At 43.3% G+C, this 136,356-nt stretch overlaps 1 protein-coding gene across 1 annotated transcript; it reads right to left on the bottom strand.

The window, feature by feature from the left end:
* Positions 1-15,918: 15,918 nt before the first annotated feature.
* Positions 15,919-134,037, bottom strand: LOC136364615 (cytosolic carboxypeptidase 6-like). The gene is made up of 5 exons (XM_066324564.1): positions 133,858-134,037; positions 108,330-108,482; positions 93,875-94,037; positions 27,368-27,464; positions 15,919-16,042 (listed from the first exon to the last, which is right to left on the bottom strand). The coding sequence occupies exons 1-5, from the start codon at positions 134,035-134,037 to the stop codon at positions 15,919-15,921; spliced, it is 717 nt and encodes a 238-aa protein (XP_066180661.1).
* Positions 134,038-136,356: the final 2,319 nt, after the last annotated feature.

Here is a 136,356-nt window from a genome sequence, read left to right as displayed (position 1 = left end):
AAACCCCACCAGCACTATGCCAAACCTTCCATGGTTTTTTAAAACAAATTTAAACCATCAGAGTGAGCATATATGAGATCAGTGCTTTACATCAGTAGATCCAACACTGAAATCTTTTTAAAGTCGCAGTTTGGTCACACCCAAGCCTGCAGTAAATTTTACACAGTGATAAAACACCACTGCATTCAAATGAAACCTATAAATCATTTGTCCATTTTCAATGCATTGGAATATATTATGGTGATGAAAGCAACTCTTCTGGCATGGTGGAAGATGAACCCTACATTGCAGCCTCAAACTGAGCCGCCTGTGCTCTTGGCTGTGAGGGGAAAAGATGAGCTCTCAGGAATCAGAAACCCAAAAGTTTGCTCAAGTTCTCACTCCACACTAGGGGTGCATGTGCCAGGTTTTCCAGTTGGACATGACTCTCTCTTAATGACCAAAGTTACACAAAAAAAAAACCCTCTGAAAACAGGACTTTGTGACAGAAACGCCTACACAGCTGTAAGAGCCACTTCTCAAGTGTTCCACTGCTTATGAACCACAAGACTAATATGACAAAATTTGCCGACTTTTCAGTTTTCCCCTCTTTGGTTGAAACTAATGAGTCACGATTAGAGTAATGTTTTTCTGTGACTCTGAAACCATTTTGCCTAATGAGGTACTAAGTCTTTATAATTAGGCCCAGAAGGGAGCTAGGACGTGGCCCCTTAAGAGCAATAATTATTTAGGTTATTTATGGTAATAAAAAATTGAAAATAGGAATTCTTCCTCAGAATGCAACTATTTATTCTTTTACATATTGCCTAATAGGCAATTACCCTATTATGGCAATGTTTTGTTGCTAAAGACATTAATTGAAATGTAAATTAAATGTAAATCAGCTAATTAAATTGATATGTAATGAACTTGTCATGCAGGCCTTTGAGATCAGATGCATTCTGCTAATAAACAAGTGTTTTACTGGTGCCATTGCTCACTGGAGTTAAGGTTGCTAACATGTTGTGTCGATAACTTTCTCCCATCCCAAATTGAAAGGTTTGGATTGTGTTGTTAGAACCCAGAATGAAGCTGGCACTGGGACCTTCTGTATTTACTCCATCCTATTATTTCCTGATCAGCTTCACTGCAAGGCAAGATGCTGCCCTAATGGGAAGTGCTGCACATCCTGTTGGGTTGTGATCCAAGCTCTCTTCCTTCTGCTCCCCAGAAATGACATAACACTTTGTGAAAGCCCTCTCCAAGATCGATGCTGCTGTTTTAGGTGGCTTCTGGAGAAGTTGATATTATTTCTTTCTCCACAAGTTTTGGCCAGTTCAGCAGAGGTAATGAACCCTCACAGCAGTGGGAGGATAACTCTACACGTTCCTGAAATAGAAATAAAATGAGAAATGAAGCAATCAGAATGTTCTTGGTGATTATGTTGACAACGTACAAGGTAAACATCAAAGTCAATACAGCAGCAGGAGAATGAGCTAGAATAACCTTCTGTGCTGGCCATAACACACATGTAACCTTCAGCATCAAAGTATGGGCTTGTGTCAAGCTGTAAATTAAAGGGAAAGAATGGGAAACTATCAGTTCTTCTATGAAACGATCCATTTTCCTGCAGCTGCAATTTGAGACAGACCTACTTAAATTTCTGGGAAAAATTCAGGTCCTGTATTGAAGGTATCTTGGAGGACAAAAGTCCCTCCCCTTCCAGATACATGGACAAAACTCACTGCCTCCAATTAAGCAACAATAAGGCAAATGTCACACGTTTTGCTTTCAAAAAAGGTCAGGTCAGCACCTTATAGAACCCACTGCCCCCCTTCTGTTCACATCAAGCAGACATTTCACGTGCTCAGTCACAAACCTTAAGCAAAAGTAGCAAAAATGGCTGTGGAAGCAAGATAATGGAAAACCAGTTTGGAGCTGTGGAAATCCAGAAAGTTTTCCTGGATCCATTGTGCTGTAGCTGCACCTGAGCATTAATGCTTAATTATTCTGTCTGAAATAAATCGGATGCTGTGTTTATAACTCCTTCTATCCAGAGAACCTTCCACCCTGCAGTCCTTTGGGGCCTGGGGGTATTTAATAAACATGTCAACTACCACTCTTCTTTAGCTCAAATACAGCATCTTGTTTTGTCCTACTGAAGAACACTCCAGTTTGAAGTTTACAGAGCAATTAAAGACCCTCATGGGGCCCCTGATATTGTCAGCATATGTAGATTAGTAATTGTCAAGTTTCTCCCTAAGGCTGAAGAGCTCTTAGTCAAATTCCAGAGATCATCAAATATTCAGATTTCAGTGGGCTTTGTGTCATACACAACATAGTGGCATAATTAAACTACAGTGTTTCTTTTCTAATAAACTTTTGAATCTGTAGATGTTTCTATTATTTTTTTTAATTAGCTATGATCATAAAATAAAAAAAGAATCAATCTAAAGCTGCAACTTTGCTGCTTCCAAAAAGCGCCCTGGAAGAAGCTTTGTCTTCCAAAAAGTTGGGGTTTGGGGACCATACTTACACTGCCATGACTTGCAAAGATCTGATGGAGCACAAATCCCAGCAGACTGAAGGTACAGTTCCTTCTCTGACTTCCTTCCAGCCGAGACGTGGGCACAGCCATGATACTGCCATCTTGACCTGTGTCTTCACTGACCTGGTGTATTGAACTACCTCAGATTTTCTACCTAGACTACCTTAGTTTTGATGTCTGTTAACATTGATGTAGATAGAAATTATATATAAAAAAAAAAAAAAAAAAAAAGAGAGAAAAAAATACCTTGTAGGTCAGACAAGGGAATTAGTGTAAGGATCCTCCCAAACCAGGTGGATGCTGTAGTGACTGACTCCAGCCTTCCCCATTGTTTGAGCCCTCTGCCTGCCACACTGGGCAATCAAATGCTCACCTGAATTTAATATTCATTTGCCTGAGTGTTGGACAGGAATTTTGCTGACTTGCTTTGAATCTTGCATGGTCCAGCTCTTGGAGATCAAGTAACTGCTCTAATATGGTAAAATAGAGTAACAAGAGCAACTGGATGAAACTTTCCTGCATTGAGACTGGCCTGTGCATGTTCTGCCAGCTGGATCCCCCTGCTGTGGGTTCTCACATTCATTGGATCATGGTCCTTGGGCTTGGAAGGGTCAAAGTATTGGTCACTGGTCTGCATCCATCATTGGAGTCCCATTTCATTGAGCTATGTGGACAAAGCCTGTGGCAAGGAGGAAGTTGTTACAAACCTCTCTGATGTTTTTGACCTCCAAACTGAGATTTTGAAGCTGGATTTTGGATCTGAAAGTTTAATTCCTGACAAAATGAAAAAGAATTGTACTTGGAAGTTGTGAAGGCAGCTTTAATATTCTTCATTACAGCATGTTACATAAAAGAGCTAAGTTACTGCTCCTGAGGAGTAGATCTTCATTTCCATGCTGTTCACATTTCCTAGGTGTAATGGAGGACAAACTGGGCATCCTTGGAAGTTGACAGAAATCTTTTGTTAACCCCAGACTGCCCATGCATACACAGGTGTGTTCTTCTTACTTAGGTTCAGACTAATGTGTCCAAGTGAGCAACATTTCTTTTCCCAGTCTGGTCAAGTGAGTATGAAATCCTGCTTGTGTGTCCTGGAGGAAAGTCGTTATTACCTCCATTACTGCACTTCAGCGGCACTTCTTCCTCTGTAAATCCCATCTTATTTGTCACAACTGACCTGCAGAATACTGCTGAATACAGGCAGCTCTGAAGGCTGAGATCTTTCACTAGCCCGAGAAGAGACAGCTGAAGTATCTCCTTCCCAACACAAGGATAACCTGAAGCCAAAAGGTAATTTCAGAGTGGTTTTCTGCAGTCTCAAGCTGACTTTAAAGTAAAGCTCTATTATTTTGTCTCCAAATCTTTCAAGCCTCCATGTCCCCAAGCCCCTTTCTGGACTAAACCATCATTTCTTGAAAATCATTTAAATTCTTCCTACTGTTGAGTAACACCCACTGTTGAGGTGGCTCTTCTCCACTTGGTCTGCAGCATATGGCAGAATATAGTTCTGCTTTCTTTTCAGAGGCCTGCTTCTGTGCTAAGCTGTGGAAATTGGATCCAAGCAGCACAAAGAAGGTTGGGCCTTAAATAGTAGCCCAGGAGGAGATCTCAAGAGTCCAAATAAAAAGAATATCAAAACTTCCCTCACATTCTTCCTATGATGATATGTCTCAAAATTATTAATTTTTCTTGTCCTGTATCATATCTTAGGCCAAACTGTTTTTCCCAAGTGAATTGCAACGTGGCCTTTGGTTCAGTGAGTTTAACTGAAGCGTGGCTATCTGGAAAAAGGAGTGTTATCTGTAATAAAGTAAGTCCTTCAAATTTATTTTCTTGATCTTGTACTTAGGTTGGGCTGCCAGAGTCTTAATGCCTGGAAAAGCTTCTCTCACCTAGGGCCCTAATTTTAAAGGACTTTAGATTTTTAGGGGCTGGATGGCATCATCTGCTTGCATGGATTTTGTCAGTGTATTTCTGCGAGTGAGCCAGCCTGGGCTGTGTGCTAATTTCCCATCCCTTCTTTGGTTGATGACAGCCCCTGGCTCAGTGAGATTTCACTTTTGCTCAATGGATTCTTCTTTCCCTGCCCTCCCTGAGATATATTTTCTAAGCACCAATTTCACTCCAAAATTAAAGATGAAATTTAAAGATTAGGAACTGCAGGGTTTTTTGGTTTTGTTTAGTCTTTTTTTTTTTTTTCCCAAAGGCATTTCAATGCCTCATACTCATTGATTGAGTTAGGTATCTAAATCATCCAGAGCAATCTGGCCCCCATCCCAAATTAGGTGATGTAAAAGGCCAATTTGCCTTTTAAAAGCTCTCCAATTTAGCCTCCTGCTGTGCGATTAGCGCCACGAGTAATAAACACATTGTGAGTGGCACGCCCGAGGGCAGGTGTGGGTGAGGTAATGGATCCCACCGACTGCCTGCACTGTAAATGCCAGAAATATCAAACACTGCATGCACCAGTCTTAGTCCCAGTCAATTCTAATTACTTGAGTGGACTGACTCCAAATTCAGATGTGCTGTGGTGTGACTGAGGTCAGGGTACACTACATGATTCTTATCTTAATACCACTGTAGTACTGGAAAGGTCAAACGGAGCATTGTGCAAGGAGAAGAGGCACCCTCTCTGTTAATTATTCTTCACTCCTTGAACAAAGGGGTGAAGATTGTGTCTCTGCTGAAGAGTGTTCTGACATACTGCGTATTTAAAATAAAAACTAAGAAGAATGGAGGAATCATTCCTGCAGCTATCCTTATGTGAGCCTTCCCAAGCTTTGTGTGAAACCTTGGAGCACTTGATCTGCCAATCCTTGGAACTATAACTACACCAGAGTCAGAGGCCAGGGAGGGCAGCATTGCCCCTCCAGGCAGGGGTAGTTTCCAGCTGACCATTAAGAAAAGCCAGCTTTTCCTACCAAATAACATGTTCAGAAAACATTAAAATCCTGTGTTCATTTGTAGGTATTCCAGCTGTAGGAAGAATTGATGATGAGTGAGGCACAAGGCTGAACTTCCTTTTCCACTTGCTTGTTACCACTATCCCACTTGAACAGCTGTAGAGCACCTCCAAATAGGAATGTTCCCTGTGTGCCAGTCGTAGCATTTTGTTCTGTTTTGCATTAGTTTTCATAACTGTTAGGTAGAGAGAGTGCATATCTGGGTTCAGAACTGGTTTTAGTTGGGCTCAGTTCTCTGTTATTATCTGCACTCATTTCCAACGTAACTTCCCTGGAGCCCACATGAGACAATATTTTGTTCTTTCTCCAAAAGCAATAGGCAAAGTCATTTCTAGGACCAGAGTGTGATCCCAATCCATAGCCATCCTGCTCATTTAATTTCAGCTATCTATAAAGTCTTAACTGCTGAAAGCAGAAACATGAAACCCTGCAATAGAGAGAGCTGATTAGAATTCAGCCCACTGTATCACCCGTAAATAGGAAATGAAGAATACATGGCTGTGATTAATCGTCCATAAATGGCCATTGCCTGCTTCCTCTACTCCATACAAACACAGTCCACGTATTTATTCAGCTCACCAAAGGAGTAACAAGATCACTCCTATTTGTTAGGACCTGGGATTTAAGCAAGTGCTTACTTAGAGGAGTGCTCAGTTCTTGTGTGTCTGTAGACATGCACACACATCTGCCCTTCTGTCTGATTTTTACTGTTCATGAGATAAATAAGAGCATTTTATTTTTTAAAGGTTTACTTGCCTATAAATCAAAATACAGTGAGATGCAAAACCACAGCAATGTCAGTTTTAGTAAAGTGATTTTTATGATATCACAAACATCAGTCTTTAAGGATTGGCAATAACTGCACTATTAAGAAAAAATGTTTTGGTTTTTATGCGTTGCAGCTTGGCCACTGGGGGGAATAAATAATCATGTGATGCACAGAAACCTAACCTGTAGCTTGAAGCACTGGTGGGCAAAGCCTGTTTTTACCAGTCATGGATGCAGTTCCATTAGAGCACCAGCTTGCCTGCTTGTGGTTCAGCTGAGCTCAGCAGAGCAGGGCTGCCTGCACCACTGCTCCCTGGCAAAACACAGAAACATCTTGACTTTGCTGGGATTTGCAGTCCAAGGGCTGCATCTGTGAACAGAGTGCTGCCTCCAGTCCCTTCATCCTCTGCTGCTACTGGGTGCTTGGTACACCAGGCATTTCCCTGGAAATACCACTTGCACAGGCATTGCAGTGTCACTACTGGTCTGGGAAGGGGAGGTGACACTTTGGAGATTTGGCCCCTCTACCCCCACTTTCCTGAATGTCTTTAAGCAAATCCCTTGGTTTCTGAGTGCCCCAGTTCCCCAGCTGATCAATGGGGATTGTGAACTACAACCCTCATTAAAGGCACTGCAGATCAAGGAGGGAAAAACACTACATGAGAGCTAAATATTGATATTATTACCCTGAAAAATGGTGCAATTGCTGTGAAATGGCCAGTAAAATTATGAAAATCATGTATAAGAAACAGGAAACCAAATCACAGAATGGCTGAAGTTGGAAAGGGTCTTGAGATGACTTTGTCTGTCCCCTCTGCTCAGGCTGAGTTACCTACGTGGGGCTGCCCAGGGCTGTATCTGGCTGGCTTTTGGATATCTGCAGGGATGGAGACTCCATATCCTGCTCCTGCCTGCACCACCCTCATAGTTAAAATCCATTTTCTTGTGCTCAGATGGAATTTCATATATTTGTTTTAATTTGTGCCCTTTGCCTGTTGTGCAGCATGTGGTCCCCCAGAGGACCCAGTGAGGCCCAGACAGAGGCTGCATGTGACCAGATGTGATTTGATTTTGTCCAGTCACCTTTGAAATCTCAGTGTTCATTCTCCCTCTCGATTTTCCTCAACAGGCTACTTTTGCTTGGAGACCAGTACCAGCTTGTTGAACCAGTGGGCTTAACAGCCTCACATCGCCTGGAGATGCTCTGGCACCATCCAAAGGCTCCACAGCCCTGGGAAGTTAGCAGAGATTTCCCAGCAATAGGGAGCCTTTCCCAGGTGAGCCTGTTGGAAAACAGTGATTACTACCACCACAAGATTTCTCTTCCAGGAGAAAAAAAAACCTCTCTTGCCTAAAGATGTTATCATGCATAATTCAGGGAAGAAATCCATACTGCATTTAAAAGATTACATCTTATCATCCAGGGTACTTATTAGCTTGATTATTTAAAAGTAGATGGGGATAGAGCCTTTCCTGCTATTCTGCAGTAGCATCAGTGCTGTGTGCTGATGAGTGATGGCCTCGTGGCTTGGTTTGTGACTGAACTGCTTTTCTGATGCCAGAACTGGTCCAGATGGGGTGGAGAAATTCCCAAATCATGGTGAGCAGCCTTGGCTCTGTCAGTGTGTGGACACCAGGCCACCATCCCTTTTCTTCCTGTTGAGTTTGGTTAAGTTTGTGGCAGGCAGTAACAAGGGGTTACTGGTGTTTGGCTCCTCTGGTTATTGCCCTTTCCAGGAGCACACAGCACTCCCATCTTCCCAAGGGCAGGAGAAGATGCTTTGGGACAGCCAAGGGCAGGCATCTGGATACTGAAATGGTGAGGAGGTTGGAACAAAATTCAGGCAGATTTACCTGGACAGCACTAGTTGTTCTGATGGCCCTTGATGATTTCCAAATACATGTTTCCCCTTCCCAGAACATGCCCTGCTTTTGACCTGGCATGTCTCATGCTGCATGCATCCTTGCTCAGAACAGGGCTGGGTCTCCACCTCTGCCCTCATATTGTGCAGATTGTCACCATTTTTCTAAATCAAGAAAAATCCTTTTTTTTTTTTTTTTTTTTTTTTTTTTTTTTTTTTTTTTTTTTTTTTTTTTTTAATTTTAATCCAACCCACCCATGGGCTGTTTTAAATTCAAATCCAAATTTGAAAAGTATAGAGTAAGTTGTTTAAAAATGGCATTGTACCAGCAAATAAGGTCATTCAAATACCAGGTGCTCCAAGTTGAACTTGGAGAGGGAGAACTTGGTTATGACCATTGTTTTTGCACCATCATTCTGTCCCTATTATGCCTTGTGCTTCCCCTGTATCATGAGGCAGGACATAGCCATTTATGGCGAAACTGCTCCAGGTCACCATCTCAGGATCTATCTGCGATACCTAAATGAAGTTTGATTTTGTTTTGTTTGGTTGGTTTGGTTTTTAGCTTTGAGGCTGAAATGGGCTTCTTCTGGGCTACATGCATGTAGTAAGAGTGAAATTGTGATGAAGTTGAGTGAGGATGTTTAGGAAATCTTGATTTTTTTGATCAAATATATCCTAGGCAAGCAAAATCAACCTCAAAAGGTGGCACCTGCACTAATTGTAACAAGTGGCATGGAAGTTTTTAGGGTATTTCTCTGTGTGGCTTTCCACACAAGCTCTCATTTCAGAGATTTCCCCATTATATCATGGACTTAGAACTAAATGATGACCTGGGGACTTTGATGTTTACAGCCATCATGGTGGCCCAAGACTCAGGCTGAATGACAGCTCAGTTCAGGGATGGGGTGTACTGAACATGGAGTGTGAAAGTGAGTAAAAAGGAAGTATTTTGCAATAATCCTTCTGCCATTTCAAGGTTGAGAGGTATGAAATGGCTGCATTTAACAGTCATTATTAATTACTGTTTGCTCTCTGCCAACACTGCCTTGGGAGCATCTGTGGTGATTTAACCAAGCACCCATGGCCATCAGTCAACTGGCTGCTGTGACTCAGCCACAGAGCCTCATTCACTTCCCTCACTGGCTCTGTAACCCACTTCTGTCCTGCTTCAGCTCACTTCATCTGCCTGCGTCTTGGGCCACCATGTGAGAAATGGGTGTTTCCTCACATGGAAAAAAATATATATAAAGAAACATTAGTATGAGGTAAAAATCATGGGGGTTTGGATGGCAGACATGAATCACAGAGATAAATATTCCTCACCTTATCCTAGATCTGCAATATCTGATCCATAGAAGAGCTAAAAGTTGCAGTCAAGATTTCCAGGTTAAAGTCCTGGCTTTATTAAAAATAGCAAAATGCTTCTTTACCTAAAAAGACCAAAGGTTCAGCCCCTCAAGACTGAATCATGAGCTCTGTGAGACCAATGTTTCCATGCCAAAAAAGGGAGAAGAGCAGGTGGACTCAAGACTCCCATGCTGAATAGCACCTTTATGCTCTAACCATTTCTTCAGCTAAAGTTAAACTGTGCTTCTCCAGCTTTTTTCTACCCTCATCTTCCTACTTCTTAGTCAAGCCTCCTCAGACACGCTTTGTGTTTTCCACTTGGTGACTCAGCATCAGCTGCTCAAACTCTCTGAGAGCGTGACAGGGCTGTGACCGGCTGAGAGGGAAAAGAAATCTGCCTTAGGGGACGCAGAAATTATTAAGTGCTAAGTACAACATGAATTTGCCAGAAAACAACATCCCCACCAAGAGCCTACTGTCTCCCTGCAGGGCTGTGCTCAGCCTTCAGACTTGCGAACACCAGCGAGCAGATTTGGTGCTCATGGCAGCTCTGGAAGGGGCATCACACCACAAGGATAATGCTCAGGGCCTAAAATAATCACACCTCTAGAAACTTACTAATCCAGCTTTAAAATGGGCCCCAAATGCTATAGAACAATCTTCAACAATCTTAGCAGTACATGCATGGAGCAACCCCAAAAACTCCCCGCCTTCACCTGGCACCAAAGGGAAAGGAGTACAAATCCTCAGCATTTGTTCAGGCTGCTTTGGTTGAAAGTATCAGGGGTAACAACCCTAAAAGTGCAAAAGGAACAAGGAACTCTTTATACCCAGGATAATTTTGTGTAGATAACAGGGAATCACAGTAGGATATTGACTCCTTTATGGCTGTGAGGAAGATTTCATCCCCAATAGCATAACTTGCTGTAGTACTCTTTTCTTTCAAATGTTAGCTGGTAATAAAATCTTTCTTCAGATACACAGGCTATTGGTAGTGCAGTTTGAATTGGCTGGTTTCTGTTCCCACTGCTTCCAGACAGTAAATTTCAAGCCTTAGTGGAAAAGCAGCATTTTTATACTTCACAAATTTGGATTCTTTAAAACATTTTCAATGATAAAGAACTTTTTTGATGAAAGACTTAATGAAAAAACCCCAAAACTTTTATGTCCATGCCCATCAGTAGTGATGCTCCCAGTCTTCCACAGGAGGATTCAAACCCCTCCAGATGCACTGAAAAGCATTTCATCCTTCCATGTGTGCTGGGCTGCCATGGAGAGGTGCATGAGGTGTGAAATAAATCACAGCTCCCCACACTGACCAGCTCTGACAGCCATGCTGCTGCAGTGCATCCATGTCAGCTGCCCTTGGATCCTGCTCAGAGCCACCAGATGGGGAGGAACATGAGTAATGAGAGGAGCTCCTGCATGCCCAGGCAGAACTGCAGGAGATGTGCTGCCCTGTCCTGAAATCCCCTCATCCCATGAACACCCAGCCCGTAGTGCACTCACCTCCAGAGAAGGGATGGTGGGTCACTCTGCTGGTCTGGCTGTGGTGTCCCTGCCTGCAGGTGACGTGGCTGTCCTTGCAGGGCAATGTGGAGGCAGTGGCCAGGCTGTGCCCATGCTCCTCATGAGGGGCTGTGACTTGCCCCTGCCACAGCAGCTCCATCCCCACACAGCTCCTTGGAGCCCTGGGTTTGCAGGGAGCCAGGGAACTTGTTCTTTGCTCTTAAACTGTGGTTATAGATCACTGAACACTGAAAATAAAGCACAGGAAAAATCTCCATCAACTCTTACAAAGTGCTTTGGAATCCTTTTTATGCACAAGGGCAGAGAGATTTTAAAAGGATGGAAACCAGCTCCTTTGCCAGCCATGCCAATTGTTTTCAGCAACATCCAGTGGAAAAAGAAACCAATTGAGCTCTGCTTATGTATTATTCCCATCCAGCACCATTCCTCTGGCTGCTGAGGAACCTGGTTTAACTTATTTTTATGTGCAGAGAAAGAGGTAGGTAGACACAAACACACAACACATAAATATATAGAGCACACACACATAAGCACACATAATCTTGGAGGCAAAGAGACAATCTGTACCTGCATTTGCGATATCTTCCTGCACCAGGTAAGGAAAACATCTTTTTCCTTTTAACCGGGCTGTGCCTACATTGTTTCTTCGCAGTCTATCTTTAGGTTATAGCAGTTCACAAGGATTTTTCAGCAGATGTGTTATTCAATTACTTCAGGGCTTTTCCATTTGTAATATTGCAGAGCAATGATAGCCAGCAGACTTCACCTGTCTTTTAGAGATAGCCAGCCTGGTAATTTTAACTCTGCCCATTTTATCCACACCAGTAAATCTCATAACATGGTTATAGAGAGATTCCAATTTTTGTAGAACCTTCTCCTGGGAATTCCTGTATACAATATTGCTATAGTCTGTAATGGACATAACCTGTGATTGGATTAATGTTTCCCTAGTGAAGAAGTCAAAGCATTTCATGTTCCTATAACTGGTTTGCAGCTCTGCAGTAGAGGTCTTTGGTGTGGCAGAGAGAATAATTGCAAACTCAGCCCCAATCAGAATATATAATCCCCTCACAGTGAGGGTCTAATTTGGTGCAGTTACACTGCCCATGCAGGGGTTTGTAGTGGGATTTTCTTGTCAGGAGAGAAGAATGCATAGAAAACAAGTTAATTTTAGCATTTTAATATTCATCACCAAGTTCTGTACAAAGGGAGGCAAATACATTGCTACTGCTCCACATGAGGGTCCTGCAGCTCCTCAGGCAGAGAATGTGAAGAGGCAGGGAGGGCTTTGCAATGGGGCACTGGTGTCCTCACAAGAAGAGCCCTCCACTCATGTTCAGATAAACACGTGCCTTTATTCTCTAGAGTAAATAACATTCTGTCCAAATAAAAGTCTAGTTTTGCACCTGTTTTGGCTTCTGAACCTGTCAGAATCCCTGGTGTGACCTTACCTTGGTCCCGACACAAGTGACTAATACGGGATTACTGTTGGGAGTTCAACATGCATTACTTAGATCTGTGACACAGATCATCTCCAGGTAGAAGAGGCTCACTGGCAGGCCAGGAGTAGGTTCTGAAGCAGGGTCTGCCTGCTCAGGTGGAGGAGGAGAACTTCAGCACTCACATGGGAGGAAAGGGAGCTAGAGGCTGGGAACAAAATGTCTCCTCTTTTCAGCTCCCCTGCCAGTCTCCCCAAAGAACGGGATGTGTAAACCCTCAGGCAAACTAGCAGAGATCCCTCAGTGAAAGAAAGGCTCAGGCTCCCATCCCCAGCTGGTCAGGGAGAGCTTTCAAGACATTTTATTGGAGAACTCTGAAAGAAGCTGTGAGTCTCTGAGGAAAGCACCATAAAGTCAGCTCTGCCTGTGGGGTCCAAGGGAGATGTGGTTGGGATCTCAGCATGGAAAAATTGGGTAGTGGCAACTGTGGCTCAGCCAAAAGGTTCCAGAGGCAAACTGAAAGAGGAATGAAATGAGAGGCAAGAGCAAAGAGTTGGAACATGACATTCTGGAACAAGGATGGGGAGGATGGGTTCCAGGACGGGCATGCTGCCTGGATGAAGAGCAAGGCAGATGCTCTTGGCAGATAACCTTATGTTTGGATGCTACAGCACTGCTAGGCAGGTGGAGAGGATGGGAAGAAGGTTAGCACCATGGGACTTGACAAATGGGATGTCATCATTCCCCATATGGGTAACTGTCTCCAATCTGTTCTGTCTGTGCCACTGAAAGGTTGGGATATCTCAGCAGAAAGGCAGCATCTCTGGCAGAGATGGGCAATCTACTCTAGGTCTGTCATAAGACCTACAGATTTCAGGCTGTGGGGCAGATAACTGTGCACAAGTAAGAAGTGGAGACAGTGACTTTCAGGAAAATTCAGTTATTGAATCTAAACTTAAAAGACTAACTTGTACAAGTGTGACAGAGGGAGCCCCTGACAGCTGATAGCAGGGCAGCACAAGGGCTTCCCAGAGTCCAGCTGTCTTGGTATGGAAGAGATCTGGGAGCCTGTGAGGAGGAAGAAATAGAAATGAAACAACACACTCATTCCACTGGTGCTTTTATCTCTTTATTCATATTTCTAGAGTAGGCTTTCTAGCGGCTAAGCAAATATTGAAACTCTCTCATTATATATGTATATGTATATATAGAAACATCCAAAAATAAATGATGACGAATTCTGCAAGTGTTTTTGCAATGAACATGGGAAAGGACATTTTAACTCCAGTAAACCAACTTTGAAAGTCTTCCCCTGAAACCCGATAAAACCCAATGATAGTCATAAATTAGCACTAGATTAATGCAAAGGAGAACTTATCCCCCCTCTGCATACCTTCTAATCCATATCTCCAAGAGGTCATTTTAATTATCACACTGTAACTGCTATTCATTACTCTGCTTTTGGAGACAGAGAGCCAGCACTGTACCTTTTGGATGCCTTGGAATTCATCATATGAAGGCATTTTATTCTCCCAAAAAGTGTACACAGTTTAACCCTCTCACCTTGGAATACTGATGGTAGCAGGTTTGCTTGGTCTTTTAAATCATTTTCCTTCTAGTGAGATACATCATTTTTGCTTTCAAGTGAGTTCCCCATGTCAGAGAGCAACTAAGGAAGGCCCAGCTATTGGATGGCTAATGCACGGATGCATTCAGCTCAAGTTTTGGCAGAACCTTAGTAGTTTGTCTTTCTTCAGAGGCATGCAGAGCCAAGCTGTTGTTCTCACTCGTACCTGCTCACTCTTTCCGGCTGCAATAATACAAACTGGATGGAAACCATGTGCCAGTGGCTCCCAGGAGTCCACTGGGATGTGGGACCCAGCTCAGCCTGACTCTGTTCCTAGATCATGGCATTCCTGTCCTGGCAAAGAGGCGAGGGATAACCAACACATTTCTTTTACTAGAGAACAGTGTCTGGGGTTAGTACTTCTTCAGGTTCACCCCACACCCAAGAGGAGCTCATTCAATTATGTTTGACTCATCGTTTTTCACCCTCAGGCTCAATCATCCTTTCCCTCTCTTTCCTATTGGGTCTTGGCCCCTTCTCTCCCTCAAGCCCCCATTCCAGCCCAGCTCCCGGCAGAAGACTGAAGAGAAGCTGCTTCCTGAGGCTTCTGATGGATTGAGAAGAAGCACTCCTAAGTGCATTCTCCCTTTCCATCCCCTGGGAGACATTCGGACTTCACTCTGGGTCACCCTCTTTTTGTCTCCAGTTTGAGGATCAAGGTCAGATGTTTCAGAGAGTCACACACTGCAGGAGACAAGACTGCCTAGTGACAGTGGCTTTGAGGAGAGATTTCACATGCTGTCCATGTGATGGGGAGGTGCTGAGGTTTTACTTGGGGTTTCTTACATAACACTGTTCACCTCTTTCAGCAGTACTCCTCACTCACACTGCCTCAGTCATACATCTGTTGGCAAGTCTAGTTTTTCTAGACCCCAAACAGTTTTTGATGGAAGACCACTGTCCCTGCCTGTTGGACAGATCTTCCAGCAAGTTTCATGCTTGCAGCTCGACAATCCCATTTCTCATATGACCCCTCTCCTGGAAAGATCTGATAGAAGAGCAAAAAAAGCAGCCATGCAGTGGATGATAAACTGCACACTGAGGAGCACCTGCCTGGCTCCCAGAAGCTATTTATCAGGCTCTCTTAATGCAAGCTAACAGGGCTAGCACATGCAGTAGGCTAAGGGCTTCTGAGCCTGACACTAAAAGGGGAGACATCACATGGTGCAGTAAAGGAGCCAGGACTCCCTCATTAGCTCATTGTATGGATTACCCCTTTAAGGAGAGAGAAGGGGACTAGGGGAGGAAGGAGAGTCATTCTCATTTTAACAAATAGCTTTTCAGCCACCGCAAATGATTTCTGCAAATCTATCAGTTCGCTCTTTTTTTTTTCCCCCCACAAATAGGAAAAGAAAAAAAAAAAAAAGAGCCCTGAAATTGATTCACCATCTATAAATAAAAAAGAATCAATAGTAAAATTTCTAGCTAATTTCCCTCTCCCTCTTTGCTCCTTGGACTATTTGTTATCTTAGAAATACTTGTCTAGGGAAAAAAAAAGAGAAATATCATCAATTCCTGACTGCGACGTGTTTCTCTGCCTTGTCCTACAGCTCTCCTCTCCTCTCCTCTCCTCTCCTCTCCTCTCCTCTCCTCTCCTCTCCTCTCCTCTCCTCTCCTCTCCTCTCCTCTCCTCTCCTCTCCTCTCCTCTCCTCTCCTCTCCTCTCCTCTCCTCTCCTCTCCTCTCCTCTCCTCTCCTCTCCTCTCCTCTCCTCTCCTCTCCTCTCCTCTCCTCTCCTCTCCTCTCCTCTCCTCTCCTCTCCTCTCCTCTCCTCTCCTCTCCTCTCCTCTCCTCTCCTCTCCTCTCCTCTCCTCTCCTCTCCTCTCCTCTCCTCTCCTCTCCTCTCCTCTCCCTCAGTGCATGGACAGAGATGGGTCCTTCAGATGTGCCTGGCTCCTCTTCTCAGGTTTGGCTCCAGCGTGGCTGTTCCCTGGGCCCCTCTGGGCAGTGCATTTGTAGCTTGGCACGTTGTCCTTCCTGCCAAAGGAAGAGAGAGAGGACAGGTGTTGTCAGACACTGCAGTGTTCCAGCAGCAGGTAAGCGTGCGCGGGGTGCGCTCTGAGGAGAAGCCATGTGTGAAGTCTCACAGTGAAGGGCATCTGTAAGGAAAGCTTTGGCAGCTCGAGACAAATTAAAGGTGGTTAAAGACCAGCTGGTCCCATCCCTCTGGCCAGAGCAGGGTTAGTCCTTCCAAGAGGCTTCAAGGGCTTTGTGCTAGCTCTGAGCTCTCCAAGAGGAGGGTCTCATTACTTCTCTTTGGGTGAAGCACTTCCCATAGTTTCCTCCTACCGAGGTTCCTTTACACCTGAAATATTTCCCTTCATATCTGCTCATGAACAGCCCTCCTCTCACTGTGACTATTTCCTTCTGGGGCATGTACCATTCAAAGGGTGTCTGGGTTCACACATCTCGCAGCTGGATTGTCCCTACTGCTGGGGTGTTTATAGCTGGGTCAATCTTTGGGGACAGACTCTGTGTGGCCAGGGAACATCCAGCACCTGGCACACGATGCCAGCACTTCAGGCATCCAGACCAATGCCTTGAAAGAACCCACAGAGATGTGATACTGCTATTTCACTGTGCCCATAACTCCAATTATCTAAGTCCAGTTATCTAGCACTCATGCCAGATTTCAGCTGCCAGTATAGTTGGGAGTTTCTAGAGCCCCTCTTTCAGGCTACAGCCCCAGCAGAGCTGTGGGAGTTTTATAACTGGCCTCCAAAGGAGCAAGGTTGTGATAAATACAAAATACTTTTTGCAGTGATGCCCTGGGAGTTCACAGGGTAAGAACTGAGCTTTTCACAACCCAGCACCACAGGACCATCTCCCCAGCTCCTCACAGCTTATCAGGTGGAAAGACTTGCTTTGTAGCACTTGAGTTCCTGATAAGGAACTGAATAAGTCTCGTTACTTGTTTCCCAGACAAAACACTCCTCTGTGTGCATGTTTACAGTGTGCATGATGAATTTTTGCTACTTTAAGGAAAAGAAAATCTCTGTTATCAGTTAATTCTGTAACATTTCTGTTCTATTCACTTATCCTCCATCTCACAGCCCATCACTCTCACTGTCTGTCTTCCTTCCAGGTCCTGACACACTGGTCACAGCAAGATGGGTACAAGTGACCAGACAGTGTCAGCCCTGGTCTGTCTGTGTGGACGGAGCCAGGCCTGGGGAAAAAGGGTCACAAACTCAGGGCATTGTGTCCAGAGGCTTCACTTGATGAGAGTCTGAATTGCAGAGGGTGTGGGTCCTGCAGCACCATCCCTCATTCAGGGAGGCTCAACCAGCACTGGGCTACCCCAGAGCAGGGACCTTCACTTCAGAGCCTCTGCCAGCACTGGTGGTTCTCACTGGGACTGAAAAGCTGTCTCTGAGACAAACACTGGGACCAGGAGGCAGAGGAACCAACTTTGGCTGCCCTATAAGCCTGCCTATGGAATTCCAGAGGAGAATGGGGTTCCTCCACACTCACCCCAGAGCAGCACCATCTCTGAGCAGCCATCACCATCCCCTGCAGATACACTTTCAGCTTCTCCTTTGTACAAGCAGCAAAACCCAACCATCCATTCCCAACCCAAGGAAGGTAATCAAACTGTGCTGTCAGTGTTGCTCACACCAGCTGAGGGGCTCCAGTGACTCTTCAGGGTGCTCCCTCAGGCAGCTCTTGGCCCCCTCAGCCATGCCTTGCCAACTTTGTGCATTTTCCCTGATGTGGCAGGACACAAATGAGAAGGTCCTCTGCTTGTGCCTGATATGCTCTTTGAGCTCTCAGCCTGCTCCCTCTAAGGTCTGTTATTTGTATTCCCCACAGCAGCTGCTGGCCCTGGGCAGGCTGGTGCTGTACCAAACCCTACTGAGACTCAAACACTGGGAGGGAGAGGAGCTGTCTGTCACACGTCAGAAGTGAAGTGAGCTGCCAAAGGCCACGCAGCAGACTTGGGAAGAATTGAAAAGAGCTGATGAAACCTCCCAGTTTTCTTGATCCCTGCACCCCGACTCACCCCAAGGAATTGGGCCCCTCTGTAGTGACACAGAGAAACTTGCCTTCCTCACCCAAAAGTGTGTGGTTTTCAGTGCCTCTGCTTTTATTTGCAAATATTTTTGAGGTCATACCTCAAAAATGCAATTTTTGCATTATATTTTCTGAAGTATGTTTTAATATACATTAAAAAAATTGTAATAATGTAGTTGCTGATGGGGCCCAGGGCTTAGGGGCTTTACCTCCACCAGCCCTCCCCTCTTCCCCACTGTCACAGCATTTACTGCTTCTCTACAGTTCAATCACCAACCTAAGGCATAGTGGTATTTTGAAGAGATAAACATTGAGACAAAAATAAATAAATTAGGACCCTGGGAGGGAGACCTGAAAGGCACAGTGAAGTGAGAACAAGCAGTTTCTCTGGTTGTGTGTATAATTACATTGACGTGTTCCTAGACAACACTGCAGACCCAAACACAGCAGCAGCTGTGAACCAAACAGACTCATGAAAAACATCAGAAAGCCAGCCAGCCCATCCCTTGCCCTGGGGCTGCATCAGCACTGCCCATGTCACTGCTGACAGCCTTCCTGCCCACTCCCAGGGCACAGCCAGCACTGGATGGGCAGGCAGGGCTCAGCTCCTGGCTCGCCTTCCATGCAGACCCCATTTCTCTGCACCTACTCCAGTCACTGGAGCAGCGCTGTTGGGTGTCATTCCCACGCTCCTCTATGCAAGTGAAGGAATCAACATAATGCAAAATATGCAAAGAGGATAAAAATGGATCTTAAACTTCCTTTTTCCTGATTTGGTTAACACAGGAGAAGGAAATCCTGTCATGCCAACAGCACTTACAGGTGAGATTTTTAGGCTGGCCTTTGTCAGCCATCCACTGAACTGAAGCGTCATGAGAATCAACCACTCAGTTCACATCAAGTGCTTGTGACAAAGTGCTTTTTTGGACATACAGCCAATTGACAGGCACAATCAAACCACAGATCTGCTACAAGTTCATCGCACAGACAACAGTTAATCTTGCAGCCATGCAAACTGTTTTGCAAATTGAAATCTCAGAGGCATAGCAATTACAATACCAAATTTATACCACATCTCTCACTCAACTAATTGTACATCCAAAAAATCACCACTTGAATAATCTGAATACATTCACCTTTACAGCTAAAAAAGCCTCTGCTACATGCTTGATCTCAACACAATTCTGAGTTACAGAACCCCATGGGAAAAAAATGCCAACCTCTGATTTCAACAGGAAAATTGCTTCTATCTAAATACAGCAGATGCATAATTCACATTGATGTCTAACAGCCTGGTGTTCCCAGCAAAGCTCGTTTTTACTCTGCCAAACTGGGAACAGTGCTATTGCTGCCTGTAGCTCTCCCAGCCCGTCTACAGGAAGACAAGCCCTCTATTACTACACCTGCTCTGAATGCAGTGTACAAGTTCATGTCCAAAATAACTGTACCTGTATTTCTAATTGTTAGCAAATCATAAAGGCCTTAAAATTAATTTTAAGGAAGCAGACTTACAAACTGGGCTGATCTTTTGGATGAGTTGATGTTTACAGAGCCACCAGTGGAGGCGCATTTGTGCCACTGTGGCATTTTGAGCTCTTTCACACACACATTTCTTGACCTTTTTTCCCATCTTGTGAAGCAAGGTGAGGTGGGGAGATTTGAGCTAGTGACTTTGCAGCTGGTGTATTAAGGAAAGTCAAAATAGAAGAGAATTAGTGTTTAAATTGCAAAGGGCGGTAAAAATAAAGTTATATAAGCCATGTGAGTGGCATCAAAAATGAGTCATCAAGGCTGGAAAATGGGTAACCTCTGATCCCTGAAACTAAGAAATCTGGCTGCTGTCGTGCTGCTGCTGATCTAATTTTTACACTTTCCCCTCCATACAGAGGAGACACGTTTCCATTGCATCCATCACAGCTAAACAATCAATGCCTGATCAGTCCCAATGCTTTGCTCTCAGGGATGCACAATTAAGCAGCACCATGTCTGACACTGCAAGGGGACCGCAGTATTTTCTGGGAATGCCTGACAAGTTTCAATCGTAAAGAACACAAACCAAATGACCCAGCAGATAATGACAGCCAGTGCCCTGACAGTTAGATAATGTGCATGCTCCAAAGCAAGGCCAATTAGAAGCAATAAAAACAAATTTGAAATGTTAGAGCAAAGGTCAGTAATCCTCAGTCATTACCACAGGCCTGAATTTTCTTTTTTTTTCAAGCACTCACCAGCGCCTATTTCCAGTAAATGAGCAGGTAGTCGTGTTTGCCAGGTGCCCACCCATCCATTACAGCACACTGTGACTTCTGGGCCATACAAACCCCACTAAAGTGGTGTGTGGAGAATCCCAGCACTACCTGAAATCTCATCAGGTCCATATGCTATGGCTCTGCCCTCCTGAGTGCAGGGGCTGGCCCAGACTGCTTATAGAGAAGGCAGATGTTAGAGGGTGTGCATATGTTTCTCCCTCCATCACAGAAGGGACTCTGCTGCTTGCCATCCATCCCTCAGTTCCTGGCCTTCCTCCTCAGCTCAGTGCAGCCAGACACATTTGCTTTATCCAGGAGACAGTGCCCAGAGGCAGATATAATTAGTTTATAGCTGGAGCCACACTATCACATAAGAGAAGGAGAAGGAGCCACAATTACAAGGAACTCACGTGGCTCACACACAGCTACCCTTGTAGACCTCTGCTGACGCTGGAGCTGGCAGCTGCAGAGAGCACAGGAATGGGTTTTGTCTTGGCTCCTGTCCTCCCATTTCCTAAGGACCAGCAGGACAATAATGGATTGCACTCACCTGAGGAGATGTAGCAGAAAATGGCAGTCTCTTGAGCTCATTCAAGTTACCAGCATGATGTTGGGATTAACATGTGCACATCAGACATTATCCATGTCAACCCACCCTTCAACATAGGTCCCTGTCTCTGCTTTCAGAGCAGGAAAATCCCAGGCCAGAGTGATGCACGAAGTAACACAAATGCTGTAAATCTGCTTTTGAGCCCTGCCTTCCTCAGAGCAACAAGGCCAGGGAAGGAGAAGGAAAGCAGGTGGGTACCTGCAGGCATACCTATGTGAGGATGCCCGTGAGAGCTAATCTAAATACATTTAGGGTTTAAATGCAAAGCTGATTACTGAAACCACAGCAAGCTTTTATGTGATATGCTCCTTCAGAGTTAAAGTAGCCATAATTCAATTTATTCATTTAGCTCATTTCCAAAAAGTAAATTAAAGTGGAGTAAATTAAATTAAAACAGCTGACAGCACCTTCACTTCTTCATTTTGAGAGGGATTGTTAACGTGGACCCAATGTGCTTCATACAGTAATGCAGATTATTTTTGCCTGCTAAGCCCCCCATCAGGCACACCAGCTCCCCATCCTGAAGTATTTTTACACTCCCGCTGTTCAGGGAGTCTCCAAGAGCAAGACCAAGCTGGACATGCTTACTGTACACGTGCTTAAATCCAGGGTAAAATCCCTGCAGCTGGCAGCCTCGTTCCCAAGTGTTTGAGAAGCTAATTGTTGTAATGAGGAATTTTGGTGAAGCCTCTTCTGGGAGCTGGCCAAGCACTGCACATCTCTAAACTGTGTAAATGAATCCTTTTCAATGAACCCATGGAAATGTCACCGTTCAAAACCAGGAAGGTGTTCTTAGTGACAGCTACAAGCATCAAGAGTTGCACAAAATGTGCAGACATGTGTGGGAATGAGCTGTCAGATTATAATTACTAATAAAGTAGGGGGGAAACCCCCCAAAATTAATTTTTAGGTAAAACATGTAATTGCCTTTAAACCTTAGTAGTGCTCCCATTACTAATAAAATTTACAGACCTGGAAATCAAATTGAAGCTGTTTGACTCTTCTATTTTGCTGCCCTCATTCCATTTCCTCCCTCCTCTACAAACTGTAAGAGGTTTTGCTAACCTTTCACATTTTGTCTAGAACATTTTTTTCAGTTTGTTATACTCTGCTCTCCTCTTAGCCACTGAAAATGGTGGGAGAAAAGACAACAAGACAATAATTTAAGTTTGAGACAAGTGAGCTGGGGATGGAAACAGCCTTTTGGGAATAAAGCAGGGAGGTGGCTTCACTCCCAGCTCTCACATCAGTCATGGCTGGGTCAAAGAAAGCACAACCAGATGTAAGTGAAACCTCAAAAATCCTGGGTTTGAAAGTGTAGAGAGGAGTTTTTCTGAAACACAGGTAGAAGTGAACTGGGGAGAACATTCCAGACCCAGTGGGGCAGAAGGACCCACACTCAGCACCTGCCAGAGAGCAGCACAGCCCTGGGATGGTATCAGAGCCTGTCAGCCCATACACACAACATCTGGGCACAGCTGTTCAGTGTTGAGATGGGGCTCAAAATGAGTTGTCCAGGCAGAAGGCTCTACCTTTGGTCAGAGTGTGCCCACACAGAAAGACTTTCCCCATCCCCACCCAGTGTAGGGCAGGGGACAGTGCCCACGGCCCCGAGGCTGGTGGGACAGTCCCGTGGGCAGATCCAGCCTGTTGGAGACACAGCTGTGCTCTCATACATCATCATTAGAGCTGCGGAGTCAAGCAGCAGAAGGAGGAATTGCCAGAATAAAGGCTGTCAGAGCAATTTTAATTCAACCTCCTGGCAGATATGCCTTCTGATGGGGTCTTTAATTACCTCATCACAGCCTACTTTTTCTTCAACAAGGCTGCTGCTTTATTCAGGGCACGATAGACAGACGGCAATTAATGAAGGGCCAGTCAATATTTTGTTCTGTCCTTTCTTCATTCCACGTGTGGCCCCAGGCATTATTTGCCACACGCCATCAAATCAAAGAATTATTCGTCTTCTCCTGGGCTTTTCTCTCATGTGTATCAGTGCAGCAACTGTAAGATTCCCACATAGGAAGGAATTTCTTTTCCAACACTTCTGGGAGCAGAGCACCTGGGTTTTACCTACAGGAAAATATGGGGCAGACATGAGCTGCAAAATGCTCCACCAGCAAGGCCCAGGTGGGATTTTTAGGATACCCACACTGTCTCTGTTCAAAGCCCATCTTCCCTAACCTCTGCCAGAGCTGTTTAAACACTAGGACATCTAGAATTTGAAATTCAATTCAGTGTGTCCAGAATATGACTAACATGAATGTGGTGGCTCTGAGAGAAAAAAATGTCATTGGTCTAAAGAGGGAAGATCTCCTCTGCTGATGCGGTGCTGGGGCAGGGCTTTGTTGCAGCCAGAGTGAGAGAACAGAGAAATACTGATAAGGGCAAAGGGATGAGCTTCAGGCAGTGCAAGCTGACTAGTATTTGTGAATTTTTGACCAAAAGTTCTGTTTTTCCACCTTAGTCATTCCCTGTAACAGCTGTACTCTGCTGTCTCTTAATCTCTTACAAATTTTTCACCTTTTACCAACCTTCTTTCAGAGGAGGGCATTTCACACTTTCAACCCAAGAAATCTTCACCTTTCCTCTGGCACAAGTAGAAAGAGGTGAGAGCAGGACAGAGATGCAGTAAGAGGAAGAGCTCCCTGTGCCTCTGGCAGTATCAAAGGGAGCCCCAGCAAATGGTTTCCAGTGAGTGCACTGAGAGTGGAACTGTCTGGTCACTAACAGCTTAGAAAAGGAACATGAGAGGACGAGTATGAACCTTCGCTGCTGTCCAACAGCCCCTTTCTGCACTGCTCTCTCCTGCTCTATGCCCACTTAACCCACCCTTAGAGAGCTGTCCTGGTGTCCAGGACGGGCTCTCTGAGCCTCTCTCAAGCACAGCTAAGTGGCAGTGCTCTCTTCTCCAGCAGCTTCTGCAGGCAGCACAGAGCTCTCTCTTGCCCTGCTAGAAATTCATGGGCCTGCTGGCTTGTCACTCCAAAGGGCATCCAGCACTTTCAGCAAGGCTTTTAATTCATGAGCTCACAGAGGAAAATATTCTAACCTTCTGGCCCTCCTCAGCTGAGTCATTGACGCTTTCCTACCTTGCCTCAGACACATCACCTTCAGGAAAATAATTACTTAGCATGTTGGTCACAGCAGACATTATCTTTGTGAACTGGGTGTTTGTTAGGGATCACAGGGTCTCCGTGCCATGAGGACTGCAGGACACACTGGGGTTACTGCTTGAAACCTGACCTTCCTTTACACGCTGTGAGAAACTCTGTGGTCACTGGGCTCACTCCAAGGGGAACTGGGGGGATGCTGGAGGAAGGGGATGAGGCGTTCTGGGAGGAGCTGGGTGAGCTGTGCTGGGCTCCATCACTGTAAGAGAAATGCTGTGAATTCCCCATCCCTGGAAATGTTCAAGGCCAAGTTGGATGGGGCTTGGAGCAGCCTGGTCTATTGAAAAGTCCACCATCTAGGGGATGGAACTGGATGATCTTTAATGTCCCTTCCAACCCAGACCAATCTGTGATTCTGTGATTCTGTGATTTGTTGATCTACAGGTGGCATTTGGGCTAAATTTGGAATTTAACCACGGATCTAGCCAACCAGGTGGATTCACTTACAGGCACATAATCACATTACACACAGAATACAGATACAGTTATTTCTCTTGACCCTTGAAATAAGCTGCATTTTTGGTAGCAGAGGGTGCCCCATCTCCAGCCTCAGTCTTGTTCTCTAACCAGAGCTGTTGGATCAGCTGTTGCCTCTTACTCCAGATGATCCTGATTCCATTCCCACTTAACTGCCTGCGTTGCCTATGCTGTAGGATGGCTGTTCTCTGACGGCCTCACTGCATGGATAAAGCTCTTATAAAGGTGCCTGAAATTGGGTGCCAGCCCTGTTTCTCACCCTCAGGTCCACCTCTCCCTTTTTGTACCTCAATTTCCTTCTCCAAAATGTGGTAATTTCAACCTAAATATTTCCTTCCTTAGGGTCAGACATGCTCTGAAAGTGTTGCAGGTTGTTGCTATTTCCAGGCCTGTCATTCTAACACATTTTGGCTGCACTAATTCCCTCAAACAGAAATTGTTCTGCCTGTCCTAGTCTGGGACAAAGCAGGCAATTAGTTGTCCCTTACACGTTTATTAACTCTGCAGCTTTCTTTCAATGACTATGTGAAATCCAGTAATGTTTTAATATATTTTCATAAACTGTGGGCACAACATGTCCTGTTTCCACTAATAACCATGCCATATAATTAGTCCTGATTACACAGATATTTAGTATCATTTTACATATTCCAGTCCTTTCCTGGTGCCACTGCCTAGCCAAGCACATATTTAAAGCCACAGCCATCTCCCTTCTGTTTCCCAGCAGTTTGCAAGAATTCCTTTTGGAGAGGATTGCAGTTAACACAGCAGCTTCAAAGAACAATTTTGTTTCACTGGTGTACATTTTAGGTGTATATATAGATACGAAAGCTCTGATCAAATGTCAGGTGACAAAGCCCAGGATACAAATAGAAGGCATCTATCTACTTCCACGGCAAAGCCGGTATTTGAAATCCATCAGGAAATTAACAACATGAATCTTTAAAAATCCATTCCTTAAACATCTGTTGGCTTAGGGCTGAACATTGACTGCATTTAGGATTTTACTGTGAGGTAGCACCCCCGAACAAAAGATCCCTCACCGCATTAGGCTCTGGTGGGGGAACAAGAAAAATTGGCTCTGTGCTACACGATTAGAGATGTGTATCTTTCCCTGCTGGCGTGGCTGTCTCTATAGAGATGGACATGGATATTTGATGAGATTAAAATGCTTCAGTTACCACTGTCAGTGGTTCTTTGATTTAAAATGAAGAAAGCAAACAAACATTCCTTTTGATGAGGTAACTGAATGATGCTGTGGAAAAGCACTTTGCTGTCAGGTGGTAATTAGGTTCAGTAATAGTTGTGGGTTTTTAGCCTTGGAGGCTGTGGCCCCTGGGAGTCTGAGAGAAATGATACATTCAATTTCCAGAGGAGAGGAAGATGCTGGATGCTTTTCTCTGCTAACCCTGCAGGTCTCTGCAGATAAGAGCATTCAGAACTGCAGTGCTGACAATCCTCCTTGAGCCAGCCTAAACTGTGGTGTCAAGATCACAGACAAAAAAGGGAGATGGGCTCAAAGCAGGCCTAACACAGGCAGCCTGGCTCTGACCACATATATAAGGAACTGCCAGAATGACTGCAATGAAAGGATTTTTAAAGGCTGCAGAAGGAACTCCAGCAATTCCCTTTCTGGTCTGGGCTGATATTTGTAACATCCATCTTGCACATCATTAGAAAATCTTCAGTAGGAAAGTGTTCCTTTGCAAACAAGGAACATTCCCACAGCTACTCTCTTAAGGGAGGAAAAAAGTGGGTAGAAGGAATGGGTGAATCTCAAGGCTCAGCTGCCCCTCTTGCCAATTTGGAATTGCCTTTTCCATTGCAAAATATAAACTGTATTTGGTGGTGCTGTTAAAGCTTGAAACCCAAATGAAACATTCCAATTGGTCCAAATGCATTTAACTGAAATTTTTCAGTTTGGAGGCATTATTGCTGTTTTCTCAGAACAGAGGCGAATACTGAATATGATGCTTCCCATGAAACAGGTGCTCTGGTTCCTGCTCTGCTCCCCTCTTCATGTTGTTACACACCTTTTGCAGCTCAAGGAATGCTGGTTCTCCATAAACAGTTCAGTGGTATCTCCCCTGCTCCTCACACAAGCTAAGGGACACTGAAAGGATGCAGTTGGCCAACACCAGAGAGGGGCCATCAGTGCTGCAGGGAGCCAAGCTCAGGCATTTCCTGCCTCTGTGCCTTGCTCACCAGTACCTGACTTCACACCCCACTTCCTTTTGGCCTAACACGCACTGAGCTGGTTGTGAAACTGGAGTAAGGGCTCAGAGCAAGAGGGGATCCTCAGGGAAAGTGTCCAGCTGGGCTGGCAGAAGGAACCTGCCTTTGCTGCCAGCAGTGCAGTAGCTCCGGGGGGAGGTGGGGAACTCTGCCTCAGCACAGGCTTACCAGCAACTCCCTGAAGCGCTGTAAAAGTTTTCACTTCCAGAATTAAAACTTTGCAAAATAAAAGTGGGTCTGATTTGCTCTCAGGAGATAAATGAAGGGTAAGTCCATTAAAGATACTGGTGTGAGATTGGTGTACAGCAGACAGAACTGAGGAGAGATATCAATATCTCCAAAATTCTCTGAATATTTTTTCAGACATAAACCAGGTATCTTTCCTGATCATAAATGCTTTATTTCCAAATGGAATTTCAATAAAATAAGCACAGTTGGACTAGCACTTATTATAAAGCCATAATGCTGTAGCACTGAAGTTTAGTCATGAAAGGTATTAAAAAAGCAGCCCATCTAAAGCAAGAGAAACTGCTTTCTGACCTACCGAGTTTTAGGAGTAGGTGCTAGTGGTCCCTCCACCAAAGAGTTCAGCCTGTAGTAATCCAAGAATGTCCTGGCCACATTTCTTCCAAGCTTCATATCTGTGAGTTTTTAATTAAGGAGCGTTTCTAAAAAATCATTAAAAATAATAATAATAACAACAACAATAATAATAATAATAATAAAGCAGAGTCTAAAGGTAAGTTACTGCTATTTAATGCAAGAGCAAATTTTACATCAACAGTCCCACAGAGCTCAAGCTTCAGGCAAAAATTACTTACACAGGCAGATAAGGTGAGGGTCATCTTGTTTGGTGCTTGTTTTCACAGGCAGATGCTGCATAAAAACACAGACAGGAGGAAACAATCTCCCTTTCCCCCACGCCTGGCTGCAGATCCCTGTTATTCTCATGAAATAATACACTAGACAAAACGGGCCCTCCGATTTCCACATTCAGGGAAAATAATTACCTTAAAATGCTTGGATACAGGCAATATTTCTGTATCCAGGATACAAGGTCAGCTATACCATGGTGTGAACCTGCCATGGACCAGTGTACTGAAGGTTGGGATTAATGCTGTAGCCCTCCACACCTTTAGCTCTGATCCCCAGAGTGCCGTGGGATAATTCACTGTTCTCTCCCTGTGTCGTATTCAGGACCTGAAATGGTGATTTTAGCACCAACCTGGAAGGACAGTAGGTTACCTTAACATTCAGCTAAGGTAAGCAGAGTTCAGCAGTAACTCTGGTGTGTCTTCTCACTAGCCACAATTTCTCCTTCAGCCGACCCCTAACCCCACCATTAGGCAGGTGCTGCACATCAAAGCTGCCATGGAGACCTCAGGGGCACAGGAACCAGACATTCCTGAAGACTCAGCTGCTTACAAAGGAAGCTGAATAACCTGTGGATTGCATTGAAAAGCAATATCCCAGACAACATGTCCATGGGGTGAATCTGCTGCTCATGTGAAAAGTCAGCATTAAGTTTGCCTGTTACAGTACAGCATCTTCTTATCATCTACAGGGTGATGTCCAGCAGGGAGATATCCAGTGGTCTCCATTATCCACAGCTCTGCTGGGGGTGCTGAAGGCTCCTTTCTTTGCCTATTTTGAACTGATGCCTCCGCAGGCTGCAATAACCACATGGTGCTCCAGGACACTGCCCTGGAGGAGCATTTCAGCAGGGCTGCTGCAGCAGCTGAGGTGGGTACAGAACGTGGGGAGTCTGAAGAGTGCAGGAAGATAAACCATTGCTGGGTTGTTCTGTGTGCATGTATGCATGTTCTGCTTTATCAATAATTATCTGCTGATGTTTCCATTAGAGGAAAATTCCAGAAGTGCAGCATCCCAGGGGCTTCCAGCAGTGCTGTTGAAAACACTGGCTTCTAAATGAAGCTTTTATTACCCGCCCACTTACATTAGACACATCAAAACAAGTGAGCATGAGACATCAGGTTCACGCATCGCTGTGAGATCTCTTCATCGTTTATTTATTTATTTGTAAGGGAGGTCAGACCAACTTGACAGTCTTTACTTCTGCAAAAATCCAGCCACCAGCTCTGCTAGTGCTGCAGTCAGGTCTAGTGGCTGAGGATGACTCCTGACACTGCTTTCCCCCCCAACAGTCTCGTCCTACTTTTCCAGCTCCCACCTCTGTGCCTGGGGATGGTTCCATGGGTCTGCCCCTCCTGGGGAATCTATCCTGACATGCTCACTGTGATCCTAATTCCACATGTGCTGTGGGCACCTCTGTTCTCCTGGCCAGCAGTAGGGCAGAGCCAGAGTAGCTGGTGCTCCTGTTTGTTGTCCGCATGGACAGAGAGAAGCAGCTGTGTGGGTCAACAGGGGCTGTGTGGATCAGCACTGTTCAGGCTGTTCCCTGGCTGTGGCAGTGCCCAGTGAGCTCTCCTGTCAGCCTAGCAGCACTGCTGGCCAGGAGTAGCCCTGCATGCAGGGAGGCTCAGAAAGTTGGAGACAGCCTAAAGTTTAACAATTCGAGGGAGGGCAGTGTTGCTCTGATAGTGTTTTGTGATTGTTTCTGGAATTTGGGGATGGCTGGGGGTAGTTTGGTTGCTGCGGATGTGGACTCAAAGCAGTGGCAAAGGTTAAGGGTTCAGAGTAGTCTGAGGAAGCCAGGAAGAAGGGGAGAGGGCTGTCAGACACTTAAGGGATTGAGGAGACTAACACAGCTTGATCTTGTAGTTTCTTTCATTTACTCGTCACTTTAAAGACATAAAATGGTAATTGGACTCAGTAAAGTCTCTAGGACACTTTGTCAGTGGCAGTCCCAGAAAGCTGCTCTGCCAGAAGTGGCCCTGCTGCCCTTTTCCCTGTCTCTTTTGTTTGCACGGTGGGAAGCACCTGACCTGCTGTCCAGGGGGAGGAAGCCCTTGGATGGCAGTGGGTGCATCCGAGGAAGTGGCTCCAGGAGCTCCTGCCTTACAACTCTGCCTTAGCCTCGACCTGTAGGAATCCAGTTCCCCTATTGAGCTCAGGTCTTAGGAACAGCATTCTGGAGCTTAGACCAGCTAACCATTGTAATAACGTGCCTTAGCACGTTGGGAAATCTCCAGACCAGAGGTCTTCAAAACAGGTTAAACCCACAGCAGACATGAATTGTTTAGGTGTAACTGATGCTTGGGTAAGGAAACACAAAAGGGCCTCTCAGGCCACTTCACCCCATTTTCCTACAGTTCTGAACATATTTTGCAACTCACACAGAGAACTGTTTGCTAAGATTGCCAAGAAGGGTTAGGGCATTTTGCAGAGCATGGACACACAGATAGAGAGCATGAAGAAACTGGAATTGCAGTGCCACATGCATCCACCGAAAAGTCACAAAATGGGAATAACTTGCCATCAGCAATGATAAAAAGAGACTCAAACCAGCATGGGATGAAAAATGTGCATGTTCTAATACTAGTCTCTCCAGCCATCCTGCCCCCTCTGCTCTGCCTGTCACTTCCGCAAAGGATGAGTGGTTTCTGTCATGGAAATCAGGCACCTGATACATAAAACCAGGAGCAGCAGCACTGGTCTCTCCTTGTGACTGTCCAGCCTGGGCAGGAGCTGGTGTGACTCCCTCAGCAAACGCCAGCAGCACGTGTGTGCAGAACCAGTAGAGGAAAACAAATTAAAGCAATAACATTTGCATTTATCTCTGGTGCATGGAAGGCTCAAACTCCACTTTGGCTTACTGTGTATCCTGAGCACGTAAATAACAGCTACTGCTACCCAAACCCACTTCTGCTGGGTGGCTTGGTCGGTTGGTTGGTTTTTAACCAGCTTCCTTTCTGCAATCACACGTGCTGTGTGCCCACAGGAGCTCCCTTCCTAGCCTCAACTGCACTTGACAGAAGGCCATTTCCCAGCTATTCCCATCATGGGAGTTCAGCTCATACCAGACAGTCAAAATGTATTTGGGAGAGTCATGATGAAAACAGCTGGGTGTGGCTTCACCTTCACTAGCATCTGCAGCTCCCTCTCATTTCTCTTCCTCCTCCATGCTCCATATTTCTACCTGGAAGTGGAAATCAGTGTTCCTCCTGCAAACACCCTTCTCACAGCATTCAGTCTGTGAGTGGTATCAGCAGATCTGGGGAGATTTCAGGACAGTCTGTTTATGCACAACTCTGCCAAATTTCACAGATGTTAGGAGGTTCAAGAATTGTGTTGGGCTCTCTGCAAAATCCCACACATTTATGATCCCTGCCATGCCCCACAGCCCAAAGCTTCCAGCCCTGGTAAGAAAGGACAGGGGAGTGGGGACTCTCACAAGCCATTACTAGTTTTCAGCTGACACGATTCATTGAGCCTGTTGTGACCAGTCTGCTTAAGCTCGAGCCTCTGGAAGCGCAGACAGAGCATTGTTCTGTCTATGCATGGAGGCAATAAAAATCTCAATTTGGAAACCAGTTAGCAGTACAAGTCATTAGGGGAGGTACTAAATGTTGCTGCTTTAATAGCTCGCTGATCCTTTAATAATGTCACTGCTGCAGAGCATGGTGGCACCATTTGCTCGCTTTTGTTTTGCTTTTTGAAATTCAGGGTCATTCCACTTTCAAGTGAGTGGATAATCTCTCTTTCCTCCTTCTGCCAGGCACTGTGAACTGCTTTAAATAATTAGAAAAAAAGGATGGCTCCTTCAAATTCACCATCTCATTTTCATAAGGTCCAGTGTCATTGCTTTGGAACAGGAAGAGAAACTGTGATGGTGGTAAGGATTTGACAAGGGCAAAACAGTTAGCAGCCCCCACTCATCTTTGATAAGTCCTGTGGGGTCTCTGCCAAGCAGATTGGATCTCTGGTTTTATGTCTCATCTAGAGGACGGCACCTCCATCAATTTGAAACACTGCACTGGGTTATTAGCTTATGGAATTCATTCAAGTTTAGTCCTAAGTAGGATTTGAAATGTGACCATTCAGTCCAGAGGCACTACTGACCAGACCCAGACAAGCCTTTTGTTTCAGACAAACAGCTTTAAGTTGTCCTAAAGACAGAGAGGAAGAAAAAAAAAATTGAAAGGGAGAAAGAGGGTAAGGAAAATGAGAACAAAGAGAAATGTGAATCTTTTTAATAGCTCAGATTAAAAACCAGAAGAAGCTCTTTGTTTGATAGAACTGAATTTTACAGCAAATCTCAGTCCACCACAACAATGATCCTATTATTTATGAAAAGAGGGTTATTTTGTTTGGGAGAGTCCCAGATGACTGTGGTCAGCAAGCATACTGTCAGCTTCATACAATCTCAGGAGAAATATGGATGAGGTTTTCTCATCTGTTTATAACAGCTTCCATCAATTGAACAAGAGCTCTAATGGAAAATGGCATTACAGGGCTTTAAACCACCATGTTATATCATGCCAAGCCTGATCAGAGCTAGTCCTCGATTTTAGCAGAGCTGTTTTCACCAGTTACTTACTTATTTTTTTTCACAGTGCTAACACTGCTCCCTATTAAACAGATGTTGCTCCAATCTCATCTCAAGGGGGCCCCACTCCAAGCAAAGTGTGACTGGGGCAAAACAGAGACTTGGTTGTGAAGGAGGGGTGGGAGAGAGGCTATCCTGAGGCTTTTCACCAGCATTTAACATGATGCAATTCTGGGTGCTGATGGATGCATCCTTCCCTGGGACTCACTCCAGGGAAAAAATGTTCCCAATGCCTAGCACATCTGGGTACATATTTCAAAATCTTTATCAAAGGAGGAAGCTTCTAAAATGGAAATATGGGGAGGAGATTGGGCTTTCCATAGCTCCAGTGTAAGAACCAGGCTCAGTGTGGGAACTACTGGGGACACCCTCTCATGGTACTCAGCAGGTCAAACTCGAGAAACGCAGCCAGACCATCCAACCTTAAAATCTATAAATGCCCTGAACTGCCAACCTGGAAATAGCGAAGGGACTTTCCCCAAGGAGAGCATTTTTGTTCCCAAGAGCCCCAGCTCCTGATCCCAGATGGGACAGACGCTTTTGGAAGCAAAAGGTAAAAGCAATGACGAGCCTTCATTTTTATTCCTCCTGTGTGCCATCAGGGACGGAGCCAGGCGGAAAAATCCCTGACCGACTATTTCAGGCTTTCAGGCCCTTTTCCTGAAATGCTTGATTGTGGTGGAAGAAATTACAAAGATGGGAGTTGTGTGCTCTTCTCCCTGAGTAATCAGAGGCCTGTAATTTTCTCTCCTACTCTGAAAGAGGAGATTGGAGAGCAGGTATCTTGGAGAGCACTGTTTTATCTCTGCCGGAGGGACTGTGCTCAAGGACCATGCTGTGTTTCCCAGGAACTCATTTCAATACCAGCCATCGCTTTTGTCCTCATGGGCTGAACTGAAACAGGCAGAGCCCACCCAGCACCTGAACATGGGGAACAGACAGGGTGGAGGTGCTGCACAGGAGCCAGTGGCTGGACAGAGCCAAGGGCTCCTGGCCCTGCTGTGGTGCTGCATTGAGGGGCTGCAGAGGCTGGAGGGGAGCAGAATGTGAGGGAGCACCAGTGTGCCCCAACTCTGCAGCTTGTGAGGCTGGGCACCTGTGGAGGACACATTCTGCTGCTGATGGAAACCTGCCCGTGGCACTGAGCTGCAGAGTGGCTGACACATGTGTGGCCATGAGAAGGGAGCACCTGACTCAACTCCATCATCCTCAGGCCATCTTCACACTGCTCCATGCAAGCGACTTTTTGGTCATCTTACACTAGTGGGAGATGGAAATGGGCCCTCCTGTAAAAGGTAATCTGGCCTAAGCTATAAAATGACCAAAGATAATGGTTTATTTAGTATCTTGGCATTGCTAACTCCTGATGAGGTTTTCTGAGGGACAGAGGTCAGAGACAAGCACACAGCTGAGAAAGAAAAAAAGCCCTGAATTTCAGAATCAGTACATTTTAATTCGTTAAAATATTGCATCAGCATTGCTTTGTAAATTGGTATATTGGTAAAATTATGCATCTAAAACCTGATTGTAACAGTTTCTATCAAACTGTCTCAAAATTAATTCGGGCCTGAATTTACTGGTCTCACATTAATGTCTGATGGATCTTTAAAAAGAGTAGCAGGAAAATACAGGGTGAGTATCTTTTGCAATTTTAAAGTTTCTGATCTTTGGTATTGTTTAATTCTGGTTACTTGCCAGCTCTGGGAAGGAGCCCTTGTGGATTAGCTGACCTCAGCTCTTTACACAGCCAATGAAAATTACAGAGCTGATTCTCTCTGATGTACTGAGAAGGGATGAGGGCAAGGGAAAGAAATTTCCAAGTGAAAATCCAGCATTCACAACCTTCTTCTATTGCTGATGAATGTTCTCAAACGCATGGGGGAAAACCAGCATGAAAAACAAAGCCTTAACAGTTGTTTTCAGCTTGGCTGGAAGTGCAAGAACAGAACAATACTTTCCAATTGTAATTAAACCCCCCAAAATACACTGGAAAAATCATAAGATGAACTCTTTGGGGATCCTCTTATTCCCTCATGTCTCAGCTCAGAAACATGATGATCCCTGTTCTTCCAGGTCTGGAAGTTCCCATTAGACATTCCACCCACGGCTTTGGGCATAACATTTACTACCACCCAAACAAAATCAGTTTCAAGATAAATGGTAGAAAGACTGTTTCGACACACCAAAGTGTGGATAAACCATTTCTCATCTCTAAATTGCTGGAAGCTCATGAGTTGTATAAATCACAAACAGGCATCAGTAATCTGTTGTGTGCTGCATTTTCCCTCTTCAGATGCAGCTTCCATTGTCAGACAGGGCATAGTCAATAGCTTTGACAAGAGCAATCCTAAAAAGAAGAAATTAAGAAATGAGATTGACTAAGAAACACAAGGAACTAAGAAACATGAGTATTCCCTAGTGACAGAAGCCTGGGTGTAGCTGGGTTTAAAGTTTTTTAGTAAAGATAAAGAGAATTGAAGAATGCTGACAGTGATTGCAAAATTCACTGGGATTTTAGGGGACCTTCCTTCCCTGGCTGGGATACCACAGGCTCTGCTGTGTCCAAGTGGAATTATTTGCACTTGAGAGCATGGGCGTCTGCTCTCCAGTGTCTGAGCAGATGTAGATGACCTCCTGAAACCTACCTGAGGTCACTCAGCTGAAAAAGGACTCAGTCCAGTGGCTGTTAGGTGGTCCAAGTCAAGATTCCTCTTAAGAACTTGCTCAGAGACACACTGGATTTATCCTGCTTTCAGTCAGTCTTTGTTAAGTCAAGACAAGGCACCATCTGCATTTGTAGCGGGCCAAATGCAGGGGAGGGACCACTTATCCTCAGGAATTGGATTAGCTCCTTTTTCAGTCTGTCCTGTGAGGTAAAAGGTCCATGGCTCAGAGCCTGTGCCTTTAAAAACACTTGCAGTCTCCAAGTAATAGTCATGCTTCAGTGTGTTCAGCATTTCAGCTGAGCTCAGTACAAAGTGCAGTGATTTAAAGCTGGGAGATCAGGTGGGATTCAGCGAATTCAGAATTATTTATTTCTTTAGAGCAGAAAGTCTGGCTACAGATTATTTACTGCAAATGGGTCTGCTTGGGGGAGGGGAGGAAGGCAAGAGGGTAGAGAAGGGGTGAATTGATTGACTGAATTTTTTTCAATTAAAACAAGCAGTTTTTTAAAAAGATTTAATGCTTTATTGAAAACCATGAAATAATTCAAGAGTCTGGAGTTCTGCTAAGTGCAGATCATAGAGATGAGGATGGGGAGAGTAGAAACAAAAGTTTTATTCTGTGGGGGAAGGGAAGAAAAAATTGTAAAAAAAAAGGTAGAGGGAGGAGAAAAATATAATTATCTTTGTTTCCTTGTCTACATTAATGTATTTCTCTCCCTGAGTTATCTCCAGTATCTACAAGTATTGATTCAGAATAAGGCACTGTTGGGCAGGCTGCAGGCAGCCCAGAGCTCTGCTGGGAGTGGAGTGTTTCCAGGGCAGCCAGAGCGCAGAGAAGATCCAGGGGTTGGCTTTGCAATGGGAACTGTGCCTGGCCAAAGCAGAGCCAGGGCTCCTGTCTCCTCTGCAAGGACCAGGCAGGGCTGGGCTGGTGGAGAGCAAGGGATGGGTCAGTGCTGAGGGGCTCCTTGGGTGCTTTGCTTTGGAGTGAGGGGCACTGGAGGGTGAGAGGACAACCAGAGCTAAATGAAGTAATGCTGGGAGGAAGGGCTATCAGGCCATGCATGCCAAGACCTCATTTCTGCCTTCACTGTTCCCTCAGACCGAAGGGCCCGTCCCACACTTAGGTTGTCTGCACTAGGAGGGCTTCCTCCCCAAAGCAGGGACACACATGAGCTGGGCCAGAGCTCTCCCACATCAGTTGGACACACCTCACCACAGATGGTGACTCCAGAGAGGTGGTGCTGGAAGGCAAAAAGAGGATTAGAGCTATTACTGGTAGGTAGAGAAACTAATGGTATTTTTGTCTTTGTAGGGAAGAAGTAAAATATTACTATATTCTCACCTACTCCTAAATTAATTGCCTCTTTGCTAATATAATTCCCATTCCTAGATAAATTTAGCTTTTTCTAAACCCTTTGATTTTTCCTTTGTGTTTTACATTCAAGCTGGAATGCAGTGATAAGGCACTATGCATATATATATATATATATATATATTTAATCTACACACACACAAATATAGTTATATATAGTCTCTACCACAAATAACACTCTGACTGCTGTCACAAACCCCTCTCTAAAACAGTTTCTCACTCAAGCTGGGTTGTTTTCCTGCATCATGTCTCCTGGGGAAGGGCTACTGGCAGCAGCAGGGCTGTGTGCACAGAAAGATGCTGGAAAGGTCTGCAGCTCTCTCCTTCTCCAGTGCCTGTCTCTTCCCCATGTTGCTTTGATGGGAATAAGCCATTGCCAAACTTCAGATCCACCATTTCTTGTCATTGTCACAACAACCAGCTTTCCTGGAACTGCTGGCAGTGTCTTACTGTACAGTCAGTGTAGGAGTGGCCCTTGAATTTTAAAATGGCCCTCTCAGAGGAACTTTTTGTGAGGGAATTGAGCACAGACTGGTGGGCCAGCTTTACAGCCACTGACATCCTTGGTGAAAAGGGGCTTCATAGCAACATGCTTGTGACTGTAATTTGATCAGCAGCCTCTGGTTAAAATATTTTATGTGACTCTTCTCCTATTAAACCTATACTATTTTGTTATTGGCATAGTCTCCCTCTCTGCTTGTGTTGCCTATCTTTATCTCCATATTACTAACAAGAAATCATTCCAGGAGCACTGTTTGCCTCTGTTCACAAGTTCCAATAATCATCCTGGAGGAGTGTCACTGATCCCCAGCTGAGGTGACACAGCCAGCACCAACTTCTGTGAGACCTTGAGAGAGTTCCTCCCTCTCAGAGCCACTGCTGGCTCTGGTGTTCATGTGGATTCACTGGGAAATATTCACCCATGGATGCCAAAGGATGTTTGGCACCTGTGGCCCTGATGCAGAGGGCTGGGGCTGTCTCTTCAATGAGCAGCACCTCTGGTCACTGCAAAGCTGCTTGGATGAGCTTCCAGCTGCATCTCAGGCTCTTGTGGGAAGCAGTGTTTGCCTGTTGTAGGGCTACAAAGCTCCTGAAGTTGGTTTAATTTCAACTTCATTGTCTGGATACTTCAAGGGCTTAAAAAAAAAAAGGCTGTTCAGTACAGAAAGTCCAAGGAAGAAAAGCTGAAAAGGTTTCTGGACTTTGGGCCATGGACTAGTGATAGAGAATGTGAAAATAAGTAAAGGCCTACTGTAGAACAAGATAAACTTTTCAGCATCTGCTGGTGATGGGACAAGAAGCAATGGCCTCAATTTAAAATAAAGCAGATTAAGATTAGATTTAGGGGAAACTTTTAGTGATAAGACTGGTGAAGCACTAGAAAAATATCTCCTGGAGGGGCAATGCCATCTCCATCTTAAGACAGAATTAGGAAAAGCAGCTATGAGGCCAGGGGAAAGGAAAGTTGAACTTTTTCGGAGATGGAGGGGTCAGCAAAGGGTTGCCCTCTATCTCAGTTCCTTAGGCTCAGATCTTGCTGTATAAGAGCACTCTCCACCAAGTTTTTTCTCAGTCTTTAGTAAGGCAATTATGACAAGCCTCTGCTCCTTTTGCATTTCCAGGAAGAAGAGTCAGGGGCACAAAATCACCTCTCTGTAGCCCACAAGCCCCAAAAGACCACTCTAAGCAGCTCACCATTCACTACTCTGCTCAGAGATTGAAAATTCAGCTTCTCTTTAAGGGCACCATTGTCTTCAGCTGGATGGAATCCCAAGTCCCCTGTCCCACATTCATGCGCTCTTAACTTCTTGAATTCTGAACACTGTTCTTCTTTAAAAGCCTCTCTGCCTTTTGCTGCTAATTAAAACATTGGTTGCACTCCGGGCTTGCTTTTCCAAGAGGTCTGGACAGCATTGCAGGCAGTTCAGACAAACAAACAACCAGACAAACAGAATCCATTAGGAGCTGCCACTGCTGACTGTCGCCCTTTCACATACATCACAGTGAAAAGGTTAATGCTTCCCAAAAGGGGTGGAAGAGACGGGCGGAGGGGAAGGGCAGGAGGGATCCAATCCTGCCAAGACCAGATGTCAGAGATGCTCAATACCTCACAGAACGGGCTTCCCCCCCCCGAGCGAGGCAATTGCCCATCTCGTGGCAAAGCTCCCCTTTGAGGGATCTATAATTTATTAGGGAAGGTGGAGTGCTGAATAAATTGTGCATGGAGATGAAGCGGTGATGATCGCTAACTCAAATCCCTGGGAGCCTGGCATTTCCAATCTTTAGCTCCCATGTGTGTCCCCCCGGCCCCTCCAAAGAGAGCCAGCCAAAGAGTGGAATATCGACGAAACATAATGAGCTCATTGAGATCTAAGCGCTGCAATTAGCAGGGTGGAATGGAGCAGAGGGGCTGGGAGGCAGACTGTAATTATTTATAATGTTGATAATCACTTACATGTAGTTAAAAATATAAATACGCCCCAATGCTTGATGGCATTAACCACCCTTCAATTAGCTCCGTGCCCACTAAGTAAGCGATACCCAGGTACTCACAGGAGGAAGGCTAAAGGTCTCTGTCTTGTGGCTGGGCTCACAAACTGTTGGTGGGTGGGTGGAAGAAAAACATTTAAAGAAGGTGCCTTTGTGATAGCTCACACCACCACCTATTGCTAATGGAGCTGTGAAGGAGACAGTTCAGACAATTGGCTCCTGTTCTCATGCTGGTAGATAACCCTCTGCCATCTTCTTTCCTAAATTCCATGGTATCTTCACAGGTTCTCATCCAGATGACCAGAATTTGATTAAAGCAAGGGATGCCAGTGCAGAGAGAGCCCTCACTGAAGGAGAGGAGCCCTTTGCTCTATGACAGGCTGATATCTGCTGCACTCACAGAAGTACCTGTGGTGTGTTACAGGGCCACTTGAACTATCATGAGAAGCACTCAAACTCCAGCCTCACGTGTCCCTGCACAGCTCACCTCATGCTGTTTCTCCTGTGCCTAAAACAGCTTCCTTAAAAATAGCTTGAGTCCCTCTGTGCTGCAGATATTTCCCTACTCCTGAAGGTTTTGACTAAGAGTCATTTTTTCAACAGAGTCACCCAGTCTGGATGGCTCCAGAGATGGACAATCCATGGATAGCAAATCCAAATGTCTCTGTCACAAAAACATAAAGGATTTTATGGAAGAGTTCGTCCAAATACAGTCATGTTTTACCAGCAAGAGGGAAGGGAGAACAGCCAGTGGAAAGCAGCAAGTCTGGTTGTAGACATGCTCTCGGGGAAGACTCCATACCTGAGAACACCCTCACCTGACAGTCAGCAGAAATGGCTCTTCTCATCCCCATAGTGCACTCCATTGGCATAAAAGTTTTAATAGAAAACCAGGTCATAGTAAAACCACAAGAAGAGGGGAGATTCTGTACATCAAACAGAAATACATTTTGGTGTGGGAAAGTAGGTAAAACCTCAATCTGCCTGTACCATTGATTTCCTTCCAGTTGAAGGGAGCATTTAACACACTGAGGTTAAACTTGGACCCTTTTCAGTGCAAAGGTACAGGAAGGACAGCAGTGGAGGAATGGTCACCAGAGTTTAGTGAGGGAGCTTAATGAAAGCGTGGAAAATGTAGAAAGAAAAAAAGAAAGAAAGGAAAAAAGCAGAGAGAACACATGCAGGGTGTGTTGCAGTTGAAAAAGCTCTGAGAAAATACAGGCAATGTTCAGTGAAACTGAAAGAGAAAAGAGCCAAACCAGAGTAAGTGGAAATTGTTCAAAGATAATTGAATGTATGTCCAAGCGCTGGCGTGTGCCAGCCTGAAATAAATACACTGCCTGTGAAAACAAGCTGGTAGGGCACAGAGAGGAACTGAAAGCAAACAAGGGGAGCAAGGAGCATCTGCAAGTGGGGTGCAAGGCTGTAGGGACCAGGAATGGGGGAGAAGGGATCACAGGCTGGGAAGGAACTGGTGAGACTGGAAATGAGGCAGAACTAGGTGTCTCGAACTGCATTCAAATAGGAGCCCCAGGTCTACCTTGAGCATTCTGGAAACCTGAAGGAAAAGCAGCTGGATCCCATTGCAAGGGCCTGGCAGTGGCTGGGGGAGTTGGTATTTTTGGGACTGTGTTCTGGTTGAATAACCAACCATTCATTTAGTAAGATGGTGCAGGAAATCAGTCCTTGCTCTGTACGTGGTTTTGCAGGGACTGAAGTAGTTAAAAGAGAAATATACCTCAGCTATTCTAGCAGACAAAGAGCAGAGAAAGCACAAAAAGGACAGGGAGTTTCTGGGCTGTCTAGAAAAAAGTCCACATAGAACAGAAATAAAAGATTCTTTCACAAGAAATAGCAAGCAAGTTCAGACCATACCTGACCTACTCCAACAGCCTGTCTTTGTCACCAGCCAGTGTCCAGAGGAAGAATTCTAAGATTTACACCAAGGGATGAACCCCTTCTCCCTGTATGAGGAGCAGAGCTTCTTCTGCAGCAAGGAGCTGCGCCTGAGCTGAATAGAAAAGTTAAACTGCCCCAAATTCCTTGAGCACAGAACAAGACAAAAATGGCTCAGCCCTTTTCAGAACCAATTTCTCTTCCCTGTTGCCTGAAAAGCCTACCACGACCTCAAGGAACACCACACAGGCACAACTTCAAGTCCTGAGCCAGGAATCAACTTTTGCTGCAGCAGCACACCCTTTAAAGTGGTGATCCCAAAGCAAAAATTAATCTAGAACTTACAAGGTGTAAAAAGCTGCTCACCACAACAAATTAAACATTACCCGCCAATAGCAGAAACCTTTCAAAGGCTGCTGGGCTCCTCCTGACATAGATTAAAGCTGAAGTGCAAAAGGGGATGTGATGTTTGTAACCCCATTGAGGAAATGCAGCAGCACAAGCAGGAAAAGGAGCCATGTCCTCACTTGGTCCATAAGAACATGTCTGTCCTTCATCAAGCTGATGCTTGCATGAGAGGAGACAGTGTAGGCACATTGTCTGGTGAGAAGACCAGGGACTAGCATCAAAAATATTTCCATAAAGATTTTTTAGGAGAAAATCCCTTTGCCCCAGCTACATTTGTACTTGCTGTACACTGCCTTCTTCACAGTTCTCAGGAAATAAGTGCAGTGCTGGCACAGCTCTCACAGCCATGGAGTTGACTCAGATTCAGCAAATGCAGGCACAAGGACACAGACCAAGGGAGAGGAGAATCCACTGGAAGCAGATCCCCTCTTCAAAGCATGGCTCCCACGAAGAGCAGCCAGCAACTGAACAGCCACCCAAGAACTGCCTGGCAAAGTAATTTTGAGCTGATGTAGCTGAGAAAATGTGGATCTGTTTGCAGATCATTTGTCAGAGTATGCCAGACTGCTCAGAAGAAACACTTGAGCTGACTGCAATTCCAGGGATTTTTTTTTAAATTTATTTTTAATATCAAAATGACTATAAGTATTTTTTGTTTTCCAAACCATGTGTTTCCAAAAAAGAGCATATGTTAGTATCAACTGCTATTTAAAATATGGAGAGAAAACAAAAATACGACCTTTCCAGTGGAAACACCCTCAGCATTTTAATTGTTTCAGTGCTACTATATTGCCTCTTTTATGCAACCAGATAAACTCTAATTAGTTCTGACTAAAGCATCTGCTTTAGCAACACCTGATCTAAAAGCCAGGGAACCCAACTGAGAGACTACTACTTATTTCAGTGTGCCTTGTAGAAGTTTCATGTTGGATTAACTGGTAAATTCAGTCAAAAACCCAGAGAACAAGAGTGAAATTAATTCAGGCTCCCCAAAATGAATGAAGAGATTCTGACAAGCAAAAGTGCAAAGATGTCTAGATCCACCACCCTTTCATTTCCCTGTGTCTCTTGCAGTAACCTGATGAACATTAGAAGAATTTATGACGGAAGAAGCCAACTCAGCTGAAACTACAGTGGCTCCAAAGCCCTGCTATTCCTGTCTCTAGAGCCCGATTTCTTTATTGCAGTGTTTTTCATGGATGCTGAAATCCCCTTTATTCTCCTCTGAGCTGCTGTTGCCTTTGATTGTACAGAAGGGATTTTTAAATGCTTATTTACTACCACCCTCTTATAATTCCTGCATCTTGGAAGAAAGGGAGACTAATTCATTTTGAAACAAGATGTTCATCTTTTCGACGGCTAGCATAGACTGGGGCATCAATAAATTCAGGGTTCTAGAGATTAATTGATTGGAACAAGGTTGGTTAACTTTATGACTAAATGGGAACTAATCTGCTAGCAGGCAAACTGGAGCTGGGCTACATTTGTCCTCCATGAGTTTGGGCTGTGAAAATGAAAATTTGATGATGATAGCAGTGATACAAACAGGGATGCTGAGCGGAAAAGGAAAAAGGAGGTTTTTCTCCCCAAAGGAAATGTACACAGGCTCTGGTAGATCTGAAATGATATCTCGCTCAACCTCTTTTCTTTGTGAAAATCACTACTTCTGAAACAGGAATGCTAGTGAAGGAAAGATCCTATTATCAGCAGCAGTCACATTTCACAGCAATGTGATTAACTGCCGGTCACATGCTCCCCTCGCTCACCACTTGTAGACAGCTCAATAATTTTAACGAGGAAAGAAGACCATCTTTCCCTTTCTTCCTTCCTTCCTTTCTTCCTTCCTTCCTCCCTTTCCCTCCCCCTTCCCTCTTCTCTTTCTTCCTTCCCCTCCCTTCTCCCTCTTTAGACTTCCCTTACAAGGGAGGCAGTCGAAGCTGACCCTTAAGGGAAACCCCACCGAGCCCTGGATATCACCTATCAAGTCTAAATATGCTGTCCTGGTCCAGGTTGATGTGAAATGCAGCAGCCACGTCTCAGAAATCTCCCCCTTTTAGAACAAAACCAGTCACCTTGGCTAGGAAATATACTACTTCCATCACAGTCACACTTCAATCACCAGCCTTTCCCTTGTCTCAGCTCCTGTCCTTGGTTCGGAGTATTTACAGCCCATCTGTCTGTCTCAAACACACTTCTCACTCAAGAGGGAAATTAATCTCTCCTTCGCTCCCCTCTCTGCTTTCTCTCTCCTTCTCCCTCCCCCCTTCCCCCAACACTTGCAATTTGCCATGAACAGCTTCCCTTTTCTCATCTAAAATTCTCGATGACTTTGAAAATTGACTGCACCCACACACCTGGGCACGGTGAGAGATAATTGATTGCATTTTTATTTAGTCTCTTCCCTAAACTGTTTTCCTTGCTAATGGCCAGTTCTTTGCAATTTTTTTTTTTTTTTTAAACTGACACTCAGTGTGAGGGACTGAGGGAAAGGAAGAAATAACCAGCTGCTGAATATTGTCTATCCTGCCTCTCCAAGGAATTAAAAGCTCGATGAGTGATGAGGATCTTGCGTGGAGACAGATCAGGTCTCACAGGGTCCAGGTGACACAAAGCTTTGCAGGAGACCCTCTGGGGCTTTGCAGGGGGACTTGTCCTGTAGCACTGCTATAAGCAAAGGTCACACAAGCTGCCCAACCAGTAACTAGGGATACCTCCATGTTCTTCTCTTTCACTTTTAAGGCTTAAGTTACTGGTGCTGCACCTTCTTTCCAAACAGAGCAGGCTCCCTCTTTTACAAACAGGGAGACTGAAGCACAGTAGAGAAGGGTGATTTCCATAAAATCTCATTAGATGGGAGGCATCACAATTGCCAAAGCACAAGACTGGGAGAGAGAATACTCTGCTTTTATGCCTAGACTGTCCAGCTCGGTATCAAGTGAGGGCAGAGGAACCAAATTATTTAGATATGGGCACTGACCTTGGCCCCTAAAGCCAAAGGAAAGCTCTTAAGAAGTCAGACATGTTTTTCAGGTAGAATATTGGCTGTGATGTCTCTGACTCAGTTTCCCCATAGTAATGGTGATAGACCATGCCTCTCATCATCAGGAATTTGTGGCAGCTCTGTTATGTCTCTCAGGCTGAAAGGATATTACCAGAACATTTGCTCCCAGGAAGAAACCTACCTCTCCTCCCATCCTCTGACTCATCTGGAAATCTTACTCCAGAGGATGTACTGGAGATTATGGAGACTGAAATCAGGATGGAGGGATAAAGAATGGATTTCATAGGTGGAGTGAAATGGAACTGGTAAAACCAAGTCAATCAGCTGAACCTAGAAGGCTGGTTAGGTGAATTCTTCCTGCTTGTGATGACCTCCTTAAGGTCTTGTTTCCTGGTAAGTAAAAACTGTTCTTTGTGCTGAGTGGTGACTCTCACCACAGGAATGTGCTGAGGGAAGAGTACAACTTTCTGAGGTGTGTTGAGTCAATCTATCTGCATCTGGAGGCCCAGCAAGATCAGTCTGGAGACAGGTGGCAACTCAAGAGATGCCTCTGAAATGACACACAGTATTTAACCCTCAAATCCTGACAGACAGATTCTGTGTATCCAACATGCCTGGAGGAACTGAACACACCTCTGGGCAAAATCACGTTTATATCTTACAAAAGAAGTAATAAATGGGAAAAGAAAAGGCCACAGTCCACAGTCTGAGGAAGATTATGAGCATTTCTTTTTGACAGTCTGGTTTAGCTGTGCAAGGAAAAGAGATGGGGCTCCTGGGAAGAAGGAAGGAAAAGGTCTGGATTCAATCTGTGGTAGGGAAAACCCTGTGATTTCCATTGTTAACATGGCCAACAAGATCCTAGCACTAAAATCAGCCTTCAGCTTAATTCTATACCGGGACACTCAGGATTGAGAATAAAACAGAGAATTTGCAGTCGGACAAGATTTCCGCAGTGCAAGATGAGAGAAATCCTGTAAAGCATCTTGATTTTGCCAGATTATCTGCCAAAATCTAAAGATGTTTTGGCTCTATTAAAATATATCGTGTGCTTTAGTTCAAGCCTATACAGCAAAACTGGATCCAAAAGAAACTTCTCCATCCACAGCTGTAACCTCTCCAACAAACTGCCAGTTTGCACTTAGCTGGGCTAAGCCAATTTACCTCAAGTCTCATAAAGCCAAAGCTACTCTAACATTTTGCTAATATGTAAGAGACAGGAACATCCTTCACTTCTAACCTTTCCAGCAAGATCAGCTGATTAGATACATCAAATGCTGGTGTCAGAGATGAGCCAGAGCAGCAGCAGCGGGAAATAAGATTTAGCCCCCACTTTCATTTAATTTTTATGATCAAAATGTTTCAAAACCCAGTTATGTCCAAGGGTATCCTCAGGTTGGATGAAGGTGACAGGCAGATACTGGACTCTTCTTTTCTCTTAATCCATTGCAAAAGACAGAAAGAACAGCCTGGTGCTTCCAGGAGTGCAGGGCAGGTTTCCAGGGAGAGATTCCTGGGGGTACATTTCTGAAGGATTTCGAGGCAAAGCTTACCCAGCAATAGCATAGAAGAGAGTGGATGATATTGTTAGGGAGAATATAGTTTTGTTTGAAATGTTCATCCTCTCCACACAAAAATGTTTCCCCTTTTGTCTATTTCAGCGAGCACATAGTTCCTCTCTACTTTTGTACTCTGAGATGTTTACATAACCTTCACTCAAAGACCACAGATTTAAGCATAAACATGTTTTATCCTTTCCTTTCACCTCATCCATGGACTTCTGTATATGCAAGAATGGAGGAGTGCTCCCCAAGGCAGGCCCCCGTCTCATCAGTGTGCACTGACCTCAGGGCTCAACCTTTGGCTTTGCCAAATGTGTGCAAACAAAATTTGTACAGGACTGCCATGCAACTCTGTTTAAACATTCCCTTTAGAAGTCAGACCTTTTCGTTATTTATTGTCAGCCTTCAGACCAAAACAACAATACCTTTTTCTGGTGTGCTGACCTGTCACGACCCACTCAGCCTTCCTGGCTATGTCCAGCATTACCAAAATCCATTTCCAGGGCTGCTGGCTGTCAACAAGAGTTAACTTTTGCTGCCCCTACACAGCCCTATCCTCACCTGTGCCTGAAGGCCAACAACTGGCAGTTTCTCTATTTTCCAACTGGAAATCAGCCTTCTTTTTTCCTTAGCGCTCCATTAATAAAAACTCATAAGCAAAAGGATGAGGGAATCCAAGTCCCAACCCAGTGGGAAGCTTTCCTCTGTATCCAGCAGGATCAGGCTTCTACCCAGGCAGTAATTACTTGAAAAGAAAGAGTTGTTGTAATCTCTGGAGCTAGCACAGAGCAGAGGATCATCTACAAGTGTCAACCCTGCTCTGGTCTGCCAGCACCTCAGCTCCTTCCTTGCCTTACAGCATCATTTTTCGGGTCAGCCATCTGTAACTCAAGTACTGGGTATGACTGAGTATGCACTCCTGTGGGAAAGAAAAATCTTAAGTCTGAAACCCAGAAGATGAAATCTCCAATGGACCACATGGCTCTGGACTCTCTAAGCAAGGGTTTGGGTCTTTGTGGCCAGGCTGGGCTTTTTTTTTTTTTTTTTTTTTTTTTTTTTTTTTTTTTTTCCCCACAAATATATCTCAAACGACAGGGGAAATGTAACAAACCAACCATTTAATTAGCAGGTACTGCAGAAAGCAGGAAAAGAGCAATGCTGTGCAGAGTGACTGTGTTTCCTCTCTATTTATTTCACACAGACGGAAGTGTTAGTGACAGCAAAAGAAGTAATACTAATTCCTGAAAGAATAATTAAACAAACAAACAAACAATAAAACCCCAAAGCCAACAAGAATTTAACAATGCTGTTTATAGGCAGTCTGTAAAATGAGCAAGTCCTATTTGGTACAGACAGAATTTGATCTGTACTAGAACTGTCCTCTTTGGAATGTCCTATAAATGCAATTGATATTCCACTGAAGCATGGGAGATTCACTGATCCCGCCCAGTCTCATAAATATCTCCATACACCAGCAGGAAAACCAGAATTTTTAAGAATTGGTTTTCCTTATGCACACTGATATTTTTTTTAAAAAAAATAATTCTCTAGCTAGAGTCCAGACAAGCAAACATTTTAATTTCTACACATATTCCAAAGCTTCAGCTCCCTCAAGTGATCTGAGCTGGGTTAGAGCCGTGATGGAGTCATTGCCACAACTCCACTGCCACACACAGCTAACAGGGGGTACCTGAGAACCCCCAGATTTCACCCTGCAGCGCAGCCCGTGCTGCTCCTGAGCTGACAGAAACCACAGCTTGCCCGGGTTGTGTGTGACCTGAACGTGGTTTGATGCCACGAGGCCACTACGGAATCCAGAACAATTTCACTGGGCCCCTGTTCAGAAAGATTTACTGCTCTCACAGTAGTCATGGATGCTTTAAAAAAAAGTGATTTTTCCACCCAGGAAAGGACACAAGTAGGTCTTGATGCCTGACAAAGCCATAGAAGACAGAAACTCAGCATGAACAAGAGAGTGTAACCTGGTGTAGGTTAAATTTTGTGCTGCTTCTGTAGGCTTTGTCTTGTGGAGCAGCTGAGATAGGAGTGAGCTGCTCTGCACGGAGCACAGCCCCTGTGCCTGTAGTCAGGCTCTGAACCTGACAGAGGTAACAGGAAAACAATATGTAATTACTGCGTTTGCAAATGCAGGGATTGGAGAACTCTTGGGTAAATAAGAGGTGTCCTCAGCCACGGAGAAGTGAATTTAATGATATTTAGTAGGAAGAGCTACAAGTACACCACAACAGAAATGTCAAGTAACCTCTAAATTAGAACAATCAGACCCTAAATTTTCAAGGAGGAGGAGCCCACTGAGAAAGCATGTGAGAGTGAAAAGACAGCAGAGTTACTTAAAGTGAAGATACTGCCAGGATCACTTGGGTACAGGAGGTTTTGTATGCAAAAGAATCAGAGAGATGCTAAAGGCCGCCTTACAGAGCTGTACAATATTCCCTGCCAGATGACCAGCATCAAGAAATGGAGAGGAGGTCCTAGGGCTGCAGAAGAGAGACAAACTGAGAGAAGAGAAGAAGAGGAGAGACCTGTATACAGAGAGACAAACTCAAGCCTTACTTTCTATAAAACACCCAAGGCTGTGGGTGAAGATGGTCTGCCTCCAAATGGAGATGAGCAAGAAGCTGATAATCATGTCTGGACTGGGCCTGGGCTTTAGAGGGAACAAGAAGGTCAGGTGGGCACTACAAAATGCTAGAGAAGGTCATCTTGGAGCAGATATCATTGGAGAAAACAAATCCACCATGTGCAGCATGCAGCTGAAGGGAATGTGATGGTCTCAGGTCCATTTGCCAGTGGAAATGTGTCCACAAGACAAAATCTGCTGAAGGGGTTGGCAGCCTTGTTGCTTGTTTTCACAGAATAAAAAGGCACTCAGTAGGCTATTGAGAGGTCTTTACTTTTCACCTCTAAATCTGGTTCCACCAGATGAGGGCTGAGGCACAGCAGCATGGGTAGGCTCTCCCGTGGATACAGTTTTTTGGGGCTGTTAATTCAGCACTAAATTCACACACATGGGAAACATTCTCATCAGAAGATATAAAAGCAATTCCTTGTATATGTCACACCATTCGCAGTATCTCACAGCCACTCTCTGGAGCTTTCAAATACAGCAGAGTCAGACCTGCTGAGACTTAGAGACACCAGGTCACCTCTGAATGCACAGTTAGAGCCTTTCCCTACACCCTGGTGACCTGGCTGGTAATGGATGTTTCAGTGAAGAGCCCAGAAACACAGAAACTGTCTCACACCGACTACATTTGAGAGTATTGTGCTCTCAAAAAAACAGCCTGCACTCAGCAGCTCTCCAGAGCAAAACAAGCTGGAGGCAGCTGAAAGCACCTGCTCCTTCAGGGAAACTTAAACCTGCCTCCTGGCATCCAGGAGGAATCCTCCTGAAGCACCCAGCTGCAGCAGGGTAGATAGCAGTCTCTCCCTCTCTTGCTGTGCTACACTGTCATTCAGCCTGGGCAAACATTTCTGCCATGGCTGAAGGACGCTGTTGATGATGCAAGCGTCCTAAGCTCAGAATTTAGTCACTTGTAGCTGTGTTGATCTACTCTTAACCTCAGTCAAAATCCACTCATGGACCTCACTGAAACAAGCTGCTGTTCTCTGTAAAGAGAATAAGCACCTCCAAGTGCCAGCAGGGGAACTATGTCTGTCAGTGTTTGCGACAATTTTGTGACAGTGTTTTGAGGTCTGAACTCAAGTCATTGGTGCTGGCATGAAGAGCAACAACAGGAGGGAACCTGTGGGGTGCACGTTCACATTAGTGCATTTCAGTGAGCAGCAGGGCTGTTGTGCATCTCCACAAGCCCTTTCATCCATGTGCTCCTCTGGCTTGGCTGAGCTGCACACTAAGGTGAGCAAAATGGAATTTGCCCACCTGGGCTTGTGCTTGCTTATCTTGCTTCGTGCCCACTTGTGGAACAAAGCACCCATCAGTTTAGAAACAATCAGTGTTTGACCTTTACAAAGCCCCAAGAGGGATTGAAAAGGTGAGAAAGAAAACTGAAATTAAAAATAATTTAATGATACGGTTGTGTTAACAGTTAATTTTGAAAGCTGATGCCCACTTTTTAATTCAGAATAGCATGGCAAGGTCAGGATGCTCGGGGCTCTGAGCAACCTGGTCTAGGCTAAAGGTGTCCCTGCCCACGGCAGGTGGTCTTTAGGGTCCCTTCCAACCCAAATAATTCTGGTTCTATGCAAAAAGTGTGATTGTCTGTCTCATTTGCTAAAGCACCTCTTCCCCAGCACGGTGATGACTATACTCTTCGGTAATTCAGTTTAATTGAAATTCTATGCCTGTTAAATTCTGAGTCCTATATCGATCAACATATGTCAACTGTGGAAAATTGTACTAAATTGTGTTGTTTTACTGTGCAGCAGTCAACTATCTGTTGGTGTCTGAAGTTAGTTTATTTCACCTACTCAAAATTGGGTCTGGACTGATATTACATCTAGAATTGGATTTTCTGTTCTTGATTTTTAATAACTAGGATTTGCACCACACTCAGAGAGATAAACAGAGCCAGCAATTGGGGCTGTGGATCTATCAGTTCTTAGGCATGAAGCAGAGCCTTGCCAAATTTGGAGCTGCATGGGAAACCTCAGGACCAGTCAGCTCTTGTGCAAGTTGGTGCTGGGATTTCAACAAGCAGTTCTCTCCCCTCTCTGCTGATCCTGAGCTGATCCCACGACACAGGATACTTGGCACTCCATCATGCTCTGTCTGATTTGTTCCCGTGCTAAATGACCCTGAGTTCTACTGACCTTTCTTCTCAAATACTGTTTTCCAGATCTCCAGTTGTTCCTGCAGTTATTCTCCTCCTAACCCACAATTTTGGGGGTGGGAATAAAAAAAATCCAGAAGTGACCTCTGTGCCCTGACTGTGACCTCACAAATGCTGAGGAAAGCAGAGGGGTCATTCCAGCACCTATTTCCATGAGAAAATGCTGGTTTCTCCCCACAACAGAATGTATTTCATGCTGGTGATAATTCCCAAACCCTTTTCATCACTAGTTTGCCTCCTGCCTCAATCCATACAGCCAATTCCTCCTGCTTGTGTATAAATTCCTGCTTTGCTTTCACTGAATTGCATCCTCCCTCTCTTTCATTTTTTTTTCAGAACATTTCTCCAATTTGTTTGATCTTCTCAAGTGGAAGCGCTTGCACTGAGCAGCCTCTACAAATACATAGTGCAGTTTAAATTCCCCAGTGTTAAAAATATCTGCTTGACTGTAAAACACTCTACTTTTTATATGGAAATAGCAGCTCACTGGGACACAAGTGGCACTGTTCTGTATGGCATGTTGAAGCAATCTGGGAAAAAGGAAAACTAATACACACCAAAAGTAAAAATACAAAGTAAATACATAAATAAATAAATAAAGTAAGCAAATGGGATTGAATTTACAAATATATCAAAAATGCCCTATGTGGAGACATTTATTTTCCATGCAAAAGTAGTTTCTTATCTGCTTTTATCTCCATGCTGTGTGCACACTGTGCAGCTCAGGGGACTGACTGCTTGATGTGTTATTGATTTCAGGGGGAGGGGGACACACAGAACTGACAGAAACTTCTTTAGCAAGTAGCACAACTATTCACTCAACATCCATTGGGCTCTGAAACCAATTCTGTCCTCCTTTCCATGTTTTCTCATTTTGTTTTCAATCACCACTGACAGATATCTTCAGCTTTCCTCTCTTTCACGCTGCACAGGGGAAGCAGCAATAATTAATTCTAATCACAGAGAAGAAAAGCACAACTGCAGAGAATGTCCACTGGAAAAATATAGTCAGAAACTCCCCACTCATGCTCCTGCCTGTCTGCAACTGTAATGCACAAAGAGCTGTGAATCCAAAAGGGAGAGGAAATGCACTTCTTGCTCAGTATTTTGTGCCTGTAGTAGATCAGGAATGAAATGAGAGACAAAGTAAAGCTCTGTTTAAATTTCTGTGCAATGCATGAATAAATGTCTCAGAGTGAATGCATGAATTAGATGGTCAGCAGAACCCTCAGAACACTCCTCTGCCAGACTGGGACAGACTGGTAGAACCCTTAAAGACAACTCCCACTTCCTGATACCGCTCAGACCTCTGTGACACTGCATCCAGAATTTTATTGGCTGAATAAAAACGATTATAAGAAGTGGGAGGCCACCAGTGGACAGACCTGAGCTGCTCCTCTTGGTGTCCAGGTCTTGGTGTTTAACCCCTTAGGTAGAAGGTCGAAATATTATCTCTTTTGTAGAAGAGAGACAGATGTGCCTGTCAAAACATGAAAAGTTTGGAGGGAAAAAGACACTAAATTCTTTTAAGATATGCAGAGGTAGAACATTACCTAAATAGTGATTTTCGAAAAACAGCTGTATAAAACCAAAACTAAGAAAAGAAAAAAAACCTCCTTTTTTTTTTTTCTGATATAATTAAATGGGTAGGTTTCTCTAATTTTTAAGTTTCTTCATTTAGATGTCTCTATCTTCAGGCTTAAACAAGTGTCTCAATAGCCTGACAACAGAGTGTTATGGGATTTGGTACAGGCATTTAGACATGTTTTCCTTTGAGTCAGGTGATACCTCTAAATTTCACAGCATTCTCTGAAATTCCACAGCTTACATTTTACACCCTTTCTTCTCCAAGAAAAACATATGAACTGAAGTAATCTTACAAAAAGCACTAATATTTCTTTTCTCAAGCGATCCAAAATGTTCTAGACTTTTACTCCTGACTGATAAGAAGCTACCTCTGCATTAAAATATGAGCAATTACTTAGTAGCACAAAATAAAACCCCTTTAAAGACAAGAATGACAAGCAATAAGTCTGCATGAGAAGTTCAGAACGATAACAGATCATCACATCTGCAGCACAATTTGACTAAGAGAGGTATTTGCTAGAACACCAAGCTCTAATATCAGCTTTTGGTATTACACATTATATAATCCAAGAGAATATGAATTAAAAAAAAAAAAAAGCAAGCAGTGAATTATTTCAATATCCTCTGAGTTAATGAAAAGAAAGATGGTTAATTCAGCAAGCATAAACTTAATTTTGTGTGGTCAGGACAGCTTAGTGGAGGAGTGTGGGGAAGAGAAAGGATGGTCTTCCCTCAACATTTTGGATTCATGAAGATTCCTAAAAAAGCAACTGCTGCAGTGTCCCATTTCTCTAGGGGCACAGAGGGAATTTTCTTAGATATTTATGGTCATTCTTACTTCTGGTTTCTACCAGAACATGAAATAAAGAGAGCAAAAAGAAGGTGTTTTGCAGATATTTTGAACCCAAGAAAACATTTGGTTTACCCTGGGGATATACAAAGTCAATGGCCCTTGGAGCAATTTTGACTGGTATTTGTTTCTCCTGCTTGGTGCAGGCACTCAGGGAAACATTTCTTGTGCTATTTCAGTAGCTTTATACTGCATAGAAGCTAAAAAATCTCTGTGTCCTCATCTCTCTAACATATCACTGTACTGACAGAGACAGGAAAAGCACCCAGCAAATACACTGTGTTGACTTGCTTCTGACATGCATAAAGGGAAGCAAGGAAGATGTAATTTCAGTATTTTATTATACTCCAATTTTCACTCAATCTGATTGTACCCAGCCATTTTCAGAGCAAATACTTTCATTCAGAGATGCCTCAGAAGCGGGGACATTTTTTTATCAGTGTGAGAGTAGCTTATTGCAGTGTTGATTTATACCAAGGAGCAGGTGGGATAACTGAGGCCAGCTTGAAGCTTTACCATTTAATAAGCAACGGGCAAATGCAACTCATCACTGTGTGGTCTGCTGTGAAAATAGTACTTGCTATTTTGACTTCCACAAAAAATGCATTTGTAAAGAAAGTGTTGCATTCCTGAATGTGACAGAAACTCAGGTGATATGAAGAAACATTGATTAAGCAGGTAGGCATCCCCCCAAAATATGTGTTTAATCTAAACATGCATAATTATATGTGGGTTATATATCTATTGTATAATTATTATGTATATTTAATATATATATATATAATTATATACTGTCTGAGGGACGTAGAGATGCATTTATTCTCATGTCAGGCCTTTTACCTCTTTCTGAAAATCTAAAAAAAAAAAAAAAAAAAAAAAAAAAAAAAAAAAGGCAACAGCAGGGCCAGAGGTCAAGAAATCTTTTAAAATTGCAGAAGAGTTCAAGTTCTCCATGAGTTATGGGCAGTAGCTGGTTCTAGAACTACCAAAGGAGTTCTTATGTTTTAGTTCTTCCATCACTAATTGAGTTACCAGGTAGAGTTAACTGAAATGCATACTAACAAATTTGAGTGGTCATTATAACCTCAAATGAAAGTTTCAGGTTATTTTAGCTAGCTTACTAGGAGTTTGTCGACATTTATTTACTTGTTATCATTATAATGTATAAGGCCAGTGCATTCTTCAGTGATGCAGCTGAGATTTCAAATTCCAGACAGTGGCTGGGAGGAAATGGCACTGACTTGGCAGGCATGAAACACAGTTCTGTTTTAGCTGTGCAATTTATTTCCTATCTCACTTTGCACCTGCCTTTTTCCTCTCCCATAATACATTTGTCCATCTAAATTGAACAGCCTTCCCAGCAAGGATGGTCTTTCTCTTACTGTTTGTATCTGGCATCGCTCAATAGGGCTCCTGTTTCCTCTTGAGTCCTGAGCAGTATTGTAACTCAGGCAATTAAGATGAGCAAAAAGCCTGATTATTCTGCCTAAAATAAGTCTGTAATGGAACTAACACTGTGCAGATGGGAGAACAGATACCTCATATAACTATTTTGCTCCATTACACAACAAAGAGTCAACTGTGAGCAGCCCTCTAACAAGCTGGATGTTGGTAATTTTTTGTCCGGAGCACTCAGCAAATGCTGATAAATAACAAGTGAGCGTGCATTTACGAGTGATTTACCAACAAAACCTGGGAGCCAAGGCTGTAGCACAAACTCCACTAAAAAGAAATGGGCATACTTAGTTTGCTGTCATCAGCAGAGGCATCTTCAGTGGTGCTAATGGAAGCTTGGGCTGCGGGCTCTGCAGGGCAGATTTTGCTCGGCGTTCATACAGCACTTAGCACAGTGGGAGCCTGGTCTTTTATGAGATGTCATGAATGCTAAATTAACACAAATACATATTTAGTAAGGAGCAAATGATAGATGTTTTGTGGACAGCCAGACTGCCGTGTTATTTGGATTGCAGAGTCCTACTACAGCCCAGGCAGTTCTAAGAAAATACTATAAAGATGCCCAGGAGCTGCCTCATGCAATATTCAATCAGCTGAAGTGATCCGAAGCACTGCTGGTATTAGAGAGCACACTTTTCTGTATTCATCTCTGAGCTGTTCCATACAGAAATCTGAGCACACAAGAGGTCCAGAATCACAGGCTACATCTGACAGAGGTCTCTTTCTGTCTCAGAAATTCAGCCATCAACATCTGCTGAGATGGGTTCTGTTTCAGATGAGATTTATGGAAAAGCTATTGATTAAACCACAGCTTTAGTTCTGTTTACCACTTACACACACATACACAAGCAATTAAATACATCACTGAGCTGAATAGCATTTCAAATCATAGGAGTTTCTGCCTTCTAAAGCACTTAAAAACATTATCCACACACATACATATATATATGTTTGCACTGTTTAATTGACATTGTTTTCCCAACTCCTTCAAGTCACCTGTAATATCAAGTCAATTAAGTATTATTTTCCCAACCTATTTACTGAGCTACCTAGCAATCAATCCACCTACACACAAAGAGAACAAATGCTCATGGGGGATGGTAGATCTTAAAAAAATGCTGAAAAACTGTCAGCCTTCTCCAATGGCAGCCAGGCTTATAGCTTTGCAGGATTACACAGCCTGACATCTTGCAGAAAATAAGTCCATGGGATAAAAGCTCCATATTCTGACAGTACCATTCCTTCCCTGCAAATCAGTACACTCCTGTGTGGAATAGCATTACTATTTCAAGTTAAACACATGCTAAATATGTTGTGGATTAAGTTGATACAAATAAATAGGTGGGAACACATTTCTTTTCCATCTCTGGTCAGGAGATCACCCTTAGAACAGAGAACTGTGCTGGGGCAGGTCAGTAACCTGGGACACTTGGGTGAATCAGGTTTGGTTCCTGCCATTGCCACCCACTTCCCAGGTGACCCTGGGCATGTCACACAGGGCCTGGCTTTCAAAGCGGGTTATGTACAGGGTGGAGATGCAGAAAATCCCACCTTTTTCTTGGTATGACCCCACCTCAGCTCACAGCACACTCAGCTAACCATAGTCATCCCTACAACAGATTAAATTTTGCTGTATCTGTGCATGTGCAGAAAGAAACAGAGATAACATATAATCCAGCACTTTTCTGTAGGACTTTTAATGAGGGTCAGCTCAGCTCCCAGGTGGTTTATTTGGCAGGTTTCACTGTGGTGTTCCTCACCAGGAAATGTGTGGGCTCGTGGAACATGAGAGCTTGTCCTGTCCTCTGCCACATCAGGCTTTGCCATGTGTGAAAGGAGCTCCCACTGCAGCTTGACATATGGACTCCTCTTGTGAAAGGGCACATGATCCCACAGATACAGACTTTTTTTTGTCTGTGTTCTGTTCCTTATCCTTGTAAATCTAAACATTAAACCCTTTTTTGTCCCCACTTTGTCTGTGCTGCATCTCAGACTCCATCCCTGAGCACCAGCACTGTCCTTAGCACAAGTGGGGCTCCAATTCACACAGGAGAGAAAATCTGGGCCTTTCAACATGAAGACTAATCAATCCTGGCCTCCCACTGCACAGACCCAGCATGGGGATGGAGGCAGAAATGGGTATAAAGCTCTTTCAGAGTGAAAACTATTATTGTTATTATTTGTAGTGCTTCATTTAGTAGAACAGCAAGTCATACCCCTGTACAAACATGTACATTTTTGGGCACCAAGCCAGGTACTAAAACAATAGCAACTGTGACTTGTCAGGTGAGACAAGATCAATCGGGCTAGGATTTGGAGTTCAAATCACTATTGGAAATAGACCTTCCTGGGAGCTAGAGCAAACTAAATTAAAGCACAGATATTCATACTGCCAGAGGATTTCAAAATGAAATTTAAAAGGCTTCTTCACAGAGATCAGAGGGTAATGCAAACAAATGCCCATGAATATTTGTTCACATTTTACAAGCTTTTGCTTTGGCCATTTTCAGCCACCTTCAGAACTTTAGTATGTGTTCAAGGGATCCACATTTCATGGTTCAAAAGTCACAGGATATCAGTGTTCACTGCAAATATGTTGTCTAACATTTTCAGTTTGGGAACAGATCCAGATGATTCCCCCTGCTCAGCTGTATCTGTTAGGACAGCCAACTTTGGAATTCAATTCCAAATAAAAACAGGAAACTTCCCTTCTTCTCAAATCATACCAGTTTTAGCAGAGGGACCTGCTTAGTGTTTTCAGAGCAGAGCTGCTTATTCTTAGCCTTCTGTGCTCTTCTTGGTCTGAAGAAAGGTGCAAAACTCCAGCCTCCCATCATGAGGGTTCTCTGCTACTATATGCCTAATATCCATTCCTCTCTTCACAGCCCCTGAGTTATTTTCCCCTCACTAACCAGTTGATGTGCCTGCACATACTGTAAAATGGGATCCACTGGCAGATGTCACAGCATCACCAGACCTTTGGTGTAAGAGGGTGCACACCAACTCTTCCCACAGCACTTTCAGCCTGTCTTTCATCATACTCAATGCGAATAGATCACAAGGAAAGGAGTGAATTTCAGTGGTAATCAGCCACTGTTATATACTGAGGACACTTCTGGAACAGCCATTTTATCCCTTATTGTTCTTTTTCATAAGAAAAACACATTGCCTTCCATAAATCTTTGTTGTGAGTCCACAGGGTCATCTATTTGCCAAAAGAGCAATTATTGATTATTCCCAGCCTACAGCTTCTGTGGCTGTTCCTGAAGTGTGTGTTCTTTTCTAATCAGAGCTAAGGTTATGACACAGCTTTTATCATCTGCTTTCCCAGAAAACAATATCCCTATGATATCCACAGCCAGTGCAGTGGGATAAAACACCAGAAAGAATGGCTTCTTAGTGAAGGATCTTCTCTAATTAGAATCCCATATTTTAGCAGTCCTGATGCCCTTCCTATCAGTCAAATCAACTGCAGTTGCAGTCCAGTCTCTGGATCTGTTTGAGCAGGAGTCTCTGCCAAGTCCTTCTATCACATTGAGGCGTAGAGGAAAAATTAAGCAGCATTTCAAAACATCAGTTGGGTGTAAGACTTAGCCAGGCACTTTGGGTAAAGATCAATCACTTTAAATTTTAAAGTTGGGTGTTCTGATCCTTCTTTCTCACAAAGGAACAGTAAAAGACATGCATGTGCTAACTGATGTTCAGAGATTTTATATGAAAATCTCAGCTAATGCTGGGCCTGGCTGGCCCCAGGAAATGCCAGTGACACTCCTTCTTGGATCATTAGTCTGAATCAATGGTGATGGCTTGAAGGGGCTACTGTGAAATGAGTTGCTAATAATCATCATGTGAACAGACAGCATTTCAGGGTGGGCTGGGATGCCCCATGTCAGCCTCTACTTTATGTTCGTGTGTATAATCCCCATATCAGATAATTCACACCCGTTTAAAAGTACCAGCCTGGGAAAATAAATCCTCAGATAACCCTCAAAGTCAAATAATCCACCAAATCAGATGTGGTGGGATGACCAGGGATAGGGAAACTATTAGGAAAAAAAGGTGCAGACTGTGGGAGTCAGAAGCAGTAGAGCTTGACGAGAAGGGATGCTGAGGTAAATGTCCCCTCATCTCAGCTGTAAGTGTGGGCAGAGACCACACTGTTCCCAGAGCATTTTGGCTTGTTTTCTTCACAGAGAATGAGCAGCCTGTTCATGAGAGAATCTAATACTATATGGAATAAATGAGATTTGAAAACTGCATATTTTCCACCCACACTACAATGGGCATTATTGCTGGCAGCCAGCAGTGGGAATAGCTGGGTAGACTAGCCTTAATTAGGAGGAAGGCATATTCTTCTCAGGAGAAAGCTAGGCTTGCAAATGTTTGCATCGAGCACATTCCATGGATTTCAGATGTAGCACCATTTGCAAAGCAAGGTCTGATTGAAAATGAGTGCACTGTAGGGCATCATTTTCAAAGTCCTACACAGGACATTTCTCCAGACAAGCAAAGGAGGGCAGGGTTTCAGATGTTGTCACTTCTTCCTCTGTGAATTGTAGGTGATGCATTCACCCAAAATACCAAATGTGAGAAGCAAGGGGCACAATCTCTGCAGGGGCTGAGTCCTCTGAAACACTGCAGATCCACTCGGGGAACGAAGCTGAGCTGTAAAGTCATTTAGAGCTGGGCTCCTACACAGCCTTATCACATGTGGCCAAACCTGGTCTGCACTGATGCTGGGGAAAGAGCAACTTGGACAGTCTTTGTAAGGTGCTGACAACTGTACCTCCTTAAATGACACTGATGTTATTAGGGAGTCTTCCTTTGGGATCAAAAGGGGTTAGGAAGGCCAGGCAGATCAAGAGTTCCTTAAGCAGATATGGCCCTTCACTGTTGACATATCCCCAGCTGACCCTCAGAAGTGTTAGTCTGTCATGGACCTGCCTTGGCTGCCAGAGCTGCCATGAGAAGGATGGGAGAAGTTGCCCTTAAAAAAAGATTTTGCAAAAGGATTTAATTTGTAAGCTCAACATTTGTAGAACAGTTTTGATACCCTTGCTGCATTCATGTTGTTTTTAGGAAACTGTTTGGAAACAAAATGCTGATTATTCTTCATGGTGAAAAAACTGAAATGTTGTATTGTTTATCCTGCTTTGGAAGTGTTTTGGCTGCAGACATCTGAACCAGGCTCCGTTTTCCTTCTGAATGGCTTCCAGCCTCCCCTGGAGACATTTCACATGCCTGCAGTCCTGTCCTCTGCCCTCCCACCAGCAGGCTGCCACCAAGCCAGGAGGTGCTGGTTGCTCTAAAGCAGTTGTCAGTGTCAGCACATGAATCCACTGACAGATGGAGATTGAAAGCCATGAAAAAAAAAACAGTCCTGCCCTGAAGATCAAATCCATCAGCTTCCTACCATGTCTCGCTCCTCTTGCTCGCCCAGGAGCTGAGTCCCTGAATTCCCCTGGAAGATGAATTTCCTTGGGGCCAAAGCAGGGAGCTGCCAAGAAGCTGGCGGAGCCCGGGTTTTGTTGTTTCACACTGTAATTACACATTAAGGTTTGGAATGTTTTCCAGGGTTTTTTTTAGAGGCAGCTGAGTCTCTCCGTCCTGTCCCATCCAGATGGTGCGCCAACTGGATGCAAATCTTCAGACAACACTTTTGAAACTAGAACTAAAAACCCAACAACAACAACAACAAATGTGACTGAGTGAATTCTGTGCCTGTGAAAGAAATATGGTAGTGAGAGGGCAGGAGGAAGGAGCCAAATGCCTTAAATGCCTTCATAAGAGACATTCAGTCTTGACCTTATGTGGCAGGAGCCCTGGTGGCAACCAAGGGTCAGGATATGATCCCACCACTCCACACCTGAACTGTAAGGCTCAGCTCACAAATGTCTGTGCTTCCAAAATACCAAGCCAGCCTGGCCTGGGTTCAAAGAAAAGCATGACACAGTTCTCTAGTTGGTATATATTGTTAATGGTTGGGTCTGACTTTTATTTCTTTTAAACTTAGAAACAAGAGAAGGCCATTGCCAAGTTCTCTCTGTGGGAACTGAATCAAGACCATAAAGTCATGTAGATAGGAACAGGGGTTGAAAGCAAGTACTGAGTTTTGGTCCTATGAGGTGAAGGATTTCTAACCCTTCCTGAACACCCCTGTGATTATTTACACAAATTGCTTTCTGGGTCCAGAGCCTGGGGAGCCAGAATGGTTCCTGACGCAAGAACAGCAAATGAGTACACAACAGTCCAGGAGAAAGTAAATTTGAGTTCCTTTTGGATCACCAACCATGCCATTATAAAAGAAGCTCCTCTATCTAAATGGATTCACATTAATTTTCTTCATCTGTTTCACATTTTTCCCCTTTACTGCCCCACTTCTCCAACAATACAAATGATGTTGGCTTGGATGTATTTTCTCTCCAGCAGTTCAATAATTTGGAGACAGCGATGCATCAGAGCTCTCGGTTGGAAAGCACATTCAAACATTTACTATTCACTCCTACGCTGATTACTCACTCAGAGTGCTTAAAAAAATAATAATAGCAACATTAAAAACCAACAAAAATACCAACCTAAAACAAAAAGGGGAATATGGAAGTGTACAGCATTAAAATAAACTCTGGCTCCCTTGCCAAAGTCATTAATAATTTTGGCTTTCAAAAATAAAAAATTTTGGATTGCTCTGCTCTTCAAGTATCAAAACATCCAATTAACACAGCTAATTAGCGTCACAAACAGCAGTCAAAAGAATGGTAATTTAGATTCAGGATTTCAAAGGTTTCTTAATCCCAGGCCAATGCAACTAATCTCTCAGAGGCTGAAAGTGTTTTGTTATTGCAATGCAATTGTATAGCATCCCATCAATTAGTGGCATTGCAGGGAACACTCACTTGCATGATTCATTTGTATAATCAGAACCTAAAAAAATTTGGGGTGGGGGAGGAGGAGGGACAAGAAGGAACAGAATAAGCTGGCCCCTTACAATAGGTAGTGTCAATTTTTCCAAATAATTTGTACCATAGCTGGAAATGATTGTGAGTAGCACCACATCCTTCCCAAACTGAGCTAGCAGACGAAAGGGCTTTTGCTAGTTTTTAAGAGATTAATAGGAAAAGCAAAACCAGCTCCACGAATGACATCAGCTGGCCTACAATTAGATGTGTGGCTGATATGAACATTTTCTTAGAAAGGGAAATGAAAAGATCCCTTTCTCACCACCCTTCCCTTCATGCAGGAAATACAAAAATGGCAAGACTCTCAATAGACAGACACTCTTACATCACAGCTTCCAGAGATTATCCAGGGATTTGACCCCAAAAAGTGGCAATCTCAAAGTTTACCATGTATCTTATACCATCATTCCCACTTTCGAAAACTCCCTTCTTCCAGTGAGTGGGAATGCCTGACTGATAGCATCAAGATTCTTGTCTTAACTACAGAATTCAGGTTACCAAATGAAGCTTTAAAGGTACATCTGCAACGCCCTCTACTTGTTGAGATCATGCATCAGCTCTGTTTTAGAGGTTAAGACCATTGTGAAATGAGCAAGGTCCAAGTTCAACCCAAACTTCCTCTTTACTTGCCATGTTTCTCTCTAAGTTCTAGACCAGCCCAGACTTAGTTTCTGATCAAAACAACACCAAGTAGCACCTGAGCTCTGGAATTAAACCATCACCTTCTGTGGGCATGACGAGAGGATTATGACAAAGATGACATTTATAATAAGGGTGGTTAATCACTGATTTACTTTAAGCAACCTCTATGCAGAACTGAGCTGTTCAGTACAGCTCACACCTGGAAGAACAGAGTGTTCCATATCTAAAAACATAGCTTTTTCCTCCCAGTACGTGCACACACTGCCCCACATCTCCCCACCACAGAGCCTTTCAGCTCCATTTCTTCTTGGGTACATAGCTGACTTCCAAACCATCAGCATTTCTACTGCAGAGGTACCTGAGGGCTTCACTGTTCTGGATGTCCCAAAATGAAGTCACTCACTACAAAGCAGTTGGTTCTACCCATAGTATCCTTTCTTCAGGCCTGAGGAAAAAAAAAAGAGAAAATCCTAAAAGCAAATGGACTTGAATCAAAACACGATCAGGCTGATGGAAAATGGATTATTTATGACAGGAGGGAACCTTTGACCTCCCCAGTCCTAGTTTCTAGCTCCTGTATCAAACCTGCCATACAACTGCAGTTAATCGGATTGCATTGAAAGAGACAACCCGTAAGCAGAACAGACTCTAAGTGCATGGCCAAATCTAATGGAAGTCAAGAACAGAGAACACACAAAAGCTGGGACCACTGTCTAGCATGAGCCCAGTAAATGATCCCAGTATCAGTTCTGGTCAAGGCAAAGTAGGTATAAAAAAGGTGTTTAGAGGTGAATAAAGCTAATGCACAAATACAGTGCTCACTCTTGAAGCCATTACCATGTTTTAAGGCATAAAGCACTAATGAAGATGTATAGACTCAATCTCATGGACTTATAGACTGAATCTTTGCCTCACTTATATTAAGCTCTGGCTGGTCTCACCCACTCAATCATCCTTAACACACTCATTGGCATCAACAGCTCCTTTTTTTCTGTACAGACAGAGGTCCTCATATGCTGCAGGTTTTGATATGAAGTCTAAAGAATGGGTAATTATTAAAGGGTGCTTTGTTGTGGCTGGACACTGTACTGGTTGGGTTGAGCTATCACCATTCACTCAAGAAAAATTAGGAAAAAGAAGACCTTTAGGAAACCCAGACAAAGCAAAAAATTTCTCTGAACAGTATAGTTGATTAATGCATGTTATTATAAATGCCCAAATGGAACCTTATCTATGAATTCCTTCACTGTTTTGGGACCTAGGAATTCTCAAATCAAAGTCTGCCTGCATTATTTTCACAACTGAACAGGTGTTAAAAAAGAGAAGGAAAGAATCTGTATTCATTTCTGGTTGGCAACAATCAGGATGCTTACCAGCCTTGCAGGATTCAAACCTCAAGGGCAGGTTTCCTTAGGAGAGAGGGTGATATGATAGAAACATTTATATTATTTCTTTTAAAATAATTAATCTCAGAGTCACCAAATCATTCAATAACACAAGGAATATGTATCCTTAACTCTCCCCACCAAACATATCCTAAATCTCTGTACCATTTAGCTTAGCTGACACTAAGGCAGGACAGTCTTTGCAGCATATATGCATACAGGTGACAAAATTCAATTATTCAAATTATGTGGCACTCTAACTGTTGTTCTGCTGTTGCATAGAGAACAATTGGTATCAAATGATTAAAGGCACATTCTGGTTCTGCCTCAAAGGAGAAAGTGGTATTTTGATCAAGATGGTTTGAGATTTTTCACATCCTGTTCTTGATAACAGAGTTAATGGACAAAAGAGAATGCAGAGGTAGAAGCAAGTATCTTAATATAAGACTGCAAAAGTTACCAGGTAGCTGGAGAAGTCAGGTTTTAGCTGAAATCCTGCTTCTCAGCATGAAGCTTGAACAGTAAGCTTTGGCTAATTAAACCATAATAAAGCCTGTACTCATAAATAAACACATATAATCTATGTATCATATACTCCAGTGGATCGTTTTCCAAAACCCATGTTCCTGAGGTATAAAATGGTAAGAATATTTGCCTTCCTCTCTAGAGCAGTCTGAAATTCATGAGCATAAAGGTTATTGTTTTGGAGCTCTGAAATAATGCTCTTTATGTAGGGCACATTTACACCATTTCTTTCACCTCATGGTTTCTGGAAGTGTTTGGAAACGTGCAGCAGATTCACAGCCAGAAAGAGTCTTTGTTTGACCAGGAAAAATATCTTGAGGTCTGGACTTCCTTGTGCTAGTGAGCCCAAGTCAGGTGCTGAAATATGATCTCAGCATCATTTCTATGTATATTAGCTCAGAGTTAATAGATAGGTACATAGATCTACATTACAATTAATAAGTGTAGCCAGGGAAATGTAGGTCCCACAGCACACCTTTCAGAAGCAAGCCGTTATTAATCAGCATTTTAACGAAGCATAATTACAACAGCTCATGGCTCCCACCAGGTAAAGCAATAATTATAGGTGCAACCAAATAAACAAGGAAAATAATTACCTATTTCTCAGAGCTAATATTAATTTAACCAGGCTCGGAGTTATGGCTAGACAGACAGCTCAGTTCTTTCTCACTGCCAGCCAGAAAAAAAACTTCTCTGATCAGAGCAAAGTCACAGCAGCCATTGTCACAGAGCAGGGAAAGGCACATGGTGTTTTTCATTTCCAGGATACCTCCCAGATTTCAGATCCCCACATGCCCTGTGTGTGAGAAGCACATGCTCTCCTGGGAAGATGAGGTGAGACATCCTGGACTCCTGGATGGGCAGTGTGAAAACAGGCAGTTCTGAGTAAGAAGTGCCCACCATGGGAAGGGTGGGCAGGAGACACTACACTTCAGGGAATCTCTGCTCTGCTTGACAGGAAAGTTAACCACTGGCAGAGGAGGGCCCTGAGTTAGTCCCACCACTGTGTCTGCCTCAGAGTAAATGGTGCTGTTCAGATGGATCAGCAGAAATTGTTTAATAATTACTTTCCAGAGCAATTTCTGCTCTACCATACCTTCTATCACAGAGAGCAGCAGACGCAGACACATCAAGTGCTGCTGTAATATCTGGAACACTCCAGGCTTCCTCTGGATCATGGTGGCTTGTAAGCACACCCCCTCCTGGATTCAGTGAGGCTTTCTGATTGCATTGGGGATCTCCCACTGCATCAATGCAGGCAAGTCCCTAGCATATGAAATAAAAACTAATGAAAGTTTTTGAATTTGTTTTCGTGATGCTCCCATCTCTCTATGGAAACACAAACAAAATAAAGAGGTTGATGATGATTTATTGCCCACTGCAGCCCAGTGGTGTTTTTGATTCCAGCTCTAATACTGTTAAATATTAATACCTTAATGATTCTAATGCATGCTGGTATGGCCTGGTGATCCCAAGGAAGGAGATGGGGATCACGAAATATGGTGGAATGCTGCCAAGCACAGGCTGCTCCTCCAAAGTGCTAGAGTCTGCAGTGTGGTAGCAGAAATAGGGAAGGAAAATAGGTAGGTAATAGGATTAGCACTGCACAAAATCACAGGCTACTGGGTCAAGGCTGAGACCAAAGAATATTGGTAATGATGTCATCATGACAAATTCCCAGCGTGGCTCTGATAAGCCACATTTCTCCTCTAGCCCCTTCCCAGTCCTGTGAGTGTTTCAGCAGCACACTTTCATTGGCTTCTCCAGTGTTTCAGAACAAACTTCACTGGTAAACAGATTTTGTGGCAACACTTCAGGCTGAAAGACCAACTCTGTCTTTGAGCAGCATCGATTCCTCAGGCTGACCCAAGTCAACACAGAAATGTCTGACTCCAGCCAAACAGTTGGGAGGGGAGAAGCAGCTATTCTGAGAATTCACTTAACCAGTTCAAATCCACAAACCATTGTCCCTCCTCTCTGAGTGTTGTAGTGTTGGGTTGCTCAGGTGTGAGGACCAGGCTCTACCAGAAAACAAGTGCAGGAGAGCAGCATCCTTTGCTAGGGTTGCTTTGGCTTCATAATCAGAACAGTTCCTTCATTCTCATTCTTTCCTTTTTATTTTTTTTTCCACAAGAATTGCCAAGCCTGAAAACATTCAGTTGTGTTTCATATTTAGCAAAATGACTTTGCACATCCATGCTGATGTCAGAAAACAAAGATAAGTGGAAACAGAAACAAAAAGAGATGGGATGAGACTTAAGGCATCTCTGGTATTAATAAAAACACAGTGACATAAACAGTCCTTAAGAAACCATGTTCTCCTGAGTAGCTGCAGAACTAATCATTTGGGAGAAGGTTTGATATGTTTCAGCTAAGCTAAACCAAATCCCAAAGCCTTTTTAGCTTCACCATCACTAAATGGAGGCTTATGCCTCTGTAATTTGGGCTTTAATTGAAGACATGAATGTCAATAGAGTCAAGAGGTTTGGATACAAGTGGGGTGGAAAATTTACCCTGCGGGACAGATTTTACCCCTTGCAAAAGCTGAAAAGCAAGGATTATACAGAAAATGAAACTATATTGCCAAGAGCAGCACATTTAAACCCTTCAGGAAACTTTTGTGTAATTTTATTATTCCTTTAATTTAATTTCTTAAAATCTCTTTCTCTCCCCACTCCAAACAGTAACCATGAAATGATGCACTGGAAGGAGACATGGTGGTGCCAAATTCTCCTCAGCTGAGATGCTCTAAGCTCAATTTGAACTGACAAGGTGCCTGCATGAGGTGCTGAATCAAGCACTAGCCTTGTGAAAAGCAACTTTTCCTTGCAACAGAGGGTATTCTTGGTCTCAGGACCATTGTCCTACTGTCCCCCAACCCCTTTGCATGGCACAAAATAAGGGAAGTTTTCCTAGCATCCAAGAGTACATGAAGGCAATAGGTATGTGACCCAGATGTCTGGGTGGCCCACATGGGTTTTTTTAACATAAAATGTTGTCCCATGGATTCCTTTGGGCCAGATGCAAAAACAGAGCTAAAACCTCCACAAGCAGTTAAAAAGCAATCAGAATTCCTAGGACACTGCTGGAATTAAAATAGGTTCAAACCCTAGGTATTTTATAAAGTCTTGGGAGAGACTTATTTGTATTTTAAATGCCTCTAAAAACCTTCACCCGTCTTTTGCCTCAGTTCATCTATTTTAAGTACAGTAATAAGCATCATCCCTTGCCTCAGAAGTGTGCTATGACATTTCCTGAAATACATTAGTCAACTCTCAGGAGAGGTCCAAGGGGCAGAAAATTCTTTACATAACTACTGGTGAGGAGGAGAACTCATCCCATGCTAACCATGGTAGCATTTCACAGGAAAAAGGCTCAAAGTAAGGAAATGTTTTAAGAAAACAGTTTCTATTCAGCTGCTATCTGAAGAAAATTATGAAGTGTCCACTGAATTTCCCCCCAATTTTTCTCCTTGGAAGCTTGTGTGATACTTCAAGTAGCTGTAGGAATCTTACCAGGCAAATCCAACTCAGAGCTGTTGCTGCTGGCTGCCTGAGTCACAACCTGAGTACAAAGGTTTTCCATGCCACTTTCTTTAGAAGGATGTTACCTTAACTTCAAATTCCAAGTATAATTACAGGGAGGGTTTTGCTTAGCCTGGATGTAAATTTAATGCCTGGCAGATCAAAGCAGGCTCTGCACATATCTGACTTCACAGAGCTACACTGGCAAACTGGTGCTATGCCTTCCACAGAGAAGGAAAATGCAGTGGAACAATGAGAATACATGAAGGATCAGCGAGGATGCAAACACATCCACCACTGAACCAGACACTGCAAAGAGGACTTTTTTTCAGCCCATACCTCTGCACAAAAAGAGCCTGAAGTCCAAGGGAGCTTCTCCCAGCTGGTTGCCATACCCTCACACTCCATAAGGAACTGCACCATTCAGTGAATCAGTAAAATGTCTCTTCTGCAGTCACAAACACATTTGGAGGAGTTACCTTGAGAACCAAAGTCACTCTTTCTCTTTTGCTTAAATGGTAAAAGAAAAATATGTGTAAGGTACTTAAAGTCATCACTGTCCCTTCTCATCCTGCTGCCTCATCTCTTGAGTCCTGAAATACTCAGACCTGGCAGGAGGTCCTGTCGCCAGCCACCCCATTCCATGTGTCCTGACAGCCAGAGATGTAGGAGCTGCATGGGGACAGAGTCCATGAGAGCACTTGTGCAGCTGGGACCTCACCAGCCTGGGTCAGAAATCTAGCCTCTCATGCAGAGCACACAATCTGAGAGATCTGCCACCTCATCCAACTCCTCTTCCTCCCAGGCTATGAAGCCAGGCTTACAAAGAATTGCAGGTTTCATCAGGTCTCTATGAAGCCAGACTTACAAAGAATTGCAGTTTTTTTCAGGTCTATGGTATCTCCTGTAGAAGTCTAGGCTCTGGGAGCTGTATGATTATTTGAGATTTCCCCAGCATTCATTTAAAAATGCAATTGTAGGCTTCGCAGTTGGAGAGAAAAGCTTAATAATGCAGCTGTATGCAGACCTAAAAATAGACTCAAAAAGATTTAAGACTCCCAAATACACCTGGCAATGCTAGATTCCAGCTTCACTGGTGCATTCCCTTCACTTCAAGCTTTTCTTGCAAGCACAGGGAAACCGGGGAGAGAATTAAAAAAAAAAAAAAAAAAGAAATATATATATATATATATATATATATATATATAAAAAATGAAGAGGAACACATAACTGTAAAAGTTGAAGCAAGAATTAGGAGAAGACACAGTGCCAGAAATTAACTCATTTACAAAGCCTGCCTGGGCTGCTGGGGTTCCTTTAACTGAACACACCCAGCACAGAAAAATGAGTCCACATTTATGTAATGAAAATGCCGATGAACGTCATCACCGTGCACTGGCTTCAAAATTGATTTGTAGGGGGTAGGAAGATTTTGTTTCACCTTCCTTAGTGGGGAAGCCAGACAGGGCTTTAAGCTTTATTGACTCTGGTATTACAATCACAGTTGCTGGTCTTTCAACCTGTTTCAGAGCTGGAGAGAGGTTTTCTTCTCTGTATGACTGGATACTGTAGCATGGTTGATTCTGTGCTGAATTGAAATTCATCAGAGCCTGCTTTGTCTCAAGAGAGTAATAAAAGCCTGAAACGTTATTATGCATGAAATGGTTATGGAGCTGGTGAAAGGGTTGTTTCTCCCCCTTGTTGCAAAAAGGGGAGGAGAGGGGAAATATCTGACCTGACAATAAAAAGAGACTGGAAAAAAGATAAGTATTTCATATAAAATTGGCTCTGCAAAATTATCCAAGAGAAGCAAAAAGCATCAAATGGATCTCAGAGAAGAAGCCCAAATGATAAGAACTTCACCCAAGTTGGTGCTGCTCAGTGCAAGAGACTCATCTGAAATCTGTCCCTGCTCACAGTTAACCCAGTGTTTAAATACAGATGCAGTCTGCACATTCACCTCTTTTCTTGATCTTCTAAACATGAAACATTAGCAGGTACTCCAGGGCACAACACAGTTGTGCAAACACAACACAGGGCTCCCCTGGCTCCAATCCTGCAGCTAATAATGCACTTACTAAACCCCTGTGGCCCAAGTAAGCATTTATAAAAATTCCTTATGGAATCAAAAGGCCTCAGCAAGACTCATCTTTCCTAGCAGAAACTAAATTGGGAAAACATAAGCACACAGTTACGATATGACTGAGGGTAGGAGAGAACCTTTTAACAGGTCAAGACACCTAAATCTTTAAAGGTTCATCTCTCCCAACCTAAACATTGCCCATGGAATCCCTGTGGTTTAGGCTGCATTTCGTGCTGTTTGAGTCAGAGTGGGGATGATGCTGCTGCGTTAAACTCTGCCTGCATGTGCAGTGGAAAGGGGGCAGCTCATGCAGGCACTTCTGGAAGAAGGGCACACTATGTGCAGCTTTTCTCTCCAAGTGCCTATTAGAGTTAATTAGCAATTAAGTAATTGAATTATATACAATTGCACAAAACACATATGCATATACACAGATAAGTACTATGCACTAGGGTGCATATGTAAATATATATAGATACATCTATATATCTTGCTACCTTTAGATATATCTGTTCAGTAGCACATAGACATAGAATAAAGTTACAGGAGGAACTTTTCCCTTGCTGAGCTGGGTGGGGGTTTGGTAATTTGCTTGGATGCACCCAGGCCCTTCCTGTGGCTGTTTCCCACTCATTCCAGGGGCAGTTCTGTGACAGGGCAGCCTAAACCTCCGTACCACCACCTGCAGCGTCAGATTGAGACTCCCCTGCTGAACAAGGTAGCAGGAGATTTAAAGCCATGCTAAACACCCTTGAGCCACTGGGCACTTCCAAGATTTTAAAGGAGGTAAGAAAAATTCCCAAACACATGCTGAACAAACCCACAATGTCTGTGTGCTTCTGTAAATCGCTCAATATAAACCACACACTGTTTACCCCCATGAAAAAAAGGCTCATGAAAGTGTCTGGTCTCCAACCCCCTTGGATCCTCTCAGAGGGGGCTCTCAAAGCAATAACTATTAAAATGTTCCTGCCATTTGTCTAATGCAATTCCATGCTCCACATCCATCTTTGGCAAGCTGACTTTCATTAACACTTCAAAAATAATTTAAGGTTTTTGCGGTGAAGGTTAGAAACTTTTCACAGCCCAGAGCTAATAGCTCTGCTGTTTACATGCTATAATGTCTTGATAACCTTTTCAAACATGCTGTGGCCGGCAGCTGGGACCTGTCCCTGCTATTTTTGCTCCCAGAATGTAACAGCAGAAATGCAATGACTTTGTGCCCCTGAAATGGTCACATTTCTTCTCTTTAGGCTTTGCTTCCATTAGGGCACTAACAGAAGGGGCCTCACCTTTTCAAGAGGCTCCCAGTGTACTGAAAAACAGTCCTGGCTGCCTTTTCCCTGGAGCAAAGAAACATGCTGATTGTCTCACTGGAAACCCAATCTTGGGGGACAGGAGGAGGGCAGGCAGTCTGCCTTGCCTTGCTGACCCAGGAGTGCCTTGGAGAAGGCAATGAGCCTACATGAACCATTTTTCTTGGAAGAATAAGGGTAGAATTCTTGTTTTCAGATGCTGGATGGACAAAAGCACAATTCTACAGTGTTTATTCCAACACTGCAGCAAAACCAGTTCTGCAGGTCTCTTGCTTTTCTTGAGTTGTGCACACATTACAAATCTGTACTGGTGACATGGCAGGCTGGCAAACAGTAGCTGGATGCTGTGGCATCCATAGGCTAGAAAATGCTGTCTCTGTCAAAAAAGCAGGGATCTCACTTGCTTCAGTCTCTGCCTGCTCAACAGCTGGAACAGGGAGGCATGGGAGGGATGGAAGGATGCTGTAGTTTCTAAAAGCCTTTCTAAAAACATCATGCCAGTCTAATTTCAGCATACTGTCCTTAAAATTACTGGGCCAAAAAATGCCCTCAGATACAATTTACATGGAAATATTCAATCCCATGGAGACCTCCGAGAGGAGCTTTCTCTCCCTTAAACCCAGAAATATATAAATGCAGCTGCTCCAAACTGATAGTGAGTAAAGGCCCTGAAGCTGAGAGAATAGGACCAGTCCATTCCTATTAAGTTAAAGCATTAAAAGTCCTGGACAAGCTGTAAAAAACAGAGACATGATCAACTCAGTCAAATTTAGGGGACCTGGGGGCACATCCATGATTTTCTCTCTCTCCTGGGAGCTCTGCTAGATACAGCTTGGAGCAGCCAGAAGCACCACAGCACGTGTTACAAACAATGGGCTAAATGAGCCCTGAAAGAAATCATTTTAATGATCATCTTTCTCCCTTTGGGCAGGGAAATGAGAGGCAGAGGTCAATTTGTGCCAGGCTCCCTGTAGCCTTCTCAAACCCATTCAGAAACCAGATGAGGTTTCTGAAACGAGGGGTTGTGGATTCTTCCCAGTCCAGAGAGGGTTCCAGAGGGTCCAGTTGTTCCCATGGGTGACATGGGCTGCTGCCACCACAGGGAGATTGTCCTGGAGAGACGGATCTGCACATGGGATCCTAGAAAGCACGGGGCAAAGTATTTCTGGCTGCTACAGAGTCACTACCAAGTATCTTGTAGACAAGTACAGGCTTTTGATCTCCATCCAAGTGCTTTAATTTTTTAAGGTTGAGAAGTGATGACAAAAAACTTTTAAAAGATTCCTTGGCTGAAAAGGAGAGGGGAGTAAATCAAAGAGCAAGGTATGCACGCTATAATTTATTGTGGCTTATTTAGGCAGCCTGGTTAAATACCCTACAGAAAGCTCCAAATTCAGCAGAAATTTTGCAAGGAGTTAGCGTAGCAAATGAGAACAGATAGTGATCAGGCTACAGAACAGCAAAGCAGGGTCACTGTTAATTAAGAGACCTAAACGACGAGGCCTGCTAAATTAGGTCAGTGAATATGCCCCTTCCTGCTCCAGTTTTAGGCTGTGCAAATGACCCCAAGCCAGGTCGTTTTCAGAGTTCCTGTGGTTGCCGGTGGGGCCGTGTAATGGACGTGAGAAACACCGCCAAGAAATATCCAACGATTTAGATCGGCTCTAGAACTGGGTCAACATACGGCAAAAGAAAAGTAAAGTCAACAAATGCAAAGTAATGTTCATCGCCACACGATCCTCAGAACCCCTGCTAAGGCTAATTTATATAAATGGCTCCGAGAAGCTGACTGCAAACTGGTTAAGCCTGCTGACAACATAGAATTGGGGAAGTGGACATGGAGAGGGAAGGAAAAAAGCAAGCAAAGAAATTCTACAGAGTCCTTAGCTATGCCGGGTAATTCAGACAAGGTGCAGCAAATAGCTCCTAATGTTGACAAATGCAAAAGCAATACAATTTATTTGCAAGATCTCAGGACAAAATGGGAATTGCCTTGAACTTTAGCAAGGGGAGGCTAAAACAGCTACAGCAGGAAGCCAGCAGCCTTTTTTACACAGAAGCCAGGTGGCACAGCCATGTAATGCATTTTTAAGTTAGGAAGGAAAAAAAGGTGAACAGAAAGAAAAAAAAAGCCACATTCAGGTTGCTTAAAGATAACCCTCCCAAATCAGCAAAATGAACCTGCATCTATTATTACATCTCTACAGCAAAGTCTTTAGCTGGCAAAAACACCTGCATAGCTGATACTCTGCAAAGCCTAAGCAAAGGCAAGACCTTGCTAGAACTGAACACAGTATCCTTTGTGTGAGCCAGATGGAGAGGAGCTACAGCTAATTCTGGGTGACTTCTGAGTTACTTTTGGCAAGGCCTGCTTAGAAATTTCACTCCTGTGTTACATGAGCAGGCCTAGAGTACATAAATCACAATGTCCCAAACAAAAGCCAAGTCTTGGAGAGAAGGTGGTTTTGTCATTGCCTCAAGATTGATTCCAGTAGTACCCAAATCTTTTGCAAGGAAGGTTTTTTCAAATGATCAGGACATGAGAGGTGTCAGGAGATAAGGCAGTGAGAGGCCAGTTTTGAGGGAGAGCTATCACACAAGTTCTAACCCTGCTCACGCCAGCATAGCCAAGTGATCACACTGCAGCACAGAGCAGGCTACAGAGATCAAGCCTAAAACTAAAAAAGAGGCAGAATCAACTTATTTTAAAATCAAAACTTCCCAGACTGTCCTCCATCTTCATAAAAGCAATAGAAAGTAACCTTTTGGAATACTGTAGATCAGACATTAAGAGCAGACTGCACATTGCTTTGGCAAATATACTACACAGCCGTGGCTGACCTAGATACAGAGAAGTGATCCATGCTGTAATAGTGAAATGAGCAGCAGGAAAACCTATAGGACTACTGTAGGCTATAAAGGGGATGAGTTCAGAAAGGAACCTAAAAGGGAGGGAATAAAAAATACAACACAGATGACATCACAAGTGCGGTAGTCAAGGAAACGTTTCATTTTTTTCCAACAGTTCAGAGCAAGCAATCATAAAATGGACAAAAATAGGAATTCAGAGCCATTCCTATCTTCCTCCCTGAGATTATACAACTTTCAGAGACAATAAAAAGCAAGGTTTAGTCAGTGTAGACTTAGGATCTAATCTTCACAAAGGTTTGATCTTTCAATGTTCAGCTCATAGTAATTTTGTTCCTCACTTCAATGCACATTGCATCAGCCCAGGAACAACAGAACACTATGTACACAGTGAGAACTCCTTATCAGCCCCTTTTTGGGGTAGTCTATCAATCACCAACTATGTGTTACAGCATTTTATTAGCGACTCTATGTTAAACGCTAGCAGCATTGTCAGCATGTTATGATTGTACAGCTGAACTCCATTTTGAATCTTTTTATGAATGTCATCTCCTTGAGCCCAATAGCAAACAAGCCATTATGTTTATTACCCCAAACTAAATAACTCTGGCCCCCAGGACCTGCAAATGGCACCAGTGTCCCCCTCCCACTGTCAGTGCTTTCTAGTCCCCAAAGTTTAGAAAGCAGGTAAGATGATTTGCACAGAAATGTGTCTCACAGCCAGGGAGACAACCAGAGAGGATGGAAACCTTTTCTTCCCAAAATAGTTCAAGATAAAGCAGCAAGCAAGAGCACATCAGAAAAAAAAAAGGGGAAAATAATGGCAAAATACAATGTCAGGCATTGTATTTTGCCATTAGTTAACCAATGTATCCTAACATTACCATTACTAGGGCAACATAAACAAGTCTATCAGAGTCCCCACCTCTCCACACTACCTTGATTAAAGTAGATCCCAGTCATTCCCAAATGTAAATTCAAAACAGATGCTTCTTACTTTGAGAACCTCAGCCTTTTCTTGACCCAGTGTCACACATGTAGTCACAAGGGGATGCACATTCCCCTACTGCAGGACATGCAAACCTGGAAAATGCCCCCACAGAGACACAGTCTGAAGCTGGGGGGTACTGGCCATCCAGTGGCATTCTGAACCAGAGGAGGAGTAGCAGTGCTGTTGTACCAGAGCAAAACAGGAAGAAACGCATTAGATCTGCCCTCCAAAATCCTGGCTGTTCATCTTATCAAGCCAGCATTCCGTATGAGGTCAAGAAAATAATGGTCAAAAAATATTGTTCCTTTTATTGCTTATACATTTATTTCTTGCCCTCTCTTACAGAATGAGAAAGCGAAAAAAATATTGTTGCCTTTTATTTCCTTTTAAGCTATTGTATTATCTTCTTACATTTTTATGTTCATTAGAGATTCCTACGCTTTAAGACAACACTGTAACTAATATTTAGATACTAAATTGGGAATCACAAACAGATCAGGGGCTATCAAAGATAGCCTGATGCATCTTCTGGATCAGAAAATTCTTGATGTCCTGACTGCAAAAACTGAGTGAATACTTCAGAATTTTCTCTGCCTTATGTCTCCCAGTTTGATTCATCTTTAGGACTATTCAGTAAAACTTTATTGCCTCTAAAAGCTTTATCAAAGTGCATAGTATTGCCTGAGGTCAGACCAGCCAAGCCTTGAGCCTCATATGAACTGTTTTGATGCATAGAAAATCTGTCTTTAACAATTCCAGCCTCTCCTAATAAACTGGCCCATCCCTAAAGAGCACCGACTTTGAAATATAATTAACCTCCACGTATTCTGCCTTGTGCAGGAAATAGCACTAGGTAGAAAGAGGGTTTTTTTATCTGATTCACTCTTAACTGCTAAATCATGATTCCTTTTATTACGTTTTTGTGCATTTCATCCTAGTGGGACACGGAAACAAGTTTGGGTAGTTTCATTGCCTGAATTTTCTGCTGCACACCAGCTGTCTGTGTGGCTACATTCTCTGCACTAGAAAAGAACATTAATTTCCCATTTCTATATAGTCTCTACCACTTTCCTAGGAGGGAAAGATCTTTTCCCTAACACAATTAAAATAAATATAAGAAAATATTTCTTCATACTATATCTAGGCATTGTAAAGCCATTTTGTGGTGATGAAGTTATACACCTCCCAGTTTAATTCAGTTTTATATCTGTTCACTTAAGCTGAAGCTTTGGCAGAGTATACAGTGCTATAGAGAGCCCAGACCAGGCAGGACTAGGCTTTTCATGGAGGGCTTGCTCAGGGATTGCTTCCCCACATACAGTGGTGACCTGGCGAGCTCCTTGCTGCCAAAAATCAAGGAAATTAAGAGCTTGACAGCATTCAAAAGAGACAATGTGGCAGAACCAGAGAACAGAAGTATTGTTTACCCTGTGGACCAGGGGAAAATGTGGGATGGGCAGCAGGGAATGAGCAGAAGAGAGACCCAGCAGATTTAAAGGAAGATGGACAAGAAGCTGCACACCTCACTCACAGCACTTGAGCCTCCATGCCTTTCTCAGGTCTCCCTGACAATTTGCTGCTGCCAGAGGAAGAGGAAGCTATCACAATCAGCTTTGCAGGCTGGGTACAGTCCTGCTCCTGATGTTTGTTGGAGAACCAGGGAAAGGATGACCTTGTTGGGCAGGGAACTTCACACACACTGTGTGCCCATGTCAGGTGCCCAAGCCAGCACAGAGAAAAACCCTGTTTAGCTCCGTGTAGGCAAGGACCATCACAATGTGCTCCCTGCACTGTTTCTGTGCCTTCCAGGCAGTTTGTCCTGTTCCTTGCAGGGATGTGACAAGCACTATTTTCACTCTTTCCCCCACATGCACTTTTTGTAACGCCTGGATTAAGGATGCCTCCTCTTGTCATTCAAACTGTCTGCTCCACTGCACAGAGCTGAGCTGGCTGGAAAAGTGAGAGGCACAAGCGCTGATATTCTCAACTTACAGAATTTCTTCCATAAAGAAGGGATTTCCTATATTTGTTACTCAGTTTAGATGGAAAGACAAGGAGACAGCAGACACACATGAATTTGAAGAGAATGAAGCTGCATGAAGAAAGTTGGTGAGAGTTGTCCCCATAACCATCTGATCTTTATTTCTGGCTTGCTGAAAGAATCCTTTTGTTGTTTGCCCAAGCACAGCCATTGCCAACTCTCATACCCCAAATAATTAGACTTGTGACATTTAAATGAAGGACTTTGGCACGTGAGAAACAGCAGAAGAAAAGCACAGCAAAATGCCATTCCATGCCAGCCTTCCAGGGAACAGTGATATGAGGCAGCCACAAACTGGCTAGGAAAAGGTGGGATGGGAAAGAAGGGGACGTGGTTTGTTGAAAAGGCCGCAAAGGCTCAAGGTGTCTGCCTCACTCGTCTAACCTGTGTGTCTCTCAAGCAGAGGAGCAAAGTGCTGTCCCTGCTGGCTCCTGGTGGGCAGCAATGAAAGGAGGCACACAAAGTGATATTTCTCTCTCTCTTGCCTTGAGCAGGTGCCAGCAGAAAGCTTTGGCAACTGCTGAGTGTTGTGCTCTGGGAATTTCTGCAGCACAGAGTGTTGGTCTCACTGCAGCAGTTGGATGACACCAGACCCGCTGGTGACAATGAGCCTTACAAGGAGAAGTGAAGGTGTAAAAACAAGATGAAATCCAAGCAGTGTTCTTTTGCAGGGCAGAAAGCATTTACTGACGTCAAGAGCTGCAGCCCGTTCCATTTGAGGTGCGTGTCGTGCCCAAAATCATTTCAAGAGACCACAAATTCACCTGGAAGATCGATTTCATGGCCCGAGAGTCAGAATATTAACTGTGCATCACTCAGCTTCAAAACAGCCCCTCTTTTTCCATTTGTGCTACTCCTCACAGCCACAGCCAGGCCATCTCTCTCTGCTGACGCTGGGAGTGAGCTGAGTGTCACCCCCTCACAGCCAGCATTGTCCAAAGGCATTAGAAAGGCAATTAGCAGTGAGAGGATGAGGGAGCTGGAAAGTGTGTGGGATGAGGTGTGAGGCCAGGGAGGCAAGAGAACTCACAGGGCTGGTCTCACCCGTAACCACATGCAGGACCATTGTGCTAGTCCCACAGCAGACGGGGCAGCATCTGATTTTTATTCCCAAAGGAAGTAACAAGTGGCAGGGAAGATTGCTTTCTGCAGAAAGGAATAAATGCAATGCTAATTAAGCACCATGACTGCCTCTTTGCTTTGTTGCCAGCATTGATCCAAAAGCTACAGAGGTGACTGTGGGACAGATTTCATCTTTGGTGTCACTTTGATGATTTCAGTAGAAACACAACAGGTGATGTGGGAGGAAATCAGCCAAGTAACTTCAGCAAACGTGCACCCAAGGTGCCCAACAGCCCCCATGTACAGTCACTTCTTCATTATCCTCACAATGAAGGATGCCCTGCTCTGGTCATTGTCTCTCATCTTGACCCAGCTCTTTACACATCCCCTGGTGCAGTTGACAAAGGGAACAAATAAAACACATCCTATGTGGCCTGTGCTTCATCCAACTCACACAGTTAGCACTACTCTAAGTCCAGCTCAAACTTTCTACTCCCTGGAGCAAAGGAAGAGGCATTCAGCTTGCGAAACAAAAAGACCCAAGCACCAAAGCAGATCGGGGCAGTACGAATCACAGACAGAGAGCTCTGGGAGAGGGGAAAGTGTTTGCTGCCTCCTTCTTCCTTCCAGCCCCTTCAAAACGCCCAAACATATTGCAAAGTCAACACAGATTCCACAGCTGGAGGATGAGGATGAGCAAGAACAGTGGCATTTGCAGAGACAGACATATAGCAGCCAGAGAGTGAAGAGACAGAATTCCCACCAGGACCTGGTGCTCGGCATCTCTGTTTTCCCTGCAGCAGCTTCTGAAGCATGAAGGTGCCTGCAAACTGGTTCCCACTGTCCCTGCACCACAGCTCAGCTCTTCCAGGGCAGTGGGGAGGTGACTGGATCCCTGCACTGCCTTCCTCCAGCACTTCCCCTCTGCAGCTTCTTGTCTGTTGATGTGCCCACTGTGGATTTCCAGCTCCTGATAGGGTTAATTGGCAGGCCCAGTGGGGGAAATAAAATGTTTCAGCTCTGTGGTTGCTTTTTTTGGTCCTTGTTTGCTCATGAGGCTGAGGGAAAGTGCTGGCTCCTGAAGGGTTACAGAGCAAGCACAGCAGGTAGCCAGCTGCTCTAGATCTCTACCATTTATTCCTGGCCCATATTTGTTCCCCTTCATGCTGCTCAGGTGCATTTGGCAGACAGACATCCCTGCTCCTCAAACCTGGGGCTACAGAGAGCAGAGGGCACAGGTCAGGGCTGGGGGGATGACTGGGGCTGAGGAGGACAAGCCAGCAGGCACAGCCCTGAGCACTAAGGGCCATTCTGCACCCAGCAGCAGGGGCTTCTGTAGCTCTCTCTCTCCCTCTGAGGCTGTGCTTCAGCAGAGACAAAAGCCCCCTCCCAGCTTCTTCTCTGAAAGCGCTCTCATTCCTTTTCCATTTTCATCTAAGTTTCCAATGAAGATTTATTACTCTGAGTGATTACACTGTCAGCCAAATGAGCAGGGAATAGGAATATCCTTTCTTCTTGCATTCCAGCCACTAGTCCGTTTGGGTCTCAGCAAAAAGAGCAGATTTAGCACGATTTCAGTCCTTTTTCCTGCAGGTATTATTTATTTTCAGGCTGACAGCATGTGGGAAAACCCATCAAGAATCAGTACCCTGGGGCATGAAACTGGGTTGTTATTCACCTATTTAAAACCTCGAAGGAATGGGGTGGTCAGTTAAGTGTAAGTCATGTAAAACTCCAAGGCAAAGACTCCCTATCAGCACTGAAAAGCAGTCAGATGTGGCATGAGAAGCAACTAAAAAAAGGCAAAGAGGGCAGTGAGGAAACAGAAATGTCAAAGCAGAAGACAGCAGTAGTTCTCATCCTACAGTCAAAAAACAGGAATTGTACACAGGATGACAATTGCCAAGGAGATGAAGCACACGCACGTATGCAAAAAGATTTTACCCAAGACCTATGAGATCAAGATTTATTTTTGAAGATTGGTTTGCTGGGCTTTTTGTTGATAGTGTGTCCAGGGTATTTTTTGCCCCTGGGATAGGTGGGGAGTGGGACAGTTTTGTTTTTAATTTTCATTTTTTTGTAACAAGACTATTCCCATCATGTGAGAGTGCAGCTGCAGCAGTAACACCACACTATACCTGAATGACAAGGACGTAAACTAAATGTAAATAAAAAGAGTACCCAACTAGTCTGATTTTGGTGCCCACCTGTGAGAAATGCAAGTAACAAACAGATTGCATCAAGAAAACCACCCCTCATGCTGTATTTCTGACATAACTGGTTAGATTATTAAAATGGTAATCAGTAAAAAGGGCAATTTCAATCAATCAACTTCATCTCCTAAGGAGAAGCCACAGGAGGGAGAGTGAAGGAGTCAGGAGATCTGGTTGTGCAGATTTAGGCAAATCACTTTGCTCTGTATGCCTGTTCCATTTTCCTTTTATCTCACTAGACTGTGTCCTAGCACTGTGTCATTGTCTAGACAACGCCATTTCTCCTGCCCTGCATTTTCATCCAAGGAAAAACTGGGAGAGGAGAGGAAAGGACAGGCACTGAGGCTGCAAAGCTCTTTACAGAGCCACAGACACATTCACATCCCCACGTCTCAACACCCCTAGTGACCAGTAAATGTCCAGAAAACCCTCTGGCAAAATGTTCTTTTTTTTTTTTTTTTTTTTTTTTTTTGTGTCTTCCCCCTTATGTTGGTCCAACAGAGAAAGGACAAGTTGCTGTTCTGTGAGCCCAAACGCAGCACTCCGCTCGGGGGGGAGCCGGGGGCTCAGCCCCGCCGATGCTCTGCCACTCCTGCTCTGTTTGTCTCGACAAAATCCAGCAAAAGGCACAGAAATGCAACGTTAAAAGCAAGCAACGCAGTTACACGGCCGAGCCGAGAGCTGGGAGGGAAGGAGGGCGGGAGGTGGTGTGCCCACGCCCAGGCCAGGCGGGGGGACACGGCCGCGTATCGTGACATCGTGACATGCAGAGCGACCCCTTCACCCCCGATCAAACACGAGGTCCCAAAAGGCCCTCGGTCAAACCAGGGCTGAGGCATCCCGCCAAGGTCAGCGCAGACGCAGCTGGCAGGGAGATTTCGCCGAGCATTTTCAGGGACGGCCTGTGCCGGCGCGGGCCGCCCGGCTCCCCTCAGGCCCCTCAGGCCGCCCCGGAGCGCTGCGCTGGGGCTGCCGACCTGCCTGAGCTGCGCCGGGGAAATAAACCACACCAACAGTGTCCCTCCGGGCTCTTCTCTTTCTCTCCGTATTGTCGTGTCACTGTGCGTGTCACCTTGTGATACTGGGTTATTTATCATCACTGAGTGCCTAGATTGGCCCCGCTAGAGGAAAATCAAAGAAAGCAGCAGGGGCTGGGGTTTTGATGAGGAGGAAACAAATTCTTCCCTTCAAGAGCATGCAAACTTCTCTGCTACCCCGTGCACACCCACACACGCAATCCCAGGCTGCTCCTTTCCCCCACCAGCAGCTCCTTTCAGCATCCCTGCTCTTCTCCCTTTTCTCTGCTCAGATTCAGTGCCTCGTTTCTATGGATTTCTGTGTCAACTCCCTCAAGGATATTCACTGGAATGGACACATTTACAGGATTACTAACGTTCTGAAAGCAGGTGGTGCTATTATAGTCATACAAAAGGCACCTATTTTTGGTGCCTCGTGCTGTCATCCTGTTAGGCTCTGCTTTGCTTTGCCTTGTTATTGCACCAGCTTCTCTGCACCATTACTCTGGGCTGCTCCAGTTGCAGCTCTGTCTGCAGAGTCCTGATACAGGGGCATCTTTGTTCACTGCAATGGTGGCTTGGAGCTTCCCCGCACAAAGAGAGGCCCACAAGTTCCTCCTGCTGTCATCATTCATTTCCTTCATGAATCTTGAGAATGTACTTAAGAAAAAATGTCCTGCTATATGTGCATATCTAATGCATGCGTACACTCACGCATATAAATTTGCCTATGCAGAGCAGTAGCCTTAAAGTGAAATGTTAGAAGATGACTATATTCACTTTATCCTTATGTCATATTTCAGGTAATTACTTTGAATGTCATCAGATAAATTTTGAGTATTGTCTATGTTCTTCAGTTATGTAGTTTATGTTAACTGCTTTAATATCTCAGCTTGTATTGGCTGGAAACACTTAACTTGTCTCATCTCATTTCTTGGCACACGGTCTTGCCCTATCCCTGCACTCCTGGGCTTGGTTGACAGCATTGCAAGGGTGCTGCACTTATCTGCAGCCACAGACCCTCTCTGCCTAAGTTCCATCCACCACGCAGCGCTGAGAAGTAAAGCGAGATGAAACACAGGCATAACATTTAAATAAAATCACATTATTAGCAATCACATTTCCCGAGCCTCAGCTCTGAAACCTTACTAAACTAACAGTGAAATGACCAGGAAAAGACAACGCCAGCATATGACAGTTTAAAAGTGCATGTAACAGAGCAGAGATCACTGCAAGAAGATCCTCAGGCAGACCAAAACCACCAGGATCTCCTGTGTCCTTTTCACCTTGAAGGGAGAAGCTGGATTTTCACTTTCAGCTCAGCACTTTGCAAAACGTGGCAATCTTGACTCCAGCTCCTTTTACTCCTCATAAAAGCAGTGGAGGGCAGTATAAATTGTGTGTGTGCTTCCCAAAGTGGTTTATGCCAATCCAGCTAGCGTGCGAGGGATTTGCATTCAGAGGGCTTACAATAAGTACAGAATTATTAATACAGCGTTGCACTCCATAACTGAGACACTGCTTGTAACCAGGGGAAAAAACCACTACCCTTCTGCTGTAAAGCATCAAAATGGGAATCAGACTCAGTCTTGTCTCATAGCATAAATGTCCTGACCTGCTGTTCCCTACTTTGTAACACAAATTCAGCTATAATCAATTACGGCTTGAAATGTTCCTTAAACATAGAGAAAAATCCAAAGCACATGCAAAGGCCTCTTATGGTAACTGATGTGATAAAGCAGTGCAGGAAACTCCTTTTTCTTAAGGCTGATTTTAAGTGCCTCTGCAGACAGATGCAGTTGCTGTGCTGTGTACTGCTAACCTTGAACTGACATTAGGAAGTGCATCCAAACTTTCCTTTTCCAGCCAGGATGGGGATTCCTCTGACAGCTGCTGCACATTCCCCTCTTCCCTCATTTCATGACCAGCTACCTCTTGGTAATCGATAGAGGTCAAATCTAGACCCCACTGGGATTCACAGTGAAAACTATTGACATCAACAAGTCAGGAATAGCCAAGAGAAGATTTATACAACAGAGAGAAGAGAACATGAGCAGAAACAGGCCACCCCAATCTCAGCTGGTGTAAATCAAGATAGTTACAGATTTATAACAGATAAGGCAGGGGGGAAAAAAGGCAAAAGAGAATGAAAGTATCTTTATTTAATCAGCTCAGATGCAAACAGAGTCTCCTCACAGCCCTGTCACAGGAAAGCTTGGACCTGGCCAGGCTGCTACAACAGGGATGCTCCATATCCTCCAACCGCTACTGCCGCCAGGGCAGCCCGGACACAGAGGGGAAGCAAAGGGAGAAAAAACCTGCTTTGTTCCTGATTTTAGCAACCATCAGGAAAGCGTGCCCTGCTGTCAGCCGGCTGCCCCGGAGAGACGGCACGGTCGGTGCCAGAAGAGGGCACTTGAGCTCCAGCAAGCGGGAGATGCGCGGCGCCGCTCCGGCAGGGCCAGCCGCGCCTGCGACACGGGCACGGGGATGCGCCAGCAGGCATCGGGCTGCTGCTCGCAGAGCTGGTTCCGAGTGCTCTCCTCGCTGCTTTTCCTGCCTCGGGGCTTCCTCAAGTCCCCTCGCGAGCAAAGAGCTGCGGTTCCTGCATCACACAGGTCCCTAAGTTGGGGTTCTCCAGCAATATGGATCATGCGCCCGCTGAAATTCTCTCCTTGCTGGAGCTTTTTGTGGTCACTTCCCCAAACAAACCCTCTGGAGTGCAGTAACATTTACACTCCCCCCAGCCTTGCTCTCAGCAGAAGCATTTCTTGAGTCCCTTTCCTTTGCTCTGCTGCCTGTTCTCATTGAACTTGCCCAAACCTAATACTGCTGAGAGCTCTTGTTGGTAGAAAGCAAAAAAAAAAAAAAAAGGTCAGAAGTTTGGGGTGCATGTATATAAAACAGGAAAGCATCCTAAACACACAGGCTGCCTGCTTTTCCCAGTTGTGTCATCTGGTTGAAAACCAGACTGCTCTCCCTATAAGCCTTACTCATTGAAGCACAAAAACTGCTCCCATCCCTCCAGGCACAACGTAATCAGCCATGCCTCATCTCCTTAGAAAACTCCTGACAACAAAATTTCACAGATTATGCAAAACCCTGAATTAAAGGCAAGAAAGGCCAGAGGAGATGAAGAAAAACAAACTGAATGATACAGCAAGTATGAAAATTTAGGTCTTGTTTCAAAAGCTTTGTTCCTTTTCTGTGATGTTCCCTATGACAAATATGAAGCCATTTTCTTGTTTGAGATAGGCATCCACAAAGTAATAGCTAATGTATCTGAACCAGCCAATAAACTCCCACTGCATCAATCTATACCATCTAATTCTAAGTGGCTGCCTCAGAGTGGTTAGCCCTCTGTTTGCATCCCAAAAGTTTTCAGACACATGAATAAACCAAGCACGGATAAATTGGGTCTGAAGGTCTGTTTCTCAGATAGATCTGGCAGCTGCCTCGGTTTATTGGCAGCTCATTTATCATCTCAAGAAAAATATTGATGGTTCTAGAGACACAGACCCTTTCTGTGTCCTGGCTGAAGGAAAGCTGTCCTTCTGGGCAGGCTTTGGAAAGAAAGTCAATGCAACAAAATCTGCTTGGCAGAAACATGAGGGATGTGGTGCAAAGTAGAATCATTAAATAAATAAGGAAGAAGGAACACCAGGATGATAACCCTGTTGGCCCAGGAATAGCCCAGTCTCAAATCTTCACAGTATTACAGCAAGAATATGAGATTGTGAGAGTGCTAACAGGCACAGTCATGGGCATCTTTCAAGTGGAGGTATCACTGCTGCACAGGAAGAGAGAAAGAGCCTGAAGCTCTGTTCTGACAACAGAACCAGCCACTCAGCAGACCCTGAAGAAATTCACAAAAACACAATGATCAAAAGGCTTGAAAAGAGGAAAAATGGGACTGAAGTACTGTAAACCCTCTCCCCTTGGGCAGGCAGCATCATTCAATCCTGATTCCACATAGAGTGTTGGCAATCCAGCTGCCTCTCTTCCAGAAGGACACCAAGAAGACAATTGGAGCCTCTGAGCCATTTCCATTCCCTATCTTGATTGAACCAGCTGCATTCCACTTCAACAGCATATTTAAGGAAGTGATGAATTCACTATTCCTGAAAAGAGCTAAAGGACATGTGGATGTGGCACCTGGAGACATGGTTTAGCAGTGCTGGGTTACTGGCTGGACTTGATGATTATCTTAAAGGTCTATTCCAACCTAAATGATTACATGATTCTAATAACTGGCTCTGAGATCCCAAATCCACTAATTGCTGGGAGCCAAAGAATATTCAGGGAAAACAGTTACATGCTTGTTCTGTTATTAAATTCTTCTCAGGTACCTTATTTTGACCTCTGTCAGAGACAAGACACTACAGGGGACTGGTTTTGATCTGAGCTGATTTGGCTGTTCTCTTCTTAAGAGATGAGACATGAGAGAATCAGACCCACCCTTGCTCTTATCAAAACACAAAGGCTTCTGAACACTAAATCAAAGCTGCAGGTTATCTCTAGTTTCTTCCTGAGATGTGTCCAGGCTTTGTTTTTCTGAACTGTGGGCGAAGTTTCACCTCTAGGTGACAAGAAACACAGCTGGCTTGGGGTGGGCCTGTACTGGCCTTGGCTTGGATGGGTGTTCTCATCACCTGTGAACTGAAACCTGACAGGTTTCTGACAGTCTTTCAGCAGAGGTTTGATGGGGAAGGTGCAATCTGCTTTCTAGAATGCCACAAGATATCCTCTATTAGGGTATTCACAGATGTTAGGGGTTAAAGTGTAGAGAGAAGAGGAAAGTAAAGTCTCGACTCACCAGGGGCATGCTCAGAAAGGAAAGGAGATTTTGGATCTGTTTCCTGTGACTTTCATGCCTACTGTCCTCTGGTTTCTAACAATAGACATTCAGCTGTCCCTTCTGGAGAGATTAATTGTGGTCTCTCTGCTCATTCAGCCAGCTATTTTTCATGAAACTCATAGGAATGTAATATCTCTAAGACCTTTATCACTGTCAAATTCAGTTGCAATTGGTCAAGCAGCTGAGAAAGACACACCGACAGAAAGACACTAGTTTTTTGCAGTTTCCTAAAAATCATCTCTGATCCTCTTTCAGAACGTTGGTATTTGAGACTAAAGAAATAGTAGTTTAAAAAGAGCTTCTGCTCCCACCCTAGAATTCCCTTTAATCAACAGTGATAAAGCTGATAGTAGCAAAATATGAGAGAAAGAAGGAGTAGTTTGGGTGAAAGACAGTAAAAAGTGAAAAACCACGAGACTGGGTGTGTCTGATTAGTGAAACACCTCCTGGAAAAAGCCCCATGAGATGACAGAAAGGCCTGGGGTAGGGCTAATGACCTGAATGCCAACGAGATGATAAAAAAACCAGACACAACAGGCACAGGGGAGAGGGCTCAGCCAGATCTGAAGAGACACAGAGAAGAGGGAAAAGACAAACATGGAGACACACAAACACCACCCTGTACAGGCCAGCACAAAAGGAGAGACCTCTCCCAGAGACACTGCAATTTGGCTGTTTATTGCTTTTTGGAAAACACCTCCTTCTGAATGGCTTTTTTTCCTCTTCAATCCCAGTGACATTTGGGAAAGCTTCCAAGCCCAGCACTGTCTAAAGCCCTTTCCTAAGCTAAGTCTCCAACCCACAGACATTACTCTTTAGTTATAATAACCACTCCCCTTAGACATTTCCAGCAAATTGTTAATATCTTTTAAGCCCTGCTCTCCATTGCCTTTCAGATTAGCCTTGCCCTTTCCTTTGCACTTAAGTTTAGCAAGTGTTACTAATAGGAATTTAACATTTACCAAAGAATTATTTTAACTACAGATCTAATAGCATTTGTATGGTGTTCTGAGTACCCAAGAGCCTCATATCAGTCCTAAATGCTTAGTTTTGTCTAAGTTGCTTCTAAGAAAAAGGAAAAATACAAGTGTAAGGAAAAGAAAGTTCATAACAGAGGCATTCAAATCCAGGAAAGCCAGTTCCAAAAGGATGACAGCAGTGCCTGGAGAGACCTTTCCCTTCTTTGTATCATCCACAACCCTGCAATCATTCATGTGATCAACTTCACCTTCCAACCTTTCAGCAAAAGCTTAACTTATGCTTGGTCAAAGTTATTTTTTCCTGTGTACAAAAGAAATACTAATAGAAAAATGTTATGCTTATTATTATATTATCATATTATTAAGATGCTTATTATTAAGTGGCAAATTTTGTTTTTTATTTAAAAATAAACTGTCATTAAAACCATTTTGAATTAGAGAGTTTTGTGCTTGCAGATCGAGAACCATTGAGAGCTTGAGTGGAAAGCACCAATGAGGCTTTCAGTCAGCAAACCCTCAATGACAGTTTGGCAGCAGTAGCATTCAGTGTCTCAACAGAGACTCCAAAGGCTGCACAGGATGTGACCAGTTTTAGAGCTGGGCTTATGAGGATCAGCCTTCCCATGGCACTGGATACAGCCCTTCCTAGGCTGAGGAGCACATCCTGAGCCAGCACTGAGTTGAGGACAGCTGCTGGGATGCAGAGATGGTATTTGCACATTTCTCTCTAAGATGCTCCTGCTCCAGCTGTCCACAAGGTCCCAGTTGCTGAATACTGTTGTAAATATTGGCAGTTCTCAAGTCAACCTGTCCAAATTGCCTAGTCCAGGCTCACAGCTACTCAAGTCTTCCTGCTCTTCAAAGAAGGCAAACTCCTGTATTCATGTCTGAAACTGACTTGAGGGCATTTCTGTAAGTCTGAATATGCATCCTGCTTACATTCTCATCCCACAGCCATCCCACACTTCTCTCTCCTGTACCTTGGTATCCTTGGGGAAGAAATATGCATACACAAGAGGAAGGAAAAGGTAACTGCAATCATATGGTTAAATGGAATAATTTTGAAGATGTCTTCCAAGACTGAAATTCTACAATTAAGGGGGAAAAAAAAAAAAAAAAAAAAAAAAAAAAAAAAAAAGGTACCTTTCTAATATACTTTCCACTTTTATAACATCTTTCATCTTAGGCTATCAAAGCACTTTGAGATACAGATCCTAAGAAATGCATTACAAAAATTTATGCATATTCTGAAGTTGACTGTAGTCACTTTCCTAAATTTCCATTTCTCTACTGATACTCCCAGACAGTGTTTGCATGGACTGATGCAGTCAGGGCTGTAGGCAACTAGATAAACAAATCTACATCCAAATATAAATTCTCCCCCACAAACAGCCTCTCTTACAAAAGTATTTATGTGCAGCATTGTCCACTGCATTGAGCCCTTTGAGAGAAAGAGGTGTGCATACTGTAATACCATGTACTGCTTTGTACTTTCATTCCACTGCACTTCATTAAACAGATTTTCACTGTTTCTTAATTTTCTTTGAGCAGGTCCCACTGTATATACCCAATATGAACAAACACACAGATTCCTTCTGGGTATGAGCCAACAGCTGCAACTCTGAAAAATATCAGCTTCTTATATCATTAACTGAGTTTCCATGGTGCCCTGGGGCAGAGATATTGATGCTTGACAGCATTATCACTATAAAGTAACTTTACAACTCTATAATTTAACTCTATGCTTCCAGTAATATTAAGAGCATTTGAAATTGTGGCTGTAAACCTTGACACTTTCACACAGACTAGGGAGCTGAAAAGAGGAATTTGTTTCCTCTCCTCCAAACGAGCCCTAAATGTGGTACTAAGAAATAACCAAGTACTGGAGAGAAGATGTGCAAGGAGGTCACTCTTAGAAAAATCTGCAGTATTAGGATTAATGGCACCTTTTGCAACACACAGAAGGGAGCCTGTTTTTAGGGGCTTAGCAGAAGAAGTAGATCTCTGGATGCCTTTCCCTGAATATGTGCCTGATTTACTTTGAAATCATCTTGGCAAGAACCTCTAAGAGAAGTTCAAACCTAAGCCACACTGGATAACCTCTGCAGAGCTCCCTCAGCTTTATCAGCACAGCTTTTCATACCTCATTGGCTTTTGCTAGTAATGTTGCCTTTACTGGCTGGGAATGAACCTGCAAGGGCCATAATCTGTCTCATGAGGATCTTCTCTTAAGGATATCACTAACAGAGATTTCTCTTAAGGATATCACTAACAGAGATAGGAGGATCAGGACAGGCAGTTGCCAAAAAAAGAAATGTAAAAAAGCCCAAAATAACCAAGCACATTTGCCCTAGGGGACTGGCAGGTACATGAAGCTCTAAAAGTTATAGATGCTTTTACTGGAATTGTAGTTTGCATACAGATTCCTTTTCCCCAGGACAGGCATTTACTGAGATCCAAGTACTCCTTAAAAGGAATCTGAATGTAACAAATGACTGTTTCCTTGGGGGATTTAACTTCTCAAGTCCCCAGTCAAGCAGCAGGCAGATACTTTGCTTGAAGTTAAGAATAAGAATGAGCCCAGTGGTCTCTGTGTCGGGAGTCCAGGATGTGAGCTCCCATTAGGTGTCTGAAGAGATTCTAGTCAATTCAATTTATGTGGCTGTAGCCACATAAATACATCTTTTTGCCCACAAACAAGAGAGAGTTCAACAGGGCATCTTTGGATGGGGTCCTTCTCCACCTGGAGGAAGCTTGCAATTAAGATAAAAATACACCAGAAAAACTATGGACATGCTGACAATTGTGATGCCCACCTGTCTTGATGATTATTCTCCCCTACAGCTATGGTTGTACCAGTTCCTGCCAGGTCTCCATCATCTCTGCCTTCCTGCCTCATGGCTGGGCTGTGGAAGAGTAAAACCTTTTATTCTCTGTTATGGGCTGCCTGCTTTGTAGCAAGGATCCAGTTCAAACACTCAAAAAAAAAAAATGAACCAAATAGACTTTAAAGCTGTTGATGTGAGAGTCCTTTGCTGGCTGCTCTCAGGTCAGGCTGTGATGGCTGCTGTTCACTGCTGTAGTGGGAGACTGCAAAACACCAATTCTGGGTGTACTGACAGAGCAGGGTTCAGCCCTGCAGCTGGGGATTCATCCTACCTCCCCTCTTTTAGCCCTTGTTCCCTGCCCAGCTCTGAGGCTGGTGTGAATCGAGACAGCTAAGCATCTGAGCTGCTAGTGAGTGTTACAGAGCAGTTTACAAGCCTCATGTCATAAGCCCTGTAAATGCCGAGTAAAACATGGAATTTAATGGAAGCATATCAGCTCATTTTAAAGCTCCTTCACCTGGCGCTGAGCTAACTGTTGTTGTGCTGCCTTTTTTAATCAGTTACCACCAAATGTGTGCATGTGTGAGAAGGGTTTTAAACATTTCTATGTCCACTTCCAGGCGAGTAGCAGACAAGCCTACAATCCTCTTATTATGCCTTTGAAACAGAGTCCGTTCACTGTTATCTGCAGCACGTGTTATCGTGGGGTTTTCTGCAGAGCTTACAGAACATATCCCTAATGTTTCCCACACTCCAGGTATGTATCTGTTAGACACAGACCTAGCAGGCACACAGACAGCTCTGCAGGAATGTCTAAGTGCTTTGTTTGCTGGATGAAAATACAAGAGGAACTCCAGCAGTAACCATTAATGATGTCATGCCAATCGAGGCCTGAGACATTGATGCAATCATGTTAATTCTCTGTGTTAGAAAAGGCCAGAAACTCTACACTCTGCATGATGTTATCCCACCATATGTGCCCCAAACATACATCCCCTGCACAGACTGAAGAAAGATCCTTCCCTCCTGGATTTAATTTCAATAGTTCAGACTCAGTAGCCAATTTGTTTTTAGAATGTTCCATGTGTCATCCTCTAAATTCTGAACCAATTCATTTAGAACACTCAGTCATACTAACGGGAGTAATTTGAAACTGATTTCCACTTCTATGATACCTTCCCATCCTTTTTTTCTTTCTTTTGTTACTGAAAAAAGTTAATGGTCACACTAATGGTAAGAATTCAAACACTTAGACTGAAGGTCTGTCTTCCATTTTCATGCATGTAAGGTATCCACTTATCTCAAAAATTACAAAGTATGTTTCAATCAGTCAAACAAATCTGAAAAAAATGGATAACCTCACTCAATGTAAAATATATCTATTACTGTCACACAGAGGTTTGTATGGATCACAGAGTTAGCATGTAATACCTGGAGAACATGAAGAGATAAAAACCCCACCAACAAACCTAATCCACTTATATAATGGCATGAAAGGGAGTAGTACTGTGATCTTGTTTGTCACAAGCGCTGTAAAGAAAAGAAGCTGACAGGTTTCATTACTTGTCACCAAGTCTATTCAGAGTTTGTTCAGTTTTCCTACCTGTCAACAGGAACAACCTTAATGTTAAATTAATATTTTGCAGAATCTGGAGATCCTAATTGGTTTTGTTCTCTAAAAGGAGTCAGTATGGCTAGCTCTGGATGTGTGATCCACTTTGTAGTCTCTTTTCAAGGTCATGGTTGACCTGAATTTGAGGCTGAATCTCAGTCTGCACTTAATCCAACAGTAGAAGCTTTGAACGATCCTAGCCTCCCTGATCCTGTTTCCATTGAAAGGAAAGTAAAAGGGGAAAAAGAGAAAAAGAAAAGAAAAGAAGAAAAGGAAAGAAAAGGAAAGGAAAAAATACTCACACAACCAAATAACATCACAGTGGAACGAACAAAGTTCTAAGAAATACATCTTTGAAGGAAGATTTCCAGAATACTCGCACTATCAATTCACAGTTCTTGGGCTCTCTGTATTTTCACTTACTTGGTTGAGTTGCTGCCTGCGTGTACATAGTTAATAGAAACAGCCCTGTCCTTGGAGGCCAATATGAACTGACTGCCTGTGTCTTTGGTTCAGGTCCATTAAAAAATCCGAGCATTAATTAATCACTGACTTGCAAATAGCTTGGAAGGGCTGTTCAGGCTAAATTGGAATGTTCAGCAGTTGTTTTACTTTTGGTCATAGGCACTTCAGTGATGTGAAACTTCCTCCCCTGCCACGACAGGATGTGCATAAATCCAGTGGCTAGTCCTGTGTTGGATCAGACCAGTCTAGAGACTATTTCAAGCAGCTCCATTTCTTTCACTAACTAGAAAACTGCACACGTGAGAAAGGATCTCCTAGGCAGTACTCTGGATAAAATTCCTACATTGAAAAGGAAATAATAAAACCTTCCAGGGCAAAATGCCAGTGGAGCACACTCCATGGGCAAAGAGTCTCCCCTGCTTGCTGTCTGGCAGGCCAACCAAAACCTGCTTCCCTCTCCTTTTCCACTCAGCTGGGTGAAACCCTAACTGCAGAAACCAAGCTGCTGCTTGAGTTTTCTCCATGCCAGCTCCAAGAAGGTTCTCTGATCTGGAGCCTGTTTTCTGTGCCCTAGCTGTTGATGGAATGAACAGAGAATGGAGCATCTCTGCCTGCAGCAGGCAAGGCAAGCCAAGCAAATGGAAATGCTGGACCCCACAGGTGAAACCTCTGAAATGTGAAGCACAAACCAGGAATCTTTACAGAAAAGGAAACTAAGCCAGTCTGATCTACCAGTCATGAAGGAAAACATGTCCAAGAGAATCATGATCTCATGTGTATAGGGGCTCTTTCCTCTCCTCACTGTAAAAGCTGTTCTTGATAAATAAGGAAGAGAAATAAGCAGTTTTCAGCACAATGTACTCAAAGTGAGGAAGAAAATTAAAGGTAAAATTAAGACACAGGTTCTTGAAGTACCAAAATGCCAACTTAAGAAAATACGTACCTAAATGTAACAGTAACAACATTTTTTTTTTTCCACAGGGGCAAGATATACTACATTTGTGTGTGTTGCAAGGAGCTTTTCCTTCAGTTGACTTTATACTGGGCAAAAATGAGCTTCTATTCCAAATACTCGAGCCTGGCAGTTCACTTTAATATATTAATCTCCTTCCTTCCCCCAAATCTCACTTTCAGTGGAGAAGTCAAACCAGAGAAGCCCAAATGACATACAGTTCCTTTCTGTGCTCCCTGTTTCTTGCTCTTATTCCCACACTGAGAGCCCATATACATGGATGGTGAAGAATTATGTCTCATATTAAAATGTCTCCTTTGCTACCCCCAACTTCCAAAATGCAGCAGAGAGGTAAATAGGCAATCTCAGCTAATCTCTCTCCCTCTGCAGTGTTTCTAAATCTGTGGAAATTTCTAAAGCTGCCAAGATAGAACGACAAAATGAAATAACATACCCAGCGTTGAAGTATGGGCCCTGGGTGTTTGATTGAGCATGGTGACAAACAGAAAAAGAAAAACATAAAAGCAGATCATAAGACCAGTCAGACCAATTCTACAAATTGCTGATACATTGAGATAGCCAGATGGATATGTGTTTTTGAGGAATGAGACACTGCTTCTATCTGAGCACTCAAAAATGCCAACAACTTTGATGGTTTTGTTTTCACAATTTGACTTCCATTTCTTTGTCAACTGGCACTGAAGATTTGTCCTCGAGGCAGCTGCAGAACCTAATGGATCCTTTTGGCTGCAGTTCAAAGGCAGGGAAGATATTTTACTCAGTACCAAAGAAGCACTCTCAACTTGCTATTAAAACAATAACACAAACACAGGGCTAATGAGGGAATAAGGAGAGAAATGAAGAAAGAAATGGAAGACCGTGGAAGGGAATGGATCACAGACTCTCCAGGACTAGGTTCTATAACAAGTGTGTGAGACAATCTCCTACAAGAGGGAAATGGCTTATTTGATCTAATGTCTTTCTCTTCTTGAATTTCCACAGTATGGAGAATCAATATGAGGGAAATTAAAGCATCAGGAACAGACTCACATTTCCACTTGTGTGTGTTTCTATCTCGGCAAACTCTTATGGAGACAGAAGTATTTACCTTAAGTGCCTGGTTCACGTGTGCTGCAAGAGGATGGATTTCAAAAGGATACAGGCTTCCTCGGTGTAGGGCACAGCGGCAGCAGTTCCACCCAAAATGTAGCTGTAGAAGGAGACCTCCAGGGTGTAGCAGTAGGATGTGTCATTTAAGAGCCCGCCAAGGAAGCGCCGGCCTGTCCCAGCTTTCACAGCATCCCTGTTGAACGATGTACTGGACTGCAGGAGCAAGAACACAGGGACATGAGGAGAGTTCAGGAGTGGATACAATGCCTTAAGTTTTAGCTTTCTTGTTTTTCAGATTTTGTGTTGCCTAGTCTTGTAGTTCTCAGAGAGTAAGTAGACAGAACAAATTCTTTTCCTGCTGAAGACCAAGGACAATGAGTACAACTTTCAGGCCCAAAAGCATAAACACTAAAGAGAGAAACAAGAAGGATGAGACTTCACAACCTGAAGCTGTAATTGGACAATTAAAGCCCAATATGCAAATGGACCAAAACTTATAAAAGTGTGAGACCTTGTGACCAGTCATCCATTTTGGGACCATTCTTAGTCCACCCTGGGTGTAGCCCTGGTCAAGCTCTTGTTCTGCCCAAGGTGTGCCCTAAAGGCCTTTCAGTAAATACCTACTTCATTCTCTAGCTTGTCCAGTCTCTGTTTCAGGTCAGCCTTCCCAAGGCATCAGAGCAAGTGAAGGAGTCTCTTAAAAGAGAGAGCAGCTTCACCCACATTGCCAAATCTCATTTACACTGTATAGACTGCTCTAGTTTTTGATCATGGAGGGGAAGCAGAGTTCTGGCACACAGGCTATAAATACAGGCCTCGCAGACTTTGAAAATTCACCTGAGTTCACCATTAATAACCAGCTTTTCCTCTTCCCTCTGGGCTATCACAAAGCAAGGCTGCCACATGCGTGAGTTGGAAGTGAGCCTTCCAGATGCCCCATGCTCAGGGGTTAAGCTTTACTATTACCTGGATACTGGATTCCTTTGTCTCCATTGCATTCCCCTGTACCACAACCATCCCCCCAACCCCTTCACCTGGACTCTTAATCAAAGCAGAAATACAGTGATATTTACATTTTGGTGAAACTTTCTCACCTAAGACATTTGACTGGTTCTTAAATTAGGTCACAGAAATTTCCACTTCACTAACTTAAATGTTAACGGGGTGTTGCTCTCTGGGTGGAAAAATCTACCTCACTATTCTACAGCACTAGCAGCACAGTATAAAAGGCAGTATTTTGTGCTATTACTGAAGATCTGGCTTAAAGGACCTTACAGCTTTATTACTATTCATTTGAGGGGTGGAAGGGAGGACTTCAAGTATTTCCATAAATGAGTTTTAGCTCTCCTTTGAAGGCATGACATCTGGAGACTAAAGGGCAGCTCATCTTCAAGTTGATTGAAGTTTCAGAGCTTGTTCCTACCAACTAGACAGAAAAATGGATTCTGATTTCATTTTGATTTTCAGACTCTGTTCAGAAATCTCATAACCATTAGACTGAGCGAATCTGGGCTCAGCACAAGCTAGCGGCAACCACAAGAAAATGATCTAACTTGGATCTGTTGTATAAAATGTCATAATATCTTCCTCTGTAAGAATTTTGTTATGCCAGTGAAACCCAAAGGACCCTTAACACAGCTCATTGTTCAATCATTGTGCCCATGGTCGATCTTTTGTGCTGTCCAGTGTCCTCCTACAGAGCCTTAGGGCTGCTACCTTTTCTAGCAAACACAATGTGAATATTTATGAAATCCATCTCTTACCAAAACTAGAGAAGTAAATTTTCCTTTGTATTTAAGAAATGAGATGCAATGGTTCAAAATGTTGCACTTCTCTAGACTGAGAAAATCAGTCTAATACCAAAATGAGCAACAATTCTTGATAAGTACTGTATACCAGGAGACATAAAAGGTAGAAATACCTGTGGGTTTATTAACATTCTGAATGTCTTGAAATCTCTCTCATGTAGTAAAAAGGAAGGTTTTCCAGCTTAATTAGAATAAAATGGAATTGGGTTTAATATTAGCATTATATATAGGTGTTTCCAAATGCAATTTCTTGTCTTTTTGGTAACATAATATTTAACTTTGTGATTATTTTTACACAGAGTGCATTCTCCTATGTAGATATATAATTTCTGCCAAATTACATGGCTGAAGCCTGCAGGATATTCTGAATACCTGTGGGAGAGGGAGTGAAGCACTCATAAGAAATGTTGGGAAAATTAACTGTTAATTTGATATATGGGGTAAAATACTTAAAGAGGTCTATTAGAGGGAACGTTCTCTGGCTTCCTGCAAAACAAACCTTCAAAAGACTACTGAGATCCTGGATCTGAGGGAAGCTTGTCCTCAGTTAAATTTCAGAAACAGAGGAAGATGATCATGCTCAGGGGATTGATTCCTGAGCCAGGTGAACATCAACTTTAGTGGATGGTGCTTCATGTTCAAACAAATGCCTCTAGTGGAACTTTTAATGCATGAGAGCACCAACAGCTGATGGAAACAACTGATGGAAACAACTGAAAGGGACAGGACAAAAAATGTGTCGGGACAGGACAAAAAATATGTCAGGACAGGATATTGGGCTCTATGTGCAGAGGCATCACTCACAAAGGGACTAAGCTAATTCTGAGGCTGTGTTTGGCACAGGAAAAACAAGGAAAATGTGGGAGGAGGTGACTCAGGGAAGACATTAGGGATAGAAGTACTTCAGTGAGTAGGAGACTCAGTTACTGATATGGAACATTTGTGAGTTATGGAATCTCATCAAATATGTTTAAAAACAAAATGTACAAGTATCTGCTGAGTACAGTTCGTGGGTTTGGGATACAGTTTACACGTGAAATCCTTTTCCTATTTCCCATTATATTAATCAGGCTAAAAGAAAGTTATGAGTAGAATTCTTAATAGATGATTCTTGAGATAAATCTTACATAATATTTTCATCACAGTTCTTGGCACGGTAAAGGAGGACCATGCCAACAAAATTTGCTGATGACACACTGTGGAATGAATCATCATTATGGAGGAGGTTCTGAATATCATACAAAAAAAAAAAAAAAAAAAAAAAAAAAAAAAGAAAAAGAGGCAGTGGGATGACTTTGAGGGCCAGAGTGATTGTAATCAGATGAAACTCAGCCACACAAGTACCAGGTCATGCACTGAAGCATAATAAAAAAAAAATAAATTCTGCAATAGGGTAAAACTTTGTCAGCTGGAAATATATGAAGAGAGAGTCTGATGTGTTACTTCACTGAACTTTTGCTTTCTAGCGGAAGTTGAATCTAGTTATTGACAAAATCATATTTGTTGTATTTCAAAAGTGACGCATAAGTAGTTTAAATATTATCAAGACAGTTATAGAAATGATAATAAAACCCAAATAAACAAAAAAAACCCCATCAAAATTTAGAACTTTCCAGATTTTGAATTTTTATAATGCTATTTCATGGGGCTTGAGGCTTTGGATGGGTTTTGAGGGTGTATATCACTGTGTTCCTTTTTTTAATGTGTGTTTTTTGGGTGTTTGTTAATTAGAAGAGTTTCAGTTTTATTTGCCATTATTTGAAAATGGCAAAAGCGTTCATAAAATCCTCTGTTCATTTCTTTGCCAAGTGGTACTGAATTTCCTGGGACAAAAAGCTGACCCTTCATTTAGGTGCACTAATGTAAATTTTGAAGGTTATGATTGTCCTCACTTTGAAAAAAATTTGATGGCATAGACCAACATAGTGTTTTGAGTAAAAGGTAAAATTTCTCATTTGGCTCAAGAAGTTTGGGGTAGAACATGACAAATACATGTTTTGAAACAGAATCTTGGGCCTGGCTCTAGAGCAAGTGTTATAAGCCAATGTATGATTTCATATTTTATACGAGAAAAAGAAAATTACAGATTAAAGAAAATTGAGGTAATGACAAGAAAGAGCAGCCGGTACTTGCTGAGTCTAACATTCTACCCACTGTTTTAAGGCCAAGATAAAAGGAGTCAGAAAAAACCCCCCCCAAAAAACCCAGGCAAAACTCTGACTCCTCACCACAGCTGATCCTGAAGTTTTGCCTATGCACATTTATTTAATCAAACCCTAATCTGGGGAAAAAAGGGTGGAGGTGACAAGAGGAGGGCACAAACACAGGGAAAGTTGTCTTCAAATGAGTCTCTTGCTTTTCTGGGAGAATCTATTTCCCTAAACCCCTTTGCAAAGCTAAACTGAAGTCATCATTAAACAAAGGCACTGAGCAGGCACAGCAGGAGAACAGCTAAACAAATATTTATTTCTCCAAGGCTGAAACCCATGCGAGTGTTAACAACAGCAGCAGAGAGAAGTACAGTCTGGAGGGTGGGGGGAGCACCAAAGACTTTGAAGTTCTTAAATAGTGATATTTGTATAAAATCAACAGCAATGCATTATTAAAACACACAGATACATTAAAGCTCACAGAAGGACTTTGCTTCCCAGCTGGTGTGGGAAAATTCAGTGAACAAACAGCCATCCACAGAATTTGAAGCTGCCAGGGAATCCAGTGTTAAAAAAGCAGAGAAGGAAGGGTGAAGGATTCCCTTTCTTTCTGATGGGAAGACACCAGAAAAACAAATTTCAGACACATTTGGGAGCCTCAAGGTGTGCTGACCCTCTCTACACATCAGGGATTAGTGGGCAGCTTCCCCAGGCCTCCCTACCAGACTTCATTCCTCCTCCCCATGCTGGGCTGGGTGTGAAACTGTGTGGCCAGATTCCCCAGTGGGAGTGGCAGCAAACAGCCAGGCAGTACAGAGACATTTGTGAACCAACTGGTCCTTATTCAAACATTGCAGTAGACGAGGACGCATGGAAGAAAACGAGAAAGAAGAAAAAAAAAAATAAAGCATGTAAATTCTTTCTGGAGTGATTTCAAAGCAGAAAAAAAACCCCATCTTGGCCCTTGGTCAGACCTGTTGAAGTGCCAGAATCTCTGTCCCTTGGCTGGTAAGGACACTGCCCCACAGTGTGTCTCCTCAGTGAATTCAGGCCGGTGGTAGGCAGTTTGTGAGCTCAGCAGCTTGGGCAGCTCCCCCAGGGCTGAGGGATACTCTTGGCTCCTCAGCACTGCTCCATCTTCCCACTGACAATGACTGGAATGGATGTCCTGGGCAGCCCATGCTCACAAATTAGGCAGGGTGCTGATTGCCTCTGCATGCCTCTATCAGTCACAAGAGTGGCTCCAGAAGGCAAAGAGGGAGATTTCTCACACATCTGAGTTTGAATTTGGCCCAGGCCTCCCTTTGTAGCCCTGATGGGCTTGGAATCTGTGGCCCTGCATGGTGGGAGCTTCAGCCTCCTCAGTGTTTGTGTGACCTCAGAGGGGGCTTGTCTTTTGCTTCAGCATCAGAAAACCTCGGGTTGCACAAAAGGAGAATTTGGAGGCAAACACCAGTAAAACCGGATCCACTTTTGAGTGGAAGAAGGGATAACAAAGAGGGATGAAATGTTAAGCAGGCTGTGTCCAGCCAGTGATGCATGGGAGCTTCATTCTGCCTCTCACTGATGGCAGGACAAAGGGACCTTCTCCTCCAAAACATTTTTTTGTCATCTTCTGAAATTGCACAACACATTAAGAAAAAAGGAGCGAGGTATGACCACAGTGCAAGTCAGACCTTGCCAGGCTCCAGGGCATGGACTGCACAGCATTTCTGACTAATCCTAAGGTGTTTCCACTATCCAGCAAGAAAATAAAATAAAAAGTACAAAACATTCAGAAAAATGCCAACCAGGCAGAAATCTGGTCACAGGCTTTGACAGAATGCAGAAGATGAATTTCTGGCATAGCAAGGTCCAGGGAGGTTCCCGAAATCCAAGAGAGAGATTTTCACCAGCTGTTCACATCTCCTGCAACACAACTGATTATGGATGTGCCTGTGGAAGGAAGCAGCAAACTGCATACATCTTCAAAAAGCTGAGCTCTAGTGTGCACATGAATGATTCCCAGATGATCACTTCTCCTCACAAATGAAGTATCTGCATGAAACTCAGAATAAAGAGATCTTCTCTAAAGTTGCTGATATATGATGTAGGTGATGTAGGTCCAGGAAGTCTTCTACAAAACCTTAGAGCAGGTACAACTGCATGCTCAAAAATCAGAAAATTCCGTTAGAAATCTTTCCGGGAGAAAATCAGAGACAAAAACACTAAGAAGATTCATAATTAAAGAATAGTTTCATATTTCAATATATAATTAAAAATAAGTTGGGTCAGCCTATGCCATTTCCATAGATGTGTTTCACAACTGAGCGTAACTACTAAAAAATCCTCACTCCAAACCCAGTAAAACTGCCCACATTTTACTCATTTGATACTTAAGAAATAAACACTTCCTACTGGGGTAAACTGGGATTATGCATACAAGTTGTTTCATGTTCTTCAATGACCTACACCGGCAATGGCCAAGTGTAATCAGGACTCATTTACAACATCACCAGAACTGTCTGCTAATGCTGCTCTTACAGATGAAGAGAAGGATTTTTTTTCCAAAGCAGGTCTGACCTCTGTGAGCCCTGAACTCAGTGCCTCAGCATGGCAAAAAAAAAAAAAAAAAAAAAAAGTGATAATAAAAAAGTTAGTGCTCTAGAAAAAAGGAATGGCACGCTTGTCATCAAGGAAGAATAGACTTGCCATTGGGAAATGGACTGGAGCCCAGACAGTGTCAAATCCATCTCAGAGAGCAGTTTTACAGTATCAGCCATAACTCACTCACTCTCATTTTCTAGAATGCTTTATTGAAATCTGCAAAAGTTTGAGAAAGGGCGCAGAAATGCACTGGGTTTGGAATCTTTGCTACGGAAGGTTGCAAATAGCAATATTACAAACCGTGGCTCTTCTGTTTGCCCCTGCACAGGGAGCTTTGAATGTGTGCAACTGGCATTTTGCTTTCCTTGTGTGGATACAGCTGATTCCTGCCATGATATGTCCAGCTGTCACTGCTTTGACCCTACCAAACTGTCTTACAAGCAAAACTTGACCTCCTTACTTCTCTGGAAGCACTGAGCAAACTTCTCACTTCAAAAGCCAACTTGACTCTCTCACCACACCCACCTCTCACCAGCTCTGTTAACTCTATTAATAGACTGGAAGGTAGATGTGTTGGTGTGGTTTGGGGTTTTCTGGTTCTTTGGTTTGGTTTTTTTGTGGTAGACTGTCATCAGCTCCATGCCAACTGGGTCTGGAGACTTGGAAATTGTGGCATTTGGGAGCCTGCTACCAGGCAGGCTTCTTCCAATTTATTTGACAAGCTACAGTCAGTATCAATCTCCAAAGCAGACAGCTGATCTGAAGGAGGGAGCAGGCAAAGACGAAGGATTCTGGGAGCAGAGGTGTGATGAAATGGGAACAGAGCTCAAAATTACCCCACGATTCATCTCACCTTGCAGCTTAGCTGTGTTTCCAATGCACAGGAAGAAAACTCATTTCATCTCAAAATCAATTGTGACTGCTGAAATCTGGGAAGAGGAGGTTTAGAAAAGTTCAGGATTATTTCAAAAAAGAATTCCATTGTTTGAAGCTTTTCCAGATCCCTTAGGAACAGGCAGATTGGACTGATATTCCTGTGAATAGGGTTCACTCATTCTCGCAGAAGGCTCTGCAGTTGACAGCATTTTGTTTCATAACTTCTGTGCCTGGTAGGAAACACTGAGATGGGGAGCAAAGTTGGGGCTTAGCTGGGTAATATTCTCTGATCTAGAGTTTGATTTGCAGAAAACTGAGGAAAGGCATGCAGAGGAGACCTGGAACAGTTTGACCTGCACCCAGAATGTGAGAATACCTAAAACTGAAATTTGAAGACCAAATAGCTCAAGTCCTAAGAGATTTTTAATCATTCTCCTCCATGTTTCTTCCTCCTGCTCAGTGGAAAGCAGAGAGCAACCACCCTTTCTTAGAGGTAGCATCACTGTTGTAGGAGTACCATGAGCACTACTTGCCTAGCACCACATTCTCAGGCTTTAAAGTGCAATTCTCCTCAGAGAAATAACAGTTTAAAGGTAGATTGTCACCACACACACATCTGCTCCCTGAGGGGCTTCATTATCCCTCTAATGTACAGTGAAGGAATACCAGATCTTCCCCCCTCCCAAGTGTCTTTCAGTCATGCCTGCTTAAGTTTCCTGATAAAAACACATATTTGCATGGTCATTAGCAGAGAGGTTGGACGGAGAGAGCTTTATAAGCTCTCAGTTTATGCCTCAAGACCAGAAGTACCAAATTAGTTCTTTTTTCTTTTTTTTTTTTTCTTTTTTCTTTTTTTCTTTTTTTTTTTTTTTAAGAAATTCTGCAGCTAGAAAATAACTGGCTTTCATGCTTCAGGGTTTCAGCTGTTCACCTGTGAGAAGTACAATAGCTGCACTTTTTACTGCTCATTAATATCTGTGCTCTGCTGTACAGCTCCAACACTGATGGAGGTCTGCACCTTGAACCAGTCACACTGGCAGCACCAGTGCAGGGATTTGGCCTGCGTTTCACATTCCCCAGAATCCTTCCCCACGTGCACCCGAACTGATTGTGCTCCCAACTCCCACCTCCCCCGGTGCTACAGCTCTGAAACTGTTTATTGAGTTTGCTGTAGCACAGCAGCTAACACGACTGGAATCCAAATCAAACCAGCAGCTCTTCTGAGAGAGAGCTCCTTAAACAACCTCTGCAGCCAAACAAAGGAGGGTGGTGATGGCCTGAGACCTTCACAGAGCCAGACAAGGGTTTCCCTGCAGGGCTGGGCAGCCCATCACAGCCTACTTGGACAGAAAACAAGAGGAGATAGATTCCACCCCATCCTGAAAGCAAACCTCACAGTTCCTTGTTACTGGATCCACTATCCTTAACACACACTCCTCCACGTTTCTGTATCCCAAAACATCCTTCCTCAGGTCCTGTCAGCTCCTCCTTCTGCGAGTCTGCATCTCCCCATCACCAGAAGTTCACTTAGCCACAAGTGACGATGTCATTTACTCAGATATTGTCCTGTCATTCATTAACCAGAGTTACTCTGGAACATATCTCCCTTTTAAGAGCCAACCCAAGCTGTGACCAGTGCTACACACAAATAGGGGATCTGAAAATGCTTCAGGTTAATAATGAAGGGAAGGTTTGCTTTTCCCCCTGGTTTTTTTTTTACTAATAGCTGCCTCTGCTTCTCAGAGCACATCCCCCTGCAAAGATGCCAATGGTGGCATTTCCTAGTCTAAGCTCTACAGAATAATCACACTGTTTAGAAAATAATTCAAGTCTCTGGAGTTCTCACTTTCTACATTTGTCAGTAGAAAACGAGACGTTTCCTCAAAATATACAATAAAATAGCCTCTGGCAATAGCCTGCAATGCTTCTCTTTACAATACTTTTATGAGCATAAGCGTGGTCTCCTGGGAGTGCTTTCATAATCATTTATACAAATGACAGAAAACTAGGACATCGAGAAGCAAAAAGGAAAATGCAGCCATCATGCACCCAGTTGCTTTGAATTGTCTGCAGAAGAAGTGGTTTGCTCGGTGGGAAAGAGACATTCTCCTCACTTGCAGGCCTAAATCAGGGGCTCACAACCTTCCTAAGGAGGGACAGGATGCTGCTCCCAGAGCAACCCAGTGCAGCCTATTGTCCACACTCCTTCTTGGCTCTCTCACTGCTCCAGGACAGTTCCCTGAGTTGTATTCTGCATATGTTAAAATACCGTGTGGTTAAAAAGGTAATACCCAAAAAGATAACCTGCCAGGGGGATGGGTGTCCAGTTTTTAACTATCTTCCTGTCCTTCCTTCACAGCACACTTTATTCCATCTGAGGGAATCTGTGGTGCTCTGCAGGAGAGGCAGCTTGCAGGAGAATCTACAGCAGCTCCTTTCACTGCTGCTGCTCTGGGGGGCTGTCACCTACTCCAGCGTGCTGACATTAGGTAAGAGTAATGATGTCTGTGAAAATACACCATAAAATTGCTATGAAAACTTGTTTCTTCTGTGTACATTCTAAATTTCTACCTGTGTGGGGATGGAGAAGGGGCTGTCGGCTCCTATATGCACAAACAACAAAGCAAGAAGGTACTGAAAGAAAATCCATTTGTTCCAACACTTCCTCCCCCCCCCCAGTTCCTTTTCTTTTCAATACAAATTCAATCCTCCCTATACAAGGAGGGGTGAACTGGTGCAGCACAACATAATGGAGCAATTTCATTTCACTGAGTCTCTCCAAAAGGCAGAGTCCTTGTGAGACCAAAGTCTGTAACATGGAGAAGGACAGACTCTAGAGTCTGCTCCCTGTGCCACCAGAAACACATTTCCTGTCTTGGCTCCCCCAGCCTCCAGAATAAATAAATAAATAAATAAATAAATAATTTTATGGAGCAACACGTCCAAGAAGCAGCAAGCAGAAATGCATCCCAGAGGGGTGCTAAAGTATATAATAGCTGTATTTGTCTTCCTGGATATGCCTTGGTACAAGAGCACAGAAGAAAAAAAAAAAAAAAAAAAAAAAAGGAGGCTCACAACAAAGGATCATTTGTTGTGCTCAGGTTTTAAGAGATTTCTGAGTAGATCTGTTAAGCTTGCATGATGTTAACAAAACCTACCTGAACACAGCCAGCTTTTGGCTTTCTGGGACAAGTCTTTTTTTACCAAAACAGCAGAGAGGCTCTTAGGAAGTGGTGATGCAAGTGAGTATGGATTTACTTCAGGATAAATTCCAAGCAACTTTTCTACTGCTTCCTCTTCCTTGTCCAGCCATATGCAACACAAGCTGTTTTTTTGTTATTTCAGAAGAGATTAACGGCATTTGATCATTCACTGTTCATATTAGTGCCTCAGGCACTTGCACCACCACTGCCTTCAGAGGGAGGTATCCAGCAGGGTAAATCATAACGGCCCAGAGAGGCTGCTATAGGTAGAATGGAGGAAGTTTGCTGGAACTAAAACATCTTCCCTAAGAAAGCTTGGATGGGGGGGATGCTGTGAAAATGAGAACAGCAGACCTGGAGTTTGTGGATCAAAGAAAGGTAGCAGGAGATATAAAGAGGTTAAAATGTTTTCCTTTATTGCACTGTGTTTGATATCCAAACTAAAAACAAGCAACAGAACAAAACATCACCACAAAAAGTATTAGTGCAAGTCATTCCACATCTGCATCTTCTTATATTGCTGAGATAGTCTCTAAAACATGTTTTAAGTCACAGTGTTATGGCACTGGAGTTAACAATATGCTCCCCTAAAGGAAACTGGGTGTTTTGCTGTCCAGAGACTTCACTTGAGTGTGATATAAAACAGGGAACTGCTGACAAAGGAATAAGGCTGGCACTTGGGACATCCAAGTATTATTCTCCAACTTCTTCAAGCAAATAATGGCTTACCCACTTTCTGTCTCTTTCTCAGCATGACTGGAAGCTTTGAGGGTTGTGGACTTCCTTAGCAGTTACCCAGCATAATGTACCCCAAGTTTTTATCAGGGTCTTTGGCTAACCCTGGCACACAAAGGTCAAACAGTGTTTCTAAGGAAGGTTCTCTGGTAGGAGGTTGAATACAAGAAAATGAAATGAGAACTCAAATGTATTCCCAGTGCCGCCGGTTCAGAGTCCAAAGGAAAAAAAAGAAAAATCCAAAACAACAAAGTGATCAGATCAGGCCGAGTACCTCTGGCTGGTCTTTATCCTTTGACTGAAAAGAAGAGCAATCTTTGCAAAGTGATAAAGCCACCCAAGAATGGCTGCAGTTGTTTCTTTTAAATGAACCAGAGAGAACAGATGGTCTCCTCTCGTACTGTCACTGAGGTCAATATTAACCACCCCTAAGACTAGCAGGTTCTTGAAATGCTCAAACGCTTGTGTCTCGTTCTTATGACTAATCCACTCTCCCAAACAAGAAAGGTCAAATGAAGAACATCCCTACAAAAACTGCAAATACTCCAAGCCATGGCTGATGTGTAATGCACTCAGACATGGTGTCAACAGCTGCTCCTAAAATGCAGTGAGTCAGCCTTTCAAAAGAGCATGCCAGCTTTCACTGTTAGAGCTTTCTTATGGATTATATTTACTCCCCAGTGTTTAAAAATATCCTTCTTAAACATTGAAAATATAAAATGCTTTCCTTCCAGATTTTGTCCCTTTTGCCCAGGCAGCTGCCCAAGAGTGTCTCATGTATTTATTTATCTGGGAGTAAAACATCCTGGGCCTTCTTTCACTTTCCTTTTCGCACGCTGACAGCTAAACCAAAGGCAGGCCTCTGTTTTCTGAAGTCATGTACAAATGAGGAATTTCTGGTCCCTTTCACAACTTATGCCTGTGAACCACAGTCAGTCTTCCAGAGAACTGTGGGGTCATGTGTTTTGCCCAACAGACAGGGCACAGAGACACCGGGTGAGTCTCCTCTGGTCCCGTAACAAATCCCCTACCCATCCCCTACTCTAATCACTCATCTCCCTTGGATACTGTCATTTAAATAAAAAGGCCTATTGGAAATGACAGGTGAAGAAAGCAGCCCAGGCATGAAATGCACTCTAAAGTATATTAATAGAAGGTTGCCAGACAAAACGGCACAAGGCATTTGATCGCATCATCCCAGGCTCGTTGTTCATGCTCCTTTGCATCTGGCTGCGTGATTCCTGCCAGATTCTTGGCTGGAGGAGCAGACTAGGATTTGCCTGCGTTCCCTAACCCGTGCAGGGCTCAGCTGCAATCATGCAGAGCACTGAAAGAAATCCCTTTGAGTTGGGATTCATTCCGAACATGTAAAACCCAAATGACTGCTTCTCCAAAGTGAATCCCATTTCACAGCAAGTAGGTTATTAGTGTGGAACTCCATACAAGTAGCCTGCATTCAAAAGCCCTCTGCATTATTAATAGAAGATGAGCTTTTGACATCAAAGGAGAACCATTATGTATGCTAAACGGTGGCAAAAATTGTACCCGCACTTCAAACCTTTTCAGCGCTTTGTCCCTTGTAAATCAATCAAGGTTGACAGATGCTTTAAGGAGAGTAATCTTTTCAATGATACTGTCAATGGATAACATAATGGAACATTGTCTCTGTGCTGTGTGAAGACATGGAGCTAGTCAATTATGGACAACACTTCATGCAGCCGCCAGTTTTCACTTGAAGTGCTGCTGTTGAAGTATTATAATCCCAACAAATGGCCGCAGCAGCATACAATGTAAATGAGACCTCCTGAAGCTTTGGAAAATTCATTAGTAACAACAGTGGTCCATTCCCACACTTTCAAACACCAGCCTGGTAATGTTAACGATGCACTTCCCCCCTTCCTTTGAGGAGGCAGTAGGGCATATTTACATACACTATTTTAAGTCTTCAGCACATTTCCCTCCCCCATTTTGGATCGCTTTCCTCTCTTCACCTGATATTTCCAAGGAGTCACATAGCCCACACGGCTGGAGATGGAAACAAGAAAACAGACCTTCCTACCTGGGGCCACGTCATCACTTCCACCTGTCAGACACTTTATGGCTGTCCCTTTTCCCAACACTTCTATCTGCGCAGCTGCCCTGGGAAGAATGGCCTGGATGGATGACAGGGGAAAAGCCTCCAGCCTCAAGAGAGCAGTGGGATGTCAGGGGGAAGCTGAATGCACCCAGTGCCACTAGCACCTAAGTGGAACTCTGGGCTCGAGAGTCAAAAGGGAGAGACTATGCTGCTGGTTTAGCTATTGGCTTCTACTTCCTATATCATCTTCTCAAAGATTTTCCTCTTGTCAACCAAGGTTTGTGCTGAGAGGAACACTTAAACTCTCACAGGAGCAGAGAGAAGTCCCACACTTGAGCACAGAATCTCTCAACTCCTATCAACTGCAGGTTTTCATTGCTGTGATCTGTGAATGCCCCTTACCCATAATGTGTTTTTGAAACAACCAGGTGCAGACCAGAAACTCAATCACCGAGATTTGCTTGGGTAAGAACAAGCTGTTCCTTGAACCCAACTTCTCCTTTCCCACTCTCCACCTGGTAAGTTTTGGGCAATTGTAAATCCTCTTGCAGAACAGTTGTCTATGGTAATATCAAAGAATTTCAAAAGCATACATTCCCTTTGCCACAACTGCCATCAACAGATGTTATCTAACCTATTCTTTCCAGCTAATTAATTTTATTTCTATTTGCTATTTGCATATTATTATTTGGAGTGTACAAATAAAATCTTTGACAAATCAATATAAAGAATGGAACAATAAAGTTGATCCAGTTGATCAAAAGAGAAAAGATCTGAGAAAAACAGGGTGTGCCAGTAATTTGGAACCAAAGGTTATTAAACAGAGGATGAAAAACCTGCTTTTGTTCATGTGTCTGATGAAGTATATAAGATCACAACTTACCACTGCTGAATAAGGTAAGTATAAGAGAGAAGGTGGTAGCTAGTAATAAAAGTTTTAAGTAGTCTTTTATTTGTACTGAAATAAAGTTCACTCAATCAAATAAAGCCAGAGTTTTATCATAAAGGGGAAAAAAAAAACCCAAAAAAACCAAAGCTAGGAAAAAATAATTAAGAAAAACATGACTCACATAAGAGAAGTCTTCAGCATTCTGACAGAGTAGCTTGGGAAAAACAGCCTGTCGCTGAAATCTTTCCTCATCTTCAAAGATGTTCCCATACATGAAGCCATTCATCATGGTGGAGTGGGCATGGATGTCGATATAGAACTCCAGGTTAATCTTCTGTTGAGGGAAAAAAAAACAACAACAAAACATTCAGCACGAGATAAATCATAACTGAGTTATGCAGGTGAAGCCTCCCATAAATCCAGTCCTGCCATTCCTGAACCCATCCATGGTGCCAGCATCAGGGAGCCAGGCTGAAGATCTCACTGTGAGGCACCCAACCATTCCTGCCTCTCCATGGGGGCCTGTGAAATACAACAAAGGACCATGACAGACATTTCTTTACCTTTTTTTGAGAATACTGGAACATTTTGCACAGGACACTGTGCAAAATAGAGCCAAAACATCCTTCATTGTGATACAGGGCTTACTGCCAGTGATAAAAATATGCACCTTCCAGTTCTAGACATGATTATTTGGGTATATCTTTGCCATCTCTGCACAGTTCTGCATTGAATTACGCAGATGTTCCCTTCTGCCAGGTGAAACAGGCTCAAAATTGTGTAAAAAAGACTCCAGTAGCTCCTGTGCAGTTTATTTCTCTGTATTAAGGAGAAATACTGCAAATGTTTTGTCTTCCTCTGCTTTCCAGCAGTAACTCAACAGAACAACTTTCCAAAGAAAGTGCCTGGAATGCCTCTCTGCTTGTAGCTCCCTACAGGATTCTGCACCGACTCTTGCTTTAAAAGAACACAGCAGAATCCCCCTAGTACAGAAGTGTCTGCTCTCCCTTCCCATGGCATCACTGGGAAAGAGGGAATGCTCACCTGGATCACTGCATACAGTGCCATCAGCAGCAGTGGATGGCACTGCCCAGAGTAAAGAGGGATCCCAGAGCAGATTCCACTGAATTACCTAATTTCCCCAAATTCTAACAACTTCTGGACCTGAACAAACGACGTGATGAGCCCATCCCTGTCACTTGGCCAGCATGGGGCCATTTGAGTTGTCCTGGTGCCCAGAGCTCAGGTGTCCCTGCCTCAACAGAGGGATGGAGAAGAGCTCTGTGGGCAGCACAATGCTTATGGTGCTTCTCCCTGTACTGAAATCCAGCGGGAAGCTCTGCAGCCACAAGTCTCTTCTGCTGCACACAAAGCTTGCTCCGGAGAACGCTGAGCTGTGTTCTCCGTGTAACAAGAAGGCAGGCTGGATTGTGCAGCTCATGTCACAGCAGTGTCAGCCCTTCTGAGAGGGGGAGAACATCATTTGGTATGTGACACTAATATAATACAGATTTACTTTCCCCTGGCAGAAAACCAATGTATAATACACAGAGACGGTTTAGTTTAATTAAACAGCCTAGAGAGAGTAATAATGTATCTTATTAAGCCTCTGCTATGTTAAAATGTTAGCTAATGCAATATCAATATCTGACCATGCTTCATAGGAAAGGGAACATTTGATTGTGTTTGACTCTAACACAATAAATTGTTTGCTCCTGCCAAAACATTCTGCTGTGCTGTAGAGGACCAGCCCTGCAATAAAGCACACATCTGCTATTTGGAGATACAGCACTGAAGAGAAAGATTAGCATTGACAGGGTGAAACACCACACAGGATTTTCTTCCTCTCCAAGCATACCAAAATTAAAAACCAAGATTAAGTAATACTATTTTCATGAGATAATTTCCCCGTCACAAACAGAATTTGATGAGATCAGATGCACACTGGCATATCACCATAAAACAGAACATGTTGTAGAGTCTCAAAACAGTGATTTGATGAAGTGAGCAGATAATCTAGTTAAACTGGGTATTTGTACAGCATGGATGTCCTTCACACAGAAGTCAATGACCTAAGTCATACTTATTTTAGAACAACCAGACAGAATTCTTTATAGGAACACAGTTACTAACAGAAAGTAATCGAGAAGCATGGTGAGATATATAACGATAGACTAGAATAATTTGTGACCTAAGACAAATAAAATTGCTGGTGTAAACTGCAGGATTTGTCGTACTTATTCATTCATAGTTTTCAAGTTGCTTCCAAAAGAAGGTGGTCACAAACAGAGCTGCAGAGACACAGATTACTAAGATAATTTTCTATAAGCTATCCAGCAAGAAATTCACCTGAAGAACATGAGTGACCTGAGCCTCAGCTTAGTATTCAATTATCAAGTTATCCAGGCTAACACAGTATCACTGGAGTATTGTCTAAACTCCCCTAGGACCCTCAGTCAAAAAAATTGTTGGTAGAAATGTCACAGAGAATATTAGAAAGTCTCATGGTGTGCTGAAATTTCTTTAAGATCTTTTCTGTTCATCAAAATAATTTCCAAATAATCTGGTTGCAATGGTTATTTGTGAGGGAACGGTGTCCTTCACAGATGTCACCTTCACCTAAAGATTAAGCTTCCAGGTCCCTTATTTGGAAGCTGTGACATTAAAAAAATAGCTCATCACCCAAACAAGTGTTCAAAAACATTTTTCAAGTTACCTGTTTCAAGATAATTAAAAAGTAATTTCTTAAGTTAGCCTGCAATGACTATTCAGCTGGGGTTTTTTTCTGGTCTTTGTTCCTTAACCTCCAACTGAACACATAAAAATCTCTATTTTGCATATTCCTGTGCACTAAATTTAGTCCAAACTTGCAACTGTCCATCCTATTCAGCATGTTTTTAAACATTGCTAGAGTAATTGTCAGTTAGATGTTCTACTTCCAGACACTGCTGCGTGTGAGCATAACAGCATTTCAGTGTTTCACATTTCTCCTCCTCACATTCATTACTTTATCAAAGGGAAACATGTTGAGCATTCTCCATTACAGAACAAAATAATTCAGTGCATTGTTGATATAACATATGAGTTCCTAATGGAAAAAAGTCCTCTTATTCCCAGACACAAAGTTATTGTGGCCTTAAAATGGACAATAACAGCCCAGTCACTGGGACATTAAAAGTTTGCCACCTTGTGCCTCAGGTAGTAGACCAAATAGCTGATAATTTGTTTGCATACAAACTTCACAAGTGTTATGCCATGGTCCTGAACAATAAAGGTATTTCTTCTTCCTCTTTAGAGTCATGCATATTCATAGATGCTTTACATGTAGGAACTGTTTCCCCCACAAATTCAGGCAAGGAAATAGAGTTTTATATTTCAGTTGAGGTTCTCTGGAAGATTTTGACATAATTACTGATCTCCAGCAACTCAGGTAGGATCACAGAATTAACATTTTATGAAATGCATAATGTCACCTACTGATGGCAATTTCAGCAAAGTCAGCAGAGAGGTCACCTTCCAAAATTGTTGCTCTTGGAGATAGGAGAACTTTAGTGGGAGAATGAAGTAAATAAACAGATGTTTGCATTTACATGAGCACATGAAAACACACAACTCACTGCTATCTGCTGTCATACCCCAGGGGTATCTGCCAGTATCTACACACCACAACCCACCCCCATCCATGCTTCTATTGCTGCAGCACCTGCAAGTGAGAGGGGAAATAAATTTAGACATGGTTTGAAGTCTCACAGTCACATTTTCTTTAGCCTTTATGCAGAAAATAATTAATAACTAGGCTCAAATATCTCTGGATGCCACAGCTGCCTTCTGAGAGACTTACCAGGTACACCCTACAATATGATATGAAACTCATCATTTTCTGCTTTAGAGGTAGAATGCAAAATGATTCAGATGCCTTATAAAAGTCATCATGCAATTTAATTCTCTCAAGTGTCTTTTCTTTGTGCTTACAAGCAGTGGCAGAGTTTTCCTCTCTCACACTTTTTCTTAAGTAAAGCTGTAATTACCTGGGTGACCCAGGTTACAGAGTTCCAGACAACAAAGGCAGATTTGGTCTTTCTTTTCTCTGAGTCTCAAAACAGAAATCACTTACTAGACTGACAATGACTGAACCCCACTTCTTTGGAAAACATGATTCTCTCCCTTGAAAAGAATGGTTTTGATCTCTTCTTGCCACTTACCATATAAACCCAGCATAAATAAACAAGGAAATGTATTTCTGCTCTAAAGTTCATTTGGATCCCTATTGTTGTGACACACACTTTCTACTGCTCTACTGAGTCAGTCTGAAGTTTCTGTCAGCTTGAGAAAGGTACATATAAATTAGGGGGTGGTGAAAATGAAAGAAATTATGAATTAAGAAAAAACAACTCTCAATGTCAAGAGAGGAAATAGTTAAAGTAGTACATAAGGTGGTTCATGATGGCACAGAAAGTTTTGAGAAAATATATTGTCACTTGTCTGCATTTTTATTTCCTTCACTGAATGGCTTTGGAAGGGCAGTAATTAAAGAGTAAAAGGAAAGAACTATGTTATTAGCTAGTGCTGATATGACCAAACTTAGACTTTGAAGGGTGTAACTATGATTGTTAAGAAAACAGAGGTTTAATAAATAAATAAATAGAAGTCCATAAATGCCATAATAAAAGGATAAATGTGCATTGAGCCCAGAACATGAGCCACTAGAGAGACAAGTGATGCAAGAAGCCAGCTCTGTCCACCAGCTGTCACTTCAATATGGATTTTATTAATTCTTGGGCATAGCAATTGGTTTACAGAGAGAGGCATACAAAAGCCTTCTCCACTCCCATATTTCATATAGGGGATGGGCTAGACTCCTTGCAATGTTTTATACAAACTGCTGAAACCATAGACTGTCATTTGTTGCAGGGGAGAGAACAGCCTCCAGGCAGACTTTGTAGTCTTGCTGCTAAACCACAGTTTGGAGTAAATGGACATTCAACAGCTGGCTCAGCAGCAGGAGTTTGCCCCTTTTCATTCAGAAGACATTCAAAAATTCCCAGAAGAACAGTTCTTTGATGCTTCCTAAAGTTTCTCTCAGAAGAAAAATTCCTCAAAAGAATCTCTCAAAAGAAAATTTTGCATGTGTCTCCAAGACTTCCCTTTAGACATAAACACATTTTTACCTTACGATTAGTTATTTTGGTAATGCTTACAGTGGTGACATTGGAGCACAATGTGCTCCTTAGGAAAACGAAGGAAAACTGACCATTCAGCATCACATGGCCAACAGTCCACATTCAGCTGCAAGGCACCGCTCTGCCCCTTTTCAGCCCGATTGAATTCTGCCCAGTGCTTTGAATTGTTCTTTGGAGACGTGTCCAAAAAGTTCTTTGGAGACACTTGTCTCCTTCTGACTTTGCAAGGGAACATGAGGTGGCATTCAGACTGTCCGGATATGGCACATGTTTTCAAGCTTGAAATGCCTGGATTTGGATGCCTGGTAAGATGAATTTTATCCAAATTACTTTTTTTACCTCTATTTTCTCCCCATATTTCCCCTGTCACCCAAAAAACCATTAAATAATTCCACGTTTTCTTCTGCTATCCATTATACAACCTTTGACAAGCTAGTCCTACAGAATCATCCTCAGTTTTTTCAGACAATGCAAGCTACACCTTATTAGAGGCACTATTTCAGATTTACAGCACTCCCCTTTTGTAACCATAGGGACAACATCTTTCTCCTTCCATTCATCATCTCAGGGACCACCTGCTCATTCACCTCTGTAAACACCATGGCAACAACAGCAATTATTTACACAAGAAATTAATAGTAGGAAAGGGAGTTACTATTTTTAAAAACATGAAGAAAAAAAGGTTTCTTCATCTTGCTTCCATAGAAAGGAACATGCCAGTTTAGAACCACTCTTGTTCTCACTGATATGAAGCACAAAAGACAATTTTGCTTTTTCTGTAGACACCTTTACAGTCTGACAATGCCTTTTAAGTGTCCCTGCAGAAGCAACTTGCAAACACTGATGTGCCACTAACTCTGCCTGGCCTTCCAGCAATTCTTCATAACACTCCAAGCATTTTTTTCAGAACATTTCAATGATATTCCAGGAGCTGTTGTCCCCCAGAATGAAACACTCCAACCCAACTGCTATTCAGTAGTAACTATTTACCAACCCTGTTTCATGGCAAATAATGATAAATAATGATACCTCTTAAAGGTAGGAGCAACCTGACATGACCTAGAGCCTCAAAGGGGATGGAGAAGAGACCTCTGTTGTTCTGTGGTACAGCAAAAGGATGGAAGCCCATCAGTACTGCTTTCTTGCCTGCCTTAAAAATCAAGGGATGCTTTTATCCCTTGAAGAACAGGAACTTGAACCCTGCTCTGGTGTGCCCATCAGTCACCCCAAAAGGAGCTGAACTCAGAGTCCTGGCCTGAGTATGGGAGGTCAGCGACATGCATATTCTGATCCTGGCTTGTTATCTGCTTGCTTCTCTCACCTGCCAGTGCAGATAACAACACCTCCTGAGGGTTGGCTGATGTCTGTAAAGCACTTTGAAGATACAAAGCATCACAGTGTGTACAAGTTAAGTGTTAATTCATCTGCCGGGCTGATTCACCCTGACCCCTCTGCAGAGACGTCCAGTTAGTGTCAGCCCTGGCAGTTTTTGCAATTCAGGCACCTGTCCACCAGCCCCTGGACTGCAGCCAGCAATTCACACAGGACACAGAAGAGCCGTCAGATGGCAGCAACATTTGGTCATGACAGGCCTGAATTGGATTTGAAAGGGTGACCTGGAGGTGAAAGGCTCTATCAAGAAGCCACTTCTGTTCAAATACATATTAAATTAGAGAGGTGCCAAAGAGACAATGTTAAGACCCAGATCAAGTTTAGACAAGACTTTTGGCTCAGCTGCATGGACAATTCTTGTATAATTTTTACCCTAAAATATTCTGAACCAGAAAATAAACTCTTATGGATTTAGGGTCTGACCTCAAGCCAAAACTGTGAGTCTGAAGAAGGACAGTCCTTGTTCTGTCTCCTCCTTCCTCTATCCCTCACATGAAGCAAATGTGCACATACACTCAGCACCATTGCTTTTGACCTTCACAAGTTCTGAAATCTCTCCTTGCCTGAATAATTAGAAAAAAAACCCAGTGGGACTGAACAGGGTCTTGGGGCACTACCTCACCCCAAGCTTTGCTGGTTTTACTTGGCTCTGCCCATCTCAAACACCACTTGTGTCACCACCAGATGACCCACAGAACAAGCTTTAGAAATCCTGCCTTGCTCACTCCTCTGCTACAGAACAGCATTGGCTCTACAGAGGGAGGGCTCTTCAGAAAAGACAAGTGGCAAAAGAATTGACAGCTTTTTAGGAGAGGGAAGAAATCCTACTATAAAAGAGAATGTATGAATAAAAGAAAGAAAGAAAGCAAGAGAGAAAGTGAGAGTAAAGGAAAGGCAGAGAGAAGCTGAGGCAGTACCTGTTACTTATTCTCTTATAATTAAATCAAGAAAATTAGGTTATGAAACAGAAATATCTAAATGGCCATGTTTTCAGTGGATAATTAAATTTAGCTCTGGTCTGGTTGTGAAGGTTCTCTCAGCTGAAATGCTCCCAGTAGCTGTATTGCAGGTTTTAGCACGCCCTGGTGCTGTTCCTTAGACAGCCACTTGCTTGCTGTGTGACAATACACAAGTCATTTAATGTCTTCAGGCATCATTAATTGCTGCTTATATGCCTGCAACTATATTAAGGTCAAGAATTCCTGTTCAACTATTCACTTCATAGCAGTATTAATAGCTTTGTGTTTCACCACTAACTTTTAATTATACCTCTGCAGAACCCTTGGACCAAGGAGCATAGACTTTACAAGTACATAAATAAGGCCCAAAGACATTGCCTGCCTCTGCTCTAATTACAAAGGCAAAGAGTGGTAAACTAAAAACAATGGCTAGGAGTTATGGCTCCCTGTCCCCCAATTTCCTAGGAACTCTTGCAGTTGGACAAATCGTGTGTAGGCAAATCAAACTCTTTAACTACCAGTTTCTCTAGTCTCTCAAATAATATATATCATTACTCACTATTTCTTACTAAATAAGTAGCAGCTGGCAGAATATAAAGTCATCAGGCAGAAGACCAAAGGCAAACAGAATGAAGTGTTTTTTAAATTAGCTTATACTGCAGCACTCACTGCCGCCAGATTTTGGCCAAAAACCAGGTGAACAGAAAGATCAATTAGATAAATTCATAGAAAAACTATGTTATTACACTCAAAGCAGTGAACACAACTCCTTGAACAGAAAATCCCCAAATTACACAGTATCAGAAGCCTTGCTCTCTTCTTAGTCTATCCCTTAGCTTCTGCACTAAGATTCTGAGCCAAATAGACCTTGGGTTTGATGCAGCACCACTGTTCTTATTTTCCAATTACACTTTAATTTATGCTGCAGAATGAGACCTCTGTAGTTCTTAAAAAGGTAAGATGTTGGTTTGTGGTGAAAACATGTATTTCTACAGTTTAAACTAAATCTCTAAAAAAAGATTAGACAAATTATTCTCAGGTAGATCTTGATCTATATAAAGCTTTTTAGCTCAAGCCCTAAAACAGTGGGAACTGTAAGCTGGACATCAAAGGGAAAGGTCCACTTTACAGATGTAAAATATTTTAGGCAGGCCCCCGAGTGTCTTTTCCCATCAGTCAGAGCATACCCAGAAAACTGGATTAGTTGGACCTATTAGAGCACCTGTAAGGGTTGTTATTATTTTATACAGATCTGCGTGGAGCAAGAAGCAAAAATCCACACCGGGATGGAAACTGCAAACCTGCTCAGTCAGGTGGAAGGAAACAACACCACTTGTGTCATTCAAAGGTTAGGTGGGTGTGCACCTGCTTGAGAAGACAGGAAGGCTGTGGATGAACATTGTGCACATGCTTTGCCAGGGGACTGACAGCTCTTTCTTTACCAGGGGACTGACAGCTGGAAGCCAAACCAACCCTTTCTGTTCACCCTCCTGGCACAGCCTGGCCACAGGCAGAAGCTGTCCCTGGTCATTAGTCTTATTCTGTTCCCTTGCAGGTCGAGCTTTTCTTTTCCTTGCCTGTACTCAGGGTGAGCAGCAAGCACATCGAGGAAGAGATAAAAGTGAAAGCTGATAAACAGGAACACAATGACACCAAAAGAGATTAGGGACTATGCAGCAGACATGAATGCTGAGGGAAGGGACGGCATGCAAATACAAAACAGAATTGACCCAGGTATTGTCTTGATGACCCATGATTCATCCACAATGGGAAGAACAGGGTTTTTTTGGCTTTGTCCTACTCAGAGATAGCTCAACATAACATTTTGTACCAAACTGTGGGATGTAAGCTCTGAGCTTTACATCTAGCAGTATTTATGGTCTGCACAGTGCTATAAAAGCTAAAATGTAATGGACATTGTGGAAGGGTCTGCCATTACAACTGAAAGCACAACATGTCATGCCTTTTCTGGGGCATTTTATCAGCATCAGTTGTATCTGAAACTTTTTTCTCTAATATTCCCCTACTCCTACTTGACCAATAGGTGTTCTGGGCTGCAGCAAAAGCAGTGAGGCCAGCAGTCAAGGGAGGTGACTCTTCCTCTGAACCCTGCTCTTGCGAACTCCCCTGGAGTGCTCTGTACAGTTCTGGGGCCTCCAACATAAAAATGATACAGAACTGCAGGAGCAATGGTCTCCAGAGGAGACCATGAAGATGCTCAGAGGGATGGAGCACCTCTCCTATGAAGACAGGCTGAGAGGGCTGGGGTTGCTCAGCCTGGAGAAGGAAAGCCTTCAGCGAGGCCTTATAGCACCTTCCAGTACCTCCCTAGGGTGACAAGAAAACTGGAGAAGGACTTCTGACAGGATGTGTAGTGCAAGGACAAGGGAGAATGGCTCAAACTTAAAGAGAGGAGGTTTTGATTAGATAGAGGATTTTTTAGGGAAAAATTCTTTACTGTTTGGGTGATGAGGCCCTGGCACAGGTTGCCCAGAGAAGCTGTGGATGCCGCATCCCTTGGAGTGTTCAAGGCCAGGTTGGACAGGGCTCTGAGCTACCTGGACTAGTGGAAGGTGTCCCTGCCCATGGCAGGCTGCAGGAACTAGATGATTTTTAAGATCCATTTCAACCCAAACCGTTCTATGGTTCTGTGGTATTACTGCAAGGCAATGTCACCTTGGGCTTTTCCTGTCCAACAGCAGGACAGGTAACTGCCTGTAAGTAGAGTCACAACGTCTCAAACACAATGTCTCCCCTGCAAGCACATCCTGGGGACCATTATTTTTTACTGTTTCAAACAGAAAGAATATTCAGTTCTCGCAGAAGACTGGGGATTTAAGATTCAGCACAATGCTGCAGAAAATAAGTTACAATCTCAAGAGAACCCACCAGGGCATACCTAACAAAGGTATGGTAGGACTTAGGAGAAGGATATTTCCCACCCTAGACAGCAGCAGCTGACCCACATGATCAATGGTTGACAGAGATTTAAGCAGTTTCTGCATGCTGTTTCCCCTATATGTGTATATAGTCACCTTTATAAGGATGTCTGTGTGCAAAAATGCATCTTTAAGTACAAATGTTTTCAACTTGTTTTCATCCTTCTTCTCTCTATCTGTTATAGCTGTCTGTAATGGAAAACAAAGCAATTTGCTCTGAACTGTAAATAAATCAGATCAACATCCAATCTTTTGTCTCCTAAACGTTGCATCATCACCGATGGTTTTCAGGTTGAGCGTTGTGAACTATGTTGTGATTTAACCCTCCCAGGCAGATAAGCCCCACAGAGCCACTCACTCCCTCTGCAGTGGACTGAGGAAGAGAATCAGGAGGACAGAAGTGAGGAAACAAGTCTTACCCCCTTATGCTAACCACAGACCACACAGAAAGGCAGAAACCAACTCCTCGCAACAGCAGCACAGTAAAGTCTCGCACAAAATTTTGGCAGACAACTCATGGGCAAAGCAAAGTTTTGGTGAACTTGCTGTGTTTTTCCATAGTTTCCCTGACAGTTTCCTCCCCTCCATACTCCCACACACCACACTGTGAGTCGGAGAAAGTCCAGAGCTATACTTTAACTTTGGATTTCTCTGAAGGAAGGAGGTTGCTGCTATCTCTGATGGTTGGAACCTGATCCTGTCATCATTAACTTTCTCAGAGATTCTTCATTTGCTGAATATTGGTCTGTAATAAGAAGCAGGAAGGATAGGCATTTTCATAGCAACTACCTGCCAACAGATTTCAATTCTTTATCCCTTCAAAATCCCACATCTGTCCATGTCTCCAGGCACTAGTGGAAGAAGCTCTGCATTAGTTATTTTTATTATCAACATAAAAATCTTTCCATTTATTTATTTATTAAGGAAAAAAAAGCCAGCTATCTACAAAACTCAGTTCATTTTGTCCTTAGGCAGACATTTAAAGCTGTCTGCCAACGTCTTTTCTTAATAAAAAAAATAAGCTAAAATCTTTATTACACACTGTGTAACAAAATACGACCAGCTACATTCACCCAGCTGAGACATGCACCATCCATCTATCAGAAAAGATTGCTGTCACTGGAAGAGGAAACACCTGCTAAAGAAGGTGGTCCTATCCTTTACCTGGTCCTGGCCAGACTCCCAAAAAAACCCACTTTGAGTCTGGGTCTTTGCTTTTGCCTCTCAGACTGTGATATGATGAAGGCTGAAAAATATAACCCAAACTGCTTCTGTACCTTGCACAAATGCCCCTTGGAGCCTCATGCACATGGACATGGTAGGTGATGCATTTTTTGTCCAAAATATTGTGGCCTGTATCATACCCCTGTACCCCTGAAAAGAAGGAAGGATTTGGATCCCTGGCTAGGATATGTGGCAGAGCTGCTGCCTGCTCTCTTTCTAGGCTAGTGACTGGCATGTTAAACCCAAACAACACATCTTAGACTGACACAAGATGAAGCGCATTAGGCAGATGGCATGTTTTCTCTGCACAAGCCAGTGCCAGAGTATTTCCTCCTAATGATCTTCTGTTCTTGTTCTCACAGCAAAATTAGTTTTAAAGCAAAGAGAAACAACAAAATGAAAAGTATGTAGCATGATGAGAGCAAAGATTACCATTTGGGGAAAAAATCAACAATAGCAGGGTTTTATTCTTTCAATTCCACGGCTTTTATTTATATATATATACATTGTTTATAAAAACAAACACCCCACTTTGTCAGACTTGAAAAGTCAAAATTTACATTTAAATGGAGACATTTAGCTGGGTTTTTTCCCTCTCTCCCATCTCCTGAATTCAGAGCACAAAAGATTAAAAACTCTCAATTTTCCTAAATGGATGGATAACAGGTGAACTTTGCATTTTGAGAGCTATTCATTTAGTGAACAATGTTCAACTCAGCAAAGACCAAAGCCCAGCTGATCAAGGGGAAAAGAGCACTGGCTACTAGGCCTGACAGATTTGCTCAACAGCTGAGACCAGGAGAAGCTGTGATCCCATTGTGTCCTATTCCCAAGGAGGAAATTATGCCAAATGCAGCTCCCTGAGGGCAACACCTACGTTTCCAGATGTACAGTGGATCACTATCCAACCAAAAATCACCACAATTTTAGAGATTGCAGTGCTACAATAGCCCTGGCTTTATTGCCAGAACTACTGCAGATGTTTAAAATGGGAGGTGGTCTGCTTGTTAGAGAAAATGAGAAGACTTAAAACAAGTCCATAATTGCATGGCATTAAAGCCATTGTAAAATATCAAAGTGGACGCAAATACTGTGATGACCCTTAAGCTTGCTACCAATTACCTTCCTTTAATTTTTTTTCCTTTTCTTTATTCTTGTTTACTGCCTGGCCAGGAATATAATTACTGATTTTAAGCAGGGAGTCTATCAAACAAGTACAAGTACAAGCAACGTGCTCAGACAATGCCATCTTAGTCCATGGAAAGGTGCAGCAGCAGCTCATTCAGTTCTGGGCTGGATTTCTCCTCTCTGGCTTTTGCTAATATAGAGCTATAGAGCTGATGCACAGTGCTGAAGGGACACATAGGCAAAATGCTAACCTCACGTTTTTTAAAACAAGGGTTAACCACAACCAGCCCACTGTAGCATCTGATTTTAAAAGCTTTTAACAGTTTCTCATGTCTTATACTGAGTGAAATGCATGTATAGAACCCCATCAATAAAAAAAAACCCAACTCCAGCCTCCCCTCCCAAAAAACCTCCCAAACCATATCTCCCCTTCCCTTCCTCCACCCTCCAAAAAAAGAGAAAAAAACAAAACAAAACAAAACAAAAAAACCCAAAAAACCAAAAAAACCCCAGGAACAGTAATAACTGGAAAAGGCACAGACACAAAATCTAAATGCCTGGGAGGCAAATGCACTATCTCTCTGTACCCAGCACTAGGAAATTACTGACTCACTCTTTTTAAAGTTGCAAACAGAGTTTCTGGACTCCCAGGACCAGAAGCTACCCCAATCACATTGCTACTGGGACATGCATTCTGATGTTCACCCATCATCTCATTGGTCCCTCTGTCTTTGGAGAATTCCCCTTTCTGTTATTCTCACAAACTGCACAAGAATCCATTGTTTAAGCAACAAATGCTGCCAGGTTTTCTAGCAGATCCCAACTTAAAAGCATTAAGAAAAAAGTACAAGAGAATGGAATATGTTAAAGCAATCAATTCTGAATTTAAGCCTTATCCTGAGATTAAAAGGAGTTTAAGTGAAGCAGCAGGACAGAAATCACAACATATTAAGAACTGTGTCTCAGTTTTCTCCTCAAACAACCAGGAGCATCTGGGAGTATCTGGTTGTCTCTGGAGCACTGACTTGACTGGTATCCACGTGGTACTAATCCAAATAGTGTGAGGAGTCTGCACAAGAAATAGATGAGCAATGCCTCCTTTCCCAAACACACCTCTCCACTACTGTGGACCAGCATCCTTCACCCCAAATACGAAGCAGACCATTAAATTTGTGCTGAGATCACAATGCCATTACTACAGCTGCTGCAATGCTGTTTCTGGACACAGACTTATCACAGCACAAAAGCAGGAGACTTTTACTTCAGGCAACCCTTAGGATAAGATTTCAGCCTCCAAGTGATATCGGCTTGAATTCAAACCTGAGTCCTCCTGAAAATATCACAGGATCCAATGAAACATTCCCTTGTCTTTGCCATTTCCTACCATGACCTATTCTAACAATACTACACAAGGGTTGGTTTATTTACACATTTCTTGTGGCATCCATGCCCACAACGTCCAAACCTGACATCTGTTAATTCCACACAAGTGAACTCAGCTGGACGACAGGAAACAAAGCAATATGAAATGTCAGCTTTCATGTTCCCTGGCTAAAGACAGCCATGTAATCAGGCAGTCTTTAGGATGTGCATATCAGAGGTAAGCAGTGATGACAGAGTTTATCAGATACCAAAAGGCCACTAAAACATACTCCTGACTCTGCCTCTGTAGTTTTTCAATCAGTGCTCCTAAACTTGGCGCATGGTTATCACAGCTGGTGGAAACATGAAACCTTCTGGGTTACCTTCAAGCCCTAGCAAGAATGAGTATGCCCTTGAATTAACCTTGAACCTTACCCAAGGGAAGAGCTGTGTAATATACTGAAACAGTGCAAACTGGCTGCAGACGTGTGAGCTTTGGGACAGAACAGGCCCAATAAAGGTAAAATACTGACCCCTTCCTCCTGCTCATCCTGCTGAGGGCTGGACAGGACTCATCCAGCTGCTGTGCTCCTCCAAGATGTGGCAACGGATCCCAAAGGGCCAGGCACCAACTAAAGCTGAATTACATCTCATGCTGAATGCAGAACTTCTCTGGAATGGCTTTTCTGCTGTGAAGAAGCATCTTCTAGGGTTGTTAGGTGGACACTGGGTCTACCTGACACTTCTCTGAGTTACCTGAAGCACTTTTATTTAAACTTGGTATTCCCAAATTTTTTGTGTTTTTTGCAACAAAAAATATTCCTGTATTCTTTTCAATAACCAATTTGTGGGGAAAAGGACTTTTAGAAATATTATTCAAAGTAGAATAAGCTCAGCACACTACTGTAGCCAGGTCCCTCATGGAAAGTGGTCCAGTCTGAAGGTACACAGTCCTTAGCACTGTCCCAACTTTTTAGCAGAGCACTCCATGTCTTTACCTCCCCAAATTTTTCTGCACACGAGAAATTCTTCTCCATATAACTCTTCCTTTTCCTCCACTCCAAAATAACCCCACAAGCCAACAACCTACATCTTTATGTGTAGTAATTTGACAATATTACAATCTTAATCTGCAGGTGGGAAGCAGAGACATAAAGGACAGTAACAGTGAAGAGAAGCCAAGCACTATCCAAGCCTGATTCCTCTTCTGTGCCACCATGATGGTTTCATACTCAAACCACCATAGCCAAAACTGTGCTGGGCTGCTGACCTACCTGGAAAAAACAATACATATCATCATGCCATGTTCTGAGTGTTGGGTTTTTTTCTCTTTTACTTTTTTCCCTTTTATTTTTTTTTTTATTCTCGTTAATAGGTTTTGTTCTTTGTGGTGAGGGCATTTTTTGCTTTGTTTTCAAGGGCTCTCCAGGTTCCAGTAAATGAGATTGGGTTGTGTATAAAGCTGTGGCATTTTACTCTCTTAATACCAGGAAATTAATATGCACACATTTTTCAGTTTTTTATCTTGTGATATAAAGACTGAATCAAAGCATCAAAGGGAAAGAAAGTGGGCTTTTTTTTCTTGCCTAAGTTTTCTGGGACTCAATAATATTGTCAGTTTCTCTTTCTCTCCTGCTTCTATTTTGTCTTAAGGCTCTGCATCTTGGAAGACTGTGAAGCTGCTATGTGATTTTTATCTCCATGATTAAAGTGTTACACTTTATTGAGCTCTTTGCATCAGCACCGAAATCTGCAATGCAGGATTTTACATAACACTTCATTTTCTCCTCGCACCATTACTGTTATTAACCTGGTGGCAATAAACAGAAAATACAGCTCGGCTCATGATGTACTCCTGAGTTTGTGTGTGTGTGTGTGTGTGTGTGTGTGTGCATAACAGAAAAGGAAAAAGAAGAAAAAGAATGGAAATGAAAGGGCCTCAACCCTGTGAAAGACTAGGAATGGCTGCATGAACTTGTCTATTCCTTAAAGAACAATCTCAGCCTTTCAGAGTTAAAAGAAGTACTGTGCTGGAGTTTCTACATGCAAGGATTTCTTCCAAAATAAAAGATCAAAACATAAAGAACATCCAAAATCTCCAACTCATTATTATTCATTGTTAGACTTCTCAGATGGAAGATTCGATTGATATCCTACTTTGGGATGTTGCACGGTGCTTTGTTTAAATGACAAAGAACATGAGATCTGCCAAGAAGATACCAATAAGAGTTTGGAACCCAGCTGAGGAGCTGGATGTGCCAGCACAGAAGACCTTCTCACTCCATCAGTGGGTGGAACCTGCGTGTTTCACAGACATGAAATCTCTGAGTTCCCAGGAAAAAAGCCTGAGTTAATATCCAAATATGTAGAAGCCTGGGTTACTGACAGAGGATTCTCTTTCTGCTGAGGCAGGAGAGAACTGCAGGTTCTGGAGCAGAGACATTTAGATGTGAAAGCAAGACTGCAGGAGCCATGAAGAACGAGATGGGTCATCCAGGATCAGATGGTCACCAAAACTTGATCAAAGCCTGATGGGGGAGAGAGAAAGCAGGCCAGTGTGGGAAACTTGGCATGTCCCACAGAGAGCCTTCTGAGGCACAGTCAGTTTGGGCATGACCTGACAGAAGTGCTTCAGGAGCTTAGGCATCATCTTCAAAATAAAACACTTAGGGGCCCAGGCTTCCTAGACTTCCTCTTCCCTTTAGATAACAGAAGCTCTCCTTTTGCAGTCCTGGAAGGCTGGAGGTGGGGAGTTGGGGGATGTCCTAAAAACCTGTGTCAAGCTGTCTTCTCTCAGGAGCTGCAGGTCTCCATGACCTGCACTGTGCTGCCACAGCTCCTAAGGCATGTCCTCCCAGGAGCGGTCAGGAAAGTCAATGCAGACTGGGCTCAGTGGCACTGCTATAGCTTACCCTGAAATGTTCTGGTTATTTTTGAAGGATTGTTTTGTATTTTAACCCGAGAGGAATGTTTTAGAAGGCTCGCCAAGCTTCTGCCCCCTACTTATGTGGGTTCCTGCTCTTTACTCTTGCTATTTATTTTGTACTTGCTCTTTACTCAGTTTACTACAGTTTGAAATATAGCAGAACATTTTTCAGTTCGTCAGTGTGTTGTTTGCTGTCAAAGAGACGGAATGTTACTACTTTCCTCTGGAGAAGCTTAGGACATGATGGATGAAATGTCACAAATAATTAGACTTCTCTTATGAATTACATTTTTTAAAACTTCTGTTTTCATGTCAACAGGTATGTTATGGATAGGCTGCATGGAAGGACCTGGGGAAATTTTAGTTCTCTGGGAACAGCAGTAATGTAATATCTGATAAGCCAGGGAAACAGCACCAGCTGAGACAAACTTTAAAAACTTTGACTATGACAATTTGGGGCTATGAAAGATCTGAGTCCAGTGGCAGAATCAAAAAGGTCCATTCCAGTTCCTGAACAGCATGGACATGGTTAGGGATTTAAAGACTGCTTGACACAGTCTGACCTAAAGTCCATCCACTGCAGTGTCCTGTTTCTGACAGTGATGTTTTGTGGCACTGTTAAGCCCGACACAACACGACACCCAGTGATAATCTAAATAACTATCTGGCTTGGAGGAAATAAAAACTGCAGTTCACTTTCACACTTTGAGCAGAGATGTACTGCAGATAGGCAGATACTCAGATTGCATAAAATTATCTGTGAGACAGACAGGAACAAACCCTCCAACTCTGAACTCTCCTTGGATAACTGGTCTGCACTTTATGGGCTGGGCACACATCAGTGAACACACCCCAATACCTGAGCATGCTGGAAAAATCTGCACAAAACAATCACGGGTGTTCACACACTACTTCTTCATTAGGGTTTATAGGAATTTCTAGATCTCTCATCATTTTAATCTCTAAGTTTATAAACTGCCAGTTGTTACAGCAGTAAACACTGGATCAAACATAACGCTGCAGCTGAATTGCTGCTTTGAAATCTTGTATCGCGTGCAACGACTTTAAATTGCTTGCTTTGCTGAAAAGGCTGAAAGAATGCGAAGCCATGACACTCTAAATCACACTAATCAATGATGTAAATCTTAACTGTATGAACATATCAATAATGAGGAATGCTCCAGGGGAAAAAAGTGCAAACTGCACACCTTTAAGATCTCCCTTCCATAACCAACTTATTTTCATATGTTGTAGAATCATCAAGAAAATATAAAGACTAATAATGACGTGGCAAAATTTACTTAACCCCCTTGACATGGAAATAAAGTCTTATTTTATCCATGGGAAAAAAAAAGTCTCCCACATGTATTTGCTAAGCAAACTCAACTGATTAGGAATGATTCAATTAAAATGGAAGCGTTGCAGTGTATGACATAAAAAGCATCACTGAAGTTTTCTCAGGAGATTTAAAATGTTATTTTTAATGTTAAACTGTATAAACAAAAATGTTTGAAGCAGAAGAGAAGCCATGAAGTTCCAGTGTTCATAAACAGAACACAGCTTGTTTGGGGTGTCACAGTATTTCAGACAAATATTATAGATATTGGTATTATCAAAACAGGGCCTGGGAAAATAGTTTTCAAACACCAGGAAAGGAGGGGGAGGAGGAAGGGGGAACAACACACCTCTCAAACCCTTTTTTTTTTCTTCTTACTCAGAAAACAAAGCTGTGATCATCGACTCATCTCTAAGGATCATAAAACAACAAAAGAAAATTGCCTCCCAATGGCTAACATGATGAGAGGGAAAAGAGGCAGCTTGAGTAGCTTCTTAACTGTGTTGCTTCCTCCCAGCAACGGCTAATGAGATTCCCTGCCAAGGTGGAACCTGCCACACATCCTCTACATCAAAGAGGATCAGGAGGATATTCTATTGCCTTTGACTACCATGCTTCCTAGTGTGGTAGAAAGCCACATCTGAAAGTCCCCATGACCCCCAAAAGTCACCTATTGCTCTCTGAGGAACTTGGAAGTTGATAAAACCCATTGTCGAGCCCTTGTTTTGCTGCTTCACAAACACTTGTGTTCTACCAGCTGTGTGCAGATTTATCCGAGAGAGAAGTGGTTGCATCCCTGTCTTCCTCAGGCAGGCCCATCACAACTTACATGGTATGATCACTGTCCATCCCTCCTCTTCCTTCACACTGCAGCTAGAGAAAGCTCAGGAGTGCTGTCAGATCTCCTAGAGTGCAGTCACAGGGACACTCCCATCACAGGTTCCCAATCTATCAGTGTGCTGTTCCATGTGCCACAAGCCACCACCACCGTGTTCCCAGCGGGACGAGGCTCAGTCAGCACCACAGCCACCTGTGGCTGCTGTTCAACGTGCCTGTGCTCCCTCTGGCACTTTCTAGCTGGTCTTAAAACCCTTCACCAATTGACTCAGTGGGCAGGGTCACACTGCAGCCTAGCAAGCAAAGCCCAGGGGGAAAACAACCTGCCCAAGGTCACACAGGATGTGAGGAAAAGCCAACCTGTACTTTTGATTTCTGTCCATTCTGCTGCTGCTCTTGTTTAGGAGGGGTGGGGAGAGGCTCCAGGTGCTGAACTGAAACCTCTTCCTTCTTAAACCCTGTTTCCAAGCAGAGTGAAGGCGGAGGTTTGTAACTACAAAAATGTCATGGAGGTGGGAGGTCACCCATCTCTTTCTCTTCTACTTCTTCTGGATAACTATTTAGATTAGGGGAGATAGAAAGCCTTCATAGTCAAGTCCAGCTTCTACACTGATCAGTGCAAGCAAAGAAAGCAGAAAGAAGCTGGTTTTCAGGGCAACTATTTGACAACCTTGCTATTTGCTGCACTTTTCTTTGGGAACCTTGCTTCCTTCCATTTGGGGCAGAGATATAAAGAAGTATTCCAACACGAAGGCATAATTTTGGCTCCATTCCACTTGACTGAATATAAGGATGCAGTGTCAGCTGCCTGGGAACATAGCTCCCAGTGCTTGATATTTTTTTGGATTTCTCTGTTTGGGTCCCAAGTCACTGTGCTCATTTATCACACACTGAAGATTGTTGTTTCCTAATACTTCTGCTACAGGGAATACTTCAGGAGGCCCTGCCTCCACTGTTCCCAAGCCAGCAGAAACAAAAGGGGCAGAAGCTTCCATCTCATGAAAATGACATGTCCATTGATTTCTCTGTTCTGACATGGGCTTGGCATTTGACCTTCAGCAAATCACCCAACTCCCCTCAGCTCTCGCTCATATAATGGGCATTGCAGAAACCCGTTTGTCTAATCTCCATAAATCTCCACCTCCTCGTGGAAAACGCTTTTCCATAGTGCACAGTAGTGCAAATTCAATGGGATGCTGATCAGAACAGGAACTGCTGTAACATATATAGCCTGCCATTACACGCACCTTTTCTTGTGCTCCAGGGTGGAAGAATTATTGGTGAAAGGAACATCCAGAAAAATGTTATTTGAAAAGGTGCTGTTTACTTAAGAAATTACCCCTACTTTGTATTTAATATTTCATACTTAAGGCTCAATCAATGCAGGAAATTCTCCTTCTATTCTTGTATCTCAACAATAATGATGCAAAAGGTCATACAGCATATCATCAATAAAATACTGTCTCTTGAAAATCAGTTTTCAGATGGTCAAATTATTTTTGAAATAGAAGTGTCATTCTTTAACCCTGTCAGGAAGCTAGAGGCACAACATTCAGTTTCCATTTAAAAATCAAAATGTAAAAGGGTAGGAGAAAAAAAATGCTCCCAAAAAATCACTAACACAAATGTCATTCAGGCCTGGTAAAAAGGAACACTGAGATTAAATGTTACCCTTTATAGTTTGCAACCCAAACAGAAGATCACTGAGCTAAAGCATGACAATAAAATCTATTGCACGTATGCAAACTAGCCAGTCAAATCTCCAGCTCTCTCCAGGCTGGGAAAAATAACCAAAGGAAAAAGAAACAACAAAACATTAGAACAACTGAAAGAAGTAACACTTCAAAAATCTTTCTGTTTCAACTATATATAATAAGCTGATACTGGGGAAAGTCTGAGGGCTGGATGGCTTTTTTTTTTTTTTTTTTTTTTTTTTTCCCTTTTAATGTGAGGTTTTTACTCTGACAATTTATCCTTAATGTTATTTGAACATAGGTTACCCTAGCTGCACACCAAAATATACTGGCTTGGAGTTTAATTTTGAGACACTTAACATTACATTTTCCCAAGAAATGGTTGCTCTTCTCCTGAATTTGATGGCTCATTGAGCTTCCAGGTAAGAGCTGGTTTTACAGGGATATGTCTCTGTACATTCTTTACAGTCCTTATAAAACTGCCTGGCCAGGCAGAGCACTGATTGCCTGGGGAACTTTTGGTAGGGGTAGGTTAATCTATGTGACCTCCATAGTTCATCTGAAACTGCTGCACAACTTTCTAAAGAGCCATCTTTATTTCCTCCTCGTCTGCTCCTGAGTGACTCCCAGCACACACTTTCTCAAGGATAGCTGGATCAAACACAGAGGTGAGCATAAACACATTTCTTCCTGTGAGAACATTTGCAGTGGATATAGATAAAGACTCAGGGCTGCCCACTAACACCCACAGTCCCCTGTGCACCAGCCCAAGTGCAAAACCATGTAACTGTGCAAACACAATGATTGGGCTCCAGCAGAACTACTTCTATTCCCACAAGAAGAACAGTTCACCCACTGGGAGGGGTGTTTTTATTAGCAGGGATCTGTCCTTCTAGTAATGAAAATAATTTGCCTGTTCTCTGAAAGGACCAGCAGATAGCATTCATTCCAGGTTAGTCTTTTTCCTGTATGCTAATGTGATTTTTAAGCTGATGATAAGTAGTCTGTCAAAGTTATTTCAGTGTAGAGCAAAGGGGTAACTCCACGCAGCTTGGAAGCCCTTCCTTCCCCATCCTCTGAAGCAGCATTAATCAGGATTGCTGCCGAAGCCACGGAGCATTTTGTAACTCTCCCCACCCTTCTTCCAACGCCTTAACACCTCCTCTCCTCTCTCCCCCCACACCGTCAGCGCTGCTCCCCCAGCACAAATTGCCACACATCTGTGCAAAGGACAGGCGGAAGAATAAGGTGACAGTTCTTTAAGGAAAGAATAAAAATGCAAATTAACAAACACCAAATTTGCTGTAAACATTAAATACTTCAGACATGAAACCTTCTGTGCTACAAGAGTGCTTTCAGCATTATCTATTCACAGCAGTTCCTCTGCTCCTGAGGGTCATAAACACTGAGAGATGGAGCCAGCAAAAAAGCTCTAGTTGAAATTCAGCTCACAGCAAAAGCAATTTCCGAGTGTGCAAAGTGCTGTCAGCAGGCCTGATGTTTGTGTATGAAATATAGACAATATGACTGGCCCATCGGCAGTCACTGTCAGCCTGATGGATGGGGCCTGAAAAGAAGTAAAGCGGCTGCCGTTAGGGCCCAGTCTATCAGATGCTTGATGGAGATTCGGGGGCTTAATAGAGGTAAAAGTTTCTTCTAATCGGGCAAAATTTCCAGCGGTGATCACAAAGAAAATAAAAGGGATAGCGATGGGATACGAGGGCACGAGCAAGGCTTCCCCGCCTCGGTACAAAATAGAAGAGGAAAGAGATGCCTTCTCAACATGGAGGAAAATTGGTGTCTTTGTTCTTGGATCTCAGCTGTCCCAGGACAGACTGGACAGTCCTAAAGCTCACTGTGTGCACAAGCATCTTTCCTACTGCCTCCTGGCAAAATGAAAACATCACTCTGGTGCCCTTCACAGCAGACCTGGTGCTGTGACAGCAGGGGGACTGGTGGACACAGCACCACACCCATGCAGAACAATTTCTGAAACAGCCAGTTCAAATGTCCTTGTTCCTTTTACCATTTGGAAACTAGAGTTCTAGCTATTTCCTTTTTTTCTTTTGCCCCCAAGGCTGTTATGTGGGTAAAACTTCATGCGCAGTATGTGTAGGCCATCTGCAATAAAAATACAGAGGGCTAAGCTCCACATCACACCTCACGCTGTGGGGCCCTTATCTCATGATGTCCCTCAGGAAGAAAATGTAGAGACCACAGAAAAAATGCATGGCACGGGTCAGGGCACTCATGGTGGTTCACTTATTAATACTGGTGCCAAGAAACCATGAAAATCAAAGACTCTGTTGAAAAAATGCTGACCACTTCAATAAAGATGGAGAGCAATTAGAAGTGAGCGTGTGCTTCAAAGTCCATGAACCAGTCTGCAGCCAAACTATGTATTTTGAAACTAAATAAACCCACAGCTTTGATCCATCCCTATGTGCAAAGGCAAAGAAGGGCTGACAGCTTGTGATGTTTGCCTCCCTTCAGGTATGTGAGAAGGCAAGTTCACGGCGTAGGGAAAGGCAGAATTATTGCAGGTTTTCACTCCAAAACAGGAGTGTCAAGCAGAAGAAATTTCAATGAATGCTTAAATTTCTTAAGCAAAACCACTGTAAGAATTGAGGCAAAATGCAGAACAGGAAATTAAAATTGTGCACATGTGGGAAACCACCCCAGGTCTAGCAGTCTGTCTAACATTTTGAAAGAAGCAATATATTTCTACAAGAAATCATGGCTTAAGAAGACCCTTCTTTTTCACTAGGACTGTATACTTCTTACTCATCATTACAGGCTCTTCCTTGATCACAAATAAAGCCAAGAGTAGCTGCTGGGGGTATTTGGGGAATTTAAAAATGGTCATTTCTTTGCAACAGTTTTTAAATAGTTCTCCAACAGGAGAAGCAACTTTTCAATACCCTAATTGTCATGGTCATCAGAATGGGCTCAGGCTCAAGAGAACAGAGTACATGTGATTAGTTCCTACCTGTCCTTTCAGCCATACAACCTACTGGCTCTCTCACCTCAGGCACACACTCTACAGCTGGAGATTTTCTTCCCTGAAAATCCTCCTCCCTCAGATATCCATCCATCCATCCATCCTTGCTCTCAGGGTGGGAGCTGGTGTTCACACACTAAACCCTTTCAGTGTTTCTACAACACTCTGTGGGGCATTTCCTCTGGAACCCAGTTTATTCTGCCCCATGTAGAGTGGGAAATTCTACATTCCAAACCCCCAGCTTAGAACTTGTCAGAAGGTCTGGCTGCTCCCTGCTTACAAGAGCAGGCAGGACTCAGCTGGAGCCTTTGGTAGCAAAGCAGCTCCTGACATTAATATCCTTTAGCACAGGCTCCAGAAGAGCTGCTAACAGTGAGCTTTTAAAAAAGATTGCTGCATCCTTAACAGGTTTTAAAGCAAGCTCCTTTACCCTATTACCAGCACCTGATGAAAACCACTACCCTATTGAACTCACCAGCGGGCCATTAGAAGTATGTCAGATTATATTAACTAGGCAATTAAAAAAAAACACCCAACCAGCAACAACAAGCAGCAACAACTCAGCGAGTGAGGAGAGCCTGTCTGTCGTTTTGTAAATCCCCAAATTAGTTTTGAAAGGCCACTTTCAGCCTGGAGTTAAGGCCAGATTTACCCTCTGCAATGGGCTGAATCTCTGCAGCAACCTGATGAAACTGATTATTTATGATAAGTGACTGACATTGGAACAGTGCCCAAAAGGCAAAGGAATGAAAGCTGCTGTGACCCCAAATGAGAAGATTTTCTTTGATCAGCTTGCACCAGCTTCTAAAAAAATTATGACTTCTGGTTTCATGCAGGAGATCAAATAATTAAACAAACAGATGTGCAGATATTAATAACAAAAGGTGTTGCATGAGGGAAGCATTCAACCACAAACAAGCCATTTATTTTAAGACTTAAGTGTTGCTGAAATTCCCAATCAGAAGAAGAAAGAATGATTTTTAAGTGTGGTGTGGGAGGCATTTTAGAGAACCGGGGGTAATTTAAAACAGAATATGCTTTTTTGATGAGACTGCCAAAACCAAGATGCCTCTGGATAAAAAATAAAGAAAGAAAAAAAAAAGTTAATTTACATACAGACAGAGCTGTCAAGCAAGTCATCAGCAGAGAGAGGGATAACAAGTCTTTGGGTAACAACTCCCTTGTTAGGAAGATGGCAGCAAGAAGCAGGATCAAGGGAAAAAGAAAGTAACTGTACAGATGTTTTAAAGGAACAGTTAGCCTTTTCTGTGGCTTGGGGGGGCTGAACATTGCAGGTGCCTCCTCAGTGCAAGTAGAGAAACCACCTGCATGAAGGACGTGTGCACAGCTCGGGAAATAATTGAGAAATATCTTCTATTTCTGTTCAGCATACAAGGGTCTGAGCAAGGAGTCTGGGTCTAGACTCCAACCTCAATTTTCCTCAGCTTTCTGCTGTTGGGGAAGGGCAGGAAGGATGTTATTTTTGAGCTTTACCTCTCCAGGATAGTCAGAAGTGACTTGAGGAGGCACTGAGGAAAGAGTCACAGACCCTGTCCAAGAAATCTCAAGGAGTAACAACATCCTCACACATACTCCTTGAGTGCTGCTGGATGAAAAGCCCACGATCAGAAAAATAGATAAAAAATGCAGGTGGTTCCCACGCAAAAGCTGCAGAAAGCAGATCTCAGCCCCTCACCACATGGCAGCTGCTCCTTGTCCCCCATTACATACCCGCAGTGCTACCAGCAGCACAAGGACGCTGATATCCAAGATAAGGTAGAAAAGGTTCCCCAGCCAGAGGCACGTCTGGGCTTGAGCCACCTCTCTTTCCTCACCTTGAATACCAGAGGCTTTCATACTACTCCCATTCCTTCTATCTCTGTGGATGCAGTAAACCCCACTTGCCAACATTGATCCAAGAGGTGGGATTTGTCTGCTGGAGTGTTGTTTATTCCCAGGAAAGCAGAGAAGGTGGAATGGAAGTGCTGACAAATTCCATCGCAGGTCATCAGCCCAACTGGACTCTAATGGTTTCTTTGACTTGCAAATCTCTGCTGCCAGCTTTACTTTTCCCTGCTAAACTCCTTCCTGAAACCTGAGAACCATCGTCCTTTTCCATTCCTTTCATCAAAGAGCCTCCCAGAATTGTGAACATTCTGAGAAGATTTGATGAAAAAGAGATTAATTTCAAGTGGAACCCCTACTTATTCTCTACCGCTGTGGATCTGTGACATGAGAAAGGGACAGATTGCTGAGCTTCTACATTGCAGAAAAGAAACCATGGAATATCCTTCAGTATCTCAGCTGTGATGGGAGAAAACTGAGATCCCAAGAAACAGGGTAGAGGTCTATACATCCATAAACCCAAGCCACTGGCTGTAATATCACCGGGTTTTCATGGCACTCAGGGTCACACTGATCTCACACTGAGCTTTTCCAGATAAAAAATGGCTATATCAAAGCAAATAGCAAGTGGTTTTTCAGGAAAAAAATAAAAACCATTTTTCTATACGTGGATATTTTATGCAAAGATACATTTTTCTGTTGTTATACACTCCCAGAACAAATCCTTACACTGTGCTTAAGCAGAATATCACACAGAGAATTTATTTAAGTAAAAACTAAAGTATGTATGGCAAAGGCTTTACAAAGAGGAAAAAAAATTTAAGACCAGAACTCTCCTAATATTTTTAACATGGCCATTTTCATTTATGTATTTGTGGTACAAAGCATTGTGCATGCTGCACAGAATTGTACCGTTGTGACCATTGAATATTTGAGTAAATGCAACTTCAATATGATGGTAGGTTTCTTCATGAGAGTACAGAAAATGCTGTTAGAACAGAGCAAATTGGTTTGGTTGTTTTTTTTTTTTTTTTTTTTTTTTTTAAAGAAACACAGTAGGGTAAGAAACAACTTGGCTGGCTGTGGGGGTGGACTGGCTAATCTAACAGAGTGTTCCTGTCTCTGTCTTCCACGTTGGTATAGAAATGACAAATCTACCCAAAAGCCAGCCCAGGTGACTCACAATTATCTGTGTTTCCCTATTGTGATTGTGGTGATTTAGGCTGGAGATGGGGTTGACTTTCAGAAAGCGATGTGTACCCACAACTCAGACTGACACTATTTTCCGGAAAATACACAGAGCTCAATACATTTGGTCTTACTGGAAACCGCCAGCAATTTTTTCAACAATATATCCTGAGGAAACAGAGGTGCTTAGCCAGGAGGGGATTCCTGGCTCCAGTGGTCTATGTATCCAACACATGCCTTTGACTGATTCACACAGACAGAAAAATGATCAGTTCTTTATGGCACATGGTCTTCCCTTCCTCTGCATGACCAAAACAATATCAGGATTCAAGACAAATGCCAAGTTATGAGGTTGGGGCTAGTGAGACACACACACAAGGAGGTGAAACATCCTGGCACACCCACCCTCCAGCCTGCCCTGCTAATGCCACAATGTCTCTGTGCAAACAGATGCTCCACTCCTGTGCAACCCCCTTCCCTTTATCAAGGTTTTATCCCCTTCACTAAAAATCATTCTCAACATTTTCCTTACTCTGACCTCACTGTACAAGAAAAAGGCAGCGCCAATAGTAATAAAATGTGTCCTTTAGTTTCAGGAGTCTGCCTTCCATTTAAGCTATGGAAATGGGAAGCAGCAGCTGCTGATGGCTGTATAAACATAACTGTCCACAGAGCATAACTGGCACTTTGCTGAACTCATCTCTGCAAGATAATAGATGTGGCTGGTCTGATGTGATAATACTTGATTGATTTACCCACATGGTATTCAAAACGTGGCTGATGTGACCCTTTTGCTCCAGTCTACCCATGAACCATAGATTTAAGCTCCACACATTAAGTGGATTTGTTGGAAAGCTGGAATTCACAAATCAAAGAGGCTGTTAAGGTTCAATAATATGGTTACATGATGAATGCAAAGCCAGAGCCCATTGCATGCTAAGTGGGTTGGATAAAAAGGCATCTCAAGAATATCTTAGTGTGATCCCCATTCTTTCCTACATCATGACCCTTACCAAAGTTTTCCAAACCTGTGAAGCCCAGATTTACAGTCTTACCAATACAAAAAGCACAACTAACTAGAATTTCTTCTGAACATGCATCCGAATGTTTGAGTGGTCATTCAGATTTTACCTGGATTCACCCTTGGCCAGGCTTAAGCCCTCATTAACAACTGTGACTCTCATCCAACACCACCCA

This window comes from Sylvia atricapilla, chromosome 9 (assembly GCF_009819655.1).
Source record: "Sylvia atricapilla isolate bSylAtr1 chromosome 9, bSylAtr1.pri, whole genome shotgun sequence".
Taxonomy (NCBI): domain Eukaryota; kingdom Metazoa; phylum Chordata; class Aves; order Passeriformes; family Sylviidae; genus Sylvia; species Sylvia atricapilla.
This window is presented reverse-complemented; position numbering and strand designations above follow the sequence as displayed.

What these genes read in the sequence shown, in the direction of transcription:
- LOC136364615 (XM_066324564.1), bottom strand. Translation starts at nt 134,037, where the DNA reads ATGTTGGCAAGTGGGGTTTACTGCATCCACAGAGATAGAAGGAATGGG. An exon ending in ATGCTGAAGACTTCTCTTAT is followed by an intron (nt 94,038 to 108,329) that starts GTGAGTCATGTT and finishes TTGCTCCTGCAG; the next exon opens with TCCAGTACATCGTTCAACAG. An exon ending in GCCCTACACCGAGGAAGCCT is followed by an intron (nt 27,465 to 93,874) that starts GTATCCTTTTGA and finishes AAAAACTCACAG; the next exon opens with ATATGAAGCTTGGAAGAAAT.